The sequence below is a fragment of the Plectropomus leopardus genome, chromosome 9, assembly GCF_008729295.1.
Source record: "Plectropomus leopardus isolate mb chromosome 9, YSFRI_Pleo_2.0, whole genome shotgun sequence".
NCBI lineage: Eukaryota > Metazoa > Chordata > Actinopteri > Perciformes > Serranidae > Plectropomus > Plectropomus leopardus.
In genome coordinates, this window is record NC_056471.1 from 12,881,059 (window position 1) to 13,003,420 (window position 122,362).

Here is a 122,362-nt window from a genome sequence, read left to right on the forward strand (position 1 = left end):
TGAAAATAATACACCCACTGCTGTTATGAATAGGAGCCTCATGTTCTCAGTGTACCAAAAGTTCAGCACTGAGTGATGACACAAGAATGGAGCCACGGCGCTTACTTTCAGCTCTGTATCGCAACAAACCAGCACACATTAGGCCACTATGAAAGGGAAGGAACAGATTCTCACTGTCTTGCACTTACTAGTTTGTTATATAACAAAAGGCACAGATGATTACCTGTCCTAAATCTAACAAGTGAATTTCCATGAAATTTCATACATATTTATTATTTATCAACTTTCACGCAGCTTATTACACGCCTTCTGTTGTTTACTTTCCACAATAAAAGATGGACTTATTATTCAGAGCACTTTGCTAAGAAGCCACTCAACAAAAATAGTTTACAAAAAACAAAGATGCATTTTCGTAGCTTACTATGTAGCTTTGCTCACTAATCTCTGAGCCCTCCATGTCCTTATTTGTTCTGTCTCTGTACACTACTGATGCTGAGTGTAGCTCTGTGTCCACAGACAGCGACGTAGTTTGCCCTTCATGTCTGAATCTCAGTAATGTCAGGATAATCTCAACTAGATCTTGCTGATAGGCCATTGCAACACAACATCATGTGAAATTCTCGCCCAAGCTGAAAAATGTATTATTATTATTATTATTATTTTATTTTTTTTTTTTCGCTTTATGCAAGTCCCATGCAGGTTTTTGCTGTCATTTGATTCCTAATCTGGTAAGAATTGCTTTATCTTGTTGATACAGACTTTATAACTTTTTTGTAATGCAAAATAATGAAACCGAAAAACATGTGCTTAAAAGCTGTGATTAATCAGAATTAACTATTGAAATTCTGCTATTAATCTAGATTTTAAAACTTAATCACTTGACAGCCCAACTAACAATATTTCATTTGTTACATCGAACCAGTTCACACTGTGACATTTAACAGACACTGCGACCTCAAGGGGTCACAATAAGGGTTTTATAGTTTTAGTGTAGTCATTAAACGTCTGATAACAGAAAAGAGAAGAAAACGACCGGGTGCTCATTTCCCCTTGCTTTACAGTAACCTTGCTCAGTCAAGACACTGATCTCAAGACATGTGACAGCCAGTACGTCTGTTGCACTGTTATTTCTACAACAGGTGCTCGTTGCCGTTGAGGAAAGCAATTTACGACTACTTGGTTTATTGTGCGCCATCAGCACTAAATCAACCATGCAGACACAGAGTGAAGCATCATTTCCTCAGAAGGTCTGCATACCATGTGGTCAATTTAGTATGTCATGCTAGCCTTACAATAAAGTATGACATAGTTAGAGCTATGTCCTATAGGTGGCAAGTGAGAGGACCCCGTGCTCATTTTACAGCATTGGATGTTATTAATCTGTAATGTTCCCTGCTCTGCGGTAGTTATTTAGTGTTGTAATTTACTTTTCCTTGGACCTCTTTCCCCTCAACATGCCATCAGCGTCATCTAGTACTTTCACCGCAGTATATTCCTCTGAATGCTTTTTGACAACCCCTCAGGGGATAAGGTTGTCTTCAGAGTGTATACTCAATGTGCAGCTGAGAGAGGAATAGAAATAGCTTAGTATATAACAGTAATTTGTTTGCTCAAGAAAAGTGTGTGGAGACACAATGCAGCTATAATGCTGTGCCCTGTTGTACAAATAAAGAAAAAAAGAGCCTCATATGGAAGCAGGGACTGTGTTGGATGTAGAAGTACTTTGAAGAAAAACGTGAGACAGCTGACAGAAATTTCATGTGTATGGATAACTATATAGTTTGATTTATAGCAAAAAAAGGTAACATCACAAGTCAGTTTATAGACACAGTGCTCAGTGATGGAGGTTGATGGGGTGCACGGTCAGGACAGGGTGACCTTTAGAGGAATGCCTACAGCTGTGCCTACAGGCTGCTGTCAGGCTACTGTTGGCCCAGACTGACCTCTGAGCGCGGCTCCCTCCCACACCAATATCTCCAAGCCGTCACACCTTTGAGCATCGAAGACCCGACCAGATATTACTGTCGCCAAGAAATCGAACTGCACAGCATGCATGAGGTGTGTGAGAGAAGTAAAATGGAACTGCAAGAGCTCTTATAGGTGCACTCTGAATAGTGAATGGTGCTTTTTGAACAAGAGCTCAATTAAGTGCTGGTTTCCAGGTAAAAGGTTCTTATTTTAGTTCCTGATTGTCATTGAGGTTGTCTGCCATCTGCGTCAGTGGCTCTGTGTTTTAGATCATTTCTCAGAAATTGAAAATGAGTGATAGATAATAGGAAGACCTGTTTTAGCTGCAATCATGAGCAAACTACGAAAGTGGAAAAAGTTGCAAAAATGTTTGGGGTGCAAAAGGACACATTAAACCCTCCAAATGAAATTACGGCTGCTGATTGATTGATCAAAGACTGTTATTATGTTCAAATTTGGTGAACAGATGAAGAACCAGCATGCAAATCAGGCCAAAGAGGCTCCCGACTGCTTCCAAAGCACAATTGCGTTGGGTAGGTGGGCTGAAATTTGGTGTAGCCCTCCTGCCTGCTTGAAAACACAGAACATTCAATGCACAACATGTCGATTACTGGTTTGACAAGCTTGTTTTTGATCAACCTGTTTTTAAAAAAAAATGCTTTATGAATCCATTTGTCTCTGCCCTTTTTTTTAGTTTTTGGTCCATTGCTATAAATACAAATTTTGGGGGAGCAGGCGGAAGATGTTCTGTAAGTCTTCATGAGCATTGCAACACACAGTGCAGTATGTGGCTGCTAGTGTTGTATAATGATCTCTGGCTAAGCTCTGGTGTCTAACTAGCTGCTTCACTGGTCTACTTAATGTCAGTTCACCGACCAGTTCAAATTGATCTAGAGGCCGATAGTAACCCAGCTGTAAACAACTCTGCTCCGAGAAAAGCTTTTTGTTTTTCTTTTCTTAGTCTTTCTCACCTCTCCAGTCACAGTCTGCAACTCAGTCACCCTTGATTCTAAAGTACACCAAACTTTCTGAGGAACACTTGTAGTGAAGGCTGAAATGATTGAAATGTTTTTGCAACATAACTGATTTGATGGGTTCCCTCAGAACATGTGCATGACCCAAGGTCGATGTTTCCGTAAACTATCAGCATAGGAAATTCATAATGAATTTGTCACACACAAAAACAGAACGAATTTAGTCAAAACTTCATTAAATGATTTTCTAGTTTACCTGATATTTCTTGAAACTGAGCCGCTTGTCGCTGGTCTACAGCCAACCTTTGTGCCGTTTTTAATAACTAGGACATGATGTTTTCATTACCAGTTTTGTATGTTTGGCACATGAATTTCATTCCCAGTCCAGAAGAACCTTTTGATAAACCAATCTGGCAAAAAATAAATTACAATCCAACCAAATACGGACCTCAGGGAACATTTAAAGCTACGATCGTGAAAACCAAAAAGCGCAGCAGACAGAGAAATGATGCATTTAAATGTTTCTGTTAAACAGTTTTCAATTTGGAACCATACTCCGACAACCCCAGAAAGCACCGAGTGGAGAATGACTTTTCATTTACCACCTAACGCATTAATCCAAGGATTTATTGAATTTCTTTCTTTTATCTGTTTGTTAGAATTTATCTAGACATCTGAAATAAAGATATTTTAGGTAGGCAAAGTTCAGCAATGTGTTTTGATACAGTATGTATATCCCTAACACAGACAAAGATGGATTCCCTGTGTTGCACAGCTCGACCCTTGTGTGTCAGCCAGTGCTCAGTATCCCCCCTGCTCCCTGCAGGCAGCACATACATCCTGCTGGCCTCTGTGGCCATGGGTCTGAGGTGCAGCGCTGAGCTTTAAACTGAAACAATAGATTATTGTCACCTCGGCCATGTTAGAGCCAACAGTGAAGAGAGCCTTCTGTAAAGGACAATAGGGTATGAATTGATTTATGAGGGTTCAGGGGGCCATAATGTGCAGTAGTAACAAGGAATCAATGGGCTAGAAAAATGCTAACAGCAGCCCTTTATGTCCTAAGCCTTTGTCTCATCCAGAATTTAATTAATTTCACTCCTTTTTGGGAGAGCGGGTGGAGTGGTGATGGAGAGGTGCATCAGTCTCCTCTCATGCTGCTGCTTCATTGCAGTTTATAAACCAGCTCAAGCTGGCCCTCATGAAAAGTGAATATGACAGATGTAATGGCGTTCTTTTGAAAATGGCTTATCCCACAAGGACTGAATAGATTTTTTTTCCTTTTTATCAGAGAAGACAAAGTATAAAGGTGAGAAGGACTTCCGTTCCACTTGTTAACACGAGCCAAGGGACTCAGCAGAAAAATCTTCCTCCAGATGCTACCGCATGCTAATTTACAGGTTCTTTACCTGAAATGGTGTTTCACATTACCTGACTCCATTTGTTTTTAATGTAGGTCACTTATCAATGTGTCAATATGATGAGCCTCCTTTAATATTTTATCAGATACTGGGGGAAGAAAAAGGCATTTTTACCAAATGGGATATGCAACCGTTTATCTCTGACAGCCTACTAATAGTAGCTTTTGACAGCCAAGATTCAAAACTATAATACATGTTACATTTTAAAAACAATGATGTTCTTCCAGTAAATAACAGGAGCAGGTATAGAGCATCATTATTTTTTATCATGATCATGTCACATTACAGAATTAATTTGGTTACCACTTTTCAAGCATTTTTTCCATGAGTCATAAACTTTGGCAGCTGATCATATTTTTTTTATACATTTAAAAACGCATCAATTCCATCAGCACAGCACTGCAGCATCTTTGAAATAAATATTTGTTGTGATGGCAGTTTTAAAAATGTAGTAAGTGAAGGGCACTAACCTACCTCCAAGTTACAGCACTGAATCTAAGATTATGTAATATGGTATGGGAACAAGCTGAAACAAACTGTGCTACTTTGCATAATATGGTTTAGAGCCAGCTGAAATCAATGACATATTCTAATTAACCATGACATTTTTTTTTCTTGGCGTGTGCTTAGCCTAATTAGCACATAGGCTATGTGAGAACTACTGTTACATTTGGCAAAATAAAACTCTATCCTCGTGCTTAACACAAAACTGCAGCTGATGTATTGATTTTCCATCCAGAAGTGTTAGAGTGAGGATTGTGTGCTGTACATTAGATGATGTGCTGTATATGGAATTAGTCACTGAACTGTCTGTGAATATTACATTCCAACACATCATAGTACAGCCCCTGGGAAATGGTGTGGTTTCGTTGTTTTTATTTATTTATTTTTTTTACTGTTGTGTGTTTACTGATGACCAGTAAAGGGGATTCAAAACATTTGGAGCTGCCTTGACTATAAGTGCTGGTGACAGTGACAGTGACTGGTCATGTCTGGATGATTTTGTTAGTGAAAACGATGACTAAACAGGTTTTTCTAGTTACCTTTTTATCCATGACAAGATAGTACCAATGTCAATCAAGAAGTATTTTACTGCTAGAAAGGAGAGTCTTTTCACAAAACTAGGCTGTGTGCACAGTAGTAAGATGCAAATAGTTTTGAAATAGGTGCTATATGACCAGACAAAATAGAGAAAAAGTTAGTTCTACTGTTTAGTCCTAGTTTGAGGGGGGCAGTGGGGCCTGGGGGTGGTCTGTTTGTGTCCGTGGTAGCGGTGGGTAAACAACAATGAGGAAGTACAATCTGTCATTTGAGCAACAGCCTGAGTGCCAGTGAAAACTGTTGCTGGCAAATGAGCGGAGAGATCTGGTAAGATGGACGACATACTGTGTACAAATTTTACTAAGTATGGAATATGGATGTGGCTTTTTGTGAATTTTGTGACAGACCCTTTAGGTTTTTGTTTTTTTTACCCCCTTAACTTCACACATAACTCCACTCTCTGCACACCAGATTAGGACGGATGGGACGAAAAACAGTTTCCTCCTTCTGTGCCCACTTAGTGCTCGGGTTCTGATGTGGGAAAGTCATAAAATGTTCCCAAACCCAATGGAGGAAGAATTACAGAGTCTTTTCTTTTTTTTCTCTCTCTCTTTTCTTTTTTTTTAAAGTTTTGGCAGTTCCACTAGAAATCAGATGCCTCAGGTATTCTGGATGATTACCAGTAAGCCTTAACTGTGTATCATGACACACGCAGTTGTGAGCACTGTGCTTTTGGATGAACACAGCCCTGTAACAGCACAAGGTTAAAAACAATTGAATCGGCAGAAAATGTTCCAAACAGTGAAGCCAAGACAAAGTGATAATCCTACATCCAATGAATTCTCCAGTGTGGCTTTCTTTATAACCCCCATGTTACAACTATAAATGCTTTTATTTTGATTACAGTCATCTGCCTCATTCTCTACCATTGAGGCCTAGCTCACACGTACATGGGTATAATTTAAAACCTATTTTTTTCTCTGTGTGTGCCGTTGTCTCCTTTGTGAATGTGCATCACGAATGAGGAAACACATCACGCAGTGGCAGATATGACCAAGACAGTGCTGGCTGTAACCTTGCTATCAGGACTTCATTTTCATGTTTACTTACTGATTTAGTTACCTGTCCGGTATATAAATGAACAGAGGCGTTGGAATTGCCCCAGAGGTCACTGCTGCAGGTTGCCCTCTGGTAATAGCTTTTTTTTTTTTCTGGGTTCTGACTGGTCAACATCTCTGCCGTCTATAGGAATTGACATGCATCTGAAGTCAGCCCCACGTTGACAGTCCATTTACTGTCGTCTCTGACACTTCTGCATTGGCCTCATTTTTCAGCCTCAGAGGTTAACGCTTGGTATAAACGAGACTGATCATCAGTTGTTAGATTTCCAAGGACAAGATATTCACACATATTGATGTTAAGTCCATTGAACGCAGCTTCAAAAGTCACTGCTGTAGCTTCAACATGTTGAGAAAATGTAAGAGAGTGTGAAAATAATCTTGGTATAGCTGCCAAGGTCTTAACACAATTATTAGACGTGCTTTTAGAACCCAGTGATTATTTGTAGACACGGAGATAAGACTAATTTGTTCAGTGGTCAGTTAATTTTTGTATTACTGGATGTATGGACATAATATGACTCCTTATATATAGAAGCCCCTTTAAAACAACAAGGACTCCATTTGACAACTGATACTATAATAACACATCTATCATTCTTGCCATAACAGCGAGCTCAGTTTCCATGGAAATATTTAGTGTATTATATATATTCAAATAATATAAGGACTCATACAGACAACATCTCCTACTTAAGATCTGACCCTGAATATATGACTTCACATTTGGAATATATGCAAATGAATTCAATGTTGGCACAGGCTTTAAATCAACACGAAATGGTGAACTGGGTGGCTGCTCCAGCTTTAAAGATTAAAGGAGAGAAATTTTTGTCATGTTCAATTTCCATCTATGAATAACTCATGATGGCCAGTAAAAGCATTAAATTATCAAATGACCAAGTTTCATTATTTTGCATTTCATCTCCTATAAAGTTATCTTTAGGTTTTGATAAGCCTGCATCACTCACCAAGTGTTATTTATATGATCACTGCCTGCCGACACTTTGCCAGCACAAGGCTGAGGTGACGGATGATGTGGCAGCTGTACTCTGAAAAAAGTAAGCATGCGGTTAAAAGAGGTAAATAAATACAAACAATACAAACACTTTTACTCGCTTTTATCGAGAAGGCATGAATCAGAAAATTATTCTCTCATGAGTGCAATAAAACGAGATGAAGCACAGAGGTAGCGTGAAGCATTTGACACTTAACTGAGTGATCTGAATTGAAAATATATTGACGGCTTGCTGTCTGATAGCTGGTGTGTCAGTGTGTCTATCCAGGTGGTTATATGAACATTGATTGGCTGGTGTGTTTGTGTGTGCTGATGCGCACCACCTGGCCTCAGTGTTGCCAGGAGCATTTATCCAAAACAGTTTCTAGATATTAAGAGAGACTGTCTGTGGCACTATGAAACTCCAGTATAACTACTGTATTGGGAAACCATTATTGTGCAGGCCAGCAAAATGATAGCTGTAGTTTAATGAGGCAAATGGCTGGAGGGGACCCATGATACAATAAAACTTACTAATTCAATTAAGTTTACTAATTTAAATGGGTTTAAACTTGTCCCAAAACAGAGTTTTGGGTGGCATTTTAGTTACCTACCACATGACTGAAACATTGCTTTTAAAACAAAAATTAAACACATTGTTATCAGAGATGAAGTGGAACAACTGCAGCACAAACTAGCTGTGCTAGATGAAAACATCCCGCCTAAAATAGCAAACCGAGAGCACAGGATGAATTTAAATGAACAAAAAAAAAAACCTATGCTGGCTATTATCCAACTAAACCGATAGAAATGCATGAGCGGAGCTTCTAACCAGCCAGGATTTGTTGTGGCGGTGAGGCGGAGAGGCAGAGCGTGTGCCCTGACTTCCCCTTCAGCTCCCCTGCGGTCACCCTTCCTGGGGGAAATCCCAGTAGGCTGCCTCAAATCAAAACATGTGTAGGTAAACAACACAACCAAGCCTTGTTGTAAGACGAGACAGAGATGAGCCCCAATTTAATACTCATAAACACACACGCGCAGGCACACACACAGCTATGTAAACCCTGCGCTCTAGGTACCAGGTAACCCTGTGCCAGCCAGCCAGCTAAATCAGCCAGGCGTGTGGAGAGGGAAGTGGTGCAGTGAGACTGGAGATATTTCTCCTCTATTTTAGGCAGCTTCCTAACAAGCGTCCTCAGACAGGGCTGTAGGGGAGCGGGGTAACTGCTGAGCCTGGCACCACTCAAAGCCCAGAACAGAGCAGCCAGCGGGGCTAACAACCATCAGCAGCCCAACCAGCTGCTGCTGAGTGCCCCAGTCCAGGCACCAACACCCCTGGGAGGACAGCGATCAATAAAACCCACAGTCCTGGAAGATATGCGGGAAGAAATGTGTTGAGGCAAAACAGGCTCATTTAAAGCTAAACTGTCCTATCAGTGGGGTTGGAGGAGCACGCTGAATATCTCTCCAGAGAGCAAAGAAGGAGGGGATGCTACATTCACTGTAAGAGGCTTTTGGATGGTCTCTGCAATTTGGAAGGTCAGAGTAATTGGCCAAATGAGAGTTCAGGCTAAACCCAGAGCATTTCTGCATTTCTGTGTGTGTGTTTGCACATGTGTCTGTATCAGAGAAAGAGAGATACAGAAGGAAAAGCGATGAAGAACTGAGGTGGGTGCAAACATCTGTTCAGTCACATGGGTAATTTGACAACGAGAAGTCTCACTCCCTGATGCCAATACATGTTAGGGGAATTTGAAATGTTTCAACATGAAATGGCTATTCAATGATCAGACTTTAAAGTTTTCACAGAATTTTTTTTTTCCTTATTTCTTGTGTTTTTTTTTTTTTGTTTGTTTTGGAAATTATACTTTTTCTTGTTTGCAACACTCTAGTCTTCCACCCCTCATTATACAGTACATCTCATTAGTATAACTTTGCAATTATCGGCTTTATCTTTTTTAAATTTTTCTTTAATTTTATATATAGATAAAAATGGGAGCAAAACCATCATGTATCAGTCCCCCCCCCCCAACATTGTAATTTGGACAACGAGAAAGATCCCACTCCCGATGCCAAATAAAAACCGCGCTTAGGGGAAAACACACACAACACTAACAAATTGAAATTTTTTCAACATCTCTCCAATTTGCCAATTTCCAGCAGTGCCAAGATGGCTGCCTTTGTGGCTTCACATAATTCTTTTGTTTTAGGCATTATGTGAGAGCTGACAACTTCTGAGTTGTGCTACGGCTTGAATGTAAGCAGGAAACCACTCTAGGCCTTTGCATGTGCAGTGCTGCTTGTGACATGAAATGGCCTCTTATATACCCTGGGAATCAATTAAGCTTAAGAATGTCAAATAGGACATAAAGTATTATGTGACCAGCTGCATTTTTTGTTGTGTTCATTGTATTATACGTTTAGTGGTACCAGATATTAGAATGAACAAGAAATTGAAGAAAACAAGGGTGGTCTAATAATTTTTTCCATGACTGTATATATATATTTTTATTTTTTTTATTTATTTTTTTTTTTAAATCAAAGCCAGGACATATAATTGCAAAGGTAGGAACCTTAAATGCAATTTTCCCTATTCTTAATGGGTCAGATTACCCAAATTATGAAGTAAGCATTTTTAACTCACTGAAATTGTTGCCTTGTCATGATTGTTTTGGATTCATGTGTCTAGATTTTGAGATGTCTATCTGCGGGGATTTTGCAACTAACCTCAGAGACTGTAGGACTGTTTTACAGCAGTAACATAATATTGATAGATTCTGCAGCATCTCTTTCCAGATAAAAAAATGTTCTGTATTCTAAAATAATCCACCAATCTTGGAGAGGTCCATTTTGCCTTGGAATACCGAAGAAATAGCTAAAAAAAAAAACTGTACACTGAGTATTCTGTGGATCATCCAGTCAATCGTAATGAGAAAACATTTTGCTCGAAAAAGATGTTGCTGTCATTACTGTATTGGCAGGCAAGAACATCAATGCTGGATAATGAAAAACTCCAGAGGATGTCCAATGATAAAATATTTCTTACATCCTAAGGCAAAAATATTTCACTTCCCACAACATCACATGGCAACTAGGGTATAGTCAGGGATAAAGAAAAGATAATAGCTATGGATCATACATAAAAGTGATCTCCAGATTGGAAAGGACCACAGACAGTATAAAACTAATGCTACCATGACGTCACTCACTGGTTTGTAGACTCCCATTTGAAGCCTTGACTTTGACAATTTGGCTGTCGCCATGTTTTTGTGCCAAAAGTGATCCAAGGTGACCATATTGGGATGAGAGGGTGGAGCTGAGTGATTTTAAATAGCTAACTGATGCTTGTCTCTCAAAGTAGCCTCACCCTTATGCATAGTTGTAAGCCTTAATAAAATTTAAATGGGTGATTTGTATAAAAACACACCCAGCATACAGTTGTCATGAAGGGGGAAATGAGCTAAAGAGACCTACAAAGATGGGTACCTATCACAGCTGAACCAATACCAGTACGGGTGCCTGAATTAGGCACTGGTACATTATGGTACATTTTTTGCTGCACTTGTGTGTGTGTATGTGTGTCTGCTCATCTCTGTTTGGACACAACTGACAAATATGTGGAATACAGATGTCATTTAAAAAAAACCCAATCACTAGCAGCAGTGATACTAGGTTATTTCTGAAATAAATAGAAAAGAAAATAGACCAGACGCTGAAATTATTAGCGTACAGCGTTTTCTTTTTTTTTCCTCCTCTGAACACAGCGGCTCCGCGGAGCTCCACTGTCTCAGCTGCAAAGCACCCCGAAGCCGAGTGCAGGTTACAGGGCTCCAAAGGCTTCTTAGCTTCAGTACGTTCCCCAGTGCCTCCACCTTCTGTCTGAACCTGGTCTTCTCACCCAGGTGCACTTTCAGGTACCAAAATTTGGCACGAACTGAGTTAACCTGAATCGGTACTTGGTAGTAGCAACCTAATTCCATCATTATCCTTATAAGACGGTCTATTGGGACTGACTTACTTTGGAGCCACCCTCATTTGGTCACTTGTGGAACTGCAGTTTTTGGCACATCGGCATTGGCTTTATTTTTTGAGAATAAAGAGATGAGATTGCAACTTGGACAGGATGCACACTTTGATGTCCGAAATGAAAGTCAGTTACTTTATTTCCTCTCTACACAAAGGGCACACTACTTCCTGTATTGTCACTAAACACTGGCTCTGGATGTAAATCGTGAGGTGCAAAAACATTAAATATGGATTAATTGATACTTGAGCTGTACAATTACACTCACCTCTATAGTGTTGGTTTGGAGTCAGAATTTTCAAGGACAACATGCTAAAATCTAGCCAAATAAAACCCAAACTGTCCATAGCAATACATTACTAGAGGTTAGTTAAAAGTTATCTTTGGAATTTCTGTGAACTGACCCTTTTTTCTTTACAAGCCTTAATTTTGACACAAGGATACTCCTCAGTGTCCATGAAGAAAAGTTGAGCGGTCTGCTCGAACAAAGCTAAAGGAGTCAAGCATCCCATGTGTTATGAGTGTGATAAGAGGACACATATGGTTCACTTTGGGTAAAATCGGTATGTTTGCGAGTGTGTGCAGAGACCCGGGGTGTTCGTGTGTGCGAGAAATGCGTGAGAGATGCAACGCACTCATGGCACGTCTGGCAGACCACAGACCTTGTGCTGTCATCCTCTGTTGAGAAGGCACGACTGAGGTGACATTCACGTCCCCGGTAATTATCAGGACTATGATGTGGGAACATTAATGATGTATGAGGGCCCAGTGAGGGGTGAGAGCCGCGGCTTCACAGGGCCTCATTACTAAGAGATACCACCAGTGAGAGAGACTGCACTGCCACGCCCAACCCACACTCAACTGAGCGTTTCCAACACTTCACTCTCAGTTTTGCTCTGATTTTTTTTCTGTTTTCTCACTGTTGTTGTCACACAATAAATTAGCTTCCAAACACTGACATGATTCTGTGAACACATCCAATCTCTTCTTTTCAAGGGCTAATCATGAATAGTTTGTAGATGCTGACTTATTTGCTCCGAACAGGAGAAAAATCTCGGATTAACAATGTTGTCAAATTAAAGAAATTGGAGTCAGAATGTCAAATTGGGAACTTTGATCCCAGCAGTCCTCGATTTTGCCCTCTTGTAACTAGAATGGACAAGATGTCTGATTATCTCTAATTAAAAATGATTAAGCACCTACTTGCTGCAGTCAATGACCATTGATTGAGGGGAATGCTGATGTGGTGAGTGTGGCCCTGTTTTGGGCTAATTCCAATAGGCCTTCAAATTTCTCATTTCAAATCAGAGAAGGTGCTCATTGACAAGATTTAAATCATTAAAGCCATCCACTTCTCTCCTGTAGGGGGATTATGGATCTCTGGGCTCCCCGTGCTGTCCGCTTCATGCATGCTGAGCAGAGGGAATAGGGAATGGAGCCAGTGAATGTGAAAAACGAATAAAGGATTTAAATAGAGAATAAAGACAGAGGGGGGGAAAAGTCGATTACATCTCTAGATTGTCAAACATTTGATCATGAACCGGAATGGGATATCAAAAAGGAAAGAAAGAGAGTCAACATCTTTGTGCATCACTGGGTGGTAGAGAGAATTAAACAGGATAAAAGGCGATTACATGTTTGCAGGCTGGCGTACAGCACCGTTATGTTGGTTTTCTATGTTGTTGTTGTTGTTGTTGTTTTCTGAGTGGTACAGGTTCTTGGAGAGATGTCATCCGGCTCATCTTGCTGTCACAATCCAGAGGGCACGTGCATGACTTCATGTCTAATCAGGTGTGGTATCCATGGAAACTGAGGTAGCGGATGTCATGTACAGCATCTCGTCTCATAACACTCTTGGCAAACAGCGAGGCTGCAGGGCTCGTGGCCCACATAGAGCATGTTAGCTGTGTTCAGAACAACACATCCCATCACAAACACGCCACCAAACCCTGCTTCTCATAAAATCCTGGAGGCTTCTTGCTCAGCATTTGGCTGCATTTGGTTGCAAATGTCCATCTTTCATTGAAACACAAGTGTATTTATAGGTTGATTCCAGTATGTTTATATTGAGCATGTTTAAATTTGACAAATCATAAAGCTAAATACGAAATTTAAATAATCAACTATCCTCTATTTAAATTATTTTCCTAGCAGTGTAAAGAACTGCTCTCCATTGAATTTGCATTAAACAAAAGTGCTTTCTTTTCACTTCTGTCTGGTCGCAAACAACAGAAAAATGCCTAAAGCTGCTGTGTGGCAGGATGCATTACCTACAGGGTTTTTACAATATGCTAAACCAAAAAACTGAGCCTGACACTCACAAGTCACAGTTGCTAATTTGGCCAGACGAACTGTTGAGGTTGAGGCTCACCGAGCTATGCAAGGCTGGTTTTGATCTTTCTTAGGTTAAATAATGATGTCTCCTGGAGATTCGATCGAACATATCAAAATATTTCACTTTTGCTCATCCAGTGGGATCATTTCTCCAAGATAATTATGGAGAAAGGACACAGATATTGAGTTTGTCAATGTACCTTTTTCCCTGGTAGACACGGGGTGCTAAAATAATCCTCTGACATGTTTAAATCTAATGTTTAAGACAGATACATTTTGTTAGTATTTCAGCGCTTTGCTGCATATTGTGATGCCCCCTCTGGTGGGCATGGTTTTCAGAGTTTGACATGTTGCACTCACATGCTAGCAGCTCTGTGACGGTGCACAGCCGTGAGCTGCATGCTTATGTCAGCATGCTTTGAGTGATTGACAGATATTTATATCAAACATGTAGATAAAACAAAACAAAGCAAGACAGAAATAAAACAAAATAACAATAACTGAAATGGACGATAACCTGTCCACAAACTCAATTAATAGATTCTAATTGTAGATGTTTTCGAAAAGGGGAAGAGCAAGTACAAACTTATTGTTTCCTATGTGGTCTTAAAGACGATGCTAACGTGCTGGGGTTAAGCAGGTATGTTTACCATGTTAATTACCTCATTTAGTGTGTTAGAATGTTAAGATTTCCTAATTGGCATGAATAGAAATATCAGTAGGCTTGTTCCCATCAGTACTGGACACGGCTGAAATTTTGATTTGATGCTGGCACTAAAAGAAAGGTTAGAGGATCAACAAAGTCAGTAGAATTCATCCTTAGGGGATAAAAAATGTCACAAAATGTGTACAAAATTTCATTCATTCGGTAGCTGTTGAAATATTTCGGTTTGGGCCAAAGTTGTGGACTGTCCCACCACCAGTAGTTTTAGCATGGCCTGCGTGTGTGTTTCTGGCCTGTGGTGTGTGCACGCATGGTTGCAGGTAATTCTGGTCTCACAGTCACACAACACCACCACTCTCAAACCACCATCGCTTACCATGAGTGTTCAGGTTTAGCATGGCTAAAAACTATGAATAATAGCATTTAGTAGTTTACTGAATAATCAAATCTGAAAAATCCAAACAATAAGAAAAAGGAGAGACCCTTCTTTTGTTTTCTGGTCAAAGTGTTCAGAAGGACGCAAATGCTGTGAACTGTAAACAAAGCATGAAATGTATACATGAAAATGACATGTAGATAAGTCATCAATCGGCCAGCTGAACCCTATAGTTGTTATGAAATGGAAACTATAGATGGCCATAAGGACTACTGAAGATCAATTTTAAAAACCGCTCACCTTTAGTTCGGTCTCCAAATGACTGCGTTTGATAGTTGGGTAATGATTGAGGTGTTTTATAGCCTTAAGGCTCACATTTCCTTGACAATTCTATCATAAACCTGTTTCCCCTGCAGTGCTTGTGTCGACAAACTTCACAGAGACAATGGTGTACTTATAGCATACATGATTGGCAGAAACTTTGTCCATGAGATTATAATCACATTTAATTTTCTTGCTTTTATGAAGTAGCCGCATGCAAAAAAAAGGTTTCTTTGCATATTCATGGTTGGAAAACACTTAAGAGGACATGGCCATTGTTCAATAAATGCATGTTATATAAGTGCCACCACTTTGGTGAAATAGTTTGAAACTGAATGTGAACCATGCCGACAACAAATTGACACAGCAAGGTTCAATTGTTTCGCTTCACAACCGAATACAATTGCTTTCTGATTGTTCTTATGTGCCCAAATGAGCCAGGCGGAAACCACTGCAGGGTTTCTTCCTTATCCCAACTAATTCACTCTAAACACAAAAACACCCTCTGCAGTTCCTCTGGATGCAGCTCACAAACAACCACTGAGTGACACAAAGACTCTGCAATGCTAACAGAGAAAAAAGTGTATGACACATACGGTCAAAAGCGAAAAACAGAGAAAAACTTTACGCCCTAAAATGGCAAGAACAGGAGCTGGTGGTTAAGTTAATGTTAATGTGATGTCAAAGGATGGAAGTGTACACTAATTTTCATCATAGTTACTATAATTATAATTTTCATCAGAAATGGATCTTTGCTTTACTTAGCAAACATACAGAATAAGTCTTCATCCTGTGACTCCTGGCCCAAAATGATAAGAAGGAAAAGATTCTGGGGAGTTAATTCAAATGCACTGCATGCTGGGAAGTACGCCTGTGAGCATAATTAAGATGTTCTTTCAAGTTACAAGTTAAACTCACAGGAGTTCTGAGGCTGATAACCAGCAAGGTGAAACTGACAAAAGCATGAATAAGAACTGAGTCAGTGATTAAGGGGGAATCGTTTCCACTACATTGTTTGAACAGCACATACTCATAGTTGTAGAGAAACACAAAATGATGGGGTGGCGTTGTGATTACTTTTTCATATGTGTGTATGTGCACTTGCTCTGCAACATCTTTTTCTGTTCCACATGCACTTATTTGCTCACAAACATACCCAGGAATCGCTTGACTTTGCAAATATTTACTTCATTCAGTAGGTATTTGCTGATACAACTTGCCTAAAATAGGTTGTGTATCATATGACTTTAAACAGGATTATTTCATTATAATAATATAAATCTAAGTTTTATCATTAAAAAATACATGATTGCAGTTTTACAATAAATGTTACAAGAAAATAAATTGATAACAGGGTAATGTGCTTTGCTGTTTGAGGTCTAATCCATTTTTTTAAACCTTAAATTCTGTAGCTCTTTGTCAACACAATTCATGAGTTTCCTGCAGTTAATAAAACGGTGCTTTGTGTCAGAGCCACAGCTCATACATGAACTTCTATTTAAAATCAACATAAAGCCTGCAGTTCACCCAACTGTGTGTCTCTGTGTTGGTCCTGCTGCAGCTGCTACCAGGGTTCTTTAAATAAAACTATTCATAGCATTCACAAACATACTAATCAGTTGGACAAGCTGTGGCTAATTTACCCCATATACCGTATAATGTCCATAATTAAATGACCCATACAATGAAAACTCAACTCAACTCAAGGGGTTGCATCAGTTCAATGAATATGAATATTATATGTTACTAATGTAAAAAATGAGAAATGTTTGGACTGATTAGAGAACAGCTGAGCTATTAACTACACTTTGGTGGTTCTTAACAAAGGACCTGATGTTCTAATTTCCTTTTCGGGGGGCATATTTGCCTGCAGTAATAAAGTAAAAACAAATTAGCCGACACCGCATGCCTAAATATAATATAATGAATATAATATCAGCTAAATGATGTTAGTAGTATCTAGCAAAGATGTTTTAAATTCTGCAATGTTTGAAATGTTTGAAAGGGGACCTGCTATGCTTTTCCTTATTTTATGCAATGCCCCTGTGAGCAAAAAAAATACAGTTTCCAACAGTTGTTCTACTTTCTAGACAAGCTGACCGCAACTCATGACTGATTTCTTTATATGGCGATCTGCATCAGGCACGCTACTGCAAGTGTTTACGTTACAAACACTGCTACATGTAGCTATATGCTAACATCAGCAACACATTTGTCAATGTTGGCAATTTCTCCCAGATTTGGGGCAAATTCTATATTTCTTAGGTCCAGTTAGAAAGATTTTGGATTAGAAGCTTTTTTTTGGTGATTTTTTCTTCTCTTTAAGCTTGACAGGTTGCTTTGGATGTACACCAGCTGAGCAATGCTGATTTCCACTTAAGATTTTTTTTTTCTTAATATCCCATGCAGTTATAATTTGGAATAATGATGCTCGCAGTCTCTTTCTTTCACAGGAATCTGTTTTTCCCCTTGTCTCTGCCCTGCTGGTTGTAATGCTGGTCTTTCCCTTGCTCAGGTCCTCCCTGTTACCAGGCTAACAGCATATCTCCTCCTCTCTCTGCAGGTGAAGATGCTGCAGTTAAATGTCTTGCTTCAGAATATCAAATGTAAATCACCAAGACAAAACCGTGAAGAGAAAGGAAGATTGAACTAAATGAGTCTTAGCCCACAGCTTCTATTAATTGTATCTGTGTGGACAGTATGTAAAGCCTAAGGCTGGTAATGTGCCCAGTGCTAATATCAATTAGCATGCAATATCAATTAGCTACCAATCTCACAGCACATTAGTGGGGATAATGGGTTGACCCCTAATACGACCCGTCCACTTCACTTCAGTGGATCCTTCTAGACTACTCTATATAAACACTGGATGCTTGAAAAGCTAAGGCTGTATGTAAAAACTATGCTGTGAAGGACATTAATTATTTAAATCGTCTTCTCCTGAGGTGAGAATTTTAAGATGCAGGTATCACAGAGCAGCACCACAATGAAGAGTATTGCTCTTCGTTTATCCCCTGCATACTGCAGAAGCAGGCCTCGGCCTGTATAGCAACTGAAGGGTCTATAAATGTTCTATGCTCTGCGTCCCGTGAGTTACAATGCTCAGGGCAGGCAATAACTCACACCATTAAACATAACGAGGGCTTAGACAGGGCTTAGGCATCAGCAACAACGAAAAATAATGTCTAATCCTGCGATGATGTGGTATAATATTCCTTTCCTTAGTGTTGTCAACCAGAGACAAATCCAGACAAACCCATGTGTCATGCAGCCACTGATAGGCACCCTGTATGCAAGATTCATCTTGCAAGGTTGATTTATCTGATTTGTGTTGAAAAGAAATGCTATTCTCTAAATTGTGAAAATTCATCCCTGACAAACAGAAAAACAAAAAAAAACATGTTTTCAGATTTAAAAGTGACAATTTGCTGTTGTTTTGATGTGGCTAAGACAGCAGCAATACTGACAAATGGGACAGTATTCAACACAAATCAACTGTGGCCAGAAGTACAGGACCAAATTTAATTTATTGTAGGTCGGGGCGGAATCAAGTTATAGTATGCCAGGGCGTTTAGAAATCCAGGTGTGATTTTCAATCCATCAAAAATACAGACACTTCTCTTTCTATTAAATTGATAAGGACATGCTGTATTGAGGCGATGTATTGTGTGTAGTTGACAGAACACACAACCAGAGGTCAGTCTCTGCTGGTGAAACCATAGACTTTATAACAAAGATGGACTACATGACAGGTAAGTAATGTCGAGGTTGTCCAAGGCTGAAAATTGAAGCCAATGTGGGAGTGCCAAAAGCTGCAGTTTATTGAACTTTATTAGCAATATGATTTTATCAACACATCATTTTTGTTCAGCCCACTGATGTTGCTATCCACCCAGCAGCAAGTGTCAGGGTGCTTGTTTTCTATCATTATTCTATAAGCCAAAAGTATTTAAACTCAGCAAGACATGTTAAAGTGCACTTTAGAAACACAGCATTGTAGGCTTTTTTCCACAAATACAGTGAAAGACCATATTGCCTGGTGAAATGTCAAGAAGGTATGAAGGTATGAAAAAAGTAAGAAACTGCCCAAGCCCAGTTTATTCTCACTTTACCATACATCTCTGTGCAAGGCAGAGTGAGAGAGTGTTTCTCTGGGATCAAGATGCAACATAAATAACACTAAACACAAGAATGCAAACATTTATTCGGCACAACACAGTCCCTGAGCCTGCATACCTAAGATGTATAGAGTGCAAGTGCAAACCAAGGTTCAACATGAAAATAACAAACTATTCACAAAGCTGTAACAGAAATAGTTTAGATTCTTTGAGAAGGAAAAATATGAAGTTAAGTGGTGAATATATCACACAGGCATGTGTTATTATTTGTTGGACCTCCAATGTCTAAAGGACAAATCCTTTGATGTATTGCAACATACAGTATATATATATATATATATATATATATTTTTTTTTTTTTTTTTTTTGTTAATCTCTTAGTCATGTTTCAAAGTGGGCGCTTTAAATCCCACCAGCTCAGGGATATATGAGCTTGTTTAAATTTGACATCATGAGACAAGGATGATGCAGTTCATTGACATATACAGTACATGCAGAGCATTTGTTCAGCTGGAAGGAGTTCATCTATTATTTTTACTCATCCATGATATGTAGATTTATGTCATTACATACCTCTGTGATTAAAATTTCTTCAGTCTGACACCATTATGCTACACAAGACTGCTGCGAGCAAGAGATTGCAATCTGTTATCTATCTGTTAACGCCATACTTTCTCCTCCACGTTCATCTGTTACAGCATGACAATCAAAATTCAGCAATTAACCTGCTCTGTCACCCCACACTGAGAGGGACTGCTGGACTGAAGCTGAACTTCAGAGGTGGCAAATGAATTTAAAAGGGACGAGGGGGTGGTGGGTAGGCTTGCGAATGAAAGAAGACGTGCTGTGCTCAACAAAAAGGGTACATATTTTGTCAGTAAGTAAAAGATATTTCAAAGATGCTGCAAGATAACAAACATCACTTTTGTTTCTTATGAAAAACAATCTCTGCATGGGTCAAAATTGAACCTAATAGTAATTATCATGTGCACACAAGGAACTTATTGATTTCTACATATTTAATTTAATGGGTTCTGCCTGTTTAATTTTTCATTAATGAAATTTGGTGTTGGTGTTGTTAACAAAAGTGACAAAAAGCAGTACTGACAGTAGCTGGACAGAGCTTTCAGATATGGCACTTCTTGCTTTAGCCAAATACTTCAGTCGTCTACATCATGTTGTTGTCAGATGCGTATCCATCTAAAGAGTTCAAATTGTCTCATGATTAGGTTTGGGTATTGTTTAAGTTTTTGTCAATACCAGTGCCAAAACTATACATTTAAAATAGTACCAGTGCCTTACCTGAATGCCTGAGTGCCTTTTTTTTAATTGCAAAGGCAACTTTGAAGGTTTAACTTCATACTCCGCTTTGTTGCTGCAGCTTCACTGTTACATACACACACACTGTTTTCCTCTCGCAGCTGCATACTCGCTATGTACACAACCTGGCACCGAAATTTGGCATCAAAATCTGCACTGCAATTCGGTCTGGTTGGTATTGGGGACATGTAGGGTTTTGGCAGCCAACTCTGATGTCTTCTATGTGATTTGTTACCATTACCTTGCAAGTAATTACTGACTATTATTAACTTGTTCTAATCATCAGACAATAGATCACGAAGAGCTCAGACATAGTTACTTAACGGGGTTCCATGCAAAAGGCTGAACTTAATGGTGCTAACTCCATAAACAGTGCTAAACATGGGCAACAGCATTGGGAGAGCTATCTGTTTTAACCAGCAGGGAAATGGAAGGTGGGCACTACGCCTTCATGGCAATGAGCAAGACAGTGGAACACACACAGGCACTTACATGCACGCCCGGCTGGAGAGGCTTACCTCAACAAATCAAAAGAGAAGCTTACAATGCACACAGGGAGCAAACTTCATTTTCTGCTTACTCACTGTTTACTCCACTATATTGTTACATAGCAAATACTGTTTTTCTGCAATTATAACGTTCTGAATGTCGCATACTGAACCTTGAAAGTATCATTAATAATGATTTGGCCACTTGGGGTCAGAAAGAAGCTAAAAAAAAACATTTAAATATTGACCTTGTTAGCACTGAGCAAAATTTGGGATTATTTGGAGTCACGCTCTACTATGTTTACCAGCTTGTTATTAACTGTGTCTGTATGCTGCTGCAAACCATGGGGTTTATGGCAGCTTTTTCCCTTCAATCAGCTGTCTGCTGCCTGTGGAAACAACTCTGATCAGTGCAGTAAGCGTGAACCATAGAGTACAGCCCTGGGATGTAAAACCAAAACAATTAGCTAAAAATGCTATAAAGCTTCAGAGGTGAGGGGAACTGCAGAGTTGGGTTCATTTTTTGTGGATTCACTTAAACACACACTTAGTCATTTGATCTTTTGATAATAGTAGTAGTAGTAGTACATTTGACCTCTTTTTATTGCATTATTTTGGCTCTAGCTTATTTCTTCATCTACGTACAACAGGTGAACCTTTACATTTGTCTTTTCTGATTGATGGAAGCAGCATGGGTTTTTGCATTTATCTACTGTACAGTGTTAAAGCAGCTTCCATTTCTGTCACAGCAGGGTTTTGTTGTGGCCTCTTCATAATGCCGGGTGGAGAGAAGTCAAGGGGGAACCTGAGACTCTAGCTTGTTCTCAAAGCAGCGTTTGAGTTACATAATGTGGGTGAAATCCAATTGTCTCCAATCATTTCAGGCCCCAGTGTTATCCATCATTTTTATTAGTGCGGCAGTGAGATAAGACTTTGTTATGTTTCTCAGGGAATCCATTTTCACATGACAAAGAATGGTGATTAAACAGGTTTTAACTGTGAGGTTACTTGAATCTACTGGACTACTACTGGACATCTGTCCTTGCTGCCTCTTCCGAAGCAGGGAAATATGTCAAACAGGAAAGAATATAATGCTGATTTCACAAAGTTTGTGTTTTCAAGTAACAACTCTCCCAGCATAGAGGAATTGGGATGACATAAAGTGAGGCGCAGGTCTGGCAAAGAGGCTGTTGTACAGCACAGGGATTTATGAAATTGAATTTCAATGGCACATTGAGCAGTTCATTGAGAGCGTGCCAAAAGTGAGAATCCTATGACGGATTGAGACAAATCACTGCCCAAATGAGCTGACAACAAGATGCCTGAGGCATTGCATTACTATTCAATTAGCATTTAAGAGGGCTTTGGGGAGAATTGTTTTGTTCTATTTTGCAGATAAAATATGAGCATCTCCCACAGATTCCTCATTAGGGGCACTTTGAGGGTAACTCTCACCCCATTTATCTTCTCCATCGTGGACCCCTGGTGAATTGCAAGCTTCAAATAGAGAAGAGAGGATATACACTATTGAGTTATGCTCATTGAACTGCAGTGTGATGAGTAGTTAACTACTTTCCTTTCAGTTCCTATCTGAATCTGTTGATGCTGAATGCATTGTGGACGTCTGTAAACATGATTGCAGCGATAACAACAATCTTCCATATTCAATCCGTTTAGGTTTTGATGAGTAATCACAGTGGTGTCTCTGTCTTTTTCTCTGCTGAAACCCTCTGTTTGACAACCAAGGCTCCATCGTGCCTTCACTTTAAATTCAGAATACTGTCCATCATTTGGTATTTATTTTATATCGGAGTTTTCTCACAATGCTGGATAGCCTTGAAAACAAGAACACAAAACTCCAAAAACACCCACTTGCACATTATAAATCCTGTCTTATCTCATGCATCAGCTCACGTGACTTTCATTTTGTTTTTCATAAATCCCTTACAAAGACTAATATGTGTGCGAAACCTTTCCATCAGTTGCTTGGGTGCATTAATCACTGGGCCTCTAATATGCTTTTGTTCTGATTATGGCAGTGACTAGCCCAGAGCTAATAAACACCTATGACGTCTGGTCAGAGTCCTCCTGGGCTTCTCTGTGACGAAGAAGCCAAATGACAAAAGAAAATCAACACAGAAAAGGCCAGTTAAAGCCCACTACAGAAATGAGACTGCAAAAGAACACACAGCTCTATTCAATCTCCACCTGCATGCACCTTTTTTTCCCACAATCAATTTGATTTTCTCTTTTTAATTATGGCAGGATGATGATGTATGCTCCACTAATAAGACATGAATGGGAAATGAAAGGTCGGTGAGACCTAGATAAATGACTCCCATTATTTCACCAATCGGATAGAAGGCCCTCTATATGTTCTAATTTGAATGATAATAAAATTCTGAATTGCTTTGTCCTAGCAGGCCACTTTCTCCATGATAAGCAGCCTGGCAAGGTAACCTTGTCCTGTAACCCGGACTCCCATTGCCTTCTGAGAATGTAATTGCTTTAAATTAAGGGACACAAAACACACAGTTCAAGGCTGCATGTGACCCAGAGATGATGCAGCTTAACTCTTTCTTGATTTTGCATCTCTCTATCAAACTGTAGCAATATCAAAGTTTTATGCAAAAATATGCATCTCCCTGCATGCGGGAAGGAAAATAGATCAATCAGTGTTAATACAGAAAATTTAGTTTGGTTTCTTATTTAATTTTATATATACACTGCACTTCAAAGCACGTTATGTCAGAGATGACAATGTCGGTCTGCATACCGCACAAAGCATCCATTATCTGTGCTTAGAAGTCCTAAATGAGTTGTTTATTTTTAGCCTGCCCATTGGCGGAGAAGGATAAGGTGGCTTGGGGAGTATAAATAATAAATCACATTGTCCTTGTCTTGGAATACGTTTGAAAAGCAATGAAATGTGATAAAGTGTCTCATCCGGATTGTCTGATATTTGTGGCAGTCACTTGTGAGTTGACATGCGGTGCTGTATAGGTTACTTATGGCGCAGCAGAGCAGGTCTCAGCGGGTCTATAGCACAGGAAAGGCAAAGGCAAAACAAGTCGATCTCAGTCTGTAACTGTGGAGCAGAGCTGCAGGAGCTGCAGCTGTCTGGACTGAATGCATCAATCACCAAGCAAAACACTTCCTTCTTCATAATAATAATGATTATTAATAATGCATTTTCAATTAGGATAAAAACACGATTGTGTCTGATGGATCTTTTCTCTCAGACTGCTCTGAGAGTATATAAACTTATTTTTTTACCACTGATTCATAAATTTAGCAAATTGCAAGTACAAGTTTGAGATGTGCTGCCCTGCACACTGCATTAAGATGGAAATACTGGAATTTTTACTCTCTGTATTGAACATTTGTAGTGACCAGTAAGAGACTGTACTTAAGCTAATGGGATGTATCGATCTGAATCTTGCATTTTGTTTTGTTATGCGTTTTCTTTTTAATGTACACTATTCAAACTTGTCAGTTACTCTTTGTAAACACACTAAAAAGGGTGTCCCACGCATTCATTTATTTGGCGGTCCGCGACAATATCAACATCTGGTGCCACAGAATGATTTTCTATTATTGGTGCTGGACCGTTTATTACGACGATGTTGGTATACCGTTCGATTATTCATTGCACTACATTCTCGGGAGCAGAGCACACTACGGGCACAGACAGAGCAGCAAAATGTTCTGTATAGTGAAAGTGAAACTTAGCTGTTTATTGTGCTGGCTCTAAAATTTGCTTCCACTTGCCTCTAGCAGCTGCTCCTCTCGTTTATCAATCTGATCAGCTCTGATCGGATCAGATGGACTGATCAGTTATCAACCCTGTGACTCAAATTCCACAAAGTGCTGCTCGGGAAAAATAAACTCATGAAGCGTTCCACCTATGCTGCGTTCACGGACCCACAAAAAACGTAGAGAGTGCACACATAGTGATGCTATGTGCGCACACACACACACACACACACACACACACACACACACACACACACACACACAAAACCCCGGAAAATTTGCTGAGGAAAATCTTGCATAGTATATCTAATAGAAAGGCCATCCTAAGTATCATTAATATTTTGTTTTTATACTCCCTTTAAAACATCTGTACACAATTTCTCAAAAATAAAATGACAGCATTTTCCATTCAGTCACTGTTGATGTCTAAACAATGCAAAACATACAAGTTTAAGGTTCTGTATCCAAGTTTGAACCTCATATTGTAATAATTAAAATAAATCTAAATTATATCTGATGATTTGTGACCTACCATGTGTAACATCAGATACCTGACTGTAATTAATTAATTACATGAGCCATAATCATTTCTAAATGTAATATAGAAAGACATGAAATAAGACTCTCCTCTGCTCTGCCCTGAAAAAGTTAATAACCTTCCATCAGCAAAAAAAGAAAAGACATCATCCTCCCTCTTCTCTAATCCTTTCCCAATAATTTGTGTACAGTTCCTTAATGTTCACTTTGAAGATTAAGACTTTACCTGAAATATATGACACTGTAATAGACTGAAGTAGTCATCATTTATTTAGTCAATTAAGAGTTGTCCTGTCATGTATTTAGTCACTGTTTGTTCATTACTTTATTTTTTCTTCCTTTCTCCTGCTGTTTTATGTCTGTGTAGCCCTTTTGAGATCTGCCTTTGATAAAGACCTACAGTATTGGGAAGTGAACTTGAACATAACTTAGTCAGCATGACTCTACTTTATGGCCTCTACGGTAAGGCATGAGTGCAGCCAGACTTGAGTCCATGCCCATTTAACTTTCTGTAAGAGCAGCTTTGGCTGTGATATTCCTGAGCCAATTGAAGGGCCAAGTTGAGCATAACTGGGTATGTCTTTTAATTAACTGGGAAGAACAGGTCAGCCCATGGATATTGGAAAGCATCATACCAAATTGGAGAAATGTGTTTTTGTAATAAATAGCAATGATGTGGTTTTGTGGATTCATTTATTTTGATTAGGCCTAGTATTGTTCCACTTTATGGAATTAATTGAATTCCTCATGCGTTTGAGTAAACGGACAAACGAATTAATCAAGAATTGGCAAATGGGTCTCTATTCAGCTGTGCTAGGAACTTTGCCATTTTGTGTGTATGTGCAACTGCATAATGCATTCTGTGTGTGTGTGTATTGTCAGTGGCCTGAGCATGTATGGTTTTATAATGATGTGCTTGAGTACATGACCCTGTTTGAATCTTGACAAGCTAAAATGAGTTCACTGACAGTGACATTAGACAGACCATCGCACAGCAGAAAGTCATTGTTCTCTTTCACATATACGATCTCTTAATAACTTCCTATAAAATCTTTATCAGCAGCACAGATTCACTGTCAATTGTTAACAGTATATAGTATTTTAACAATTTTACATCATCAATCATCTTTCTCATTTTCACTTCAGCAATATTCAGCAGTTATAATAGAATATTTGCCATCTTGTTTAGAAATTACAAATTAATTACACTAACCATGTTGAATATGGGTGTAAATAACTAGTTTTGTTCTGATATGATATTTTGATTATTTGGACGACACAATATTTGCTAATACCACAAAGTCTGTCACAATCAACAGAGATAATATCTGTAAATATCCTCATTATCGTTATCTTGGCCGCCTGACACTAGGCCTCTAGCATGGTCTGAATGTTTAATTAGGAGATATGCTTGACAGAAATTATGACACAGACATGCCATGGGGATGTCACAATAAAGGTGTATCTGCAAGTCCCCATGAAATGAAAATATATATATGAGTATTTTTACATCCAAATACTTGTCTTTTCTCTTTCTGTAAAACCAAGTTTCAAGAGTTTTATGAGTCATCTTCCACTCTCAGGGGCACTGGCAAAACTTCATCCAATCAAAAGAGATTTTGGGCAACTAGCCACACACCAGTCACATAAAACTGCACCTCATCATGTGGGATGTAGTAGCTAGCTAGGAACGCAAAATTGAGAGAGAGGAAAAGATGTGTATCACTGAGTAAAAACTTTCACTTTTCATTCCTGACACAATGTGGCCAACGTCTAATATATTCATCTCTTCCTTGTCGTCCTGTGTGGAGCCAGAGCAGACCGTTGGCAGACTCTAAGCCCACCCACTTTTTAATAGTCCAATCAATTTGAAGAATTTGAATCAAATTTCTCTTGTGACTGCACCTCTCAAATATTCCATTTAAATGGCGAAATCGGCACAGTACAGAAAATAAAGAGACACGAAGTAACACTAAAGATATGTATCAATGCTTTTATGTTGTATACTATCAAAGCATTTCTCATAGAATCGTGAATCGATCCAGATCAATGTACAGTATCTTTACACCCCTTATAAAAACATGTATTTCTTTAGGACTGGTGTACTGTACGGTGGCCCTGTGGGCTCAATGCAATGCAAGTAAATAACTCACATGACAACAGATTAAACCCAAGACAATAATCTTTTGTTTTTTTAAAGAAAAAAAATATCTTCACCATTCTGACAACAAAAAAATGCAGCATAACAGGATGTGCTGCAACTATAGAAAACACACCCAAATATAGAGAAAAGGCATGCTGCAACTGCAGACGACAAAGCCAAATACAAACTCATGATAAATACAGACAAAACAGAAAAGAAAACAGTTTTCAGTAGTAAAATTGTGTGGAAATCAGGAGCCAATACCTTACTTCTCTGTATTTTTGTGTCTTTAAAGAGAAACGGTCATAACATCAATCAAGTCATTATATTTAATTTAACTAGTAATTTGTTGAGCTTTAAAAGTTTTTTTTCTAAATCAAAGTGAGCAAACTTGATAGAATTCACAGATCCTGAACTAAAACAACCTGATTTAACATTCACAGAGCATCACATACTGTCATTACAGGGGCAGGGAAAAAATGGGAAAAGTGCTGTCAGAGACATCAATGGATTTTTTAGAACATATCAAAGCGCAGTTGCTCTGAGGACATGATAGGGTGGTATACCTGTTTTTATCTCCGAATGCTGCCCTGATGTTTTCTGAAGCCTGCCTACGACTGACACAGCCTTCAAACTATTATCTCTCGGCTTCCTTCCTCCTCATCCCCCTCCGCCTTCTCCACTCCCCAGAACATAAAAACACTCTCTGCAAGTCCCTGTCTCAGCAGAAAATATTGTGAGATATAATGATGATGCGACACGGGGAGTAGAAACTGGTGTAGGGGAAAAAAAAACACTTTGTACTCCACTGCATGCAATTTCTTTAAAAAAAGACTTAAAGAAAAATTGTTGTTTTTTTAAATCTTCTCAAAATACAAACATATACGAGACAATATTACCGTCTCAGCTAAAGTGAAGAAGAAGAGGAGTATGTTTTAACGGAGGCAAATTTAATCGAAGAAAAGCAGCGATTATGTAAATTCCTCCACACAACAATGGGATCATCAATAAGAGCGGGATGTTCATTAGGCTCAGCAAGCTTTAATATATGGATGTTTTGGCTAATACACAGAGCAGATTGGTAAGCAAGCTCACTCATGCATGATTTCTCTGTTAATCGCTCGACTCTGTATTCAAATGTGTCGGCCGCAATGGGATGTTACATCTTATGCTCCTCTTACAAATCATATTAGCAGTCAAAGCAGTCACTGCAAAGTACAGTACATATAGCACTCTGATTTCCCCCTGTAGCCCCAGAGTGAAGACAAATTTTAGTTTTAATGGATGATATCAGCGACAAAAAACTATTTATCGTGGGGGAAACAAAGCACCTGCTAAGCACCGTGACATTCAAAAGGTAATTGGACTAAAATTATGTCTCAGTTAGTTGAGGACTACGTGATGAGACAAAAGTTATTAAGAGATCAATGAACGTTCAAATTGCAGAAACTTATTTGAACATCATGTTTGGTTCAGGTTTTTGCCCCAAGATAAATGAGAAATTTTTCTCTGCTTCCTTTTACTCACACTTAATACTCACACAGACTCACACATGCACACAGACAATCAGTAAAAATAGCTGTCATAAAATTAAAATAAATCAGAGCAATGGCTTAGGTTCTGGGCAGGGGGTAGTAAGGGACACAATGAAAGCAAAGGTTCTTAAAACAAAAAACAAAAAATAAACATTTTTTACTACATTTATACAGGTCTAGCATATAACAAACGATAATGCCATTGGTTATTGTGCTTTTTATTAGGGATGCACTGATGCACATGAAATTCTAGGCCAATACTGTCACCGATGTTTAAAATAACAATTTGGTCAACAGCCAATACCAAACTGAGGATATTCTGTTGCTCTCGACAGAAGCACACAGAGAAGGAACTTAAAGTTCCCGTCTTTTCTTTGTTCATTTCTCTGACCAACCACATGGTCAGCTCAGGCCTTCCCCACTCTACGGCCATCTTTGAATCTCACATCTCATTGTAGCTTCTGTTATTACTCAATTCACCTCTGTCTCTTGGTGTGTTCACGCTCACACCAACACACACCTTTTCTTTCTCTCTCTCTCGCTCTCTCTCTCTCTCTCACACACACACACACACACACACCACACACATTCATACATCTACACTATATTTACTTGTATAGCCTATATTAGCAGTTATGATATATTGCGTGTTTTGTTTTGCTTTACTTCTTTATGAATAAATGTTTTGGAATCATAATGGCTGTCAGTTTAATATACGAATGTGAGTAAATTGCCAACTACTGTTACAGCTCCGAAATCCTTCACCCTTTTCTATTTCATTCATCGGCTATCATTTTTCTCTTTCCAGGAATGGTGCCCCACGAGATGATTGAAATTCAAACTAAGTCTTGTTATTTATCATAATTAATCATTATTTTTAATAGTTATTAATTATTTATTGGTGACTCTTGCATGACGTCTAATCACATATAGGGTAGTCCCACGTTAAGACACAAAATCCCTACATATCAATTCAAAATGGAGACAAATTTCACTTTTAAAAATGCAACAGCTGGTGTCCTCAGTTTCCAAACCCTTACTGAGTATTGAAAAGAAAAGTTGATGTCACACAGTGATAAACAAGCTCCTGTCCCAACTTTTTTGGACCATGTTGCAAGTATCAAATTAAGCATGAGCATATATTTATTTTAAAAAAACAACAATAAACTTGTATCAGTTTGAACATTAAACATCTTGCTTCTGTACTGTATTCAACTGAATATAGGTTGAAAAGGATTTACAAATCATTGCATTCCATCTTTATTTGAGTTTTAGACAGTGTCACAACTTTTTTGGAATTGGGGTTATAAAACCAGGAGCTAATGACATGAGCTCAGAGCTGGTGTGCCATTTCTGTGTCAATTTTAAAAGTGACATAACTCATGGTTTGATCAGTCTCCACTATCATTCTAGTTATTGCATTCTCCACCACTTTTCCAGAAGAAAATAGAGAATTTGGTGATCTTTGCACTGTCAGAAGTCATTGTAGAAGCAGAAGTAAATGAGGAAGGCTTAAAAAAAAGTTGGTACACCACAAAATTAAATTACTGTGCCTCGGATATGTAGCACTTGGAGTAACTGAGGTTGATTTTACCTTCCCTTCCTTTCTTCCTTTTTAGTGGTTGAAGTCTGTGCATTTAAGCAGTTTTAGCTGTGGATACATTCTTCACTCATTTGTGTGTTGAAGAGCAGCTGGCCATTACATCCTGTCATTTTGAAAGTCTGAACCTTGTTTAACAACACAGACACAGTATGCTTTCAATACTGAAACAGGCTCTAAAGTTCCTTAGTCAAAGAGTTCAGCAGTAAACTCTGAATGTTCACTGTCAACAGCAACTTATCAGAAGTCATCTATACTGATTCGGTCTTTACTCTTCAGCCCAGTCTGACTAACTACTGTCTAATGAGACAGCTGACCCCGCCGGCTGAGGCAGCCCACTCAGCAGTGCACAAACAGTAATTCAGAACTGAGACAGTAATCGGTTAATGGAAAAAAAAATCAATATGGACAATTTAGAAGGCTTTAAGAAACAAGAGTACGAGAAAAACATATTTTTCCTTCCTGAGCTCCTCTAAGTTTGATCGCAGTTTGCTGTGGGGGGTGTTTTATTTCTACTTGTGAAATGATCAGCAATGTCATTGTTAAATAACCCCTCTGCAATGCCTTGCACCCTGCAGCATCTGACCTCTCTTTCTATTCTCTATGCTCGCCGGCAAAAGAAGTGTGCTGTATATTTATTTAACGTCAAAAACTGCAACGGACTCCTCTTCAGCAGCATTTTAGATGCATCTCTTAGGGAAAAAGGGGATAAGAAAGACAAGTGAATTCAACCAAAGGCCTGCAGCATCCGGCAGTGTTACTGCAGCTGCCTCACTTCTGACCGGGGTCTGACGCCCATGAGTGCGAACAGGAACTGAGGAAAAGAGAAGTACAGCGCGAGGTTGTGAGCTTTCTCTCTCTGTTTTTGAGTGGCAGAATGTTCCCCCTCCCATGAATACCAAGGGCAACCTGCTTCCATTATTCATAACCCAGCTGTTCTAAGGTGCCCATATTTACACTTATATTGCAGAACCAGCAAGTGGTTTTCCCTTTTTAATATTGTGGCTGCCAGCCCTCTCCGACTTCTGCAGCTGTAGGACCAGCCAGAGTTGCTCAGGGGCAAAAAGTGCTCACTGATGGGTGGCAGGCTGCTGGATTTATAAACAAGGCCTGGTAATATCATATTTGCTCTTTGAATTATTGAGCAGAGTTTTATGATGCTTTTTAAACTCCATGAGAATTTGATTATAATTTGATTATAAGCCAGCTATAGTTCCTGAGGATGTCTACTTGATTAGGTTATTCATATGGTTTAAACCGTAGCTGTGTGTCTCGCTCAGGGATGTCGGAGGAATAATGAACAGCAGGATTTACCAAGGCGAAAATCTCAATCCAGTACACAACTGCAGTGATCAACAGTCATTACATGGCCACCGGCCAGCAGCCCAGGCAAATGAATAACACATGAATCCCTGTTGATGAAACATTGGAGAGTAGTTACCAGTACCCAGCTGTCTCATTGAGATAGTATTCATCGCCAAGTGGAGCAGATCTGGTCAGAATACAAACCAAGCAGGTGGTATGTAAGCCTCATGACACCACGGGGGCGACTGCTAACAGGTTTGAAAATGACCTGGTCCGGCAACTGCAGGCAGATTGTTTCAGTGTCTGCATTTCCCTAATAATCTCTCACAAGGACAGAAGCAGTTTGCTGGTGTCTCTTACACAGACCCAGCCGGACGATCACAGATGTGAGTCAGATATGTTCTCACTAGGCGGCTCTAGTAGATACTGTTGCAGCACTGTCCCTGATGGCTAAAAAAATCCATGTCCAGCTACTGTAGTTTGAGCTAGTTTATCCACTGCACCGGTCAGCCTGCCAGTGACATGGGTTATACTCCCCAGTCCTATTTGACCCCCCTCGGGATTCAAGATGAGAACACAGTCGAGAGCGGTGACAGGATAGCGTTACAGAACGAGACACATATCTTATTTATTGTATGTGGTCAGACTGCACAGGAGGTTTGAGCTTAGCTGGAAATAGCTATTTGTTGCTGTTGTTTTTCATCATTTTCCACCAGGGACACCTTCAGCTGACACCATCTGAGATCCTGTAAACACATTTTGATGTGAATTATACACCTACAACACATGGAAGAGTGTCTGAACATCCAGTGTTCCTTGTTACAGTAGATCTATATGTTATGTGGAATCACTATGTGCAGCACAAAGCTAAATTTGACACATTGGATGAACAAGTGAGAGGCATGTAGGGGTGGGAGAAAAAAAAATTCGATAAAGCACAGTGTCGCAAGATTTTGTGTGACAATACTGTATAAATACATGGATGCCAAGAATCTATCTTTTCATATTAGAATGTATGTGCTACTTTGTAATTAGGCACCCTTTAACAGTTTATACAGTAAGTTGTAACTAACAGTTGTATTTAAAGTCAATACATAATTTACAAATATTTTAATAAGAACATTTGGGTTCAGAAAACTCCCTTTGTGTAGTTCACTGCAGACAATTTGGATCAGAATCCACTTATTAGCATATCATTAACATTTACAGCTTGATTATTTAAAACTTTCGCTGATATTGACTTATCAACAGTTTAAAAGCTGTTGTTGAGACAGATAATGTGTGGGGAAAAAAATCATATTCCTCTACCTACTCTATTGCCTTCTAAAAACATTACACCTATTAACAAAAACAACCAGTCAGAATAAAGGAGTCTCTAACTTATCTGTCAATCATACCAATCACTGCTCGTGAACTGCGGTCAAACTGTTAGGCTGTACTTCTTTTAGAATATAATGACAGTTTCAGCAAATATGACAACAACTTATTTTCATATTAAGTTACCAACTGTAGCTTTAACTGTGGACTTGACTTATTAGAAAGTGGGAGACCCGTGAGCATTTAGAGATGGATTACCCGCATCTTGTCGCTGTTGTGTGCATGTATCTCAAAATGTCAACTTTTTATTAGCTACATTTTTCAAAATGGTTTATGCATTATTTACTTGTATTGGGGAATTTTCTCCACCCTCACAGGAAATCTGTTTCTCTGAAACATTTTAAATCATCACATTTTGAGAAGCATTGTTTTCATGGCACAGCGCCGATTTATAACTGCATTATTAAAAAATAAAAAGGGATTTTTCAAACCCAAGCAACCTAAAATCTGCCATTATTAGTTGCTTACAAAGAAGTTATAAGTTACCTATTAACTATTTAATAAGGCCATTAGTTACAAGCCTATAAAAAGGATTCTTATCAGAAAGGGGTGCCAGTAGTTTATATATTAAAACATACTCAAAAAGTAAATTCCCTAACATATTATGATCTCAGCAATGTCTAACTTTTTCAAAGAACATACTGCAGTGCTAACAGAGCTGCGATGTGAGACCCTGAGGAGACGATGGCTGTGCATCAACGTGTCTGCACAGGTAAAACCAAGACGCTGATACAACATCACAGATAAATAGGTCAGGCTGCTCACAGGGGGGGACGGAGAAGCAGACAAAGATGCCGAGGTGGGGGAACAATGGGTGGGTGGGGGCGGTAGACAGGTGCAGTGCATCATTTGCATGGCTGCGGCTTAAGTTTTGTTGTTGTCAGTGTTGTTGAGTCACAGGAGAGCAGCGGAGGTGATGATGTCATGGAGACTGCCTGGCAGCAGCTGCCTCATTTCTGAGCCGTTCCACATTTTTGCGCATCGTTGTGACGGAGATGTCATCTGAGCAGAAACCTATCTGACAGCTGAGAGTGAAATGAGGTGAGAAATCAAAGTCACATTCTATTTGGGAACGTCTTCGTGGTGCCTATCTGCAGGCTGAGATCACCAACAGCCTCCCCGTCTCCCCCTCGCTCCTTCCCCTCTCTCTCTGCCTCTTCCCCTGTGGTGCCACACAGGATGGGCCCCAGTCCCTACTCTCTGAAATAAAATGTTATTACTGAGCGCACAGGAGTGCACACAAACATCCAACGTGCACACATGCATAGGTGCTTACACCTGGATATGTACGGAAATATACTTCCATTTTCCAATTCCTGGGGAAACTGTTGATCTGGTTACTATGCTGAAAATACATGAAAATTACATCTATATATATATATATATATATATAAATGACTGCAGGACACTGTACAGTTAGAAGGCATCGTTTCCTTCTCCTCAAGCTGTGTTTGTCACAATATGTTAAGAAAGATAGTGAGCCCCATATTTAACACAAGCTGTGATCTATATTTAGTTGACATTAATAGTTAAAGAAGCCCTGTTTTGAGCTTGTTTACTTTTAACATGACTTCCCCCAGAGGAACTTGCGTGTAAACACTTTATAGCTTAACCTCGCCGCCAACTGGAGAGTAACCCGTTATTGGACGAGGAAAGTAGCAGGATGGATGGCTCCTTTCACAGTCTGTCTATTAGTTTTCATTAGGTGGCCCAGGGAAACCTGGAGATTTATAGGGCACATTTGCTTTAAATTCAGCCCTACGGGGTTTCACCTGATTGCTGCATGGGACAGACAATGATCAGCTCCCATCCGTCTCAACACTCCACTTCCATTTCCATAAATTCTACCTGTCTGTGGCAGAACAGGAGCCTGTCATAGTCTACAATGTCACAGCGAAGACATCCTCCCCAGCTGGACTTCTAGTTACTCCAATCCCCAGCTTATTCTGCCGGGGCTTAGTGTGGATCACTGGTGACAGATCCGCACCTCGAGTTGCTCGCGTCTGAAGACATGTCAATCCCGACTGTTCAGGGACACTTTCTCATGAAACAAAAATTACTTTCTTTTCTCCTTCCTTTAGTCGAGGCAATATCCGGAAAAATTTCCTGCATGAGTGTTGCAAGGCATTGATTTGCTGGATGACCCAACAGAGCCAGTAGGTCAATCAAAGATGTTTGTTGTGGAGGGAAAAAAATGGTAATTTTCTCATGAAAATAATCAAGCCACTCACTGCACTATCTGGAACATATTGTTCTAGCTACCATTGACACAGTGTGCCCATTATTCACAAGACAAACAGTGAGATGAAATAGAGGCGAGAAACTTTTGAAATAATTTAATTTCTCTTCTACGAAGTGACAATCTCACGACTTTCATTTCTATTTGTTGTACCTGTTTTCAGACTTTGAGTGATCGTTCCCCGATCGTTATTCCAAACTTCTCTCAGAGAGGGTGTGATCGCTTCCATTATGCAAAGTAATGTCATACAGCTCGTCCAATGATTAATCTGAACTGGCACGGTGATATAGGATTTCCTCCCCACAGCGGGATCGATAGCCTCTTCCTCAGCTGGGTAAAGTCTGAGATTTCATTAACCCATTTAGAAAGACTTGACCATCTTTTCTGAGTTATTATAAAAGGGTAAGAAGGCCAAATGCATTCTTTAGCCGAGATGACATCCTCTCGCCTTGGCATTTTTTCCTCATTGGCTGCTGAACAGAATAGAAATGATGATGATGATTTATACGCATTTCAGTCAATGGCAGATAAAATCCCTGTGTTTAACCAATCAATAATGCTGCGATCCATCAATTGTATTTCACTATTCCTGTCAGAGCCGCTCTCCTCCTTTAAACAATATTTTGTATTCACCGCGCCAGTCATGAATAAATGTTTTGCTTAGAAATTCCAAACCTCCCATTTGGTTGGCAGCCATGTTACTTCAGACCTCCGACATGTTTTATTCATATTTCTTCCGTCCAGGCGGCCAAACTTAAAAGCAGCAGACCTGATGTATTTGATCCCTCTGATGTTTTCATGAGATCACTCACAGTCCGAAGCATGTTTTCCACCTCTCTCGTCTACGGTTTCATTCAACCCTGATGACTGAGCTCCATCTGTTTCCACAACATTAGGCTACAACACATTAGCATCGGAGGAGTCTATCCGTTCGTGCCCAGCTGCCTGGTGTGGTTGTGAAAGAGGCAGGCTGCAGCCATCATCATGTGCGTCTGAATGGCCCTGTCTGTGAGTCATTCCGCCCAGTGAGCAGCTCCTTACTGCCTGTTCTCGGGGTGAGCAGCTCTCCTTCTCTGTCTGATTGTTGCTCCTGTGGAGCTGAACCGCCTGCTGTTACCAGGCCTGAGGGACAGCCTGCCTCGTTCACAAAAAAAAAAAAAGGAGGAGGAGAAGAAGGGGTGAAAATCAATTCCTCATTAAACAAATTTGTAAAGGCTGCATCAAAAGGTGTTCAACATTTGCTTTGGCACAGCCGTCAGTTTGATGCGACCTTGAGAATGCGATGCGTCGCCTGACAAATAGTGAGCATGCCTGCTGTGGAAGAAGGTGTTGCTTTTGTCTTACTCTTGATTGATAGTTGGGTCATCGCTCCCTTCACTTTCTAACACGGAGAAACAATGGCTCACCGGTGCACAAATCAGAAGGCAAATCAATAGGGGGGTGTGTGTCCATGTCTGTGTTTGTATCTGTCTGACTGTCTGCTTGTCTGGGGCTAAAGTCTGGATATGTGCAGATGAAACCTAAAGAGCAAGTAAGAAAAAGGAAGTTAAAGGTTCAAAAAAGGCCAAAGAAGACTAGAAGAAACTCTAAAGTCTCGTCACAGGCCAGAGGAGGGAATGTCATCTCCTCCACGTCCTCTCTTGGCAGAGGAGTGGAATTACCCATCCTTATGTCCTCGTACATCTTTTCTTTTACAGATGACCAGCTTTCCCCTTTGGAATTGACACCCACAATTTATACTCATTTCACTTCTCTCCACAGGCCGCACAAGGGCTCCTTGCTGAGGTGTACCTGCCACGGCTATCAATAGAGTGAGTCGTCATGGGCTATGCAGCCCACTCCCACTGAGGTAATCCTTCAGAGGCGTCCTGCGGCCTGAGAGAAATGTCAGAGCGCTGCTGCGGGGATCAGTCTACCCTCGCATACAGAGATGGAGATATATCTTATTTAAGCCTGATTTAATTTGGGCTGCTTGGCACTGGTGAGCGGAAGTGTTGTGTGTAGAACAGAGGGTGGGAGCTGGGGATGCAAGAAGTCTGTCTTTATTTAGAGAAACTGGCTTCGGTACAACACAGGCCAGATGCACCGCAAACTGAACTGACAGATGTAGTGGTCACAGATATTTCTCTACTCAGATTACCACCTGTACGGCCATATGAATATTTACCGGATGCTGGAGTGTGTGCTGCCACAATCGAGCGTATTCTGCCATGTTGTATATGGGGAATGCCGGCAGCAAAAGTGTAACATTGATAATTCATTATGCACAGTGGGGGATTGGCTCAAAAGTTATGAATAAAACTTTGTGAAACATCTAGTTTCACCAGGTTTTCACCTGCGTTTTTGGTTCCCTGCAGTGAACAGGTACCACTGGGATCTAAAGGTGGCTCATATTAGAGCAGGCATGTCAAACTGGTCCACAGGGGGGCCGGTGTGGCTGCAGGTTTTTGTGCCAACCAACCAAGAGCACACAGTTTGACCAATCAACTGTCTGAAGACGGAGATCAGTTGATTAAATGAGTCAAGTCTGGTGTGCTGCTACTTGGTTGGAAACAAAACCTGCAGCCACACCGGCCCCCCTGTGGACCGGTTTGACATGCCTGTATTAGAGTCTCTCTCTTGGTTGGACCAGCAAAGAAATTCCTAGTGGAAAAACAACTATTTTAAAAGGATACCAGTGATTTTTCATATTTACCTCATAAACAGAAAAACACTTACATTACTATTATTATTGTTATTATCATGATCACTAACCATTCCAAAGACTGAATTAAGTTGATAGATGTATTTTTGATTTGTTATTTATGTTTACTTTAAACTAATCTGCAGATATGCTGTCTTTGTACGGTGCTGAAGTTGTAAGCTGGCACCATTTTTGACAGCTCTCCTTGACAACACATTCAATGAAGAAAAATCAATGATCAGCTGTCAAAAACTCTGAAGTTGCTATTGTATGTTTTTGTTAAATAAAATCCATTTGAGCAAACAAGAAACTAGAATTACCATTGTGCAGTTGTATGCCTCTGCATACCAGTCAAGTTGCAGTTACAGTGTACATCCATATCTGTCCAGACTCATATGTAGCCATGACAGTGAACAATGCTTCAAATATGGATGTGGCCGCAAAGAAGCTACAAATTCTAAAATGCCAATGCTTCCCACACACATCTTCTCCCCAGCAGCACAGAAGATCTATATATCAGGACAGTTTCAAGATGGACAGACAAGATTAGTGTCAGCAATTCAGTATCTGACCAAATGTCTCACCTTCTGTTCCAGAGTTATGACATTAAGTTATGGCCAGAAAAGTGTTTTTGTATGAGATAATGATGTCAGAGTGAAGTTGACCTTTTGGATACAATATGTCATCACTTCATTATTTTATAATACTAAACATTTGTGTAAAATGTTGTCATTATTAGCAACAAAAACATGTTTTTTGAGGTCACAGTGACCCTGATCTTTGACCACTAAATTTAAGGAAATTCCTTCATGGTGTTCTTGAGATATTGTGTTCACAAGAATGAGATGGGCACAAGGTTACAATGACCTTGATCTTTGACTACCAAAATATAATCACTGTCTGAGTCCAGGTGGACATTTATGCCAAATTTGAAGAAATTCTTCTGAGGCATTCTTGAAATATTGCATTTATGAGAACTTGAAGGACACACAGATAACCTGAAAACATGGGCCATGGCTATTGCTAGCACATGGGTGTAAAAATAGTAAATAAAGTATGAAAATAAACATTAAAACGATAAAAGTATGAAATAAACATGATTTTGAAAAAAAAAAAAAAAGTAAAAAGTACCAAAATTGTTTTTACCTAAAATGTGTTGTACAGCACAATGCCACAATATAAGTTGCACCTTCGATCTATGGTCTTTTGTGTAAAAAGTTGATAACGTGTCTTCACATTGAACTCAGTAGATTTTGCAGTGTAATGATAAACATACGGCAGATTGAGAAATATTTTGCTCTTTACAACATGAAACATGACCCACTTTTTCAAAACAAAAATAGAAGAGTATCTTAAGGGTTTCAAGGACATAAGTGCTATGTACTTTGATGGGCACTTTATGTTGTGTGAGCGGCTGCAGAGAGCACATAATATCCCAGACTCAATTTTTTTCAGATACAAGCAAATTTTTGATTATGTCTGGAAAAAGTCTTATTTTGAGAAAATATGTTCCCATACCTCCCTGGAGAGTTACTACAACTTTGATCTGGATGTTGTTTTGATTTGGACTGAGTCGGGCAAAGACACAGACTATGCAAAGAGGCAGGGAAGACATTAACACATTCTCTTTGGACATGTCAGAAATTGTTTACTGATGTGAAGTGTATTCGAATATTTCTCTAAAACTTTTGAAGAACTGAGAACGTAACTCAATAGGCACTGTCCCAGGTAGCAGAAGAATGTTAACTTTGGCAAACAAGTATGAAACTCAGGCCATTTAATGGTTGTGGAAAGGAAACTTGTTCTACGTATGTGGAAGTCAGACAGTCACACTGTTATGTTTATGCTGACATATACAATTACAACAGTGAATTTGTTGCAATTGTATGTTCTTGAATTTAATAATAAAATATTTTTCAGTATATTGTCACCCCTTCTATGCATTTATAAGACTTATTACTTAGTATACTTGAAATTTGTCTCCCACCGACTCCCTAATTCAATCATTTGGAGACCTTCAAACACAACGAGCTTCTGAATTCACATATCAATGCGCACCTTGGCTGCCATTAAACATACATAACATAACAACATAACCCTCTGTCTGTTGTATGCATGGCTGCAGATATTTTACGAGTTTGGGGCGGTGTCGAGAGGTGTTGTTCTGTTTCTGAAGTTTTCCAGCTCGCTACTCTCTAATCCGTACTGACAGTGGAAGCTCAGCAGAAACGCAGTACAACAGAGGCTCAGCTTCCACTAGTCTGTACTCTGCTGGGAGTGCAAGGTTCTTCCTTTGAACGTAGGATGTATTTATTATGCCTCAATATGCAGTTATGTCTTTGTGAATGAATAAATCAATAAAATTAACTCTGTTGACAGAGGAAACACTTTTCATCAATGGCACTCAGGTCCTTGTGCCTGGATTTGATTATCTCCATCCATTTCTTTTGTTGTTTTTTTATGCTATGGGAAATGTAGTGTTAATTCTCAGAGGCCACTAAGAGTTTGATCTATCTGTGTCTCCCATCCTGTTAATGAAAGTGCAAACGCATTCACCCTCTATATTGACCTCTCTGTCTGGCAGATGGCTTCATAGCTTCACACTCGAGTCTGCTGATTACCGCCTCAATGCAAACAACGCTCACCATCAGCCCTTTAATAGCGTTTCTTCCACTGAGTCAGCCACAGCAACATCCTTAGTAATAACTACTGATACAGTAGAGTGAGCAGGGGGGATATGAAGAAATTTCCAGCAAAACAAAGAGACCCTGTCGGCTGATGCAGTCATCTACAGGAGTGAGGACGGGTCAATAACAGACGAAGAAATGAATTGTTGGCCCTGTTAGCCGTGAGTGGATCTGAGATGGGGATGTGCATTCTCAGCGAGGGCAGCATATTCCAGTCCATATCTAGCAAAAATACTATTTGTTTCACACAGAGTATTGTGCTGGTGATGAAAAGGGGTTTTGCTAGCATGCTCTGGCATGTTTCTCTTCCTGGAAAGGACCACGATTAACAGCTCAGGGCAGGACTTTGACTGAACAGTGTTCCTTTTACTCCATTACTCCATCACTGCAGACTGTGAGGGCGCTGTAATATATATATATATATATACATACACACACATGCACAGGTTTGATCTATCAAAACATAAGGCCGTTGTCACGCAAAAGGAAATGCAACAGGAAGAAAATGCCATGCACACAACAATGTCCTCCCCCTTTTCTCTCACCTCTTGTTTCACATAAACACACGCACACAGACACACACATACACAGATATTTGTGGTATTTTCAGACTCGTTGTCTGGGAGACCATTCCTTGTTTAGACGTGTTGTCAAGGAAACAAAGATGGGAAAAAAAGCTGTTTGCTGAAATTTTTAGAAAATCCATCTGCTAGGTTGGAACCAGGAAAAAAGTAACGCTGGAGCCTAGTTGGATGAGTGCTTCCAATAAAATATATCTTCCAAAGGGAAAGGGGTTTTATTGATTTTGCTACTGTGTTATTAATATAAAAATGGAGCCTGGTTGCTGTAAATAAGCCCAGTGATTTCTTTTTATTGCAGTCCAGCTGAACCTTTTACCTTTTGAGCTGAAAATTGTGTGGGACAAAAATCTACCATATAAGTCAGACAACCCTCTGCAGTATAATTACTGCCTACCTGGCCACCCCTCTCTATAATTCTGAATAACAGGATGTCCAAATGCTTATAATCACCTATGATTACTGGCGAAAGGTTAAGCTGATTTAATCCCTCAGCTCATTTTGCTACAAAATCCAGGAAAATACTACAAAGACTTGGGGATTTGTGAGCTGCTCGTTAGGGACGCTGAATGATCAGATTGTTGCTTTGGGAGAATAATAGCATGTTCTGCATAAAGAGTCACAGCATAATTTCATTGCAGTTGTGTTACCCAGGAGAACAGCAGCAGCTGGACATCCGAGGTAGCAGACATGCTGCATATTGTGCAAGTGATTAAAAAAAAAAAAAAAAAAAAACACACACACACACAGTGTGGCCTAAATCTCTTCCCACAGCCTGGTTTCCTCCCTTTTCACACATCCCCTGATTCTGTCACATCTCCACTGTTCTATTCGGCTGCTCCCCCTCCCTTGCTCCGTATCTCCCTGTTTCACATTGTATGTTCAGAAATGCCGTCATTCAATAATCATATCCTCCTGTTACCCACGTGCCGATAAACAGTGCAAACACAATTTCCTATCTTCCTCTAACAATCACAGGGTTTTACGGAGGATGAATCATTTATTCAGCATGAGAATTGCCTCTGAATCACCATGGCTGCAAGGTTCAGGCGGTTGCATGGGGGATTTTGGCTCTGCCATGTCCCTTGGTGTCACCTGGAGCTGATCTGCGGCGATCAGGTCCGACAGCAGCAATCAGAAGTGGGACAACCAGAACACTTAGGACCTTAATCCCAGCGCTGTGACACAAACACATCACAACTCATCCACACTACAGCAATAATTGTTCAGGAATTCTTTGAGGAGCCTACTTCCTCTTTTTTTTCATTTCCCTCCCACATCAGGCACTCCTGTGGATTCTGTTAAGAGCAGAGGCTGAGGTGCCATCACATGCCGTGATGCTTCTGCACGACCCGGGACACATCAGCTTCCCTCTGTTTGCATCCAAGTGAGAAAGCCCTGTCAACACGCCCAACACAAGGGGCTCGTCTTAAGGAGTAGAGGGAGACAGAGCAAAGAGATGGAGGATGACAGAGGGAAGGAGGAGGCGGGAGAGCGGAGCTGGGAAGCCGGAGAAGTAGAGGTCATTGAGGGATCTGACAGCGGAGGGCAATGCCAAGCCTCATTTAGAATTCACTCCCTGAGAAGCAGCTGTTACATCTTTTATTGGAGGAACAAAAGAATGGCGTGCTATTTTCATATGAGAGCAATTTTCTTAAGAGTAGCATCTGAAGGGACAAGAGGGAAACAGGGGTGTGAGAGGAAAAAACAAAATCCTTCTTTCAGCAACACAAAGACAGCCAACATGCAGCTCATTACTCGCCGCTCGCTGCTTGCCGCTTGTTGTCTGCAGTGCAGGTTCTAACCCTGTCATTGCTCAGGTCAAAAGCCAACTCAGACGGATAGCCAGGAGAGTTGTCTCCTACACCTCCAGACAAATCAATACCTGAGAACCTGTTTTATTTCTGCAGTAGCCCTCTTCCCTTGAAAACACACTTTTGGCATGCTTGTTCCGTTTGAGTTTCATTTAATTAAAACAAGGAATCGCTCAAGCGTGAAGTCTAATTACTGTAAAACAATATCTTAGATGCGTGCACTGAAAAAAAAAGACACCGCATATTAGCACATAGCAGAGAAGGCATTTCTCTGAGTCTCTGCAAATGAAAATGGAAATTGCAGTTGCAGCCTCCTACTTTTGGTCAGGAACTGCGATTCAAAAACTCATTATGATTTCCTTGCTCTGCATTTTAATACACTGTGGGGGTAAATAACAGGATGGCCCACCACTGTTTGGAAGGCTGGTGGGCAAATTCATGTTGTTAAAAGTTGGACATATGCGCGGAGAAATGAAGTTTTCAAACGACAAGCGAGCAGAAGAAAGCAAATGAAGAAGCTGTTTGTTTCTATGTCTAGCAACAAGCTGTAATAAATGACCGTGTTGTTGTCAGTAATACTACCACGGTTACCGATTTTAAAAGTCACTACATTCAGAGTGAACTTAAATTAGCCAAAAACTGGCCAGACTTGTGGCCTACTTCTTTGGCTGGGTGACAACCAGCAGCTCAAGCATGTTGGTTGGATGTTAAAATGTTCTGCAGTGAATGAGCTATTTAATAGAGGCTTTTTAATCTTGTCGCTGTGTCTTGGCAAGACACTTTGCTTGGCTCACATCTTTTGGTTAACAGTGACTGTTTCATCCCCTCACCAAAGACCACTCGTGTGATTACACACCCCCATGCTTGCCGCATATGTTTTCATTATTTAAAAATTGTATTTCACATGTATTCCACTTTGAGTTTAAGAGGGGAAAGGATGAGAAAACTATTAAAATAGCGCTTCACTGATTCAGTGTTACACTTCTATGACATTACACAGTTTAAAATAAAGACCAAAATCAATGCTGCAGAAACCAGAGATATCGTCTTATTTATGTCATGTATTTTTTTCCCCCTTTTCAAAAGCCGGTGCCTACCTTACCCACAATGCAACATGATCTCAGACAGTTTGGTTGGAAATATGAGTCGCAGGCCTCAAGCAGCAAGTTACCGTTATACAAAGCTCACCTCTTTACAAGTCCACACCCTCAGATTTTTACCATTTTCAGATTTGAAGTTTTCAGCCCCAACTGATCCTAACTCAAGTAACATCACTTTATCTGCCCTTTATGCAATTTATCAGATTTGACGTAGTACCCTTTGGAGCCATAAAAGGCTTCACACAACTTGTCTTCAACAAATGGGACGACAAGAGCACTGGAGTACTTTACAGTACTTTCACTTAAAAATATACTTGGATATAAATAACAAGTAAGTCAGTTAAAACAAACTCTGAGGGCTAGGCAGTATGGAGAATATAAAATATCATGACATTTTCACAAAATACCTTGACTATTTTGTGAAGACACCAGTGGTCAATGTTAAAGTAGGCTATTGTTGCAATATCAATATCAAAAAATTGGATTTTTGATAAATAATCATCAGTAAAGTGGATATAATGACTAAATGGGTATAAGCCAAATAACAAAACTGCTACATCACTGTTCTTTAACACAGCCTTTAAAAGCAGAAAAAGACAACTGTCACAATATTGCGATACAAAATTTTCAATGATTTCTAGTGTCATGATATCCATATAATATCGATATATGGCCCTATCCTAACTCTGAGCAACGTTTCAGCTTTATAAGAGGACATTTAGGCTACAAAATACAATGCATTAACATGTCACATCACACCACAGGGACTTTATGTCCAAACGAGCAAACTATCACTTTCTATAGGTGGCCTCTAGCAGCGTGTGCACACATCTGATTATCAATTATCCAACCTCATATAAGAACGCAAAAAAGCAGAAAACAGGTCAAAACACAGACAATTAAACACAAAAGACAGAGAATATATACAAATTATGTGGTCACCACAGCGGGTGCAAAAACATTATGCCACTCCAAGTAAACAGCCGAATAAAACATCACCAAAGCAGACATCCTGGAGCAGCTGTAGTAAGCCTCAAAAGAGCAGCTGTAGTAACCTTTAATCAACATGAAGAGCCACAAGTACAACCAATACTAAGAGCTGCGCAGTTTGCGTAGAGCTGCGCAGTATTCACACAAGTGCGCGTACATGCAACTAGCAACAGCTAGCAACACCAACAGACAGTTACAACCACTTTTCTGTGGCTATGACCGTCAAAACGAGTGTGTTGTTGGACTAACCTGACTGAACGTGAGTCCTGTGAAACGTCAAGTCCTCCTCCGTCTGCTGAGGGTCCAACTTCTCTGCTAATTCCCAACGCAAAAGTCCACTCCACCGGTCCCACCATAACCAGTCCACTCGTCCTCTCTGTCCCACGCACTCATCCAAGTTTTCAAACATTTTGAGCTGAAAGACGCTCTACAGACACAGCGGTGACAGGAATAATCCAAAATATAAGAAAAGTCCTCAGACACGTCAAAAAAAGGGGGAACAGTCTCCGGTGAATGCAGAAGTTAAGCTGAGTCGCCTCTTGAATTTTGAATTAAGCATTGCCACGCCCACCACGCACTACGTGATTGATTTAGTCACGTGCTGGCCAGGTAGCGCGAGAGCAGTGGAGCAACCACTGGTTAAGCAAAGGCTTTTTTTTGGTTTTTATTTACTTTTTTTTTTAAATATACATTTTTTGTACTGGTCCTGGTAGGACCAAACTATAGAAGTAGAAAAATATAAACAGAAAAATATTATTTAAAAAAAACAAAGAACGATACTCAGCAAGTGCAAGTACATAAAAAGACCTTGTTAAAGCAACACATGTAAAAACAATATTACAATAATATTACAATAAAATATTAGAACTTATATTACCTCCATCCTTGCATAAGCCTATGCAATTGTAGTCTGCTTGTCAACACCTGTAAACATTTTTCTGGTCATTCATGTGTGGTAGAATTTTTTAAGGGCCATTCCACTGATTTTACACATGGAACTTTTTTTTTACATTTCAATGTAGGCCATGTCAGAAATTCACAAAGATCTTGTGACAGGTGCCGCCAAGCTCTGGCGAGCCATGTACATATGTTCTGGTCTTGTCCTGCTTTACAAACCTAATGGGGAGAAATCTTAGGATCATTTTTGAGGGTTACTGGGATCTGTTGAACCTAATGCAATGATTGCACTGTTTGGTGTAACTCCACCCACAATACCGCTCTGTTCCCTTGAGGCAACCTTCACAGCCTTTGTCACCCTACTTGCCAAACGTCTGATATTACTCAACTGGGAGTCTACAATTCCTCTGTCACACACTCCATGGATAAGGGAAATCCTTGATTTTTTCAAGCTAGAAACAATCAGGTGCCTAATGAAAGGCTCCCTGAGGAAATTTAGTATGATGTGAGACCCCTTTTTTAAGCATATACAAGAGCTGGACTTTCCAGAGATTCCTGAATGATTAACCATGTATTTTAAGGACATTAAATTGTGATGTGACAGACAGTTGTCCAACCAACAACCATGTTCTAATAGTTTATGTTACTTTTATTATTATACACATATATTAATATATTTTTCTGTTTTTATTTTATTGCCTTTTTTGTGTTTTGGCCTGGGTACTGATTTGATTTGTAGTATTTATCTTGTCTTAGCCGTGTCTTGGTTTTGTGTTGTTTCTATTATATTTACTACTTATATTTGTTTGGGGTTTTTTTTCGTCTCAGTTGGATTGTCCAATTATTTCTGTCTTTTTAAGTGTTCTGTTTGGAAAAATAATAAACAGACTGTGAGGGGAAAAAATCCCAAAGATGACCATGTCTTGTTTTGCATGTCAACACATTTTGATGAATGACTGCCATCAGCTCTAGTCTTGGTAACAAATACATTGCATTTCCTCTGATGCTTCACAATAAAAACCACCCTGTGTTTTCTTAAAGTGATGCAAAGTGATCAATGAGATTAAATTTACAAAAGCATACATGCATAATTTCTTGTTAATCTAACATAACACTGTGATGAATAGGGTGTAAATACATGGCAATCAACATTGGACATCATCAACAATAGTTTTTGATGTCATGTAATTGTCAAGGATTATAATTTTAAAGTAATTTGGCTTTTGTTGTGTTGATTTCAACCATTGTTTTTAATCCGTCTCTTACAGGCTCCCTGATTTTGTGGAAGTGCAATACCGAATTTCTTAAGTACCACTTCATTGCCAATTTTGCAAAGGTAACAGCAGAGAGGTTACTGCACTCAGGGAGCAATGCACTGAACTGACACAAGCAATACGTTTTTCTTAACATTTTTTGTGATAATAACAAGCCCAACAACACCTATGTCTGGCATGCTATGTAGCAGAACACACACACACATTTAATGAGATGTTTTCTTGTCGGCTGGATCTTTGCTGAATGGCAAAGCCCCGTGGATGTCCACAGGTTCAAAGGCAAAGCTAGTTAGTCCTCCTCATTTGCTGCTCACAGTAGGATGGGCAAGATCAATCGGAAGTAATCTAAGAAATGTCAGCCTTCAATTTTGTTTTTGCCCCAACAAAGGCTAAGCAGAGGGGAGAGAATTCATCACTTTTAATTATGAAGCCCATTAAGTTCTGATCTGTGTGAGAGCCATATCAATAGAAAGGTGCTATTATCAGTCACCCATAGCCTTTTTTTTCTTTTTTTCCAGAATTAATTTCTTGGATTCTGTTGTCAAATATCGTAATACCCTGTGAATAACAACTGCACTGATTTTCACATTGCGGGAATGTCGCAGCACATATAGCAGAGAAATAAACAAATATTAAAGGACATTCAGCAGACACTTTGGACAGTTGTCATTGTTTGTGTTGTGGCTGATAGTAGAATAGAAGTAGCTGCTTGTCAGGCTGTGTGATTACAGTGGACTGCTGGTGAGAACATTTCCACAGGGCATATTACAGACATGTTTCATGTTTCATTTTGACAGTAAATCATAATTTAGTGGTAAGCGGCAGCATCACTGGTATTATATAGTTTTCTTCAGTTGTGCTGAAGGATGAAATGTGTTCCTGAAAATGGAACAGAAAAGAAATTATTCATGGAAAATGGAAATCAAGTGTTAATGCGATAATATTTCTCTGCCTCTCACAACTAAAAGACATAGTGATACATCATCCTCATCCACACGGCACCTTGAATCTTCTGCTAGGTTAGAAAAATAGAGAAGAGAGTGATGATTTTCGTTGTTTGTGAGGCACATTAGAAGGATTTACATTTGTCACCTAGTAGGATAACAAGATTATGTTTTATGATTAGATTTTTCTCAAGTGGTGTCAACTGCTTCCATGATCATGATGAGAAATAAGTGGATTAGTTTGGACTCTGGAGAGGTGGCGAGTTGGCCAAGAGGTAAAGAGGCCACCCAATTACCAGTGTTGTCAGTTTGATCCCTGCCACTCTGTGTGCTGGGTCCTGGGTGTGCTCCAGCTGCCAGATAGTTACTGGAGGTTAGGTAGAGTCACCATCTGTTGCTGCAGTACACTTGCCACATCATGATGTCCTGAAAGGTCCTTGAGCAAGGCACCAGACTCCTTGGTGCCCTCTGAAGCGGAGTAAATGTTGCTTGGTAACTGAGAGAAGTAAATCAGACTGGAAGTGAAATGACCTGTGAAAAATATATGGTGAATTTGTTCTCTCCCTGTGAATAACCATACCAAGGTTACTTGTCTGAGCTGTTACTTAGGTCCCAAGATATATTAAATAAAGTGAAGTATGAACACATACTTTGTGTTTGAGTGCCAAAACAAGTATTGTTGTGTTTTTACCCATAATATTAGAAATAGACGTGCACCCTGACAAACAAAACCTTTAAAGTGGAAATAAGCCTTTTGCTTTGAGGGTCCAGGATTTAAAGGGCTATAGTGGCAGAAATGGAATATAGAATAATAAGTATACTTCTTTAGTGTATAGATCACCTGTAAATAAGAAACATATTTTCGTTATCTTAGAATGAGCTGGTTATATCTACACAGGGAGCAGCTCCTGATTTATGGAGATCACCATGTTTCACCACCATGTCTTTACAGTAGCCCATAATGGACAAACCAAACACTGGCTCTAGATAGAGTCATTCGTGTTTTCATGTTTTTACATTTGTAACCATAGCTAGAAGCCCCTTCGTGATGGGTGACATCAGAAAAACCAAGATTTCATGTGTTTGTTTTTAATGTGAGACAGATTTATTAAGTATTTTTACTGGTTTTAATCAGAGAGGAAGAGACCTCTGTGGACAATTCAACCCCTTAAAAAAAAAAAAACCTCCTAAACAATAAACACTGAAGGAATTCTAGCTAGAAAAAAATTCAGCTGGTTGCAACCTGCAGTCCTCATCACTAGATACCACTAAATCCCCCTGAATCTTACATATTGAGCCTTTAACTTATCATTATAAGGTAAATATTGATTACAGAATGTAATGACTGTGAAGTACACTATCTGCTTTTATATTGATTCCCTTTAAACCTCTCTTTCACTGTGTAATTTTGTCATCCACCAGAAAGCTTGATCTAAGGAACAAAGGAAGTGCATCAGCCATTGTGCAACCAAAACAGGAAGAAAATATGGTTTTTGGTTTTTCCAGTTGCTATCCCCAGTTAACAAAGATTGTAAGTTTGCAATTATCTCCATTAGAGAAAATTGCAGATGGTCAAACAACTGAAGTAACTGTGGAAACTGCAGTCGTTGCTAGGCTCTGAGGAAAGTGGAAAGTGATCCCCTTGTCTTTGCAGCAGCAGCACCAACAATGATACCACTTAGAAATGACAGGTGGCAAAGAGTTATAAATGTGTCTGGATCCACTTTCAGAGCTCCTCAGATGTACGTCTTTTGCATTTGAAGGGCTTCCTCCAGTTTTTTATGCTAGCGACATTGCTCCAGGATGTCAGTGTCAGTTGGTCAGCTGGTTGGTTGGTCCACCACTTTGACTGTGACTGAAATATCTCAACTATGAGATGGGTTGCCATGAATTTTTTGTAGACATTCATATCCTTGGACTCTAAATTGCCCACAGGTGTGACATCAGCATGTTAACCCTTTGAAACTGACTTCCCTTTTCTTGTGTCGCCATTCAAATCTTTGAACCCTGAGCTAATGGGTGCCCTTTTTTTCCAAAATATGGAAAGAAAAATATGGAAAAAAGGCAAACTGCAAGAAAAGCTAGGCAAAAATATAAAGGGAAAAAAGAAAAAAAGCTAGGAAAAAAAACTTTATTTACAATTTTCATAGTTACATGTTTGAAGTTACAAAATTATTATACTCTTTAAGCATTACCCCTAAGTGATTTCCTTGTTTTTCTTTAAACAAAATTTTCAAATTTCTTTTTCTTCTTTTACTATTTTTTCAGGTACTTTTCTTGTACGTTTTAATAATTTCTTGCTACTTGAGTCATTTCATCTGTTGCTCATTTCCTTCTTTCCATGTTTTGGAAAGCATGAAGCATGGAGAGAATTTCACATTTAGCTCAATGTATCAGTGTGCCTTAGTGTAAACTCACAGAGCTGCTAGCATGGCTTCAGACTCTTACAGTATGTTTGACAGCATAGAGGTACTTTTCTTATGGCATGGTTAACTTGAGCTAAGCTACACACAGCAGATCCTACTGCTCTTTTTTAAAACTGTAACTGTAAATTAAAGGTTATACAAGCAAATGATTTTAGATTTGCTGATTTATCTTAGTCATATACTATACCAGTCAACATAATTCAAGCCTCTATTCACCATATAAACAATATATAAGTCTTGAGCTCCTGCAACCTTGTCAAGCAGCAAAGGTGCAGCTCCTTCTGTACAAAGCCTTGTCACAACTTTGCATATAATGCCACTTCTTGCTAAAAATCTGTAAACTCACAGACACGTAACAACACATGGCAGAGCTTTATTTTCATTCCAATCCTGTTGCTGAGGGTCTCTCTCACACCTGACTGCTCAGTCTTGTCCCAAATGAGCAGACGACAACATCTGGAGTCTTACGGAGAGGAAAAGCTCAGAGGACAGAGAGAACGGGAGAACAAACCCTCCTCCACACACGTGCGCACTCACGTACATGAGTAAAACATGTGTGAGGTGATTAAAAAGTAAAGCCCTCTCCGTTGAAAATGATGCATAGATCAAATCGCATCTTCGTCGCTGTCAGATGAGAATATTTTTCTTTGCCTCCTATTTTAAACTGATGATCAGTGCTCAGAACACAAGTGAAGTCCTTTAAAAAGACTCACTTTCATATAGACAGGATATTATACTGCTTGACTACTCAGACAGCATTATGCGAAAGCAGAGGGTCAGAATGACACTCCATTATTCTTTCAGTCTGAGCAAACTGTTGAGAAACACAATGTTGTTTATGGTTCAAAGCACAGGCAAATAGAAAGGGAGACAGAGCTCTTTGTCTTTTAAGTGCATTACGATTTGGATGCAAAGCTGTTCAAATGAAAACATCTTTAAAAAGGTTATCTGTGCATTGTGTGGTATACAAGAGGAAGAAAATGATTATCTTATCATCCATATCTATCTAGACTGCATTCTCTCTGTTAAATAAGTTAGTCAGAAGTATTTAATATTAAAGTTATGTGAATGTGAAGTCTCACCTCATAGTGAATGCAAAAAAGTTAAAGGAATATTTCAACATTTTGGGAGCTAGACTCTACAGAATATCCGGACACCCTTAATATCTCCCTTTTAGTGAGAAGTCTCAGACTTCAGGCTACAAAGTCATCATTGCCGGCAGTAACATCTAAATAAAACCCAATATTGATACTGATAACATTGTTTAGGTTATTTAAAATGAGCTATATAGCTACACTGTTTGTTTGTGTCTGGTGTCAGGTCTTAGTTAACTGCTTCAAACTGTGTTAAGCCAAGCAGCAACCTCCGCAGCTGAAAAATAGAACCAACGCAAAAGTACAAAAAACTGAAGTTCCTCTAATGGCCTCTTGAGGCTGGCACCAAATGCAAGTATATCCCCAGTTAAGTTCATGCTGGTCAAGAGATTATCAGCCTGGATGATTATTGGGGCAGATATTTGGCATTTTGACAATTATCTGTATCAGACTTTTATTTCAATGATAACAGATAAAATAAATTAATTAAAAAATGCAAACAAAGTGTCAGTGTGGAAGAAACTTTTACTTAGTAAAACTTCAGGGAGCTATTTTTTTTTCCCATTTTTTATTTAAATTCTTACATGACATGAAAAAGTTGCTGGGAACTTGCTGAAGGCATTTAAACAAAGTTTTGTGTTGGAGTCTAAATTATAATAATGCTAATAATAATTATCATAATAATTAAAATAATAATAATTAAATACATTTTCTGGGCATCTTTCCCCATTTTCTAACAATTTTACCCCTTTCTCTCTTCCTTCACAGGGTTTTTTTTTTTTGCCACGTTTTACCATTTTCTTACAGTTTGAAGGACATTTCTTTCCAAGGTTATCATCGCCTTTTTTATACATTTTGTAAAGAAATAAAACTCATTCTGAATACATTTGAGGTAAGAAATAGGCAATGCGGTAACACAATCTTGATTCATATTTGACAGTTTGACCACAATTCACCAGCAGGAACTGACATGAATAACAGCTGCGTTAGAGACTCCTTATCTCTGATTGGTTGTTATTATTCACATGCATTAAAGCAATTATGAATGCTACAAGGCAATAGAGTTGGCAGAAGACTATCATCTGTCGCATTTAGTGCCCTGTGAATATAGTGACAGTTTCAGCAAATAAGTTACCAATGTAGCTTTAAACCAAGGAGCACCTGTTGGCCAAACCAAGTGACCAAAACTTGCATACATTCCAAAAATTAATTTTTATACATTCCCTATATTGAAAAAAACCTTGAAAACAACACTGCATAGGGTACAATCCAAGCAGCGGTCATGCTTCCTTCAAGTTTGGGAAAAGCTCCAGGAAAAACACATTATATAAATGTAATAAAAACTTTGGGGTGGCCCACAGACATGAGAGTGGTATTGATTGTTTCATCTATCTCTCACTAAGAAAGCCTATTTCCCAAACTGTCAAACTATTCCTGCTACACTAACACTTGATAGTTGTGGTAATGTGCATTTCAGGGAGGCGGTCTGTATGTCTGATGGGAACCCCAAAGTAAGAGCCCGCCATTGACTGTTGCACAAAGTGTTTATGGTTGCCTGTCACTTAAATGCCATCTTGACTCGGTTTATTTATATCTTGATCATTCCGTGCGTGTGTGTGTATGTGTGCGAGAGTGAGAGCTACCATGATGACAGCCAATTAATTCAGCTCTTGGGGACTCAGCGAGGAGAAACAGTGACTCGCGGGCCACATTAGTCATGCAGTATGGCAGCACTGGCATCAGGGAGCTCTCATACACTTTAAAGGTGACTCTGTGTATATGTGTGTGTGTGTGTGTGTGTGTGTGTGTGTGTGTGCCCACATTTGTTGTTTGCCTCTTCTGCTATCCTGTCATTCCTCCCTCACCCGTGGGGGCCCAGCATGAAACAGCCTCATGACTTAAGGATACCGTCGGCAGCGTTGAGTGCAGCCCGAGAAGCTGAGTGTCAAACTTCCAACAAAGCATTTAACAAGCACAACAGTGCACAGTGCTAACAGCTCGTTCAAAGACTATCGCAGAGTTTACCCCCTACAAGCACACAAACAAACAACTTTATTATGGTTGATGTAATGCTGAGTCAAAAGGGATGTGAGGGAAGTTTTTTCCTTTTTTTAAAAAAAAGGTGCTCTGCAGAAAGCAGCAGTGGAGTGATATAATGATCACCGTGAAGTGGGTCATAGGTCCGTGTACAAGTAATTAAAGGCTCAACTGTATGCCTGCTGATACTGAATATCCGAATATGCAGAATAACAAGGGTGTTCAGGAAGGAATTTGCGCTGAGACAAGGTGGGTGAAAGTGAAGGACACACACATGTTACTCTGCCCATTAAATACCTTTTATACTCATTATCCATCAATGCTGACCATGAACAGCCTGTGTAACAGCTTGAAATGTTCTATTTTAATGCCACAGCAAGTCACAGGTTATATATTAGCCGTTCAATTAATTCTGGAAACCTCAGTGTGTGATAGTTGCCAAACTGTGCAGTGTCAGAGCGTCTGCTTTATCTTCAAAAGTCAAGAGTGAGGGCATACTGTAGATGCTCGTCTGCTCGTTGTAACGCTTCTGCAGATGCACTGTTGCACAGAACAAGTGAGTCATATATATGTTTGTGTGTCTGCACACTGTATTATGTGGACATAAATGCATGTATGACTGTGCCCATGCGCTCATGTTTGTCAGACAATAGAGATGTTCTGAGAGTGGTTGTAGTTCAAGATGCTTGTGTTAATTAAATATTTAATTCATGGAAATAGAGTAAACAGAAAGGACATTCAACTTTTTGCCCTGGTTATTTACTAGTACAAAAGAAAATGGCGATTGTTGTTAGCTATTATGGTAACAACTTCCATCAGTGGGGCTGTAATGTGTGTTACACTCACCAGTTTAAGAATGCAAACTAGTTGCCTGGTGAACTCATTGTAAAACCAACAGGTTCTCACTCCAGCTCACCGAATACTGCTGCTTTGTCAGTGGACCCTCACGTCTAAATATGACGCGTTAGGTACCCTCCTGCATCTTATTAGATGGTCTACCATTATAAATAGTGCTATGTGTTGTGACTTATTACTTTACTGTTGGTTGATACTCAATTTATTGCTGACTTTTACTTTTAATTGGCCATTTGTAAGGAGAACTCTGCGTTAGCTATATTTGTCCTCCTCCTGCATGATTTTGCATTGCCTCAGTATATGGGATTTAATGGGATTTAGTGGTGAGAATGCAGAACTGAAACTTTGAAAATGAAACTCCCCGTGCTAAGTGTGTGGGTGAACAATGGTAGGCAATGCAAAAACGCAAATGGCCCTGACCATAAATCCTATTTTCGGGTGATTATTAACTAATGAAAACACAGTTATGAATATTATACTTGATTTCTGCCAAAATTTGCCTCTTAGCCCTACATACTGGACCTTTAAGTAGCTCTTCAATTGATGAGGGACTACTCCAATGGAAAGTTTGACCACAAGATTTTCTGAACTAATTTTCTGAAATAATTCATAGCTTTTAAAATATCTATAATTACAGACAGCCTATTTAAAATAATAAAAAAATCTCATAACCCTTTAATTAATGATTTATTAATGTAACTGCAGATGTGACACCTAATTAGAGAGTAAGTCGATAATAAGGAGTTTTTCATTTAACAATAAGTCATCAGGTCTGCAAATATAAATGTTATTTAATCATTAATAAAGAGCTCTATAGTTATAATCCATCAAGCATGGAGTTGTTTTGTTAATATTTTATTATTAAATGCAGATGCTCTGCAGTACAGCAGAAGCTGAATGATAGTCCATTCATAGGAGAATTTGGGGCTATATAAAAAACATTATGAAATGAACATGTTATAATGTATACCTCGCTAACACATGGTTCAGAGCAGGGGAGAGTGTAAAATAAAGATATGGGTTTTAAGAATGATTATTGAGGTGGTCTAAAACTGCTGTCTTTCCTGCCTGCAGCTTGATGATCCCCCATTCTGCTGTTGGAGGCGGGATGTCTCCATGAGAAACAAATGATGAGGAGGACCTGTAGGTGGCTGGTGTGTAGCCTCAGCCAGTACTCAGCTTACAAAGGGCCATTAGCCAAGGTCTGTAGCTGACAGATGAAGGCCCCCTAATGGTGCAGGATCATGCTGTGATTTACAATCTTTATATTTAACCAGAGAGAGATTAATTATTGCCAGCAAATTGACAGGTCCAAGGAGGTGAGGGAGGGTTCTGACTGACATTGCCATTCTTCACAGCGCTTCCTGCCAGAGGGCATTGTTCCTGACCTTGGTTTGCCAGGCATGTTGGGCACCCCGCCTCTTCTCAGCAACACCTCCCTGGTCTTTTGCTTTAATAACCATCCTTTATTCTTTGCAGAGCTGCCACTCACCTCTGGACAAGCTCATAGCCCAACAACGGTTGTCAAAGTAAAGCGAAAATTCCCTGTCAAGTAGAATTCACACATGTTTTTGATCGTGGACGCTTTATTGTAGACTGTAGTTCAAGCATGTGTGTGAGAATGAGTGAGTGAGTGAGTGTGAGGGAAAACAAGTCTTGCCCAAAGCAAGAAAACAAAAGGAGCCATGCTTCCACTCTGTTTCCACCCTCCTGGTTTACTGATGCCCTGCAGATGTCCTCGGCCACTTTTTATATCTAAAGTATTGTATCTTGTTTGAGGCTTTTTTGTCATGTTCTGCAGTGTTTGGGTTGCTATCTATTGTGTAATCCTTTATGTGGGTGACAGGCTTGGCCCGGTCATTCCTTTGTGGTGTACATTTAACAATAGGATGCAAAATCAATTTTCTACTCTGTGGAAAATAAAAAGCCAAATACGATGTGTTTAGGCTGTAAAGTAACAAAAGCCCCAACAGTTGGCATCATGGGATCTCAGTCAAACCCAACAACAAACCAAAACTTGAGGCTGTAAAAGCCTTTGTGATGGCATTTGCACTGCTACTGCTTCTTGTCTGCTGGGACAAATTCTGTCAAAATTATTTGAAGGAACATTTTGACTTTTGGGAAAATATACTTTTTTTGTGTTTTTTTGCTGCGAGTTAGATGGAAAGATCAATAAGACTACCACTATTATATCTGCAGACTGACGTGAAGCTGCAGCAGGTTAGCTTTGGGTAAGAGGGTGGAACTGTAGAGGAGAGAGGGGTGGATCTGACTGAGAAGCCAAGGACACTATTGGCAGACAGCCTGTCACTCAAAGTGGTCCAGCCTTAATAATGTGTAGCTTAAAGTCTAAATAAAAAGTAAACGAGTAAGTTGTATAAAAAGTCATCCCCTGTACAGTTGTCATGAATGTTGAAATTAGCTAGAGGCCAAAACAGTTTGCTTTTTTTGTACCAGACTGATAACATGTCAATCTTTTGCTGTAAAGTTGGGATTTTAACACGGGGGTCTGTTTGGAGTCAGCCTCAAGTGGCCATTAGAGGAACTGCAGTTTTTTGGACATTCTTATTGACATCATTTTTTCAGCCGGTGTGGTCTCTGCTTAATGATGACACATTCCCATTCCCACATTTAAAAAATAATCACAAACATCTTGTCTAATTAGTTCCTGATTAGTTAAATCTTGGGCAATTGGGGGCATAATGCATTCTGTGTGTGTGTGTGTGTGTGTGTGTGCAACTTCTATTTTGCTATCATTAAAAATCTATTGACCAGAGTTGGAAATATAGTTAATTTAGTGATGAAGAGAAACTGAGTACATTTATTCAAGTGCAAGGTAAAACCACATTCTTTTCTAATTATTATTACAGCTATACTTTTTCTTTCTTTCTTTCTTCTTAAATATAAAGATTATAGGCTATTTATAAAACATAAGGGGCTGAAGCCTTGAACATCCAGGCCTTACAACACCACTGGTGATATCACTCTTTTCATCTAACTATTGGCAAGAAAGCTAATAAGCATATCTCCTCAAATGCAAAACTTCTGTTCAAAGAGTAAAACGGATATTGTTAACCACATTAGTGAATGTCATGTTTTTGTTCAGGTTACTTGAAAAATTCCAACACTCTCTTCAGAACAAGACAAGCATTTGCACAAAAGGTAGGCTACAGCATATGTGTGCAGTGATTTTCATAATTTTTCAACATCTGGTTTGTTTTCAACCGTTCAGAAAGGAAGTTTGATTTGTGTCAGCAAGTTCAGTCCACACACACGAGCGTGTCAGCCGGCACTTAACACCAACGTTGCCCGTCTGTCAGTTCGCCCTCTATCTCCAACTGAATAAATCACACAAACACATTCAGCTTGTTATCTTCCTCAAATGTGAATGCAGCGGGACTCTGACACAGAAATTCCCTTTTGAGGATGAATAAAAAGACAACTTTGTGGTCTCTTTGTGGTTACAGCAGAGTAAAAACACAGCGTAGGCTACGGCACAGGAAAAAGGTCTGATTCACAACTGCTATCAGGCTGCCATTCAAACTATCCATGGAGAGTTGGTCATGTTTGCGAATGATTGAGCTATCACAGGAATAACACATGCTTTACGCCTCTCACCCTATACAAAAGCTTCCTTTTGACTACACACTCCAGCTCCTATCTTCCCTTCTTTCTTTCCCTCTCACCTCTCACCTTTGCCTCGCAATTCTCATCCATCTCTGTTCAATGCTTCCCTATAGCCAAGAAGTTCACCTATGGTACTCTCCCCTGGCACCCGCACTTACACTTTGCAGACCGAGGATCACAGTGGAGGACAAGATGCTAATGATTTCCATTCAGTTTTTGCCTTTGGGTTTGTGAATATGCACCCTGGATAAACCCTAAGATTTATGACATCAACATTAGGCTATCTTCTTCTGATTGTGGGGCGGCCGACAAAGAGGGCGCAGACGGGAGTGTCATGCGGGAATCACAAATACCTTTACTAATCCTCTGGCACCCCTACCAGCCCACATTACAGATGGAAATCACTGAAGGATTATAACAGCGAATCAGCTCCGCTCAGTTTAAGATGCCGTTCACCACCAGCAGTCTCACTTTGACTCTACCTCGCTTTTCATTTCTCTCTCTTTACCGCTCTTAAATCACACCCCCTCGATCTGAAGTTAGTGCCTTAAAAGGAGAGATCACACCAATTCGAAGTGTCAGTATGAGAACAATTAGCAGGCAGGTGCAGAAAATTGCTCTTTTCCTAATGAAGATTATTTATAGATGCCCTCTCATAGAGCTGGACTTGTTGCCTCATTGTCACCTCGTAGGCCAAAACACTCCAGGCTTTTTCACTCTTTTGCTTTTTTTCCTCCTCTAACACACACACCATGCACACACACACACTAACACACACACACACACACACACACACACACCAGAAATGCTCATATACAGTTTAGATGCCCATAATTCAAAGCCACAAATATGAAGACAAAGCCTGTTGCTGCTAAACATCAGCTCAGATGTCAGATCAGACTGAGACATCAGTGATTCTCAATCCAATTACATTAATCGACCGTAGAAAATCCATACTGAAGGTTGATGAACAATCTTTACTGCCAAATTACAGGGATGGCACGATTATAATTGAAGTTGGTTGTGGCTGTCACTATCTGTCTAATGACATAATCTTGTTGAGCTAACCCTCGTGACCATGGTTTATGACAGACATAATTATCAATCTTTCTTTTGAAATCTTGTGCTTTACTTCCCTCATCATTCTGCTTGCAGTATGAAATTTTTGAAACTTGGGAAAGTTTCAAAACATTTCTGCGTATAATAGACAGGGGCCGAAGATCACGTCAAAGACGATGACAAGAGAAAGATGTGAGGAATTTGACATATTTCCAAGGCAGTTCACAGACTTCAGAGGCACTGAAGACACAGAAGGTCACACACTTTCAAAAGGATCACTTATTGAAAACAGCCTTGCGTGATTCGGTGATGTCCACATGACTTCATAACAGCTCTCACTTTGTGCAGCACGTTTAATTCAGTCCGCAAGGTCACAGAGGTCAGTGGACAAAGTGTTGCTCATTTCCACTGACTAACAGCCACATGCTGCTCGACGGGCAGCTCGCCGCCAAACACAGAGCGCTACTGCTCTCTACTGACAGCCGCATGACACTCTCCAGCTGAGCTGCTGCTCTCTTCTCTTATCAGGGTTTACTTTATCAATGACAATGGAAATGACAAGAGAGACCTTCTTGTGTTTCATGGCAGAGAAAGTTCTTGGAGGATCTTTTTTTCATAGAGAGAAGGTTTAGAGTTGCAGCTGCTGTGCTGAGGACACGATCACATCTTGTCACAGCTCGTATCATGAGGGATGTAATCCCCAGTGAACTGAGCAAGGCCTTATTATGATGCGATACACTTCTTAATCCTCACAGTAAATAGCTTTCTGATTGTTGACCATCGCTGAAGCCTCCAGAGATATCCCCTTCTCAGACAACCGTCTGCCTCCTGCTAGATTTCAGTCCGGCAGACACTTGGTAAATAACCCTCTCAGCTCTTAAAAGAACATTTAGCTGCTTTGGTGTTTTATTATGTTTATATGATAATGTGTGATTTCATTTTTTTTAATTGAAAAAAGGAAAAAAGTAATAAAAGAAGCTCTTAATATTTTGATTTTAGTAGCTAAATGACCGTCTGAGGCATGTGTGCTGTATTGTCTCCATCTGGTGGTGTCTGGTAAAATTACAGGATTTTGTTTCATCTACTTAAGTGGCCTTTCAGGCAGGTACACACTCATAAAATCTAATATATATTTACAGATAGTATTTGCTACTCTTTCACTCAGCTTGTCAAATACCCTTGTCATATTTGCAACCAGAGCTCAGCGAATCAAATAAAAAAAAAAAAAATCATGTAAATTCCATGAAATAAACAAAACAAGTAACAGCGACATCAGTTACATACATTTTAACTGCATCATTGTATAAAATGTATTTAAATTGTTACAAAAACGTTATGATGCAAATTCAAGTTATTGAGTGATTAGAAAAGTGTTTGCTACTTAAGCTTGTTTGCAATATGTGAAGCTGTAGTTCATGTGGAATTGATTATCAGATGTGTTTTTTTAGTAATTTCCGTTCCTAATTTGCATAGGTGTAGCTTCTGAGGTGGTGCAGGAAACAAATGTCCCTCAATATTCAATAAGTGCATTTGTGCCTCCTCGTAAAATTGATTTCCCTAATACATCCAAACCATAGATTAATAAAAAAAAATTACAAATTGCTGCAGAAAAAAATGCCAGAGTGCAGGAAACTAAGTGTTTGATGCTCATAATTTTCTGGTGGAAGACCTTCAAATCTTCCTGTCTCATATAGGTGTTAAACAAAATCTATGGCTTTGCTGATTTGCATGTATAGAAGAACAAAAATATTATTCACACCTCCGATTTCCATCCAATCCGATACAGAAGCAGTACAAACTGCTTCGATCTCCAGATGGCATCCTCACCTCTCACTGACACAGCGTGGACAACAACTTGCAACAAAAGTTTTACTGGACTTAATTACAGGACCGTCTTATATGACTGCAGCACATTTTTATAAAGGTTTCTATTGTCGGGTTCTTCAGTAAATATGATTTTATCTTGTATGTGTGAAATAACAACAACTTTCATGAACTACAAGGTTAAAGTTTTGGCAACTATATAACAGCTCCTTGTGAGAAAAATGCCCTGTCCATTACAGATATTTTTAGTTCTCTGTTGTGCTTGTTCTGTGCATCACAGCATCATGTAAAAATGTTATTGCAAGCACAATAGCCTGAGCATCCATTACATATTGTAAGTGCTTATCCACCGCTGACAGCTCTCAGAGCGCCCGATGCTCAAGTGTCTAGAAGCCTTTCTTCTTCTTTTGATGGACTGGGTCTTTACAGCCTACTCCATGCTTGCCTATCTGCCATATGGTGTACTGGTACAAGAAAAGAGCACACTTGAAACTGCATTTTCAATCTGCCATACATGAAGGAAAATCTTAAAACAAGCCTCTTGTCTTTCAAGATTAATTAAGCACTAAGAAAGTTTACTAGAACAGGAGTTAACTCATTTCAACCTGAAATGAAAAGAAAAATAGAAAAATATGTCTATGCATAAATATTGCATTGTTGGAATATTATGACAGACGCATCAACATTTTAGAAGCAGTTTGATTTTGAATACATTATATACTGTAGGGCATTTTAATGTGTTACACATCATCATATTTATAATATAATGTTATTTTGTAAAATTCTTTGTTGTACCGGAAGTTTAAAAAGGGTTCTGTGGACTTAATGTGTGATGATAGAGATACTGGAAAAATGTCATTGAATAGACACAAGAATCAGCTACATACATGATTTAAAGGTGTTTGATGAGTAACTGTAGCTGGCTGTTAAAATTTCATCACAACGTTGGGTCAGATGGGGTACATAATGTTAACAGTAACCACTGTAATTGTATTTTGAGAGATTAAAACTATTTTTGAAAGATTAAACACAATGTTTATATTGTTAATTAATTAGGATTAATTTCAAATGGTCTGCGAGACATCCTGACTGATAAATTACTTTAAAATGTTTTGAGGTTTAAAAAAATGCATTTATTCGATGAAATGTTTGTGTTTTCTGGTTCTTGTTGGAATTAAACATTCAATTGTTTCTATTGGTTGCTTCATTTGTTTGTATCTATAGCACTATAACATACTATAATAGCCCCGTGATAGGGCTCATTGGCACAAATGCACTTTACTTTAATCACAAATCACCAAGTTTTAGAAAACATACGTATACATTAAAACATGTATATTTAGAGCTAATATACTAACCATTCATTTGTTGATGAGAATATTCTAACATAAATAATGCCAGATAAGAAAGGGGATGAGTGAAAAGTGTGCAAATAGTGGTCTTTTAATAAGCTTTAAAATAAACTTGCAGTATTTAAAGTGTGAACAAATAGATTTCTGCCAATGTAAGTAAATCATTGATATTTTGCAATACTTCAAAGTGCACAATTTGTAGCAAGAGTTAAATATAACAATATACATCATTTAAATTAGCCTATGTTAAGTAAACATGCTATTCCAAAATGTACTTTGATGACACGTATATAGAAGGTAGAAGAAGGTAGAGGTAGATTTATTAGACATTTTTTAAAACAAAGTTCTAAAAGTGACATTACAATGCGTCCTTAATCGTGCTACATCTTTAAATCAAGTCATCTTTCAACTTCAACAACAAAAGATGTAGCAGGATCAAGGAAATTTTTTTTTTTTTTTACTTTGTTGAAAAAAAAATACAAAATATATCTACCTTCTACATATGTGTCATCAAAGTAGCCTACATTTTGGAATAACATGCTTACTTCATATAACTTATATTGACGTTTTTGTACACGTGTCATACAAAAGGCATCTGTTAACCCTTGTGATCAGTGATGCAGGTCTGACTGAAGACCTGCTTTGTAGTTCCCGTCATGCTGAGTGACCCCGCGGGCCCCGTCTATCCCCTGCATCACCTGCGCAAACGACCCCATGCAGAGACTTGATTTCAGGCATCGCGACATTTCCTTTCCACTTCACCGATCGTGCAGCTACTACGTACGTTTACAGCTAAAAAAGTGTCAATGAACATGCCCAAAACGTAAAGTCATTTCAGTCCTGCAGACTCAGCATAGTCCGCTCACTGTAATCACTTTTATTGTCCTTCCCACAGAGTTCATCAATTAGCCTCTTACCACAGATTACATTGACTTAATGAAGCGTTACTTTAACTAGAATATTACTTCCCTTCTCCCAAATTAATGAGGCCGCTAATTGTCCTAATTTGCGTCTGAAACCCCGGCATTTAGATTTCTCTCTCTTTGCTCAGGAGAGCCACCTTCGTAGCTCGGGGTGTGTGGGGATAATTACAGAGCAGACTGCTCCCAACATCAAGAGGTTCACTGTTCTTGGTGCACGATTGTGTGGAAAAATGGAAACGCTCCATTGTTGCAAAATTAAGAAGTCTTTAATTAAAACACTGGAGAGACGCGAGGCAAAACGGCGTCTCACTGTATTTCGAAAAAAAACTCAGTGTGTCATTGTAAAGTTAAACTTATGTAGACAGTAAGGCCTATAGGGTAGTTGGGTTATAAGAAGTAAACACAATGTGACATTATATTTAAATGCATGAACTGCTGAATTACCCATTAAAAGCCCTACCCTTGTAAAATGGCCAATGTTTACTTGAGTTCATTTTTTAACCCTTTAAAACCTGGAGTGACATCACTTTTCTTGTGCTGCTCTCAGACACCTGTATTTTACCTTTGAACACTGAGCAAAATGTGTGATTTCTTTTTAAAATGTGGAGGAAAAAAAGGCAGTGAGCAACCTGGTAAGAACTGTTCCACAAATTTTAAGAAATTAGTTGATTTAGACAAAAATATTTTTATAAAGTTAGGGTAAAAAATATCTAGGGAAAGAGAGAAAAAAAGCTAAGGAAAATTATATTTGTAATGATCACAATTACATATGCAACATCACAATTACATGTGTATTTTTCATTTCATTTTCTCTTTCTTTCTTCTTCTTTTTAAAAAAAAATAAATTTCAAGTAATTTTCTTGTAGTTTTCAAATTTGGGGGTCATTTCGTCTTTTCTTCTTTTGTTGCTCAATGCCTTATTCCAATGTTTTGGTTTTTTTTTTAAAAAAAAAAAAAAAAGACCAACCCAGTTTGCTCATGTTTTAAAGGGTTAATAAAACTGTATATGGAAAGTGCAATCAAACTTTACATTTGATACATTTTAAAGTAATGAAATAGAGACAATACAATATTTGATGTAGACTGTACCCACAACATTTGAGCATAAGCTTCTGCTGGGGTACGGCAACACCACTTGAACAAACCATATTCAAACTGCGGTGCAGAGTAAAGCTAGAACCAGCAGTAATAATAATGGGTATTTGTTAAATTTATCAATGATTATGATTATAATTACATTTGCTTATGATTATTTTGTACAGCAGTGCATGATTATGTGTCAATAGCAAAGCATTTTTATTTAATTTATATTTTTAGCAATATATTGGGCTGAAATTTTGAGAGTATATAAATACTGAGTGGGATGTGTCCCTTCCAATACACTCTATAATTATGGCCCAATCTGTTATTGAGGAAAAAGGAGACCATATTCAATTGGTACACTTCCACCTCATTAATTCAAATTAACTCCTAGAATAATAGAAACAAAGCAGGTCAGGTGAACTTTTTTTTTTTAAACAGGCAAGCATACAAGTTAACATACAAGGAATACATTCATAAATGAATGGTCACTTGGGTTTAAATTGAGCAATTCTTTTCAGAAATTTCCACTTCCCCCCTTAATTAGTACAGACTTAACATTTTTCTTTGGAAAATTATTGCAAAATGACAAGACCTGTAAGTTATAGGTCTTACTGTAATTCCTGAAGCCTTTGTGGTTTGAATGGATGTATTGCAGTTCCTTTAAGATGCCATAATGTCTTGAACAGGTGGACAAAGAAACAGAGATGCGACACATCAAACAAAAGCCTCCAAAAATCCAATTAATTATAGATCGCTTGGGCATGGTTTCCCAACTGTTCCCCGGGGATAATTGAGGAGCTTTTACGGCTTCCCCAGTGAAATGAGGACTGCTTTAATTTCACTATTAGGCCTGCCTCATTTACTAGAAATTAGAACAAGGAGACAATGTATTATATGGGAACTACTCTCACTCTCTCCATTATCAGCCCACGAGGAACTAGCCAATCTCTGCTGCAAAACAGACCCAGTATGTTATGATGTTCAGCTGCAGCCAAACAGTATGATTGGCTGAGAGGCATTAATTTGTACTCACCAGTTACTGTGATGAGTTTAGGTTGTTAATAAGAGTTAAATAGCAGCCGTGGAGCATGTGTTGACACAAGCTTGTGCTGCTGTGGTTGGCTGGTCAGGTTTAGGGTTTGAATAGTTATGGGTCAGGATAACTGTTCGGACTGTTGCCAGGTTCCATCACCAACGTCATCCAACAGCTGCAGGTGTTGATGGCGCTCTGGTTGCCAAGTTGATGACATATTGTGAAACCATAATTGGCTGTAAACTGAGTTATGAGGTTGCGAAGGTATTTTGTGCCAAGATGGTTTGTTGTTTTGCATTGTGTGATGTTACATCTGACACTACAGCCTCTCCCCGAAAGTCTCTTCAAGGAGTTTACAAGGAGCACTTGAAGGCAAAGAACACACAGGTCCTCACTGCGAACAAATTGATCCAACTTGTTTACACGCTGCTGTAGTCAGCAGTATTTACAGCCTACCTGTCCTCCTGTTTATCATGAGACAGAGGGTGCGAGAGCCAGAAATCTGTCTATGTGCTATGTTGAAGGTCTACTGTGTTTCACTCAGCGATATTGTCATGGATAGATTACTGAACGGGCCTCCTCTAGCCTTCACCTGCAAAATGTCATTCAAATCAACAAGTACCAAGCACTAAGAGACACAAAATGACTACAGAGACACAAAACACAACCAAAACCATTTACAAATATGTCCTCAAAGACACACAAAATTACCTCAATGGTCACAAAATGACCCCAAAGAGACACATTACCTCAGAGAGACACAAAATGACCTAAATTAATTAACTCAGAGATATATGAAATTACCTCAGACACAAAATGATCTTAAAGGTACACAACCTTCCTTCAAAGAGAAAACATGACCTTGAAGTGACACATTACCTCAAAGAGACACAAAATGACCTTGAGGAGACACAAAATGACCTCAAGAAGACACATTCCCTAAAAATATACAAAATGACCTCAGAGGTCAGATTTAACACAGTTTACCAGGTAAGGATTTTCCCTCATCAGGAGTATGGATGTCCACATATTTTACTGGGATAATACTCGTACTTCTAAAAGGTAGGCTACATTATCTGCAGTATCATGTTTCATTCAAGTACTTGTCTCAGCCTTATTGCTTACACATCAACGCATCAGTATTAGTCTGCCGATCAAAAAATATAAAATATTATAATGCACTTATGCATTCACTTGAGGAAAGAAATTTTCTCTTTCTCTGATTTAACAAGATTATTATCTAGTTAATTTTTAAAGAAAGGAGCAAACTCTTCTCTCGTTTACTTCTCTCAGAATTCTGAGATAATAATTAATTGAGAAACAAAATGGACACATTTTGCTAATTGTATTTTAAATCTGAATTTCAGTGTAGTGTTTGATTTGTACAAGTAGGTTTTTGCATTGTAGGGAAATCACTTACAGTTCACTTTTTCTCTTGTGGGTTTGGTGGTGGTGGGCATTTATGGTCCCCTAAACACGGTGTGGACCAGGACTGAAAGTTGCCATAACTGGCCAGTTGCCCCCCCCCCCCCCCTGCCTGCCTGGTGGGACACATCAGTCTCTCTCTTGCAGGAGGTCAATGGAAGTTGACCTCAGAAATGTTCCTCACACCTCCTCAGCCTCCGCTGCCACTCCCCCGCTCACGCCCCGCACCAGATGGGAAGTGTAGCCGCATTTTTAAAGCCTGCACGCAGGGTTGCAGGCTGTTGCGCTGGCAGTGGGGCTGAAGGAATGAAATATTCATGTCGCCCAAAAAATGAATGGACACCCCGGGACGGAGAGCGTGCCGATTTATTCAACTAAGACCAGGCCTCATTAAACTGCTGGCGGCGAGGCAGGCCACGGTGATTTTCTTTACCAGTGCGCGACCCCGACTGACACACACACACACACACACACACACACACACACACACACACACACAAACAAAAAAGGAGTAGAGAGGGGGCACTGAATGCTAAATTTGTCCAAGTCGCCATCATCACAACATCTCCGATCTCCCACCGGACAGCTCAAGTGGTTCCTCTCATGTAATTGATGACCTAATGAGTGATTAGCTGTTGTGTCAGCGCGCTGAGCGTCAGTGTGAAAGCTGAGTTGTCGCTGCGCGCGGCATATGGGAGACGTGGGGGACACTGGTTGTGACAGAGGTGTGTAGCTTGTGTGAGGTGCCAGGGGACACCAGCTGATAGGCATAGGGGCCATGTGACTGATCAAAATTATTTCATTAAACTTGATTTGGTCACATCAAGGACATATAATCCTCATAATAATAATAATAATAATAAAACTTTTTCATTATGACATAGGCTTATGCATGTTTTGATCCACGCTTGTTACTAAATGATTCATAAATCGCCTTTAGACAACTTATCAGTTATCATGGCTCTGCTATAGACAGGTGTGTCTCAGTCTTGCCTTCCACCTGTTAGTTTTATTATTCTTCTGCAAATAATCTGCGAAAGATTGTCTACCTTTTACTGTTTGTTTGAGAACAAACCTAAACGCTGCCAAATCCCTCAAGAGTCAGATCCAATGAGGGAGTCAGTTCCTTTGCTCATGAGAAAGATGCCAAAATTCATTTTTCAAGGACTGGGAGCAGCAGCCAAGAATAATGGATGTTGATGACCTTGATAGAGTCTTAATATTTGTTTTTAACTGTATAACAAACTACATTTCTACAATATCTGATGATTTTTTAAAATAAATACTAACCTTTAAAACAGTGGCTCCCAACAGGTCCAGCCATGGGGTCCAGATATCTCCAGATTTCTACATTTCCACAAATAGTAAACAACACGTTGGCTTAGGACAGCATTTCCCAAATGTCTCCTTGATTACCACTTGTCCTATATGTTTTAAATCTGTCCCTGCTGCAACACAGCTGAATTAAACGTTGTCAGCAAGCAGCTTCAGAAGTTCATAACGAATTTATCATTTGAATCAGCTGTGTTGAAGTAGGGAGAGATCCAGAACATGCAGGGCAGGTGGTACTTGAGGAGAGATTTGGGTAACACTGGCTTGGAGCACAAAGAAAAAATATTAAGAGAATAAACAGAAAAAGCACTTCAAAATAAAAGCTATGTGGTGGAAAATCAGTGTATTCAAAAATGAGTGTTTTTTTTTAATAAACTTGACATGTTCATGAGTCACTTGCCGTCTTGCCTCACTTTTGGACCACAACCCACCAGTTGGGAACAGCTGCTTTAAAGGAGCAGTGTTTAGCATTTAGTAGCATAGATGTGAGAGTTTTAGTCTGAAACCAGCTGGAACTTCTCCCTTGTGCCAAGCATGAACTCTGGGGATTCCATCAGTGTTCATAGTTCAGGAGGTTTTTACCAGGAGCTGAATTATCCACAGAGGTCTCTTCCTCTCCAAAACAAATGGAGCAGGTGATTATAACTGGTAAAAGCACAGAATAAAGCAGTTTTATGTTAAAAAATCAGTAATTCTCTGGCACTGTTAGGCATGGGTCGCTAGCCAACCACATGCTAGTGTGTGCTTGCCTTTTTTCTCTGATAACTTTAGATCAAGACATTCAGGAGGCTTTTTCCTGGAGCCAAAGCAGCCGCAAAGGTCTCTACATCTCCAAAACAAATGAATCAGGGTATTTAAACCAGTAAAAACACTGAATCAAAAATACTGAATAAAAATAAGTGTTTTTCCAACACTGTTTAGCTTGTCAAAGAGGGGGCAGTTAATTACGATGGATGATATAAAAACATCCAGAGCTAGTGCTTGGTTTTTCCGTTCAGGAGTACTATAGAAACTGGCAAAACTGGGGAAAAAATCAGAAAACTATCAATCTAAGGTGCTAACACAAAAAAAAATAATTCACCACTTAATATAAAATAACATTTTGGGCATGCATATTTCTGGAAATCTTTAATAACAAAGCCAGCAGACATGCAGCCCAGACTTTTCTGAACGACTTCATTAGATCACCTTTTTCTAGGCTTTTGAAACATATAAGCCACGCTCCTAAATGATTTATACATTCGGCTCCCCTCTGTGCGAGGACAATAACAAGGTCGTGATTGAGTTACAATGCACAATAGGAGAAAAAAAGTCGCGCTTTGTCTAATTGTTCCTTGACAGGGTCAGAGGGGATTGTAGGATTGGCTGGTGCCTCCTGAGGCTGCGGGGCTGTCAGAGCTGCTGGAGGAGCTGGGAGTGACACCAAGGTGACTGAGGCGAGGCTGTATAAATTGCTTGCGCAGAGCAAACCGCTCCAGAGACGAGGGCATCAGCCAGAGTCTTCGGTGTGACCTTTCCCTGCCGTGCACGACCACAGGCCACTGCAGTGATGACTGCAAAAGCAGAGCTCTCAAGCTGGCCGGAGTACCCAGAGGATTTCGCTCTGTTGCAGCAGCGCAACCTTGCTCACATCAACTCCAAAACTTGGATTTCTTCTAATTCACTCCATGCCTTCTCCAGGAGGGACGCGCACGGAGCTGCAGACGCGGGCCTCTCACTGGAGAAACTTGTGCCAATGAGTAAACTTCCTGACTGCCAGTCTGCTGCAGGCATCACAGAGACACACTCTGACAAGGCAGCAGAGGGGGGAAAGGCGATCCACTTTGGCCCGCAGAAACACAGACGCGTCGCAGCCAACGCCAGAGAGAGGAGGAGGATGCACGGCCTCAACAAAGCGTTTGACGAGCTGAGGAGCGTCATTCCCTCTCTGGAAAACGAGAGAAAGTTGTCCAAGTATGACACCCTCCAAATGGCGCAGATTTACATCACTGAGCTGTCGGAGCTGCTGGCTGGTGTGGTTCACCCGGAGTGCAGGAGTCCCCGTCCAGGCTCAGCGGACAAGACCTCCAAGAGGAGTCTGATTCACTCCCTGCGGCCAGCAGCCACTGCGCCGCCCCCGAACCCGCTGACCGGAGAACAGCGGGAGCCCTCCGCCTCCGTGGGCCACCTCATTATATTTGGACCCGCATCGGACTTGGGGTCAGATCAATCAGTGACTTCTTCCAACAGCAGTGATGGGGAATGTTCGCACCTCAGTGACATGGAGGAGAGTCTGGGTGGAAGACAGTAACAAAATAACACTGCAGTGTCTGCTATAAAAAGAACAAGGAGAGCCAAATATTACAGCTTGTAGAAATATTGATCATATCAGATAGTCCTATATTTCCTCCAGTCGTTTTTAATAGCGTAGATGTTGCACTGCAAGTGAAAAAAAACACCTGCTGATATCTTGATTTTTTTTTTGTTTACTTCCTAAGGCCACGATGAACTTAAAGGCCTTTTTAAAATGCACTTTATGGTCTGAACCATCAATGAAGACATTCCCAGTGTCTTTAGTGACATTTGTCTAAATCAAAAGCAACTATTTTCATATTTATGTATGGCTATGGGGTATTTTATAAGGATTTTTTTACTGAAATAAAATAAAAACATACTTGAAATATGAGTATACAAGTTGTTTTGTGTATTTCATTTTTAAATCAGCAATACACTGCCATATGCTGAGTAAGGTAATTGTCAATATTTACACCATGCGAGGCACACTGAAGAGTCCATGTCCAAAAGCTTTAGCTACTGCAAAACTGTTGATTTGTATGTGACAAAATCAACTTATTCTGTTGAAAAAAGAGAAGTTGAAGAGAAAAAAAACTCAAGCTTATTACCAAAGTGTTGTTCAATCTGACTGTGACAAGCAGGGCCATGATCACCTGTTTATGATTCTGCAACACACATTACGTTTGAGTTTTCCATCTTTTATTCATTTGAAAGTTATGAAATAGAAATAGAGACAATAATTGACACATCTACCCACAGTGCTTGAGTAACAGCTTCTACTTGGTTAAGGCAACACACTTTGACAAACTACCCGCAAAACTACAGTACACAGTAACACAGTAATTTGTTATATTTATTTGGAGGGCAAATTTTGAGCACATGCAAACATTGGGAGGGATGTGTCCCCCTGTACATAAGAATTTTTGCCTATAACAAGGAACCATTTATGTCTCCAAAGCTATCTCTATAATGAGATCATCCAAAAGTCAAGTGTTCCTTCAGCTTAATAGCAATGTGACATTAAAGATACTGCAGAACACATACTGTAGCTTCTCTTACATTTCAGCAGTGAAGAAAAATACCACAAAACCCCCTTTTTGCAAAAATAATCTGCAGAATAAAATGTATTCCAGATGCTTTGTTTTCATACAACAGGCTACAGACAGAAACATACAAACATCTGCAAGCCAAAATCTGATGCCAAATGTTCCCAGCAGAGGGGATTTCAAAGAAATAAAGAAACTAATTGTGCTTTATGACAGCCCATCACAGTTAAAATTGCTCCTCCTAGTCTGTCTGTTAACTAATAGCCTACTGAGAAAATGTGGGGCTGCCCGCTCCAGAGGGAAGAGGTGGCTGGAACTTTGCCAAGTCCTTAGAAATGATTTCTGCCAGCCTGTGTTTAAAACTGCCAGGGGCCTCTGTGGGGGCAAACTGGGTAGAGGAGCTGATGGCCTCTTCCATCTCCTTCATGTCATCCACCGCCTGCGCCTGTGCATTGTACCCTGGCTGCATGTAGTTATTCACAGGGGGCTGGCGCTGGTATCGGGGCCGGGGTGGGGTCTGGGGAGCAGGGGTGCAGGGGGGAGGCTGTGGATTTGTTACCACAGCCGCATAGATGACCTCTGAGTCCGCTGTAGTTTTGAACTCATCGTGTCTGGTCATAGGGGGCGTGGCTCTCCTCAGGTTGTAATAAATGTTGTCCTCCATGACATTATCCAGGTTTACAGCCTCTAGGGAATGACACAGTTTATCCTCATCCACACTTTCCTCCCCCACAGCCTCCCTGCTGTTAGACCGATGAGTTTGGATAAGAGATAGGTGCTTCGCCTTTAGTACAGGGGTATCATTAATAGTGGAGTAGTGGTTGGCAAACTCATCCTCTGCAGGACTGTAGACGGGGGCACCAGCGGGACAGCTGGTTGTGGTTGGGAGGATAACAGGAGACAGGTCAGATAACGATCTTCTGCGGAGGCTGGGGAGCTGGGGAGAGGACCTACTCTCCACAGAGCACTGCCTCGATATATTTTGGAAGATCTGGGGACCATGCCTGGACAGGAAGATGAACACTCCTTCTCCTGACTCACAGCGACGGCCTGCTTCAATGCTGAATCCACCCTGAAATCATGCAGTAACACGCATCTTAAAGGAACAGTTTGACATTTTGGGAAATATGCTCATTATTCGCTTTCTTGCTGAGAGTTAGATGAGAAGATCGATACCACTGTCTGAGAGGGGTATCCATCTTCTCATCTAACTCGGCATGAAAGCCATTAAGTATATTTCCCAAAATGTCAAGCTGTTCCTTCAAAGATATGCAAAAGATCTGAGCTGAATGTGTGTATCAGGTGTATCATGACTACTGTGACGCAGTTTGAATATTTTTGCATCATTTTCAATATGGAAGGGGGGTCATAAGAACTTTACCTCAACCTGTCCAAATTTGCGTAAGAGCCTGTACGGCCAGCGATACAATGTGTGACCAGTATCAATGGCCAGCAAAATCACAGCTTCATTATCTGTGCAGACCAGATAGTCCCCAGATAACTTGCATCTCCTGGATGCCTCCGTGCTCTGGACAGTCACTTGGTACTGGTTTGGAGGAAGAGTCGGATCTAAACATGAGAAGACATGAAAGTATTTGCCAATTAAAACATCACAGCACACTGAGGTTGGTGCAGTACAACTACACATGCAGGATCTTTCATATGGCATCTGAGCAGCAATACATTAGCATAGGGAATAAACGTGCACCGAATACACTCTCATATGGAAAAAGGCTGATTTAAAATTGCTTGCATTTTCTACTAATCTCTCTGCATGTCTGTGCTGCCTGGATTTTTCAGCACAAGTGTAATCCATTAGGAAATAAAAAGAAATAAATGTGTGTAAGCCAGAGCTTGCTGACGCTAATACATTCTGCCGTTCATGTTTGAATAAATTAGTGACTTTAGCTGCTGCTGACACATATACAAGGTTTCTGCTGATGTCTTGAATTTAGGATGCCATGACATCTAAACCTCACTGCTGCTAGTTTCTTCTTGATTTTTCCCTTTTTTACAATACATTCATCAATTTTCTCACTCGATCTTGTCAAAGGGACAGTTCACCCCAAAATCAATATTATATATTTTTGCTTCTTAGCTGTACTGCTATTCATCAATCCAGATTGTTTCCAGTGTTGGAGATATCAGGCGTAAAAAATGTGTGCTCCCTCTCTGATATATTGGAACAGGTGATACTCAGCTTGTGTTGATCAAAGCACTAAAAAATACATTTGAAAAGCTCAACAGCAAAGTCTCTTTCCAGAAATAATGACCCGGTTACTCAAGATAATCCACAGACCTGCCCAGTGACACGGTTGGTGGGTGTAGTTTGATGGAAAGAAAATAGATCCTATATGAAACTGCTCACAACAAGGTCTGTGGATTATCTTCAGTAGTTTGGTCATGATTTCCGGAAAGAGACATTGCTGTTGAGTTTTTCCAATTTTAATTTTTATTATTATTTGGTACTTTGAGTAATGCAAGCTGAGTGTCATCTCGTTCCATTAGATCTGAGAGAAGACAGACATCCCCAAAACAAAAACAATCTCGATTAATAAATAGTACTACAAGTAAGAGGAATAATATGTATTTTTGATTTGGGGTGAACTGTACCTTTACAGGATAATTCCAGTTTCTCACAACTTGGCTAAAATGTATGATTGCTGATATAGGAGTGCTGCAGCATCACAATAGTACAGTTGATGAAGCAAGAAACACCAACAGACAATCTGATAAACTGTAAAAAAAACCCCCCCAAAAAAACAACTCCAGCTTTCAATTACTAAATCAGATGTTGTTTTTTTGTTTTTTGATTGCTTATTGACTGATCAGCCGTTGACTGATAACTGATGCCATTACCGGTTTTCCAAGACGAGTAAAGGTCATTGTCCTCCATCATCAAGCTATTTCCTCTCTCGAAAGCCCCTTTGTCTGACTCCCCAGGATCCTTCTGTAAACACAGTGGCATGGTAAACATTACATGGAGTGTACGCCACCCTTTTATCACCGTTTTATGACTTCGAAGAGGTAAGATGCAAGACAGGGTACAGCTTGTGCAAGCACAAGAATTAGAGAAGTCAAGAGACAGAAGTTACAGATACTGTATTAACTTCCTCATTGTGCTATCTGTCTGATTGCCAGTAAGGTTTATCCCCACCTTTCCCAAATGATAACACTACTGCTGATATAAAAAGAAAAAAGGAAAGTTGCACTGGTCAAGAGGAGAGACATGTGATACCTGAAAGGCCAGAAGGCAGAGGGCACTGAGCCATTCCTGGCTTGACGTGGAGGCCAGGGTGTAGGTACACTGAGTGGTGTTTAAGTAGAAGGCAGTGCAACTAGAAGGACACGACTCCTTTGGAGCAGGTACAACACTGAGGCAGTCACTTAGACGCACCACTTTTCTTTCAGGTGTTTTTGGCCGAGCCACCTTCCTCTGGTCAGCAGCAGCATTGTTGTCAAATAGAGTAGAGAACTCCAACCGACCAACTCCCATAGAGCTGGGCTTAAAAAGCACCATCCATACTTTCCGCCATGTTTTCTGTTGCAGACGACAGAGAGAAAAATTACTGTTAATAATTGCACTCTCTGGCACAGTTCATGAGTGGTGTAACAGCCATATATTTCATTTTTGTTTAATATCCCGCCTTGCCACTGGGTGGGGGGGTGTTTATTGTACTGGCTGTTGTAGGCCAGCAGAAATTTATGTTGCCAGTAAACACTGGTGTTGCTGATTGGGAGAAGCAAACTGTTTTCAACTGTAATTTGATGATGTTTTTGTTTGGCTGCATTTGTTTTATTTATATCTGTGGTGAAAATTATTGAAAGTTATACGGACATGCCAGTAGCAGCTACAGTACAGTACAGGGCTTCAGTCACTACATTTAGTTTATATTTTTTTGTTATTATCTTGTATCGTTAGCAAAGATGGCATATCTCCGTGTTATGCAGATGATACACAGCTCTACATTATCACATTTGCATCATGTGAATTATCTGAGTTGTATTGACATTGTTGCATTTAAAAATAATCCTTGATTGGATGGCTCAAACTTTTCTACGGCTAAAACACAGAGAACATTATTAATATGAGTAATACCAGAGAGAAAATGTAGTCCTTACTTTTTTAAAAAGTACATTACAACAATACCTCTTGTAAACTGATTTCCAGATGCTTCTCATTGTTTTCAGGTGAGCTTATTATGACTATCAGTTCATTCATATCTGGAACAGCCTCGCCGTAGCTTTGAGCATGTACGACCCGTTTTATTTAGAGAAACATCTGTTTGACTGGTTTTTACATATTGCAATGTTTACTGTATGTTCCATCAGCAGCAGTTTTAAAAAAACTCTAACATAATTGTTTACAATGTCCCTTTTTTCCCGTCGTTCTATTGTTTTTAACATTTCTATTTGTTTTCTGTTTATTTGACACAAAGTTGATCAATCTGATCATCAATAGATCTTTTTTTCCCCTTTTTGTTTACAATAAATAACAAGTAAATAGGATTCTCTGTGCACTATACTGTAATACTGCACCTGCTTGAATTTTGCAAAACATGTGTCTGTAAAAGACTATCCCTGCTCCATCCTGTAGCTAAACTTACTGTCGATGAGGGGGCAGTTTGAACCACACTCAGGGGATTTCTCAAACCTTGCCATATTGATTCAGAAAAGGATTAGTCACTCACACCTTACAGCTCTATATCATCTGAGGATCAGTATTTTAAGATCTTTATGAATCAGAATAGCACTTTCCATAGAAATTGAATGGTTCACTTATTATGTCTCAAATATTACTATAATTAGGTACAAATCCGGTCTAATTAGTGACTGAAATAGTACACAAAAAATATTTAATACACAGAACCAATGGAAACAGCCTCAGTTATTATTATAAATTAATGATATCTAATGTGGGAGAACACTGACGTCAGTTTGAATTTAATTCAGTTTAATTGTAGTTAAATTGAGATTACCTGATGACACATTCACATGGGTAGAATAAGGGAAAAAGCATTTCCTGAAGTTTAAAGTGATTGTGTAAATATTTATGATGTGTCATTTCTACTTTAAGTCTAAGAACGTGTAAGGATTGCTTAAATGAAGTTTAGAGTTACTGACACTATGGAACATCTTGAAGAACAAAAATGCAGTTTCATAAATGCCGCAATACCTTGTTCAGTTTATGACATCTAGAGTGCAGGGGAATTTAGACTTTCAGTAAGTACTGTAAACATTTTGACTTACGACATTATAAATAAAGTGCAAACATTTTGGGCTACAAGCATTACTAGATTTAATATTTGCATTGGTGTTTACTAAACTAAAAGTAAAAAGGTTTTGGTATTTCCCTCACTTGGACTTTACTGTATTGTTTATTAAAGATTAATATTCAGAGTAACTAATTTGTTTTTGCAAACAATTTTTTTTACATTTTTATAGGATATACTCTATATCAAGACATCAGCCTCTGAAAAACATCTGTATTGCGATCAGAGCCTTTGCTTGTTTTAACCCATTGATGAAATCATATACTGTTGACCAAGCCGTTCAGTTGCCATACTGACTTCAAACAAACCACAATGTTCACTGTTTCACAAGTAATCTGAATTTCTGTGGAACTTACCTTTCCAAACTTAACCCCCTGAAGGTACAGCTTCCCCTCCTTGAAGATGACATCCATGCTTGTAAGCTCTACTTGCAAATCTGTTAGTTCTTGATGCTCTGTGTTCAAGAGCAACAAACCAGCAGGTTATAATTAGCTTATTCTACAGCACTACAGAAATTGTTTCCTTTACGTCACCAGCAGCTTCCATTCTGCTGTCTGCTTGTGTAAGTCCAGACAAGACAAGATATCTCTGATCTGCGACTTCACTGTTGCAAAAGACAGGGCTCACCAGTTGTGTTGTGTGTTTTCTTGAGTCAAACTTCCCTTTGCATTCTGCTTGTTCTAGTAACTTCCTCATCATACAAAACCTGGTACCACACCTTTCTATTTTTCCCAGTTAAGAATATTTAAGATCATCAACACATGCAGTGGTTTTATTTACAATTGGAGTTATCAAAAATGTATATTACAAAGTCTACACATCCAGAACAAGTACGACAGCTTTTAGGCAAAAAAGGTCAAAGTGAAAATTGCACCTGACAGACCCGTGTCAGAACTATGTTAGGTGATGATAAAAATACACTTCCTCAGTTCAGTGACTCAAAAATCAGCTGGTCATTTCCTCAGAAATATTTCTCACTTCCATTCAGCATTGGAATTGAAAACCTATTGAAAACCTCTTAGAAGTCCATTGAGCTATGAGCCAGGTAGTCTTTCCGCCCGATGTTGGTGACCTGCTTGGTCTGCATGGCCTCCAATTTTGGACAGTCTGTGATACGATGACCCAGACCACCACAGAATGTACAGCCCCTCTCCCCTGTGAAAAGAATCAGGTGTGTCAGAAAAGGTTTGCAAATACTCCACACTACTGTTAATTTGAGATGATCATATCAGGTTAGAGGGACATTTAAAAGGCAACACAAAGTTATTATAGAGTGACCCATAGGTGAAGAGCACATAGAGAAAGAGATGCGAACATCTGGTGTGAACGGCTCACCTCCAATGTCCAGCATAGTCTCGTCCCCTGTCTGGAGCACCTGGAGGACTGGAGGAACCTTCTGCTTGGCTTCAACTAGCAAAGCTTTGAGGTCCATTAAAACTGACTCATCTGTGGGGAAATAAACACTTTACATGAACTCATTGTTATCTAATAAACAAGTGTTGCACACTCTGGGTCCACATGCATTTCTCTTTTATTCAGATGACTTTTCAGTTCTCAGACCTTCTTCAAGATCAACAAGCATAAGCCGCTTTTTAAACTGCCTGTCTGAAGCAGGATATCTGCGCTGTTACTTTGTCTTGGCAGTGGGAGTATTAACAGCTCCAAAGCAATGTTTGTGTAAAAAGGACAGCCGGCAGGAGGGACCATTGAAAGGATGGGTGTGACATTTTGACGATGTGTTATGTGTGGAACCCACCACCGGGAGATTTAAAAACAGCTGGTGGCAGTTTAAAGCTAACTCAAACAAGAACAGTGGTCGCAAATGTCTGCAAATTGGGGAAAAAACAAAGAGTTCAATATGCTCCTTAGCCTCCAAGCAGAGGACAAGATCATATAACAGAGATGGTAAATGATAGTTACTGCCACGTTATTCCATTGTTACTTTTTTATAATGCACCGCCAACCCGTATATGTCATACTTGAGACTGTCACTCCTATATTAAATGTCATACCCGTAATGTTTAAAATGACACAGTGGGGTGGCATGATGCTGCCACGGTTTGGCACTGTGTAAAAATGCAATGGCGGCATGAATAAGGGACTCTGAATAAAAAGGACTATAGTCATGGTCACCCTGGCAAAGGTGTGGCCTAATTAGTGCCTGTATCTGACAATTATTGTTGATCTTGAAAAAGGCTTCCGAGCTGAAATGCTATTTGAATAAAACAGAAATGTTTATGGACAGACATTTGTTTCCTACTTAAAACTTTTAACCATTTAACACTGAATTAAGATGGCTAAAGTCTCAATAATACATAACAAATATTTTGAAAATCACTACTCTTATAGGCAAAATTAATTTCATTGTTTTTCCCCTTACCACAGCCTTTATTGATGAATGTAGTGGCAATACCAGTCTTTCCTGATCTTCCAGTTCTTCCAATTCTATGGACTGAAACAAGACCATTTCAGTAAACCAGATTGAGCAATTTAAGAACTGATGATTACAAAATGAAGAAATTTTAGGCCCAGGCCATATATATATATATCTATATATATATATATATATATATATATATTCTCTTACCATAGTTTTCTATCTCCTCAGGCATGTCATAATTCACAACATGCTGTATAGCTGGGAAGTCCAGACCCTTGGAGGCCACATCTGTGGCAACTAAGACATCCTTCTTTCCCTCTTTAAATGCCTCGATGGCTTTTGTTCTTTCCTCTTGATCTGAAAAACAATCAACAAATATTACATGAACCATATTATGCAAGACAATGACAAATGGAAACTATGAGGTGTCTGCAATGCTCTCTATACCTTGGAAATGCTAGATAAAAATAGGAAGCAGAAATGGTGACATTTGCAAGCAGGATGGCATCTGGTGGTAATGATGAGCAACTACAAGACAGTTGAAGCGTACCGCTGTGTGCTTATGCTCTCAGACTTGATGCTGGTTGGACAAACTCTCAAATGCATTAGTCCTCAGAAGGTGTTATAACTATGCACTCACTTCTATGTATTTTAAGATTTGAATAGAGCCCTGCATACCTTTTCCTCCATGGATGGCCACCGCCTCTACTCCTTTTAGCAGCAGATACTCATGGATGGCATCTACATCAGCCTTCTTCTCAGCAAAAATCAGCACCTGTGGATATGAGCAGACAATATTTTGTAACATCTGGCATGTTTGAGTAATAGTTTATGTGAATGTCATAACATGTGGAGGCACTAACAGGAGGTGGTGTTTTCTGGAGACACTCGAGAAGGTACACCATCTTGGCCTCCTCTTTGACGTATTCCACTTCCTGCACACAAACAAAGTATTTATCATTTAGTTTAAGTTTCATATGAAGGGGTTTGTAAGTTAAATGCTATGAATTCCCCAGACTAAGACAAAAAACCTCTCTCAGTAACAAATGCTCATACCTGGATGACGTCCAGGCTGGCAGCTCCGGCCCTGCCCACGTTGATGGTGATGGGTTTGACCAGAGCACTCTTGGCAAAGTTCTGAATCTTCTTGGGCATAGTGGCGCTGAAAAGCAGGGTTTGCCTTTGCCCCTAGATGAAGAAATAATACATTAAAGGATTTTTCTGATTTCCAACAGAAAAGGGTCAAGAATTCATTCTGAAAAAAAAGAAAAGGAAAAACAGCTTCATCTGACTGAGCCCGGCAGCTGGAAGATGGACTAATCAACAAACTATGGAGAGTGCTTCAGCGATGATGAAATTTGGTGCCTGTTACCACATAAAGACGGCGTGGGAAACAATTTTAACAAGTGTTACAGATAGAAAATGAAGCATTATTCTGTAACTGTGATTGCATGGCCTCTTTCTGCTCTAAATGCACTGAGTAGAGGATTTTACAGACAAGTAATAGATATTTAACAAAGTTTCCAGGATGCCTACATAACTCTTCAGTGTGACAATCAGAAGAAAGACCAATGATATGTCAGTGTGTGTTAAATTTGTCCACATAGTTTTAATAATCAGGAAATAGAAAATTGGAGGGGGCTGGGATTGCTTATGTAGTTGCTACATAGAAACAGAATGAACAGAAAGGACATCGAACCTTTTGCTGTGATCATTTGACTAGTTCAACAGAAAATGGAGATTGTTGTCAGTAGTCATGGTGACAACGCAGGTCAGTGGGGCTGTAAAGTGTGCCACTAGTTTGAGAACTCCATTTTGGCCTACTGCTGCCTCAGTAAGTAATCAAAGGTACTAACCTATTTGCATAGTGAGTAAATGTATTTAGAACTGTCAGTGCTGGGGCTGATCTCTATAAACAGACTCTGCACATTTACGTACAATGTGTAGGCAAGGGGACCTATCACGATTGAACGGCAGGTAAATGGTTTGTGTGGAGAGGCGGAACACATTGGCTGCAATGCAATCTCGTAACCCATCGTCTATGGTCTGATGATAATTAACTTTATGTCACGCTTATTTTAAAAATGCATCTGCATCGATTCACAGTCTCGGCCCAGGTAGCAGCTGGCTGCACCTGATCAGCCCTAAAACACTTGCCATCGCCTCCAGAGACTTGAGACAAATAGCTGATGGTTTCCGAGATCTGCGGATTTAATCGCTCTGATTGACAGTTCAGCTCAGTGCAGGAGAAGAGAATCAGAAGTGTGGGACATAAACAAAGGGCAAAAGACAAGAGGGAGTGTGATTGACACAAACTTGTTATGTAAGGTAAGACTGTTGATGGGCTGTGCTGTTGTTCACTGGCACACAATAAATATGCTCTGTTCTTTCAACATTAGATTGTGTTGTTAATGTGATAACTGGCTAACTAGCATCAAGACAGCCCTCGGTTATCCCTTTTTGAGTGACAATAACAGATGATCACTGTCTGCTGGCATGGAGGGGTATCTCCTCTCACACAGGCACAGAACACATGTGTGGTTGGCAGTCTGACTGGTGTCTGCATGTGCAACTTTTTGGCCAAGACACAACAAAATAGCAGGGGATTTCCATCACCGGTAGTTCTCTGATGTCAGTTTGGTGTATCTGGGCCTTAAGACACCTCTTCACGCTTCAGTATTACTCCTCCACTGCTTGTGTGGTTGGTACTGCAAAACCTAACTTCAGTGAATTTGCAACTTGCCTGCAAGTCGGTTTGCTTATACAGAAGTTTATATGAAAGTTTTAACGGTTGCACTGACAGTTGTACATATTTAATGGCTGCTGCTCTGACCATCTGACTATGTTGTTTGAATGGGAACGTCTGCTCCACTCTCATTCTATTTCTATGAGTTGCTGTCATTTAGCAATCACTGCTGCAGAGAAAAAAAACTCACCTTGAAGTAGGAAAAGATGGTTCTGATGTCTTCCTCAAAGCCCATGTCAATCATCCTATCAGCCTCATCCAGAGCCAAGTAGCGACAGATGTCCAGACTCACCATCTTCTTCTGCAGCAAGTCCATCAATCTGCCGGGGGTGGCAACCATCATGTGGACACCACTGTAACCACAGGAGATACAGATTTATATGTAGAAAGTATTGTTTTTAATTAACAGTATTTTAGTGCTTAGGTCCTCAAAAAAGTCATGTTAAATTTTAGTAGTATGCATACTTTCTGTAATGCATTATGTCTAAAACATCTGTCTATTTTGTTCCTCATTGAGTGATTTACAGCTGAATCATGCATTTTTTGCTTGACACCAGTTCAAAATCTGGATGAAAGACAGAAACAGATTCCTTTTAGACAAAATCTTCACTCTTACTTACTGTTTTACCACCTCCATCTGCTCCTTGACAGACATTCCTCCTATGCAGAGAGCAGAGCGCAGCTGAGGAGCTCCTTCCTCCTCTAGCAGCTTGCAGTAGTACTCGATGATGCCGTGAGTCTGCCTCGCCAACTCTCGCTGGAGTGAAGGAAAAAGGTATTCAAATCAGATATGCTTAGTTGCAAAAAAAGGCAAGGCTGTTCACAGCCAGTACCATCTGTCTAAAGTGCAAACAGTAGGAAATCCTTTATATTTATGCAACAAGCAATCCTATTTCATGCTGCATTTCAAGCTGCATCATAAACTCAGTTGGTTTGTGTTGTGTGTCTTACGGAAGGACAGATGATGAGTCCGTACGGTCCCTCTCTCTTGAAGAAAGGAAGCCTCTTCTCCTGCTCCAGGGAGAACATGATGATGGGCAGAGTGAAGACTAAAGTCTTTCCAGAACCAGTAAAGGCGATGCCAATCATGTCTCGGCCTGACAGACTACAGACAAGCACCGTCAATGCATGAACAGTTTCATGCACTTATCATACATTACATATCTTGCAGTCTGTTTGTTTAGTACATGTTAATTTTCTGTACTTACACTGTGGGGATTCCTTGTATTTGAATTGGTGTGGGGTGCACAATGCCCTTCTTTTTCAATCCTTTTAGAATTGCTGCAAACACAACAGAAAGATTTGTTGCCAAATGTTAATAATGTGTGACCACTAAAGGCCTTGCACAGAAAGAAAATGTGTTTTTAATGTGTGAGAGAGTGGGTGTACTGTAACCTGGTGGAAACTTCATCTCCCTGAAGCTTTTGATCGGAGGGGGGATGCCATCTCCATCAACCAGAATGTGAAACTTCTTCCTGACGCGCTCATGTCTGGTATCTGGCATATTCAGGATGTAGCGTGGTGCCTTCCAGCTAAAAAGAAAATCCAAGTTAAATGCAAATGTAAAAAAAAACTTGACAAATAATGTTACTTTATATAATTCACTGATCAATATCTTACCTAGTTTTTATAGGATCATCATATATGATACCTTTGGCCATTTCCTTCACAGACATGAGAGCTGACAGAGGAGAGATTAAAGGCTCCTGAATTAGCTTTCAAGTGCAGAAAATTTTGCACAAACTGTTTTAACATCCAGAATTTTCATCAAAGTAAATCTGATAAATAATTCAGCTTCTGAACTAGACAGGATTCGAATTTTACCTCTGCCCTCTGCAACACTCTCAAGAATTTTCTCTTCCTCTTTCAGCTGCTTCTCCTTGGCTGACTCCTTACGGGCTGTAGATGTGATCACATAAAGCAGGTGAGATATCATACAACCAACACGGTAATTTTTAATGAGCAATGTGATAAAAACAGCAACAATAATAATTCAGAGTGGGTCGTTTTTACCTTCTGCTTTTTCCTTGAGGTGCTGATGCTGGTCAAGGAGACTGACATTGGAGCGTGGACCCAGACCCTCGTCCTCATCCCTCTGCTCCTCCCCACTGTCCTTCTGCTCCTCGTCCACTGCCTTCCCTCGTAGACGTAACATCTTCTGGAGCTGTGAGATACGTGTGTTGAAAAAAAAAAAAAAACGTTAAATTTGAAAGTGTGGTAACTGGATGTGAAGTTGATATATATTTGTAAAAGCAACAAAAAATTGTGTTTTTTAATCTGTGTGAAACTGACCATGTACCACTAATGAGGAACGCACCAAGCACACTGATACTTATTCTGACATTTTAACTCATGTCATCTACCATTACAAATTCCCAGTCTAATCTGTAACTATATAAAATCTCAATCCATGTAGCTCACTATGTGAAATGCAAACTTGGCTATAATTTCGATGTAAGGTTACATGAGGCCAAGGATTGCTGTAGTGCTGAAAACTGAGTCTGCCATGACTGAAAAATGTAGTGAAAACACAGAATTTAATAACAACATTGACAATAAAGCTGTTTTTTTAATATGGAACAGCCACCTCTGGCTGACATCCCTGATCCGCTTAACAAGGTCTTGGCCCCAAAAACTAAACAGTTGGATCAGATTGCTGAATCCTTATTCATTTCTGAAGAATCAAATAGGACAGTGCACACCAACTTACCATTTGCTGTTTTCTTATTTTGACTGGAACATACGGCACATAATCATCATCTTCCGATCCCTCTGAGCCGGACTTTTCCTCTTCCCCAAAGGATCTCTGTACAAACACATTATAATTACCAGAAGTATTATACTACTATACTATTACTTGTATTTTCTCTCTACAGAGAGGTTAGAGCTCAGCATTTAGCCAGAATGGCCTTCAAACACTTACAATGAAAGAGATTCCAAGAGTACTTAATCCTACGGCAGTGGTTTAGGGACCCTCTTTCTATACTTAAGTGAGCTGACAACCTCTGATTGACATATTTGATTAACTTTAATATTATTCTCTAAGCATAACAATAATAAAACAGAACAACTGATAAAACGTAAACTTCCTCCAAATAGTGAAAGCAATAACTGCAGGTAGTTCTTGTAAAACAAGCATTTTGAGCAGATTATTTCTCCTTTGAATATTTCATCAGAGGTGAGTTTTCATTAAACCACCTGCCCCCCAACTTTTTACGTTTCTCTGCCTGTATCACGCTTTTGAATGATCACACAGGGTTCTTTTTGATCAATTCAACGTTTTCTTGTCCCTGACTCGTGGCAATTGTTTTGTTGACTCATTGGTTGTTTCAACTGTGTACTTTTCTTATGTAGAACAAAATTTTCTCACAGAAAGCCATGGTTCTGTGAATATATTCTGTTCACCATGCCCTATTTCTATACATTTACATATACAGTTTTCTTCAAAGAAATGAATGAAATGCTGAAATACAGGCCCACTTTTTGTTTTTAAGTTTACTTACACTCCCTAAAAATCAAGCAGGAATTCCTACCCCCTTTGAAGCTTTGGTGACCACTAATAGGGGTCAGGACCCCCAGGTTTGATACCAATTTTCTACAGTATACTATGCGGAAAAAAGTAAAAACGTAACTTGTACAATAGTGGCTATTTTCAAAAGTTTATACCAGTCATATCCATGAATTTCCTACATGGATTGTTAGAATATTTGGTTTGTATCTGATATAACTGTAACGACTGAGCTGTCTTGTTGTTGTTTTTTTGCTGCAGCTTTATTTAACAAAAATATGTACAAAATATGTCAGGCAAACAAAAACACAAATATACATGAGAGCACAGAAAACTGACACCCAGCACAGAATATAATACATAATCATAATATCAATACACAGATCAATAAAAATCTTTAAAATAAGAAGAATGGATACGGACAGAAAATAACAAGCAAACAAAAATAATTCAAATTGATATCACATCAGGGGGGTCGCCAAATAAGGTTTTGTAATAGTCTAAAAAATCTTTTATTTTATAATTATTTGTAAGAGCAAGAGAGGAAAGCGAAGGAATGTGAACCTAAACATTTTTGTTTATGGATAAAGAATTTCTCCATTAAGACAAAAAAAACTGATCTGACCTAAAAGTTTTGTGTTCGTAACGTTATAAACGTTATAAACGTCACCATTACGTATTGACCGTTTAAGTTGTGGCTCTGCATTGTAGCTAGTTGGTCGTGTAGCCTTACCACATTCATATCAGTCTAACTAAAAATACTGTATGGCTAAAACGCTTTAGTTTATCGTTATTCATTCGCCTGTTTTAATACAATTGACTGCGTAGTATCTAAATTTTGCCGTAAGCTTTTCTGACACTAATGCTTCACTAGCTAGCTAACTTTAGCTAGCGTTAGCTAACCTCTTCACACTGTGAACGATAGTAAACGCTTAACTTACCTTTTTGGGTCGATTTTCTGTCTCCATTTTATTTATAAATACAACAACGTTCTCTACGTACTTAAGCTGCAGTCCTGTTCACCAAATATTCGGTAGACAATTCAATAAATTCATCTAATCCACATGTTTACACCATGAGTGTATTATAGTGAAGTTAACACAGGAAGCTTTGAGGCTGTACGGGACGTTGGGAGGGTCAAACTTCATCGAGCCGCTGCGACCAAACGTAACAAGGCGACTCCGGTGTTGAAGAGGCAGCTCGTGCAAATGGTACATCATATAAAGCAAACCAAATAGGTAACTCAGAAAGCAAACGCCACACTTTATTTTTTTGTCAAAACTGTATTGTTTTTAATCTTTCTGACCGAAAGATTTTTTCACAGTATCAAAAGTGAATTTAAAAAAAAAAGAAACAAGCCAACATACACTTGGCTATTATTGATATAGTATAAATCTACATTCGAAACATTAAGATAATCTTCTCTAATTGAATATAACCTGGAAAGCATCAGAGATGTTATATGAAAACAAAATCTCAGCACAGATTCAGGAAAGAAATATCCACCTCAGTGAAAGCCATCAGCTAAAACATTATTACTGGTGTAAATCTCAAAGGCCCTTGTCCCAAAAGTGTCAACTTTTCAGAGATATTTCTCATCAAAAGATTATGAAGACTTGGACTTCAGATAGGCTAGCTGAGGTACAGGGTGCCACCAAGGTCACAGTACAAGGAAAAGAGTAGTATGGTTGAAAATAGATCTCACACACACAACCCCAACAAATGCGTGACAAAGGCTCAAAAGGGCCCAAAATAATCACTCAGTATGTACAAGCATTGAAATTAACTGTGCCAAACAATGTGTGATGGTCCCAATGTTAAAATGAACATTGCACACTGGTGTACCTGTCACAGCGGGGATATAGGGGGGTTAAAATAACAGTTTAGGAGTGAGAAAACCGTGGTAAAAGACATTGCTCTACAGCTGGCAGAGAGTTTATTGGATATCACTATAAAAGGTTCAAGCTTAACACCAAGGGAGGATTGACACTGAAGCAACATTTAACTTTGCCAAATTTAGGACTGGGGGACAGTATTTAGAAGTCATGCGTGGGCATGTATTTGCATGGGTACTGCATCCTGCGAGCCATGTGTTATACACATTAAATGTATATTTTCCCACTAGGTTCTATTAGCCTTGTTGGTGTACTGAACTGTCAAACATTCAAGTTTTTATTTTTATTTTTGTTTTTTTACATCATTTCATACAAAAAGATAAGAGTGTAGTAGGTGGGTAAACAAGTGTCATTTCATTTTCAACCACTGATTACTAATCATTTGATGACCATAAGGAAATATTGAGAAAATTATTCCAATTTGAAACTTAACAACCAGTCTGCAGTCTGAGTAAAATCAAAGCAATTTTTGCCATCATTGCTCGCTGCAGAGGAGGAAGGTGCAAGTGTTTTCCCCCAAAATTAGGTCAAAATGTTGTCTTGTGCTCCTTTTTGACAGTTGTACACTATAAGACAAATGGTCTCCAGTGTCTACTGAGACTGGTGTAGTGGGCAGGAAACTAGCGATGCAAAATGTAATGTATGAGCACCAAATTGAGCTGATCTGAATTCATAAGTTTAACAACGTTAAAATGTCTCAGATTTGTGATAAAAACATTTATTTCATGTAAGGTAATTGTTTACATACTACATACGTAAGCACATGGATGCAGTGGATTCAACAGACTTTTTTTTCCATTTTTGCATCTCTCATTTAGTGAACATTGCAGTAATAGCAAAGGGTAGAGTTGGCCTTGAGAATGATCCCTGGCCTGTCAGCCACAAGTTATGTTTCAGTCCTCTGAATTGAGAGTACGTGAACCAGGGTCCCTTGGCTTAGTAAGGAAGAGAAGAAAACAGGGAATGAGAGAAGGCCTCGGGCCAAATGGGGCTCTACTGAAAGAGTTTGTTGTGTGAAGTTTTTTGTCTGGCACTCATCCAAGTTATTGAGCTGCATTGGAAGGAACCTTTTTGAGGCTGAAGTTGGACCAATTCACTGCTACCTTCTGGCGGGTTTGTTTTGCAGAATCAAGGCAAAACCTAGAGGGAACGCAAAGAGAAAAACAAAAGGAGGAAAGAGTTTCGGTGATGCAGTTAATGTAAATCAATATAATAGCTTTGCTTAAAGTTTTTTTTTTAAAAGTATCCTGGTGAAGTGCTATGTTTAGCCTACCTTTTGAAGTATTCCACTTCCCGATCAATCTCGTCCATTTCTGTTGGATCCACATCTTTCGGGAGAAATACATCATCTAGAGAAGAATAGAGATTACAGATTAGCTAAATATATTACAAATGAACAAACTAATCCTGAACATGATGTTAAACAGTTTATTGTACCGATAGCACTGCTGGATTTTTCACCCTTGTTCTTGTTCTTCTTATTTTTCCCCTTGGCTTGCTGCTGCCCATTGGCTGAAACTGTGGGGTGAGCTTTGCATTCTGAATCCTGCTCAGGCCGACCTCGTGTTTCTATGTCACCTTTCCCTCTTTGTGCATTCGAGAGGCCACCGTTCGCTCCATTTGCCGCATGTTTAGACGATCTGACCTCCTCTGCTTTTTTAGGGCCATTCCTCTGGTTGTCTGCAGAGTGCTGGGGCTGTTTGTTCCCCGCTTTGGAGCCATTAGAAGCCGTTTCTTTACACTCAAAGCTTTTCTGTGTTTCATTCCCGGAGGCAGCTTTGGTTGGTTTGTTGGAGTTTTGCTCTGACACAGATTGCTCCTGTCTTTGCTGCTGCTTTTTATTCTTCTTTGACTTTGCACCACCGTTCCCAACTGTTGCGTTCTTAGGATCGGGGGCATCCTCATTCGATTTAGCTGTGGCTTGGACTGGCACCTGCGGCAAACTGTCAGATCCAGTGGAAGTGCATCTTTCTGGGGATCGGACCCTTATGAGCTTTGAGAGACTGGGGGTAGTGTGCAACCGCTGGATGTCCTTGGACCCAGCAGTGACCCCTGATGCTATGGTGGTGGTGGTGGTGGTATTAGGAGACGAGACTGTGGTTGTGTCCTCCCATCCATTGACCAGGTCCAGGTGACTCTTAAAGGTTCCCAGCGAAAGAGGGGCCAGGTCAAGATCTATCTGCTGCAGGTCAGAGGAACCATTGAGATGGGACAGTAAGTGGTTTCCCTCCAATGTGGCTGCCTTCTTTGGGAAGTCATTAACATCCAGGTTGAGGTCGTACATGCTAAATGAGGCCCGGATTGAGTCTTTGATGGTGTTTTTAATCTCTTCGAGCCGACTGGTGAGGAAACTGTTGACGCGCTCAAGCTCCAGCTGAGGCCAGTCCAGCAACCGACTGGCTTCTGAACCATCAGGGATGGGTTCGTCGTCAACAGGCTCAGATGGATTGGAGTGGGGGTCACTGCCTGCAGCACCCATGCCCTGCTGAGCTTTTTCCTGAAAGAGAAATGGTACAGGTGTAAACAGGTACAACATGTAATGTTACTGACATTATACATACAGTGAGCGTCACACCTCAATAGGGCGGGGTATTGATACTCGATATCTTTAAAGTATCAAGTGGAATAACTGCGTACCGAGTAGCATCAAAACATCTCCAGATACCTGCATTTGATCCTTTTTGTACCCTCATCCAGAAGGAAATTAACATTTGTATGTCTGTACATTTTTTCACAGCCAACCACAGAAAGTGTTCTTTTATTGAATGTGACGTGCAATTGACCCACAGCTATCATCAAACCATACAAACTGCGGTGGAGTCTGATACTTTTTTGCACAATAATTTACATTTTTTCTTAATACTTTGAACACTTTCAACATGTATTTGTTTAAAACTCATTTGGATGGGGAAGAGTGCTGGTGGCCTCTAACTCAATTGAATGCTTCCATTTGCACAATGGGTATTGAATGAAATACAGAAAAAGGTATCAAATTGACCATCATATTAGTATCTGTATCACTTTAACTGTACTGGTATTGTTGTTTTGAAACAATGGCCACATCTCAATATTTTTTTCAGTACTGATCAAAATGTATCTGAAGCGCTAAGTATAAAAACTACTGAAATCTGGCAAAACATTTTTGGTCAGAGTTGAAATCTTGCAATTTAGTCTTTGATTGGTTAGTTCCTGATTTTGAATTGCAATCCATATGATTTCCATGAAATCCAAACCCTTTAGTTTAATAAATATTGTCTGCAATATCACTTCATTGAATATACATTCAAAAAATGACCTCCCTATTTAGTAGTTTTCATTAGTGGTGGAGTCCGCCAATGACATATAGGATTCAAATCACCTTCTCCGTTCACTCTCCTAACACCATATCAGAGCTGTATTAAGTTAATGTTGATGCAGTCTCAGAACCCATCAGTCTGATGATAAGCCTCTGGAGGCAATGGCCAATAGTCTGATGATCTGGTGTAGCCAGTGGATATCCAAGCCAAGATTTCCCCTTCCATGTGCTGGTCAAGTGTGCTAATCTCCATAAACAGATATCTGTGTTTGAATGCAAATGAATTGAGAAAAAAAGCTAACATAAAGCTAAATTGTCGTCAGATAACCGATGAGTTCTGAGATTGCATTTCGGACAATGCATTTTGCCTATCACCACAGACTGCTTACCTGCCACTCGGACAAGATCGTCAAAACTACTCAGACTACAAACAGAATAGAAACAGAAACCAAAAGGCTTCTGATTCCAAAATCTTGCCCCATTGCCGCTGAATCTGTTCATAGAGATTAATGCAGATGCTAACCCAGTGTAACCAACTGAAGGGATTATACCTTTAAATATATATTTTTTTAATTTTCTCTAATCAGGTAAAGTTCTTGTAGAGGTGCTTGTATTTAGACTACATTTACTATTACAGATTGTCGGCTTCTTTTTAAATAATTTAAAAAAGGGTTTTGAGCAATACATGGTAATACTATATAACGAAGTAGTGTACTGAGTGAAGTTTTGGTCATTCCTGAGTATTGTCTGAGTACTTGTATCAAAATCTTTAAACAATAGCCAGCCCTATACATTAGATGATATTAAAAATTAGTTGGGAAAAAAACAAACAAAACTATACATCCAAACACACAGTTTCTAAAGTTACCACACCTTCTTCTTTTGTTTGTGTCGGGCCCTTTTGGCAGCCTTGGCACTGTTGACAGGTTTGGGTTCAGAACTGTTTATGAAGTCTAGCAGCTCATCTACGTCCCGGTTGTCAATGGCACCAGCCACTGTCAGTTCTGAATCTTGACGCTGAGGCAGCTCCTCTTTGCGCCGGGTCAGACGTGAACGGAGCTTCTCTCGGATCTCTGCGTAGTTACGGCTGGTTGGTGCAGCTGGAGGCTGTGAGCAGATAACATCAAACAATTATTAAAATCTTAAATATCATATTAATATTTAATTTATATAATATTAAAATATTTCCATGTTAACTATACCATATATCACAAAAGATAAAACCAATGGAACTTTTAATTATTACGTTAGTAGAGGATTTCAACAAAAAGAATCAAAATACCGCATTGTGTCCGAAGAACTCGCAGTAGCAGCAGTCGCAGTACTTCCCGTCCTTCTGATTGGTGGAAGAGGAGGCACAGGAGCTCCTCTCGGAGCTGCTATCTTCATCTTCCCCCTCCTCCAGCTCAGACGAAGGGTGGCACAACGTCCCATTAGTCATTTTGTGCCCCTTACACGCCTGATCCCTACACACACACACACACACACACACACACACACACACACACACAAAAGAAAAGAATCAACATCAACGATTTGTATTTTGAATCAACACAGCTACAAGGGCTATCAGAATTTCACATATTCAAGTAAAGCAATGTTGGGACAGTAATACTAACCTGCAGGCCCCAGCTGTCAGATGGCCCACATTTGAAGTGGCCACTGTTCCCGCACTGTGTCCATTACAAGGATGGTTACAGCCCATGATAGACGTGCCCAGTTTGCTGTGTTGTGTGTTCACAGCAGGAATGTGGGAGTTTTTGCACGGACTGGGCTTATGGACAGATGTTGGGCTGTCTGGACTGGGAGAATTGAGTTTGGCTGTGGGGCCATGGAGGTTTGGTACCAGCGGGGAGAAGGGAGCGTGTGCTGCGACACCAGTGCCAGACGAGGAGGTTACGTGGCCGTGCTGCCCAGAGTTCGGCTTTGGGGGCAGGAGGGAGGAATGCTGGGAGGACAGGCCAGTGGGACTGTTGGGGGGTACCGACAAGTCTGTGTGTTGATGGTGGTCACTGGGGTGGAAGGCTTCACCTAGAGAACAGAAAAAAAAAAAATAAAATGACTTGCAGATGACAAACGCTGAACCATCTTTTTACATAGTGCCTAAAATTGTTTTCTATTCCACACTGTTTATCCCATTGGATTTCTTATCGGCCTAATTAGCCTAAACACACACTTCCTCAAAGAGTAGGCCAATTACTATTAAAGCAATTACCTCTGATGTCTTAAATGTAAACTAAATTGGTTAACTTTTCTATAGATTAAGTTCAACTTGTAATTAAAATGAACTTTTCTAAGACAAAGTTTACTTTGAAACAAGCACTTGCTTGCCAATTCTGTTAAGTACAAAAAACTTTTTCTATCTACCAAATGCAATCCGTGCAATATAGTAAACCTTGTTAAATGATAATGTCCTTTAGGGGTGAAGTGGTTGTGAAACTGAGATCGAAACCTCGACACAAATGTCCACTGTCTGGCGTTGAGATTCCGTCTTCAATGTCATTGTGCCCCCATCCCCAGCACTACTGCTGCCTGTTGAGCTCTCATTGTGTTACAAGACGGAAAATCAACGACAAAATTAACTTGTTGACTCACTGGAGAGTGGTAGATGTGGTAGATGAAGTGATAATTTGGGAGTAGATGATGATGCATGCCACGCTCTACACAGTCAGTTTCACGGCACCATTTAGATGCGCGTACAAACACATCTGCAGCGTGTTTATGTGTTTGCAAGTTCAAAACTCTAACACTGACAGCAGAGGAACGGCAGAGCAGTGCACCCGTAAATTAAACTAAAACGTAGTAGAGACTCTCAGCATTTTTTTTTTAATGTGACCTTTTTGGTACAAACATTTACCTGCCAGCGGATAGCCTTCAGAAATTTACTTGCCAAGTGGTAAAACTACCCTCATTTCGGACCCCAGCCTTCATGTATGCATTTTTTGTCGTTGAAAATATGCCAGTATTTGAGTGCCTTAACTGTTATAGTAAGGATTATAGCCAATGAGCAACTGTTGAATGTTTATGTTTTTGTTTTTTTTTTTACATAAAAATGGAAAAAAAAAGTTATTTTCTGCATTCTTTTGGTTTTCCCTGCTGTACTAAAGTAACTTTTAATAAAAATTATAATATTAAAAAACTAAAAAAAATTATAAATAAGTGAGTAGACTAGATTAGAATACATTTTTGAAATTCAAATTATTTTTTTATATTTTATCTGCTGATGTATTCCTAAACGCTGCAGATAAAATGAGAGATGTTATACATTCAGTCTGATAGGTTGATTGTATACTCTGAATTCATAAAATGTTCTTGATCCCCCGCGAGTCACAGACAATAGTACCTGGTGGAGTTGGTCGACGGCACATGGTCTTGAAGTGCTTGGGAGTGGTCTTACAGAGGTCTGCTGAGGTAGACAGGGGGTTCCCAGCAGAAGATCCACTGGAATTCTGGGATGACGGGTGACTGTAGGGACAGACTTTGGTCCCCGACGTTTTAGCAGATTTTCCAGGCGCTTCATGGAGTCCTCTTTTCTCATGACAGGCTGATCCTGCTGTTATACCTGGAGATGAAGAATGTTGAATGGTGAGGATTTAAGACAATATCACAACGAATACAGTACAGTGAAATTCTTCTTTTGATTGGAGCCTCGCTTTCCACAAACTCTGCCAACACTAAAGCTTAGTTGACAAACTGAACCACCCCACAATTACCATTTCATTTGTTGCCATGGTGTGTTAAAGTGTCTTACAGTCCATATCACAAAATCCCCTTAATGTCTCTGAGAGATGGATGGCTTTGATTAACACCCTTGACACAAGAATTTTAAGGTGTTAAGATTTTGGTAATTCAAAGTTCACTTTTGGTCTGTGGTTTATGTTTTGTAAAAATAATTCCTTGCTCTTTGCATGTTTAGACATGTTAACTTTCCAATAGTGATCATATCTCACTGCTATGAGAAAGAAACCAGCATTGAAGACATGCCAACCAAAATAAAAAAGAGGAAGTAATACTATAACATTTGAATGCTTTACCATACTATATCTGTTGTACTAAAGTGACTGTATCCCTTGCTGGCAATGACCAATGCTTGCCACAAGAAGTTGTTACATATCACTGTAACTTTATACCCACTAAAACATTTGTAATGTATGTAATAAAGAATATAATAGATAGCTCAGTTCCCATACAACTTAAGACAAATATATGTTTGATATTTCTTCTAGTTGAAAAATGTGATTGGTCACCAGCAAAATATTAGAAATTAATGATTTAAATGTAACTACATGCAGGAAGGGCACTCACTGAGCACATGTGCCATCATTTACGACTATTTTCACATACCCCTGTTTAAATGCAATTTGGCAACATGACACGTTTGAGTATTTGGTAAACAAGAAATACAACCACAGTTCGGCACCAGCTAACCTCTCCAAAGTGGTTTGATGGCAGCCAACAAACAGTAGGAAAACCGACAAAAGCAATGATCATAACTGTCTAATATGCTAGCTTTCTCACTTTATAAACAACTGCCTTTCTCAGGCGCAGGACAAACGTGTCTTGCTTTCAATTTCTATTCTACTCTTATGACATCTCTTTCAAGTATCTTTGTTATTATTACAAAATGGTTTAGCAAGGTAGTTACTAACTAAACCAGTAATTGCTGTGTAATGCAGTCCAATTTACAGTCAAATTTTAATGCATCTCAATACTTGATTTCCACCGTTTCTCTGGACAATCAATATTCATCATGAAAAAAATCAGTAAACACATTTCACTGTCCCATTTTAGGAGGTTTGTGCATTACATGTAATATTTCAAGGGGAAAAAAAATCCCAATGCGTGTGATTGATGACCACTTTAACCAGGCCAAAGGACATGTTTAAGGGTTAGGTCTTTATTATACTGGAAAACTGCAAGTTCAGGCATGGAATGAAAGACTTTGATCTGTAGTTTATGTAGCTCTGAAGATTTTAACTGATTTTTTTTATTATTATGATGAAATAAATAGTTTTAGTCAATGTAAATTTTGCCAGAATATTTCTATCAGTTTTGGCAGACAACTGTTTCTGCTGTGCTGTAATACCATTGACACTGATACCTGACTCTGATAACAACACAGCTTGCAATCATTTTCATTTCTATGCAAACTACTAAGTGTTTTTCAATGATAATTATATTATATCAATTTTTAAAAAGTCCAATGTTTTTTGGGAAAAAATTAAAACAAATGGTTTTCCCCTTGCTATTTTAATGACAAGTCATAATCTCTGATTTAATTAAAGTTATTTTTAAATTCATCTCCCTCCTCTGAGCACATCTGGTAGTTTTGACAACGGGCTTATCTTAAATCATTATTCCAACCTTTCATAGCAAGCTCGAAGGACCTCAGGAAGCTGAGCTTTGTGAGCTTTTACAAGATGCCTCTTTGTTCTTCTAAGATGCAGCACACTTAACAAAGTAGCCAAAAATGTATCACACATTAATGCTAAGTAAATATGCTAAAAATCCTGCCACAGAGCTCTGATTCTAACCTAACTGTGTGCCCATTTTACAAAGCTGAAACCTGCAAAACAGCATGAAATTTAGGTTTATGTTTTCAGCAATTACCGTCACTGTCATTTACTGTTTTGCATTTTGATAACCGACCTTGTTGTGTGTGTGCTGAAGTGTTGTGGTTGCAGTGCTCCCCTCCGTTGGTGTGGGCAGAGTTCCAGAGACCTGACAGTTTGTGGGCTGACAGGAAGGAACTCGGGTCCCAATCCACAGTACTTTGCTCCGGGTAACCGTTCCCACAGCTCTGAGACTTACAGGAGGAAGAGTGTGACAATGGTACCTAAATAAAAAAAATAACAAAAAACTGTTTAATCACAGGGCTGTCTACATAGGTGCACATTTTGGCATCAAGTAGCTACCAATATTAGCTAGTAATACATTGAGCTTAGTGTGACAAGATGTGCAAAAACATCTTAAAAATGCATTAATTGATCTTCAGTAAACAAAATACAAACAAATATTAAAATAACCTAATAAACTGCTGTGGGGACTGTTTAGCAATCCCTCCTTCTGTTCCTTTTTTTGCTGTTTGAACATTGGAAAGCCAAAACAAAACAAAACAAAACAAAACATCTTGAACGCCATCTTCATCTGTAGTCAAGTTTAAGTAAGATAATGGACAATTCTTAAAAATGTGCATTTTGTGTAAAATATTTATGTAAAAAGAACTATGAAAGAAAAGGTAACAGCTGCTGCTGCCTAACATATGCCATACAGGCACAAATATAAAATAAGTTACTGCTGAAAAGGCAAAAAGTAGACATTTTTACACTTATTAAATCCAACTAGACCTTCAGACAGATGGATTTAGTGAGTAAGCACATGCAAATGCAATGCCGTGTATGATGAATAAAAAGGCGATTACCTCAACCAACAGAGACCAACACAGTTTAACAAAAAAAGTAAAAACAAGTCGTGAAAAGGATCCAGACATATGACCCAAATCAGTCCCCTTTTATTTACCGGTGTTGGTTGCTCCTGGGTGCTCCGCCTCTCCTCCTCTTCCACACTCTTGCAGCAGCTCTGACATATCCACAGAGGCACCTCTCCCAGCAGGGACTGAGACAGCGAGGGCACCGCATCAGCAAGCTTACGCCCTGGTGCCTCCCGCAATAAGGCCTGGGAGAGCGCGGGCACAGCATCAGCCAGCTTGGTCCCATGGCCTCCAGGGAGTCCGTTGACGGAGCTCGCTCCCCAGTCTTTAAATTCTCGGTGGCACAGAAGGCAGCAGGTGTGCATAGGCTAGGAGGAGAAAGAGATGATAAAGAGGTCAAGTATTAGCCTGTGATGACCTGTTAACACTAGAAAAAATAGGGTCTACTTGGTCAAATGTCTCTAAGAATAATTTCTATGATAGATATTTTAATATCAGTAGTTATATGTTTGCATATACACTTAGTTAACTGTTTATTAGTTATACCATGTTAGAACAAATGCAGTCTAATACAAAAGTGATTAAAAAAAGGTTGAATAAACACCTCTGAAACAGTTAAAGTTTAGGGATGCACGATATTGGACTTTGGCTTATATCCGATAGTTTCCAACTCATTTTGGCCAATCCTTTTCAAAATGTACACATTCACCTGGCAAAACAATTAACTGCTTTGACTGAGGTTACACATAAAACATGCCATATTTATTCTTATGTAACAAATTTAAAACAAAACTGTAAAATTCCTCCCACTTAGGGAGGCTTAGATAATGCTCTCTCTGTAAGACAATCCTGACAATAGCCAAAACCAGGGCACATTTGTCTGATTAATAATTAAAGTGTCATGTTACTGGCCTGTCATATTGGCAGATATGTTCAAGTTGGACTGGTGCTGATATTTAATTTCAAAGCAGTTATCTCCAAATACTGATGACGTGCTAATATTATCATGCACCCCTATTAAAGATAGTTTCCATGTATTTTCTGGTTTTTGCATAATTGAAACATGTAGTGATAGATATTAACATTTCTAGATATTTTTCAAAAAATACAAAAGCACTGTTATTTTAGGTGGCTGTGTTATGGTTTTACTCATTAACGTATTTAGGCAGATCAAGGCAAGTGTTTGTGTGTATGACTATGTGTGTGTATCCATGTTGTATGGAGCAGAAGCTTTGAATCCACAACAACTTTTCCTTGTGGGACAATAAAGTGTACCTTACCTTACAACACAATTCTGCCTAAAATTTCAGTACTTTGCTTCCAGTTATGAGATGTGTCTGGACAAGCATTTTATACATGTGGTGTAAAATGTAATTACTCAAAGCTGCATTCAGGCAGGTTATAATGCTCAGATGTCAAATGTCAGGTTAGCTGCTTGCTAAGGCTTTAGTAGTCAATCCTGCAGCGTACCATCTTTACTTTTTAAGGTTAGTGTTTACCCTCAACTTGAGACAGCTAACGTTACAGTCTCCGATACAGCTAGGCATCACTGCATGCATGCACTGAAACTTTTGGCATTAGCTCATGCCACACTGACAGAACAGAGCAGCAACAGCAAAAAAAAGATAAACAGTGTGACAGAGTCAAATTAACCCCTCAAACAAAGTCTGAGAGTTAGCAAGCCTTATTATGAACCCGTTATCTCTTTCAGCTAACGAGCTAATTAGCTTGCTAGCAGCTGTTTAGCTACAGCTGGCTGAGTGGTTCCTGTGGATGGATTCAAGTGTAGGCAGTGAGCACGTTTGCAGCACGCTAGCCGGAGATGGTAGCCCGGTTAGCCTTGTGGCTAAGGTTAGCGGGGCGGATGAAGAGTTGTAAACGCTGGAAACGGGACGACCTGTCCGAGGCACAATGTCACCTGTCCGGCAGAGGAGATGGGCTGCAATGCTAGCCTCAACGCCGCCTGCTGGGGACGAGTCTGCTCGCTAACTTGAGTGCATTATTTATTTAATTACGTATCAAACGACGTGGGAGCTCCATCAATACTACATTAAGATTAAAATAGCTTTCAAAGAGCGCGTGGATGCATATAACTTCACCGCGAGCTTCATAAAATAAAAGCACAACGGAGGATGCTTGGATTAGCAGAGAGCTGCTAGCACAGAGGCTAGTTAGCCTGTTTTAAAAGCAGCGATTGGTTTGCTGCTAGCTAACCTACCTGGTTCGCCCTGGTAGTGGCCAGCCTATCCAGCCCAGCATCTCCTCCGCCACCGTCAGCTGCATCGCCGGGAGAGACTGGGCTCTTCGGTACGGTCTGCTGTCCAGGCGCAAGCTCCTTCTGAGCAACTCCTTGCTGCTTGCTTTTCTTCCTTGCCATTACGACCGTGTTTATAATACGCTTTGGCCAAGTTTGCACCAGTTTCGATGATTTGGGGAGCACACTTTCGTTTCTTCTCGGACCTCAAAATGTTCTCTATCTCCTCCAGTCAAGACAACAGTCAATATGGCGGAGGACTGGCACACTCAGGAGTTCATAGGTTAAAGATACTGCTGGCAAAGTGGCTTCACTCTCATTCGGCGAAAACAACTGAAACCCGATACGAGCAGTGAAGCCACACGCCGCCATAGTTAGTAAGGGCACGCCTCTCCTCCCACTTTCTTCTGTGTATGAAAAGACAAATAAAAGAGTTCTCCCGCTGACACTAGCAATTCAGACGATTTTTGTGTGTGTTTAAACATAGCTATCGAGTATATATATTTTTGGCTTTATACGCATTCATTTTTAATATGGTCACATCATGCCTTTTGTCCCCAGGCTCTAATTTAAAATACATATATTTATATTGAAAGAAACTGAGATAGATGTAGGCTGTAGATGAAATTATGTGTTTTTTTTATTTTTATTTTTGACATTGGTAGAGGGGAGCTGATAAAAAACGTGTAACAATAGCATATATTTAACAATGCAACTTTGTAAAACCAGGTTAGCTCACATAAAGCCAGCTCATTCTCTATATAGTTTAGACTTTGCATATAATAGGGGCAAATATGAATTAAAAACATGTCAATATTGTTGACGACTAATATAATTAATGTTTGTAAAATAAAGGTGCTGTGAGAGGAGAGGAGAGGAGAGGGGATGGGCCCTTGATAATGACGTTGTCTGCCGATACCTTCACGTGCTTTCAGAAATATCGTAATAGTAGTCCAAATGTACTGCAAGGACCTAAGACAGTAGCCCATACATTGGGTGGAAGAAAAGAGGAAAACAACAACAACAACAACAACAACAACAACAACAACAACAACAACAACAACAACAACAACAATAACAATAATGATGATAATAATAATGTGTTTTATAGTGTATTTCTGTATGTTATGCATAGTTTCTATATATACTCACTTTATTATGATTATGCCGTGTAGCATGCCATGCAGTTTCCTACTGTGCAATATTTGACCACTTACTGTGCACTAATATTTATGGATTATATATATATATTACAGTAAATACATACCATGTATGCATTTCAGTCATTCTGTGCAACTATCAACCATGAACATATGGTATGGGTATAAGTAAAAGGTGTATATAGATTTTATATTTATTTTTATTCTTTCATTTGATCTAATTTGTATTTGTTTTTGAAATATTTTATACTTTATTTGCATGCTAATCACTTTTTTTTTTTTTTTTGCATTTTTCTCTGCTTTTGACTTTTTAGCTGCTGTAGTGTGTGAATATCCCCAGTGTGGGATTGATGACGTCTTATCTATAAAAATAATAATATTATTAATCATGACAATAAATAGATAACAATAGACATATATACATGGTAGAAAGCAAATTAACAATTAAAGTAAGTGTTTAAAATATCATGTTCGATTAAAAAACAGACCATTACTTTATTGTCTTACTTGTCACTGTCAAACTTTAAAAACGTGTCATCCATATGAGTCATCTTTTTTTTTTTACAAGCCAATACATTAGATAGTCCTTTTTTGTAATTATGTCCGACAATCTAGGTTGTTTTATTTATTTATTTTTGTTTTGCTTTTCATTAATAGTTTTAAAAAAACAGCAAATTCAGTGGTCAATACAAACATTTACAAATGAAAATAATGACACAGCTAGGTACAAAGCAGAGAGACAAAAATAAAATAAAATAAAAATAAAAGTATGAACACACAAACAGGGTTTTTACCTTATTAGTAATATAATAAAGCTATAGTATTTACATGAATAAATAGCTGTGGTTATTTTTATGACATGTGATATAATGAAGGTAAAATTTAGCTATCCGACAAACTAGGCACCGGGTGTTATTTGTGATCGTGCTTTCAAATGTCCGAGCTTACGTGGAGCACGTGAACGCAGCTCCAGCGTTGGGGCTCTGTGGGTTGAGGACGTAGCACAGAGACAGCTTCATCTACTGACGCGTACACCACCACAGTAGGTTGTTTACCTGCGGCTGATTATTTTAACAAAAATCATAATGGACGGAAACATTTGCAACATCCAGGTTCTCCTTCGGGCGGCTGAGTTTCTGGAGAGAAGAGAGCGAGGTTAGTGTTTTTTATATGAGAACTGTCAGTCTACAAGAGAGGAAGTTGGTTATTGTTAAAACAACAAAATGCACAATGAAGCGACTATAAGTATGCATGCAAAACACAATATAGATACATAATGCAGTGTAAATGTTCGAGAAACCATCGTGATTCTTGCTAGAAGGTTGTTTTAGGCGATCTTTCCCGTTTGACTCAGTGACCTACATATCGGTCCCATTATTGTACTCAAAGGCGCCAATCTGGTCCAGTTTGAAAATGAATCCGAGCGGCGGTGATCGCTCACTACGGTAAATGAAAGTGAAGCAGGGAAAAGCTCTACAAAGAGTTTCATTCATTGTTTTCACACTACAGGCATTGAATCTGAGTATTTTAGTTTGTTAGGCTGTCGAGAGTAGCAGTATAATAGTGAATAGATGGTGTGTGATGGCGCCAAAAACAAAACGTACAGCTGATGATGATGATGACAGCAGACCTTTTCTTTTGTCCACCTCATTTTACGCTCAAAGAAGGTATAAAAGATGAGGTAATATATACCAATTCGTTGCGCTAGTGTTAAAAAACGCAAATAATGGGAATAAAAAAAAACAATTTTTTAACAATGCTGCTATTGAATACTAGATTGATTTCTAATAACGCTATGATGCATTTTTTTTCTGCACAGAGGCAGAACATGGATATGCTTCAGTCCTTCCTCTCAGTCCAGATAACTCTGACAAAAGAAGCAAACAGAAGAGCAAGAAGATATCTGCTGCTGGTGGCAATAGGTGAATACATTGCATAACAGACAACTGACAAGAGGGTGTGGCTGTACTGCGAAGTTTGACTCTCAGATATGACAAAGCAGCCTTTTGAACATGAAAACCTCACAAATTGCTATTGCTAAACAGCAGTAATTGTCATAAATGTGTATTTCAGAGCTGAATAAACCTCTAACTCTCTTTATGTAACTGCAGGTCGGTTCACAACGAGCTGGAAAAAAACAGGTAAATGAATATTTTGTCACAATAAATATGCAATTTCAAAGTCTAACATACTAAAAGACTATTTTTATGGTGCCCAAAGTTGAGCAATTAAGCAACTATTTTTAACACCTTGTTTTGACTTGCATTGAGCGTCTGTTGTTGCTTGTTGTGCTACGTAGGCGAGCTCAGCTGAGGCACTGCCTGGAGCAGCTCAAGAAGCAGGTCCCTCTGTCATCTGACTCAATGAGGAACACCACGCTCAACCTGCTGAGACGAGCCCAACTTCACATAAAGGTAGACACAGCAATATTTGCCCTAATGATGGACGTCCTAGCTGAGAGTACAGTGTTGGAGAGTAAAATGAACTCTCTCTTCCAGAGGTGTGAAGTCGAGACATGACTTGGACTTGGGTCACAAATCTAATGGCTTTAGACTTGACTTGACAAAATAAAATTTAAAAAAAACCAAAACTTGGACTTTAACACCCATGACTCATGACTTACATTAAGTAACTGAGCACCAGTTGGATAAAACATGATACCAAAGTGGATTTTGCGGCCCATACAAAAACTATGCGGTGGTCAACAAAAAGGCAGTTGCAGTATGCAAAACTTGTGGGTCAAAAATTACAGACAGGGGGCACAAACTTTCAACTTTGGCATTTAAAGTTGCACATAGAACATTAAGTTAAGGCTGATATTAACATAGCTAGCTTACGTTAACAGCTGAATGACCTTTTAACAAACTTATTCTAATTATGAATACAAAATGTAAAAGTATTCATGATTTTTGAAAATTCAATATATTAAGTTCAAAGTTTAGGACTAGAGACTTGACTTGTGACTTACCTGTCTTGACTTGGGACTTGAGTGCAAAGACTTAAATAATATGACGTATTACTGTCTTTAATAGAATTAATGTCCTGTTACTGTGCGTTTGCTAACAGTGCTTGGTGGTCTCCAATTGCTTGTCCCCTCTTCATTGTGTCAAAGTCTATTCAGTCTATTTCTGTCCTCTGCTCACCTGTCTGTCTCTCTGCTGTCTCATCTTCAGAAGCTGCAGGAGCAGGATGAGCGTGCAGAGCAGCTGAAGGGCCGCCTGCGCTGGGAGCAGAGGGAGCTGCGGGTTCGGCTGGAGCAGCTGCAGAGAGGCACAGAGAGGATGAGGAACGACAGTCAGGGGTCGACCATGTCGTCCGAGAGGTCGGACTCTGACAGAGGTAGGTCTCAGACACAAGAAGGACTTCACCTCGCCACAATCACAATAATGCATAGCCTTACTATGTAGCGTAAAGTGTGAATTATAGATTTCTTTTAATAAGTACAATCGTGGAATTTTCTTATTTTTTATTTTTTGTCACATCTGAACCATTCTAACTTTGGTCTTAATGGATTTTAAGTTTCCGAAAGACTATATATATATATATATATATTATATATATAGATATAGATATAGATATATATATATAACTATATATGAGGGAAAAATGATTTGTAGATGATGCACTTTCGTTAATCATACATTAGCATAGTCTATTTATTAGTAGGAGTTTGTGATGTTTACAGTTACCTTATGTTTGTTTTCTAGGCAGCATGATTTGTACTAGAGCTTATTATAAAAAAATAAGATAATATATCTTGGTCAGAGCAGGCAGGAGTACCGCCACAGAACCAAAGCAATGTACTGCTGCAAAGAGGTGCAGCAGCAAAATATATTTTAGCCACCTAAAAAAAAAAATATTATCAGTTTAAGTGTATTCTATATTTGAATATTTTCAGCACTTTCTGGCGCGTAATGAAGCTGTTATCTATGCTCTCTTTAAAGCCTCCAGACTTTGACAAAAAAAATGTAATTTTACCTCGGTGAACATGGGAGTTGCTGGCCTACTGCTGCTTCAATTAGTTAGTGTTATGGTGTGATTTAAGTGTTGTAAGGGTTTAGTTTGGATTCACCAAATGCACACAATAAGACAAACTACAGATGGAGGCAGTGGTCGAACAGCAGCTCCTGTGTTCAGTTAAGTAAAAGTACTGTTCTAGTATATGGAGTCTGGTGGCTTTGAAAAGAGCGATATGAGTGCTTCACTTCCCCGTCAGAAGGGGCGTCTGGCAGCAAAGTAAAGCGCTAAAAATAGCATACATTTTACCTGAAATAGACTTCTTTTTAGGTCACTAAAATACATTGCTAAGTTTGCTGCTGCAAACTCAGACTGCCATCAACTTTTGGTAATACACTGACTATAGAGAAGTACCTCATACAACCTTACTTAAAATATCTGAACCACTCCTTTAATGCCAACATGACAAGTGAATTTTCTTTTATTTCACCTTACAGAGGATGTGGAGGTTGATGTGGAAAGCATCGTGTTCGACTGCGTGGACTCTGACGGACTGAGCATTACACATACTGGTGCAGACCACTGTTACTCCAGCATGGACAAAGCCTGGCTATGACAGCAGTAAACCTACGGAAACTCAGTAAATGTCACCAGGATCGGGAAGAGGAGAAAAACATTCCAAAAAAAAAAAAAGCCAACGGAAGAGAGAGAATGGAGAAAGATGTTACTGTACAACCGAACACATTTTTTTTTTATACAGAGGAAGTAACTTGACATTCTCCTTTCAAAATATGTCGAAAAGCTAAACGATAATGAATGAGCTGTGTCCATTTGCACTGAATAGCAGTTAAAATCACTGGGCTGGGATGGATGTAACATTACGCGCATATATTTTCTGGCATCAACCATCAGTGGCATTTCTTTGCTAAAACACGAGGTGTCTGTAACTCACAATGACTCAAAACAGTTCCACTCATACATCTTTAAGGGCTTATTCATTTGTCTTTAAGAACTTTTTAAAAATCCAAATAAGGGCTTTTTAATCAAACCTCTTAACTTATTCTTTATTACAGTATGTCTAAACTGAATTCTGCCTTAAATCAGATTTAGTCTGGTATTTAATACATCTTTTTCTTTAGCACTAAGTTCATATTCCACATGTAACATGCACTTAAACATTATTCTGTGCTATGTTTTGTATTATTGTCCTTTTATGTAAGCTCAGTCATGTATTTCTCTTCTGTTGCACAAAACGTCCACACTTAGCACTTGTTTTGTTTCAAAAGGATTGTGAGTATATCAAAATGAGAACAATTAACTGAAATTAACTGGTCATATTTGCACATTGATATCTGGCAGTTATATTACTCTGGCAAATATTCTTTTTTTCTTTCCACATTTCAGTCTGTGATTAAGTGCAAGAACTTTGATACTTGTATTAAGGATAAAATGTGAGAGCATATGGAGAGGCATGATGACAGTTCCAGTGGTATTCACCGCCAATATTAACTGGTGTGCTTCTTAGAGGTGTTCATTATCACAACCGTACACTTCATTGCTTGTGCATTTGTCAATATTGATGTCAATTATGCATGACACAAATTTGCCACAGTCAGGCAGGTAATGTCTACTTGTAGTAATTATGCAAATGATGCTGTATTACAAGTATGTATCATATTCATTGCTATATATTTAATAACTGAAGGTGCTTTTTCTGTACTTTTGTATATGCAAGATGCCTTATTACCTTTTAATAGTATGTATGCATTCATCTGTCTCTCCGCCCAGTAATATAATGTAGCATTTTTGTACTGGTGTAAGCTTTTTTTTATTGAATAAATATTTTCTATATTTATGTTCTGATTCCGATTGTTTTTCCTGGACCTGCTGATTTACAGTGAAGAAACTCAACATCTACCAAATTTTTTTCATACCTCTGCGCCGGCGTTAGCCATGGCCAAAGGCATTGTTTTCAGGTTGTCCATCAGTCTGTCCTATTTATTTAAACACAATATTTCAATAACACCTTGAGGTAATTTCTTCAAATTTGGCACAAATGTTTACTTGGACTCAAGAATGAAAAGATTCAAATTTGGTGGTGAAAGGTCAAGGTCAGCGTGATCTAACAAAAAATGTTTTTTGTCTGTAACTTAAGAATTCATTAGCCAATTTTACACAATAGTCTAGTAGTAGTAGGATGTAAAGATGAAGTGATGATATTTTATATCCAAAAGGTCAACTTCACTTCACTTGTTCTGCAAAAACACTTTTTTGGCCGTTATTGATTGATTGACGTCATTTGGTCAAATATTGAATTATTGACACTAACATTGGGTGTCCACCTTCAAACTGTGCTGACTCATCTTTTTGTGCTGCTGAGGAGGAAGATGTGTGTGAAGCAGTAATTCTTGTTTTTGCTTGTGACCCTGTAAAACAAAGTAATTCCTGTTTGTGACTCCTCTTAACCAGTTGCGTTGTTTTTTGCATTCATAATGTAGTATTGCAGAAATCTAGTGACTCCCCGAGTTCGTCCTGCAGCCCCCTCTGGGTGTCCAGTCCTGCGTGTTAGGAATTACTAACGTAACTAAACAGAGATACCACTCATTTTAAGACATCACAGCATGTTTTTTTTACAAAGGAATTGTCCATTTATTGACAAGCTGATATTTGATTGATTGATACAGTAAGAGCACATTGTTGCATGGGGTTGTGTCATCAGACCTAAGCTGAATGTACAATACAAGGTAACATTTTTTGCCTTTGTACACACATTTTAAATTTAGGTAAAGACAATGATGTCCATTGCGACCGGATCTTACCACAAGTGCTAAGTGAGTATTTCTTATCAAGCTATGACAATACGGGTCCCTCTTCAGTCAGTGAAGCAATCAGTCTGGGTAGGATGATTAACAGGGCTCCTACGCAGTATAGAAATTAATTTTTACTAAGTTCCAGATTTGGTAAGTACAGAAAAAAAAAGCCGCTATGGAAAATGTGTTCCTAGACTTTTCTACTGATTTGTTTTATAAAATATAAAAATCAGAATTTCTAAAATAAATGGATCTTTCAAGAAGAATTTCTTTTTTTAAATGATGTTTGGAGCGGGTAGCCAGTGCAGTCAAAATGTTTGTGACAGAGTGCAGGGCAGAGTGAGCTTGGTGTCACCGAAAGCAAAGCAAGACATACAGCTTGTGACTGATCGCACTTTTTCATGGAGCTGCCTCTACACTTGCACATTATAACCTGCAATACAGCTCTGCCCCAACTGTCCCAAATCTGGACATCGGCGACCACATTAGTTTGAAATTGCCACACTATCTCTGACTTGCATGCATGCATAGCATCGCACGTTATCAAATGTTGAGCTCATCTGAACATCTTTGAGTGGTGCAGTGATGTAGTTATCAGAAAGGTAAACAGACTGATTTTCTGTGTAAGCAAATCATACCTTCATGGCTGCATTCATTGTTATTTCCATGGACACAGTGGATAAATAAAGCTACAAAGACAGTGCTTTAGTTAATTCAAATTTTTCCAACTCATTCTCGCTATCTTAATTCAGGAGCCAAATATTGTCTGAAAACTCTACCGAGAAATCTGGAAAAGTATGGAACTTTGACATGGAAAATGTGTAGGAACCCTGGATTAAGGTGTGGCTCGGTGAACTGAACTAAAACATAACATGACGGCGACAAAACATACAACAGCAGTAAATCATACACGGGTTTGAATTAATCGTATATTCGGTGGTATGCTAATTACAGCACCTGAACAAAAAGCTGTTGCAAAATAACATGAAATACAGAAAGGAAGAGAGTAAAGAGTAAACGTTGTTGATGGGCACAGAGGTTGAGCTGAGGTCTGAGGATGAGTATCAAGGTTGGCAAAGTGCCATTATTATTTTATGGCACGCTTAGCCATATTTGGCCATTCCCTAAGATCTCTATCTATGGTTGAATACTGAGATGATCTGGTATCAAAGGTACAATATATTCCAGGAAGCTGGAACAGGCTCTTGAACCCAGCTCAGGCCTATTATGGTCCACCCACCATTTCAGTTGCTTCCTCATAGAGGTGTCTACCCATGACCGGGATCAATTTGTCTTACCCCAATGCTCGACTGAACCACGAGGGGGAGGTAATGACAAATCTGTCCCAGTATCAGTGGTGAAAGAACCGAAGATCTCCGCAGTGCATCACACGTATTGTTTCTTCTGGGCCTGTGAGGCGAGGTCTTTGGCTTTCTCCTTAGCTGCCAGTGCTGTCTCTCTTGCTCGCTCTGTAGCAGTTTCTGCTAAGGTTCTTGATGGAGTTTCACCTGCAAAAGTCATAAAATATATCGGTTACAATAAAGGCTGAAACATTTCTTATTTTTACATAGTTCTGGAAAACCTTTACTATGGCTTCATAGACCTGAGTTATGTAACAAACAACAGGACAAATGTATGACATTTCAATCATTCATGGAATTTGCACTGACTTTCGACTTGTCTGTGTGTCAGTTACAGGGATTTTACCAACAACACATCGACAGCGCTTTGACAGGATGCAGGTGGTGGTAGATAGACTTAAAATATCAAAGAAAAAAACCCAAAACATTTTTTCTTATATTATCAATGCCTGTACTTTACACTCCTTACTTTGCTCTCAACTTTCACAATAGTGACTGCAAATTTATGAAATGTCTACATCTTTGGGCATTTCAGATTTTAACACATATTTAACAACATGTCATCTTATCATTGCAAATCATATAATTAAGCTAGTAAGCGAGTAGCTTTACTTTCAGTTTCAAAATGAAAAATGATTTTACAAGCATGTCCTCGTTACAACCAAACTACATATCGTAACTTTATAATAAAACAAAAGTGTCATCTTCCTTCTTTTTTTTTTTACCTTTACAGGCTCCCAACCTCTTTTTGTCATACCCCCTTTATGATTAGGGGTGTTAATTTACAAATTTCATCACGATACATTATCTTAATTCTCTGGACAACCATACAGTATTTGCAGATTTTACAAAGTCACCATATCGTTTCAATTAGATTTCATTCAGGGGCCTGTGTTTGATACGTGACCATATCAGTAAATATCTGTATTATCTTGCTCTTGAGCGCTTCCTATGGTTGCAGCAGTATAGCGGTTTTAAGGTATACCATGATATGAAAGTTGACAGTTATCATACCGTGTACATTTGCTTATGTACGGTATTAAAAAAAGCAACTGGACAGGTTTCAAGTATAGTAATAAAACTTTAGTTCACCAAGTCTAACCCTTCTGTTTTCATTTCTTAAGGTTGTTCTGCATAACAATAATAATTGTGTAATACTGTGAAATTGCAATATTTTCTGAGACTGCGAAATGTAATAACCTTGCAACCCACTTGCTTCTCATTACCTGCCTAGCACTATGCCGCTATTGCTGTTTAAATATTTAGGAAGAACCTGTGCTTGGACGGAAATGGTGACAGACGTGCCATGGGAATTTCAAATAAAAGCATTTCTTCAGATGATGTACGTATCGATCATATTGGATCGTTGATCGATATGTTAATATATATCTAGAAAATATTCACCCCTATTTGAAAGCTGGATTAGACTGTGTTTGCTCATTGAGCATAACCCAGTTTTCCCTTTATTCCCCGTCAAACATTTGTCCATCTTGTACGTTACATCTACTGACCTGAATCCCATCAGCCTAGCTATAATCACATCACTTGAACTTCTTAATCATGTCCTTCTCATTGCAAATATTGTAACTTGTCACGGTAGGAAAAGCCAAAGTGGCACTACTATCAATGATGCCTTGAATTCAGCAATAATACTCCTTTTTCAAAAACAGCCGTAGACAGCGGTTACTACAAAAATATATTAAAGCTTGTACACCCAAAAACGGCTAGGGACTTCTAAACTATAACTCTCAAAATCCATTTAAATTGTAGTGTTACTTGCCATATGTCTCTATCAATGGTATCGTACCCTTTATAACCAATGATTAGACTGATGAAATAAGTGTCTTGGAACCATTTAGTAATTAGCGTTAAGGTAGTTTAATTTTAGGTTTTTTTGGTTAGTCTTAGGAGTTTTTTAGGTTGTAAATCTTAATCTATACACACATACTTTTTCTTAAATCTACACAGCTCGTCAGTAAATTTATTTTAAAGACGATTTACTTTGTGTCTGCACCTCTAATCACAAGCTTTAGATAGGTTATTAGGTTCTGCCTTCACACATCCTAATTATGTCTCATGAGTTGTTTCTTGTTTCTTTTAACTGTTTTTTTGGTAAATAAATCAAACTGAACTGAATGAAATGCACTAATTGCAAACATTATTATTGCTGTCAATTTACCTTGCATTTTGGCCAGCACATATTCAAAGCCTTTCATGGTCTTCGTAACACTCGTCTTGAACCTTGCAAGACCAAATTCCTGGAAAGAGAAGACACAGAGTCACCAGTCAAAAATAAACCCACTTAGACAGAGAACAATGTGTCAACACCCTAAAACTCATATCATCACATATGCACTAACATCCCCTCTCAGAGTCTGACAACATAAAAAGACCACTCTGATTCTGTCATAAATAATTCAGCACCCTAAGTCTTGGCAGACAACTACAGCTACTCAGCTGTTGCATCTCACCACTGTGTATTATGTTACCAATTACAGAATGAAAGATAGGTGGGTCAGACTCCCCACATCACTTTTCATGGGCCGTTTTGTAGTGTGGTGCTCCACTTTACTCTACTGACCTGAATAGCTCTAGAGAGGCCATAGACATTGGAAGAGATCCAAGCTTCTCTCTTTATCTCCGTCCAGCTGCCATTGTCGGGGTTAATGTGGTACTCGCACCGCTCTTCCACCGACTGGGACAGAGAGAAAAAAACAAACAAAAGCAACATGAGGCCGTGTTATTACTCTGTGCAATGCTGAGTGCCTATGGAAGCAAACGCTGCGGTACCATGAGGCGAGCGTGGCTAATGTTCCATGTGAGGGTGGTCATGGTCCTTTTCTGAGGGTCCACAATAGAGTCCTCGATGATGTATGCTGAGCTGGCCATGTGCTTTGGAAGGTACCGCTCCATCCAGCGAGGCGCTCGGCTTGTTTTGGTCAACAGGCGTCTGGAAATGAGGCAGTTGGTTGGAGTAACCTCCCGGAAAATAATGTCCTCTGTCAAAACATGGTTACTGTAGGAGGGAAGGAAAAACTTTGGATCAAGACAAACCAAAACCTCCGTGTGGGGCTTATAAATACTTCTGTCAATTAATTTCTTCAATTAAATCACATTGTTTAGTTTATATAATTTCACAAAATGGAAATAAATTCACATGACACATTTACAAGCCAAAGTGACATCTTGTATATATATATATATATATAAAAATGTATTTTTTCTTTTTCTTTTTCCAACCAACAGTCCAAAACCCAAAAGATATAAAATTAACCATTACAGTAAAATATAAGAACCAAGACGAGCAACTATTTGCCCAGATAAAAGACTTTTAAAGAAATTAATGGATTAAAGAAATAGTTGGCTATTTATTTACTGTCGACTGATTAATCAGTTCATTTTATTATTTCATCTAAAGCTGCAACTAACAATTGTTTTCACAATTGATTACTAGGATGACTGTTTCCTTAATTCATCAATTATTAATTTGTTCTAGAAAAATATCAAAAATACTAGACAGTAAAAAATACCCATCACAATTATGTATATCTATATATCTATATATATCTATCTTGCTGTCTCTCTCTCTATATATATATAGAGAGAGATAGTTTTACTTCAGTAGAAGTACAAAAGTGTTAGCAACAAAACCATATTTAAGTATTAAATGTAAAATTACCTCTAAAGTGACAGAATGGTATTACATGACATTATTACTGACACAGTGTCTTATTTATAATTTTACAGCTAACCATATGTTTAAGATGTAAAAATGTAAGCTTCAAAGTAACTAGCAAGAAAAATTGAGTTGAAGTTATAAAGTACCAGAATATAAAAAATACTGTAGTAATGCACCTCAACAGTATACCCAAGTAATCTGCTTAAGTAGAAGGGTTTTTTGGGGAGTTTTTCCTTATCTGCTGTAAGGATCAAGGACAGAGGGATGTTGTGTGTTGTCAAGCCTTTCGAGGCTAATCGTGATTTGTGAGACTGGACTTTAAAGATCAAATTAAAACTGAATTAAAATGACTATTTGTACAGCCCTTTGGGGCATGCTCTGTGATTGGGCTACAGTGAACTTTGACTTGTTTCATCTGTAAAGCACTTAGGGTTGCCTTTGGGAATGAAATCTACTATATAAGTACATTTACCTTGCCTTCCCTTGAGTAAATACACTTGGTTACTCTCCACCACTGCTTTATCAGTTCACACAGTCGAGACCAGTGGTTGTGACATAATTCCAACTATTTATGCAATGTAATTTGGATAAAGAAGTTTATTGAAGGAGCAGAGGTACAATACTATCCAGCCTGACCACCTCACTCCTCGTCCTCACCTGTAGGGATTCGGATATCGCTGCCAGAAAGCAACACAGACTTGGTCCCAGGTGCTTTTGAGCAAACCTGCGCAGCAGAAATACTTCACCATTGTGCCCCGTGTTTACTCTGGCAATAAGTTACCCTGTGGAGACACAGAACAAACGAGGCGTGTTAGTTTGCTGCGTTTATGCAAACAGCATTCAGACAACAGCGCAGGACGAGACTCCGAGACTAACAGTAAACACACAGGGCGTCAGTTCATGTTTTCTACTCAAAGACAGTCAACAGCCAAGACAAGTTATTCACTATAATACCATCAATTATATGACTTGGGTTTGCTTAAATAGGTTATAGAAAATTAAATAATAGCCGTTCATAGAGACACACATTCTCCCGAACTTTCCAGCTAGCTAAACTGGCAGCTGTCAGTCAGCTAAAAAGACATATATACCTCACTGAGTCTTCTGTTATGGATAATAACAAGCAAAGTGGCGAACATTTAGAGCACAAGCTGATTAATATTTCAACAACGCGTGGCTAACATCAGATATAACGTTACTGTCACGGTTGTCACGTCCGCAACTCCTTAGCTTCCCCGTTAGCATGAGCTAGCCTAGCATGAAGCAAACCTTATGAATGAATGGCAACGTCTGGCACAGAAATATCTTTGACCGACATTCATATAGCAAATCGATGCGGTCATTTTAAATGCAAAGACGGTTACCTGTATGGCGACAACATTCAAAAGATGAGTGTCTGCATGTTTTACTCCTGAACTTCACCGTCCAGCCGCCGACAAATCATGTCAAACGTGACTGGGACCAGAGGACCAGGAGGAAGGTCAAACAGCGACGACACATCCGGTGGGTGGGCCAAATGAGATGTCCATGTTGAACACTAGAGGGCAGCAGGTCACTGAGCAAAATGCAACACAGCATGCATTTGGTATTATTAAAGTCTATAAAGATTTGATACCTGAAGAGTGGCTTATAATCGGAAATAAAGGTAAAAAGGTAATGAGCATCAAAAGGAGAAATTACCAAAAGTTTGCAGGAAATTAATAAAAACGTACCGGAAAACTACCTGAAAATTAGAAAACAAAAATTAACCACATTTATTTATTCTTTTTATTTATTTATTTATTTATAGATTTATTTTAATATAAAAAAATTACTAAATCTACTGATTTCTTGCATTGTGTGGAACATTTCTTACCAAGTTGCTCTGTTTTTGGAAGAAATCACACCAATTTGCTCAGGGTTCAAAGGTTTAAATACCTGTGAAAGGCATCTGAAAACAGCACATGAAAAGTAATGTTGCCTTAGGTTTCAAAGGTTTAACATGTAATGCTCAATGGGTTTAATTCCATGGATCTAAAATCATTGTTTGTCATTTTGTAGTCCCAATCCAGGTTAAGAGCTTCTATAATAATCTGCAGTAGAGTACATATAGGGAATAGCCTATAGGCTAAGGCAGAAAATCAGTGTGGGTGTCAAGAAGCAGCAATACAAAACCTATAAATTCATCTTTGCTGCGAAATGAATCACACCGCGTAGGCCACGTTTGTCTGGTTGTTCATTAAAAGCTTTATTGGATGTCATTGACCCACTGGTTCTCTGTTGTTGTTGTTGTTAAAAATCAAATCTGAATGTTTATGTGTAGGACTTTGATTCAGATCAGTCTATAAGTGCATTGCCTCTGTTTTACGTCTGTGTAGACTTTCTCCCCATCTATATATAGATTTTCCAGCTTTCAGGTTCAAGGAGTTCAAGTTTATCTTTCCTGTTTTACCTCAAGTACAGAGAAAACATATACTGCAATGCAGATTACTATCCCCAAAGGTTTTGAGTAATATAAATATGGTGACAGCCTTCAATATGTTCTGTAATATGCCACTATTTTCAGTTCTGCACCCAGACAAGATCTGACAGACCTTCCTCCTTCCTTGCTTCAAGCCAAGGTCTGTTTATTTCTAACACAAAACATAATTTCTCCTGGTGGTCAAATGAACTGCGGGAGTTATGTGTGCAGTGGGGGCTCAGTATGTGCGCCCAGAGGCTGTGTGGTTGATTAATATACCCATGTTCATTATTTAAAGACCACCAACAAAGGACACTTTAGCAGCTGAACGCTGAACTACATGTTTTGTCATCTTCTGAATCCCCTTTTTTTAACCCTTTTAAACCTAAGCAAATTGGCTTAATTTCTTTTAAAAACATGTAAATAAGGCAATGAGCAACTTAAAAAAACTACCCAAAAATTAATAAAAAAGACAGACATTTAAAAAAGTAAAAAAAATTACCATAATCTACTGGAAAAAAGGAAAAACAAGGTATTAACTGGAAGAAAGTGCTTATTAATAATAATAAAAAATAATAATTCTGTAATATAATTTTTTATGTGTAGGTATGATATTTATAAATGACATAAATGGACATTTTCCCCCAGCTTTAAAAATGCGTGTGATTCTTGCCAACGTACTTTTGCCTTTTTTTTTTTCAAAAGAAATCAAACCACTTTTGTTTGGGTTAAAAGGTTGAAGTACTTGTGAAAGGCATCTGAACGCAGCACAAAAAAATTTATGTCCATCCAGGTTTCAGATTAACACACTCTCAAAGAAGCAACCCCACATCATATGATGAGCATTTCAAGAAGTCTTGTGCACAGTTCAGTGGTTTTCCAATCCTATTCAATTGGATACAGAGTCCTGCTGGCCCATCTAATCGGGAACAGCTGGTTGCCAGGTGAACACAATTAACTTCTTGGTTGGACAGAAAATAGACTCCTCTGGATTCCTTGGACGATGATTGAATGCTACTCTGCAAGAAGACTGGAATTAATCCCAAACTCAGCATTTGGATTAATTAAGTGAAAGTCATCCAAAAATATTTTGAGCAGCCAACAAACAGAAAAATAAGTGTAAAAAGTTTGTTCAAACAGTCACAATAATCACCTTCCTCCCCTCAGTAAGTAAGAACACATTAATAGCCTTGGGCAATGTATGCAATGGAATGCATAATTAATTGGACATTACTTACGAACAAGAGGTCTGCATTTACAGGAGACACATTATACATTGTAACAAGTTAATTAACACCCTAGTAAACATCTTAAACACGTATTTGAATAGGTTCAACAATGTATTTTCACTAGGACCATTCACAAAGGAAAGAAAAGCCTTACATAAAGCAATTTGCATGCAAAGCTTCGAGCCTTCTCCAGTGACATAGATACTCAAGATCAGGCCATTCAAGTCAAAAGGCAACCACAAGCACCACAAACCGAATGTGCGTTCACCATTTTCAGTCACATCCTGCAGGCTTTATTTAAAATAATATGTTAATATTATACAGCGGTCGGAGGGTGTCCACCATTACGGCCATTCAGAGTCAGCCTTCTAATGGAGCGTGTCCTGAACGAGCCCTCGGGATGGAAAGAATCTGGCTTATCCTCGCATCGAAAGACCATGAGGAAGCCATTCCTGTAGTTTTTATTCATCCACCCATACAGGACTGGGTTGGTAAAAGTCGAACACATAGCTATGATATGGAACACTGTATATATTAGTTTGTACTCCTTAAACCTGAGCACCAGGTCCAGATCACTGGCCAGTTGAAACACATGAAACGGCAGCCAGCAGATAGCAAACACCACCACCACCAGCGCCAACATCTTGGTGGTCTTTTTGCGGCGGTTGATGCTGTCGTTGCGGCTTGACGGGCTGATGTGATTCTTGAGTTTGACCCAGATGCAGATGTAAGCATAGCTGATGATGGCTAAAGGAAGAATGTACTGTAGGAGCAGCATTGAGAGACTGTAGATGACTCCGTCCCTGCCAGTTCCGTGGGGCCACTTCTCAGAGCATACAGCGATACGCAGGTTAATGGATGGGATCTCCTCATGGCGGTACTCTCTGAAGATGGCGAGTGGTGCTGCCAGGACAGCAGACATAGTCCAGGTGAATGCCATGATGAGGAAGCTGAAGTGCCACGTGAGGCGCCGGCCAAGGTGGAAGACGATGCAGCGGTAGCGCTCCAGAGCGATGACAGTCAGGGTCAAGATGGATACATGCACGCTCAGGGCCTGGGCAAACGGCACCATGTGGCACAACACAGCCCCAAACTTCCACTCATCTAGCAGAGTGTAAACAAGAGTGAAGGGCAAGCAGAGGGTGTCCACCAGGAGGTCTGCCAGGGCCAGGTTTGCTATGAAGAAGTTGGTGACTGTTCGCATGTTTTTGTAGCGAGTAATCATGTATATGACAAGAGCGTTCCCCAGAAGCCCCAGCAGAATGATGAGGGAATAAGCTGTGATCAGGGTGATCTGGACTCCAAGGTGTTTAGTGATGTCAGTGTGGAAACCAGGTGGGTGTAAACCCAGGCTGTCATTAAATAGAAACCAGGGATCGGTTTCAGCAGCCTCCCCTTCGCTTGTGGTGTTGGATGTGTCTGGTGGACTCATTTTATCGGTAGATACCAGATTGAGGTTGTGCCGACACCTGAGGAGAGAAAACACATAAAAAGAAAACATCTTCTGACACAAGCCAGGCAGAATAGTATTCCCAACAAGCTATGAAAAGAAAATGACAAAGGTAGTAGCTGTGAAAAATACTTCAGCTTAAGGTGTTTAGTCATTTATTTCCCTCTTTTCTCTTCAATTTAGACTCCCCAGCATGAATGATCTGCATTTCTTGTCACTGCCAACGACACTATCGGATGCACATGTTGTCACCACGGACGTCATAGTGGTTGGAAATACGGGACTGATTACTCGGGTCCAAAATGGGGTGGGTGTGGGTGGAGGGACTATAAAAAGCATGCAATGAAAAGTTTGGTTGTTTTCAGTTCTTTATTTCTAAGTACTTTGTGCCATAACTACCAATTAAAATTGTCTGAATAAATTAGTTAGAAGACTGAACTTTGTGTAACAGAAATAGTGGAAGCTCTCTGAGCCCCCTCTCACCCTGTAAAGGTGCAAAATGCTTTAGTCTTCTTTTGAAATAGATTACCCCAGTAATGAGTCCTAAAGCATGGAAATGAATTTGGAACAGCACCTCCTGTTTCCTCACGTCAACATCAATAGGTTTTTTGAATGGTTTTTTTTCTCGTTATATGTCTGAAATAAGGTCTGTGGTCAACACAAGCGGAAGAGACTTTCACGTTTTGTTCTAAAAAAGACGGTTGCTAACATGTGGCAAAATGAGACTACAGAACGTCATCCCGCTGAACCACACTGGACATGGCTTTACTGCCTTATAGCAGGGGCGAGACGACCGTAGTGTAGTCTGCTTTAGCCTAGCGACAGCTTTTTACTTCTGCCAATTACATTTTGGCTTTAAAAATTCTGAAAGTTGCGTTAATTTGAGAAGATAATCTTGCTTAACAAAAAGTGTCAGTATCATAAACATTTGTTTATCACAGAGCTTATTTTCTGCAATGATCCAAAATCCAATGGAAAAATCCCATAGGCTTTTTGACAAACTTTTGGGTCGGCCTACAGAAAAAAATCATCCCTGGGCCGCTCTACAGGATTTGAGCACCATCGTACACGTCTTGTCCCAAGAATGGGACAATGGGATTCCAAAAAAGAAAAAGAAAAAACAAAGCGAAAGAAAGCAAGCTGACTTGTAAAAAAATAAATAAATAAAAAATTCAAACGGTGCATGAAAGAAACATCGATCAAGAGAGGAGGGGCGGGGAGCCCATAGAGACTGCTTATGTATAGGGTCCAGAAAATGGCGCTACTGGTCACCAGTCAGCTTCACCAGATGGGTGTACCACAAGCCTCTTTATGTATCCCCCCTATGTGCAGGTGTCTGAAACAAACAGTGTAGTTGTCTAAAGCAGTGAATGGATCCCTCTTTGGCTGTCCATCACTTCTTTTTGCTTTAATACATGACAAAGCCACCCCTGCTAAGAACTGAACCCTGGGTTTCTTTGGGGCTGGGCTAATATTTTGCCCTCCTGAATACCCCCTGGCACGCTCTCTCCCTCTCTTTGTGCTATTTCATACCCTCTGTCATTTAAACATCATGTAATTTATTTCCAAGGACTTATTTTGTCTCAGAATGAACCACAAGAGCCTTGACAAAATCCAGTCCTCTAATGAAATCTTAATAAACCAAACCGATACATAACTATTTCATTATTCTCTTAATATCACCTAGAAGGGGTAGTTTGCATTACAAAAGCTACACTGTTATTAAATCCATTTTGTATTTAACTTGAGAATAATGAAACAGTGCAATTTGGAAGATAAGAGTATTCTCTAATGCACACTGCCTAATTATTAGAACAATTTCCCAAGATTGCATTGAGGAAGTCGATGTTCTTAAAAGCTCAGGAAAAGAAATCCGCATCTCAGTAACAGATGATAATCAGCAGAAAATCATCTCTGTCTTTGTACACACTTGTTCCAAACCTTTCCCTAAAAAACAGACCATATTGCTACTTAGAGCTATTTATGTTGAAAATGTCTTTGCCGGTGGCCAGGGTAGTAGCCAAATAGCCTGTTTGTTTAGTTTTAGCTTTTCTCAGAGACACAAACACCTGTGCTATTATAAAGGCTAAAGGAAAATGAGGAAGGAAGAAATATGATCCAGAGGAGTCAGGCAGTTCAACGCTACATCATTAGAGCTGCCGACTGCTCTCATGCACAGTCTGCATCTCATAAAGGGAATATTGTGTGGTGTGTCTAATTTTATGACAGAAAGATCAGTGCTGGTCCATGTTACACAACTATATGTTGGTAAGAAAAATATTCCCTCTTTTCAGGACTTTTTGAAGTTCATTATCTTGTCATTTCTGTCAATTTACCTGAGAGAGGCTGAGAGCTGCCGCTGAATACAGGGAGGACATTTTGTCATGGCATGTATAAAAACTACTCTCAATGTCTGACTGTGAAATCTCGACATCCTTATTAGGCAGATGGATGATAATTACATTAAGTGACATTAGACTCAGACACAGGCTTTTAACAGATTCACAGTACTCATTTTAAGTATTCAAAACTGGAAAGTTTTGTTGAGTGTTTACAGGCCTAAATCAACAAATTTCTTTTAAAAACTTCTTTAAATTGAATTACTGAAACAAACAGGACACCATGTAGTAAGAGATAATTACTTTGGTGACAGACATTTGTTGGTTTTTCTGGGATCCTCTTGCCTATTTTTTTTTTTTTTTTTCGGAAGAATACCAGAAACACCATCTGACATCTTTGCTTTTTCATTACTTCGTTTACAATTAAATATTTGATTCAGGGAAAATGCTGAGTTTTTTTGTTGCTGCATTTCTGTGTTTTTCTATTCTCATATTTATCTACATGCTACATGAAACATATTGTCCTGCAACTGATTTCAAGCAGCAAAATGTCTAGACCACAAGTGTGCAGGCTATGTAGTATCTGTATGTGAAGCTGGTGTGCATGCTCCAGAAATTAAAACAGCGTCTGGGTTACTTAAAATTTAAATACTCATTACAAAATTTCAGGCCTTAAGCAGAGGATATAGAACCTACACACGCATACATTGTGAGCCATGAAATTACCTGCAGGGTAAACTCTGAATCTATAGGGATCAAATTGTGGTGATGAAAGCTACAGTGTTGCAGTGCCATTAAACCAAAAAGCATGCACAGCCTGCCTGTACCCTCTGTCACTAGAGCAGAAAGGCACACAGGAGCACGCAGAAGAGATTTATCAGGCACATTGCAGGCGACATGTGCACTTTACAAAGCATCAGTAATTTGTCAAAGCACCCTTTCTGATGAGTGATGGCAATACACGACTTGAGGCAAGCTCGTGCCATTTAATAACCTGTTACCACACACCTGCTGGAGCAAAAAAACGAAAAAGAAAAAAAATTCTGTTGAACTCTACCCACCACCATCAAATTATGAAGAGATGCCGTCGTGCGTAATTTGTCACCATTTGTTTAACTTACTGAATAGTGCGCATTCAGATATCTCCAAGTGAGCTCTCAAAGCTTATCCAACCGACAACACAGGTGCAAATTGCTTGCCTCCAACACAAATAGTCACCTGTTGTAGCTATGTAATCTGGACACTTGTTCCTTTTCAAATGCGTATCCAAATTACGCACATATAACAGTTTCAGCAACTACAGGTTACGTCGCACAAAACAACAGAAAATGTAACATCTCTTTCCAAAGAGATACATTTTTGTCACTAATGTAGCATCGCAACATTCATTTAGAGTCCAAATAAACGCTACCCACACATTAATACACTCACCTTTTTCCCTATATCTCCTTTTGCAAACCAGGCTGACTCGAGAGTGGCGTGAAACAGGGGGGAAAATCCCGAAGCTCCTCCCAAGCTGTAGCGCTCAGTGCGCATCTTGTGGCTCGACTGTGCGTTCCTGAGGCTGCAGGTCTACAGATTCCAACGTGAGCGTCCACATCTGGGACTGTCACTGGAGACTTGCTTTTCAGATAATATTTTAAAGTCGGGAGTCTGTTATTTCATTATCACTGCATTACACTGTGAAGAAATGTAATTAAATATCACAGAATGTCCTTTAAAGTGCCAACGCAGAGTTACGTCAATGAGTTTATTGCATTTGGCACTTTTATCTCCATGAATAGTCTGTACTTTATTTCCAGGGAGGCTTCACGCTCATTATTAGAAATCGTATTCTTGTGTACACGTTTGAATGAACTTTGGAGCAATTCAGGATCGTAAAGCAAATCCTCTTGTACTGTTTTATTTGAGGCTCCATCACTGTCACAACTGATCTAATTTCAGCAACCTCATCAGTAGCATTAAACCTTAACTGTTGTGCAACAAGCCAGTGTTGCTATAATTGCATAATATCACTGCTGGATTTAGCTAACACGTTCCCTGGGAAGACAATAGAAGCACAGATCTCCCAGCTAATCTGTGTGAGATACAATGGTGTCCTGGAACAGATGATTGAATTATAGTAAATGTGAATAAGGTTTGG

At 39.3% G+C, this 122,362-nt stretch overlaps 7 protein-coding genes across 7 annotated transcripts; 2 read left to right on the forward strand and 5 right to left on the reverse strand.

The window, feature by feature from the left end:
* Positions 1–70,242: 70,242 nt before the first annotated feature.
* Positions 70,243–70,983, forward strand: atoh1b (atonal bHLH transcription factor 1b). The gene has a single exon (XM_042492809.1). The coding sequence runs from the start codon at positions 70,243–70,245 to the stop codon at positions 70,981–70,983; it is 741 nt and encodes a 246-aa protein (XP_042348743.1).
* A 763-nt stretch (positions 70,984–71,746) lies between these two features.
* On the reverse strand, positions 71,747–77,864 carry dok3 (docking protein 3). The gene is made up of 5 exons (XM_042493683.1): positions 77,643–77,864; positions 75,252–75,554; positions 74,873–74,963; positions 73,395–73,582; positions 71,747–73,085 (listed from the first exon to the last, which is right to left on the reverse strand). The coding sequence occupies exons 1-5, from the start codon at positions 77,697–77,699 to the stop codon at positions 72,279–72,281; spliced, it is 1,446 nt and encodes a 481-aa protein (XP_042349617.1). The 5' UTR covers positions 77,700–77,864; the 3' UTR covers positions 71,747–72,278.
* Positions 77,865–78,030: 166 nt separating this feature from the next.
* Positions 78,031–87,027, reverse strand: LOC121948011 (probable ATP-dependent RNA helicase DDX41). The gene is made up of 17 exons (XM_042493241.1): positions 86,862–87,027; positions 85,123–85,218; positions 84,426–84,576; positions 84,237–84,311; positions 84,033–84,093; positions 83,808–83,944; positions 83,621–83,693; positions 83,364–83,517; positions 83,033–83,169; positions 82,603–82,765; positions 80,723–80,854; positions 80,530–80,601; positions 80,345–80,441; positions 79,874–80,023; positions 79,667–79,738; positions 78,622–78,732; positions 78,031–78,441 (listed from the first exon to the last, which is right to left on the reverse strand). The coding sequence occupies exons 1-17, from the start codon at positions 86,886–86,888 to the stop codon at positions 78,305–78,307; spliced, it is 1,845 nt and encodes a 614-aa protein (XP_042349175.1). The 5' UTR covers positions 86,889–87,027; the 3' UTR covers positions 78,031–78,304.
* Positions 87,028–87,187: 160 nt separating this feature from the next.
* fam193b (family with sequence similarity 193 member B) lies at positions 87,188–100,025 on the reverse strand. Its single transcript, XM_042493490.1, has 10 exons — positions 99,759–100,025; positions 97,630–97,908; positions 96,760–96,946; positions 94,454–94,672; positions 92,730–93,141; positions 92,393–92,576; positions 91,984–92,217; positions 89,253–90,312; positions 89,089–89,164; positions 87,188–88,955 (listed from the first exon to the last, which is right to left on the reverse strand). Exons 1-10 carry the CDS (start codon positions 99,915–99,917, stop codon positions 88,859–88,861), a joined length of 2,907 nt encoding a protein of 968 aa, XP_042349424.1. The 5' UTR covers positions 99,918–100,025; the 3' UTR covers positions 87,188–88,858.
* A 1,926-nt stretch (positions 100,026–101,951) lies between these two features.
* Positions 101,952–106,748, forward strand: mxd3 (MAX dimerization protein 3). Its single transcript, XM_042493398.1, has 6 exons — positions 101,952–102,109; positions 102,774–102,876; positions 103,066–103,095; positions 103,254–103,368; positions 104,128–104,293; positions 105,409–106,748. Exons 1-6 carry the CDS (start codon positions 102,040–102,042, stop codon positions 105,525–105,527), a joined length of 603 nt encoding a protein of 200 aa, XP_042349332.1. The 5' UTR covers positions 101,952–102,039; the 3' UTR covers positions 105,528–106,748.
* A 787-nt stretch (positions 106,749–107,535) lies between these two features.
* On the reverse strand, positions 107,536–114,220 carry prelid1a (PRELI domain containing 1a). Its single transcript, XM_042493130.1, has 6 exons — positions 114,126–114,220; positions 113,419–113,543; positions 111,873–112,098; positions 111,664–111,777; positions 111,262–111,340; positions 107,536–109,229 (listed from the first exon to the last, which is right to left on the reverse strand). The coding sequence occupies exons 2-6, from the start codon at positions 113,508–113,510 to the stop codon at positions 109,108–109,110; spliced, it is 633 nt and encodes a 210-aa protein (XP_042349064.1). The 5' UTR covers positions 113,511–113,543; positions 114,126–114,220; the 3' UTR covers positions 107,536–109,107.
* Positions 114,221–116,746: 2,526 nt separating this feature from the next.
* npy7r (neuropeptide Y receptor Y7) lies at positions 116,747–121,681 on the reverse strand. Its single transcript, XM_042493654.1, has 2 exons — positions 121,651–121,681; positions 116,747–117,899 (listed from the first exon to the last, which is right to left on the reverse strand). The coding sequence occupies exon 2, from the start codon at positions 117,860–117,862 to the stop codon at positions 116,747–116,749; it is 1,116 nt and encodes a 371-aa protein (XP_042349588.1). The 5' UTR covers positions 117,863–117,899; positions 121,651–121,681.
* Positions 121,682–122,362: the final 681 nt, after the last annotated feature.

Bases quoted from the DNA above. Each gene is read 5' to 3' on its own strand.
- atoh1b (XM_042492809.1), top strand. From the start codon at position 70,243: ATGACTGCAAAAGCAGAGCTCTCAAGCTGGCCGGAGTACCCAGAGGAT.
- dok3 (XM_042493683.1), bottom strand. From the start codon at position 77,699: ATGGATGTCATCTTCAAGGAGGGGAAGCTGTACCTTCAGGGGGTTAAG. The intron at 75,555-77,642 runs GTAAGTTCCACA...CGTCTGCAACAG, and splicing joins AGGGGGTTAAGTTTGGAAAG to AAAACATGGCGGAAAGTATG. The intron at 73,086-73,394 runs GTAAAGTTCTTA...GCATGATTTCAG, and splicing joins GCAAATTTGGACAGGTTGAG to GGTGGATTCAGCATTGAAGC.
- LOC121948011 (XM_042493241.1), bottom strand. From the start codon at position 86,888: ATGGAGACAGAAAATCGACCCAAAAAG. The intron at 84,577-85,122 runs GTAAGTTGGTGT...CGTATCTCACAG, and splicing joins AAATAAGAAAACAGCAAATG to CTCCAGAAGATGTTACGTCT. The intron at 84,094-84,236 runs GTAAAATTCGAA...CTCCTCTGTCAG, and splicing joins GAGTGTTGCAGAGGGCAGAG to CTCTCATGTCTGTGAAGGAA.
- fam193b (XM_042493490.1), bottom strand. From the start codon at position 99,917: ATGGCAAGGAAGAAAAGCAAGCAGCAAGGAGTTGCTCAGAAGGAGCTT. The intron at 97,909-99,758 runs GTAGGTTAGCTA...TTCTCCTCCTAG, and splicing joins CCACTACCAGGGCGAACCAG to CCTATGCACACCTGCTGCCT. The intron at 88,956-89,088 runs GTAGGCTAAACA...CGTTCCCTCTAG, and splicing joins GAAGTGGAATACTTCAAAAG to GTTTTGCCTTGATTCTGCAA.
- mxd3 (XM_042493398.1), top strand. From the start codon at position 102,040: ATGGACGGAAACATTTGCAACATCCAGGTTCTCCTTCGGGCGGCTGAG. The intron at 102,110-102,773 runs GTTAGTGTTTTT...TTTTCTGCACAG, and splicing joins TCTGGAGAGAAGAGAGCGAG to AGGCAGAACATGGATATGCT. The intron at 104,294-105,408 runs GTAGGTCTCAGA...TTCACCTTACAG, and splicing joins GAGGTCGGACTCTGACAGAG to AGGATGTGGAGGTTGATGTG.
- prelid1a (XM_042493130.1), bottom strand. From the start codon at position 113,510: ATGGTGAAGTATTTCTGCTGCGCAGGTTTGCTCAAAAGCACCTGGGAC. The intron at 112,099-113,418 runs GTGAGGACGAGG...TCCCTCCTACAG, and splicing joins CGATATCCGAATCCCTACAG to TAACCATGTTTTGACAGAGG. The intron at 111,341-111,663 runs GTCAGTAGAGTA...TTCTCTTTCCAG, and splicing joins GCCTCTCTAGAGCTATTCAG to GAATTTGGTCTTGCAAGGTT.
- npy7r (XM_042493654.1), bottom strand. From the start codon at position 117,862: ATGAGTCCACCAGACACATCCAACACCACAAGCGAAGGGGAGGCTGCT.